This window comes from Macaca mulatta, chromosome 6 (genome assembly GCF_049350105.2).
Source record: "Macaca mulatta isolate MMU2019108-1 chromosome 6, T2T-MMU8v2.0, whole genome shotgun sequence".
Lineage (NCBI taxonomy): Eukaryota > Metazoa > Chordata > Mammalia > Primates > Cercopithecidae > Macaca > Macaca mulatta.
In genome coordinates this window covers 16,075,624-16,219,802 of record NC_133411.1, presented here as the reverse complement: position 1 = coordinate 16,219,802, position 144,179 = coordinate 16,075,624, and the positions used below count along the sequence as shown (strand labels likewise).

General features: G+C 44.6%; 2 protein-coding genes and 1 long non-coding RNA gene across 9 annotated transcripts in view; 2 read left to right on the top strand and 1 right to left on the bottom strand.

Moving 5' to 3' along the window:
* Positions 1–71,612, top strand: part of ANKH (ANKH inorganic pyrophosphate transport regulator) — a 156,319-nt gene extending 84,707 nt beyond the window's left edge. For 3 of the 6 annotated variants that reach the window (XM_078004322.1, XM_078004323.1, XM_078004325.1), the window contains 11 exons: positions 14,243–14,459; positions 25,195–25,313; positions 27,819–27,902; positions 32,539–32,709; positions 34,467–34,601; positions 37,766–37,858; positions 41,998–42,093; positions 63,926–64,055; positions 67,167–67,290; positions 67,859–67,958; positions 69,514–71,563. In XM_078004322.1, the coding sequence (XP_077860448.1) occupies positions 14,288–14,459; positions 25,195–25,313; positions 27,819–27,902; positions 32,539–32,709; positions 34,467–34,601; positions 37,766–37,858; positions 41,998–42,093; positions 63,926–64,055; positions 67,167–67,290; positions 67,859–67,958; positions 69,514–69,627 (1,338 nt within the window). In that variant the 5' untranslated portion in view covers positions 14,243–14,287 and the 3' untranslated portion in view covers positions 69,628–71,563. 6 annotated transcript variants of the gene reach the window in all.
* Positions 71,613–81,950: 10,338 nt separating this feature from the next.
* Positions 81,951–121,187, bottom strand: OTULIN (OTU deubiquitinase with linear linkage specificity). Of its 2 annotated transcripts, none has more exons than XM_078003854.1 (7): positions 121,065–121,187; positions 108,867–108,943; positions 102,797–102,891; positions 99,913–100,056; positions 93,509–93,634; positions 90,524–90,793; positions 81,951–87,670 (listed from the first exon to the last, which is right to left on the bottom strand). In XM_078003854.1, exons 2-7 carry the CDS (start codon positions 108,931–108,933, stop codon positions 87,476–87,478), a joined length of 897 nt encoding a protein of 298 aa, XP_077859980.1. In that variant the 5' UTR covers positions 108,934–108,943; positions 121,065–121,187; the 3' UTR covers positions 81,951–87,475.
* On the top strand, positions 120,595–122,034 carry LOC106998665 (uncharacterized). The gene is made up of 2 exons (XR_001445187.3): positions 120,595–121,247; positions 121,788–122,034. It is a non-coding gene; the product is annotated as an uncharacterized LOC106998665 (long non-coding RNA).
* The last annotated feature ends 22,145 nt before the right edge of the window (positions 122,035–144,179 follow it).

The window sequence follows — 144,179 nt, the reverse complement described above, 5'->3', positions numbered from 1 at the left end:
TTCCTAACAGATGGCTCAGTGAGACTGGTCATGGGCTGAGCAGACTATTTTGTTTAATGACTGCTTCTAACTCTCTCTCACCTCCTGAAAACAACCAGATCAAGCACCCCAGACCCTTAGAACTCATTCACAAAACTTGATGTGTGCCAGTTACATAAATACCAACAGTGAGTTCTAATGGATCCCTTACGCAGAAATAAATGAACCCCGCAGCTGAGAAGTGAAGAAAACTTTGGACAAATTAAACATCCTTGTATAATATGCTCTGCCATGTACAAAAGGAGCTGCTAAAGGTTCTCGTCCTTATCTTCAGTAGGCTGCTATAGGGGTTCTCTTGGCATCCCCACTGCTCTGGTGATGGTGAGCAGGTGCATGAGCTTTGCAAGATGGCCTGTGTGGTGCTGGATTTACAGGTTTCAAACTCTTCACCAAGCCTCACAGTCATGATTGCACAATATAATTGACCTGATTTCTTTTATTCTCATTTTCTTGGCATGGCTCAGATATATTAAATAACGTCTTTAGTCACACTCAGTTCAGCCTTTACATCTACGCCGTAATGCTTGTTGTACAGTACTGTTTAAAAAATAATCTTTACTTTAGGATCTTTGGAATTTTTTGTAAAGATAGTCTTTAGTCAAAAGTTCTCTTTGATCTGATAGCTAGTCCTCTCTGTTTAAAGTATTGCTAGTAGGCAGAATTCAGCACCAACTATAATCTCTAATTCAAAGTAAAGGGTTTCACTTTACTTTGGTTTTAGTATAATAGAATGAGGGTTAGGATCGCTAGCTGTGAAGCCAGGCTCTCTGGATTTTTCTCTGAGCTTTGTGTCTGCCCTGGATGAGTGATTTCGCCTCTCCATACATCAGTTTCCTCCCCAGTAAACTGGGGAATAAAAATATCTCCCTCACCGTGTTGTCAGGGGAAGGTAAGATCTTAGAATAGAGTCTGCCGCAGCATGAGCACTCAGTCAGTGCTAGCTGCTGAGATCGTCATCATCATTATCATGGTCACTGGATTTCTTAAGGTCCAAATGCAAATGGGCCTTCACTCTTTTTTCACTTCGTATAAACACACTTACAAACGTCCGTGGAAGGCAGTAGACGATACAGCTTGAAGTTGCCCTTGAGTCAGAAGAAGGAATGGAGATTCTGAGCTGCTCAGGATCCACAACCACAGTTAAGGCACTGGGGTCATCAAGAAAAAAGTCTACCACCAAGCAGGGAGACAGCAGGTAGAGAGAGTTGGTGAAAAGACTCCCAGGATCCCAGACGTAAACCTGTATTCCAGATTGTTGTTTATGGAGTTGGTGCTGGTGTTTCAAAATTTGGGCAGAATCTTGAGGTATTAACTAATCAATACCATTTGAGAACCATCTCTCTTTATAAGTATAAAAAATCAGGAAATGTGAGCATTTCACTAACAGGAAAGCTGCGAGATTGAGGTGGGGAATAAGCATTCTTAAATGGCACAGGAAGCGTTGGGGTTTAAATACACTACAACTTTCATGGTAGCAATCCTTTCTTGTCAGGCCTTCTACCATCTTGAATTGAGGTTAAATGTTGCTGGGTGAATAAGCTTCATGTTTCATGAGCGATCAGGAGGATTCAAAGAGGGTCTTAGGACACTAAGTCTACCCCTTCATGACGGAGCATATTTTCATATTAAGAGGTCATACGGGAAAATGCTTTTTGTTTTCTCCTGACGTGTTGAAGACACCAACAGGAGAAAGGTAAGTTAGCCAAACGTCGTCATACCCTGCCTAGTTGTTTGTCCCTGTTCTTTATGGAAGCTCCTCCCCAGGTGTGGGAGGTGACTGAAAACACCAGTGTTGTATTTTGGACTTGCACAATGTTGTCTTGGGGTTTTCAGGAAGCACTAAATATGGACAGCACCACACAGAGCAGTCACTTTGACTCCTAGAGGGACCAGGTTCCATTTGACTGCTGCTCCCCCTGAACCACAACCTCATGTGTGGGCGTGAAGTTCTTGGCTGAAGCTCTAGCTAAACAGAGTGAGGGAGTCTCATTTAGAGCTGTATAGATCCCTGGGAAAATAAAGCATGGCTGGAAAACTACCGGGAAGACAAATGATCCAATTTAACCCAAGCCACTTTTCAAAACTCAGACCAGCAGAACAATAACAGTGGAAAATTACAGGAACCCAGGCTCCTTGAGAGGACCGAAATCCAAAATTGCTGATTCTCCTCATCTTTGGAAGAAGCTCTTCTCACAGGTAACTGTGCCTGCACATGTACTTCCGACTTTTCCACGGGTCCACACATGTACAATTTCTGAGGACTTAGGGTGTAAGGCAGGTTTTAAAACTAGATTTCATCTACTACAATGGTCAGTTTCCTTGATGTCATCATAAGTATAATGAGATCGTTGAAGCTGTAGACGGAGGAGTTGTCTTTTGTCAAAAGGATTAGATAGCAGCCCAGGCTGGTTCCGAACGAGATAAAATAATTACCTGGCTCTTAGGTATCATTGTTTTTTCTAGTCCAGGATGAGGCAAGTGAAGGAAGTATTCATCTTACTGAAAGTCAAAAATGCAACTTTCAACATTTCACATAATAATCTCTTGCTATTTTAGGGAACAGTATCAGCTTCCAACTGGACACCCTTTTTTGTGGAAGAATTTGAAAAGATGTTTCCATATGAGAAACATGATTTTGTTTTGTTTTGTTTTGAGACAGAGGCTAACTCTGTTGGCTAGGCTGGAGTACAGTGGTGCGATCTCAGCTCACTGCAACCTTGCCTCCCGGGTTGAAGCGATTCTCCTGCCTCAGCCTCATGAGTAGCTGGGATTACAGGCATGTGCCACCACGCCCAGCTAATTTTTGTATTTTTAATAGAGACAAGGTTTCGCCACCTTGGCCAGGCTGGTCTTGAACTCCTGACCTCAGGTGATCCACCCAGCTCGGTCTCCCAAAGTGCTGGGATTACAGACGTGAGCCACTGCGTCTGGCCCTTGATTTTATTTTCTAACCATGTGGTCATGAATGTGCATAACAAGGTCAGCACCCAGCAGCCCTTGGCAGGTCCTGACTTGCATGGTCACCTCTCCTGAACGCCCTGTCGCCCGTCCAGGCACCCATCATTCACAGTGAAAGGTGGTTCTCTGTCAGCGGCACACTCAGCTTCTCCAGGGTCTGGTCAGAAAAAAAAAAAAAAAAAAGCTGTTATCCTTTGAATATGAACTTCTGATTTCCTCCTCATGGCGACTAACTTCTGTTACAAGATTTGACTCCATAATGGAACAGCTTGTCCTCTATCCCAATTGACATCCAAAAAGAGTTGAAAAAAGTCTTTATTTTCACTTTACACCAAGGCGGCTAATTATGTGGCCCATTGCTGCATTCTGTCCATGTCCGTGTGTCTGCAGTTAAGCAACCTGGGTGCTCAGTGTGGCTTGGTGGAAATGGTCATGGAAGACCTACCCATCTATTGAGAAGTGATCAGAACTACATGAATAGGTACAGTGACATTGTCAGCACTTTGCTTATTTTAAGTTCATAGATTCTACCCAAAAAAAGTATGGGTTTTTCATTCAGAAGTCTAAACCTACAGTTAGAAGACTTTATTTACGAATGGCCAGACATAAGTTTTGTATCACAGTTAATACACATTCGTTTGTACATGTATTGGGTTTCAAGCATTGTGCTAAGTAAATGCAGAAAAACTGGTGACAAATAAGCCGAGTCCCTGCCTCAAGGAGGTAACAGACTGGTGATATGGGTGGTCGGGTGAGCAGGTAACCGCTGTATACCCTGATGAGGGCAATAACAGGGTCTCGGATCTGCACAGGGGGCTGCAGAGCACAGAGGAGGGAAGACAAGAAAGAGAGGGGGAACTAGAGGTTGTTGGGAGTCAAGAGAGGGTTTCTTAACAGGATGGAAGAGACTTTTGCCTGTGTAAACATTGATGAGAAAGCCAGTCAAGTAGCAAAGATCAGACAAAAAAAAGAAGAAGATGGTGGATTTGAACAAGGCTCCTGAAACGGTCAGAGGAACATAAAGGTAGAGCCCCAGATGGATGGCCCCACTCTCACCCTGGTCAGGCCCACCTTTCTTTTGTGACAGGAGGGAGGAGGTGAGGAAGAGCTTAGGTCATATGTGTTTCGTTGAGTTTTGTAGTTTCAGAGAGAGAAGCAGTAAAAAATTTAGTTTCTACCGGATGGATTCCACATTCCAGATGAATAAGAGGTGAGGTTATCTGCTGAGTAAGAAGGAGTGCACCTCAAAGTCTTCCCAGCTTAAGACTACTGAGAGCCGGGAATGGGAAGGACTAGAGAGGTAATTGGGCAGCTGACAGCATGCGGGGGGCGTTGGAAACCATGAGTGAGCAGTGGCAGCAGACTGTGTGGCTGTGTGTTCATTTCCAGCAACTCTCAAAGCCCAAGTAGAATTCTACAAATACAGTTAAGGGTGGAATAGGTCAGTCAGGTGAATCCAAGGCTAGAGATTTGCAGGCAGTGAGTCGTGGGTTTTGGCAAGGGTGGGGTTAAGTGATGACCCTGAAGTGCAGGCTGCAATAGTAAGGAAGGGAAGACAGGAGGAGCAATGAGAGGGAAAGTGGGGAGTCGAGAGAGTGCCAAGCTTAATGAAGTTTAGAATCGAGGGAGTGGGAGAAACAGAGAGAGCTGAAAGGGCAGAAATTGCAGCCGGAGATTTTAACTGAAATTTGAGAAGTGGAGCAACTCTGGATGATGAAGGCAAAGGTGTGGCCACAAGAGTGGGCGCTTGAAGCAGAGTAGAGAAGGACACTGGCATGCATGAAGTCAAAGAACTCAGAGGGCATTGGGTGGGTTGACCAGATGGATATTGAATTGCCTTCCCTGCAGAGTTGAGATGCAGAGGAGACTCTGAGCCAAGTGGCAGGGTCCCGAGTGAAAATCGAAGGGACTAGAAGGGATTGACTTCTCCATTTGGAACTCTACGATGAGAGAGGAATATGGCTAGGGGTATGAATCTCAAAAAAGCAGGGAGTTTACAGGAGAGCAGAGATGGCATCGGCTGGAATGGTGTGGACAGCAAGAATGCACACCTACCTCCAGGACTGCAAGGATCTGGAGGACCCCAGGCCAGGTGCTGCAGGTGCCCTCACCCTCCTGTTGCCCAGCTCTGGGGTTGCCAGGAATTTCAGCTGCTGGGTGGACAGCAGCAGTCAAAGGCCACATAGTGCCATCTCAGGTGGAGGTGACACAAGTGGCAGAGGCAGGGAGGTGCTGTTCATTGGAGCAGGACTGCAGGGCATTTGCTCAGGGCCTTATAACCACGATGGAACCTGCAGGAAGCATGGGAAGGAACATTCTCTTCCAAAGGCCCAGAGGAATCAGACTAGGTGACCACTCTGTTACTGTGGCCGGGGTGGGCTCATGGGCCCAACTTATGTACTGAACCCCAAAAGATAATCTGTCTACACATCAGTGCTTCGTAGGTTTCCCAGACAGGAGATGAGCTGAGCAGTTTGTACACCAGACCTCTCAGGGAGGATGGGTTACCACCTGGACCCATGTCCCAGGGGCACAGCACTCCTTCCCATTTGCAAGAAATGCTTGTTGCTAGCATGAGCATAAAATGACTGGCAGGATCGGGGGTGAATTGGGCCTCCTGTCCTGAGGAATCTCAGACTGCAGTATAAAGATATTTCCGGTCTCTAGATCTGAAGTTTACAATGTTGGCATCTCTTTTGGGATTTAATGATCTAGACAGCTCATACCAGGGAGATCAGTTCATATCTGTGGGATTTGGTAAACATTTCCGTGGAGGTTATATATTTTACTTTTTAATATCCTGTGGTTTTGTTAACTTACTGTGGAAAAAATAAATCAGGCAACAGAACACAGTGAACCTGGTAGATACTGGGAGATACAAAGCCCTGCATGACCCACTCAGTGCTTTCTGGACCCAGATATGTTTGGGGTTTTTTGTTTGTTTTTGTTTTCGAGATGGAGTTTTGCTCTTGCTGCCCAGGCTAGAGTGCAATGGCGCAATCTCAGCTCACTGCAACCTCCTCCTCCCGAGTTCAAGCAATTTTCCTGCCTCAGCCTCCAGAGTAGCTGGGATTACAGGCTCCTGCCACCATACCCGACTAACGTTTTTTGTACTTTTAGTAGAGAGAGGGTTTTGCCATGTTTGGCAGGCTGGTCCCAAACTGCTGACTTCAGGTGATCCACCTGCCTCAGCCTCCCAAAGTGCTGGGATTATAGGTGTGAGCCACTGCCCCGACCCCAGATATGTTTTTAAGTCAGCCATTCCGTGTTGCTAAGTACCCATTGTGTAAAGAAGACTGATCTGAAATGCCTTGTGCCGTGCATCTGGGGCCAGACCCAGGCTGTGATTAAAGGGCAGCTTCATATTTACAATTGTTGGAGTGCTGTTAAATCTGGCTCTAATCTAAAGTAAAGTGTCTTTACTTTGGAAGCCCCATGAATGTTTAGAGACTCGCCTTTAAACAGTGAACCTCTGCCCTGGTGAATGTCTTGGCCATCTGCCTCAAGGCCTAATTCATGCTGGAGACATCCTAGACACTTTTTTAGCTGAATTTCATGACCATAGCTATTCCTCTTTACCAGACAGAGCAACTTCTTCCTGGTGTTGGCTAGAGATGCAGCAGTATTTGGGATTGACATTAACCGAAGAACACTTCCTATCTAACTGACTGAACTACAGCACACTCTCAACACCAACATGACCGAGAAGGCTCCCCACATCCTTCGTATGTTTAGATTTACTCCTAGTGCACTGTGGGGCTGAAGCGTGGACTCTTTTTTCCTATCTCAGTTCTTTCTACATGATCTCGTTCAGTCCCCTGGCTTTAAATTCTACCTGTAGGCCGATGACCTCCAAATATATATCCACAGCCCAGACAGACCCTCCGGACTCCAGACTCACAGAGCTGAGTCTCTCACACAACTTCTCTCTTTGGAATCCTAATGGGTATCTCAAATCCAATATGAGGCTGCCAATGGAGCTCTTGCTTTTTCCTCTGAAACCTTCCCTCTCTCATTTCCTCAACCCAGAGAATTGCTGCAGCGCTTGATGAGTGACTCAAGCCAGAAAGCTCAGCAGTCGTCATCAGGTTCTGCCTCTTTCTCATGCCCGGGAGGATGTGGGGGGCGGCCCCTTGCCCACGCTCTGCTCCCTGGGAAGAATCGTGGGAAGCATGAGCCAGGCATCAGGACCCAAGCCAAGTGTAGTCCCTGCCACACCCATTTGCTTTCCCTCCCACGAGCTCTCCAGTCAGGCCACTCTACCTCTCCACTACTCACCTCGCCCAAGCCGCACCTTGTCTGGCCTGGGTTACCGTGGGGCCCTTGGCCTCTGTGTCTTGCATCCCTCTTCAGCCCACTTCTATCACCAAGGCCAGTGGCAGCCCCTGTCCCGCTTCTGCCTAGACCTTTAATGGCTTCCCACTGCTCTTCCAGCAACATACATGTTCTTCACCACCACCTAGAATGATCTCACCATTGCCTGCTTTTCCAGATCCACCTTCTACCCGTCTCTATTTCTCTTACTGGCCTCCCTTCTGTTCCTTAAACATACTAAGCCCTCCTGCAGGCCTGAACCTGCCTCCAGCTCTTTATGCACGTGGCTCACTCTTGGTCTTTGGGTCCCAGCTCAAACATCACCTCTTTAGAGGGGTTGCCTTGTCTACCTAAATGAGCTCCTGCAAAAAATGTCCAGCCATTGGCATATAGCAGGCCCCCTTATCCATGGGTTCACATCTGCAGGTTCAGCTACCTGCAGTCAACCAGAGTCTGAAAATTGTGCAGTATTTTGAGAGAGAGACCACATTGACATAACTTTTATTACAGTATATTGTTATAATTGTCCTATTTTTTTATTGTTGTTGTTACTCTTACTGTGCCTAATTTATAAATTAGACTTTGTCATGCTTTGGGAGGCAGAGGCAGAAGGATCACTTGACCCCAGGAGTTTGGCCGAAACCAGCCAGGGCCACACAGCAAGACCCCAACTCTATAAAAAAATTAAATAAAAATAAAAAATTAGCCAAGTGTGATGGTGCACACCTGTAGTGCCAGCTGCTCGGGAGACTGAGGCAGGAGGATCGCTTGAGCTCAGGAGGTTGAGGCTGCAGGGTGAGCTGTGATTTTGCCACAGTACTACAGCTTGGGTGACAGAGAAAGGCCCCATCTCAAAAAAAAAAAAAATGGGACTTTATCACAGGTGTGTGTATGTATAGGAAAAAACATAGTATATATAGAGTTGGGTACCATCTAAGGTTTCAGGCATCCATTGGGGGTATTAAAACATACTTTCTGTGAATAAGGGGCACCTGTGTATTTTTTTGTCTTCAGTACATATCACAGTAAATGTTTATTCTATTTGTATACATTTTATTTCATTCTTCCAAATATTTATTGATCATCTATCTTGAGATGCCCCCTGCCCCCAGGTTGCAGGTCTGCGGATGTAGCAGTGAAACGAAGGTCTCTGCTTCCTGGAGCTTACATTCAGGTAGGGCAGTCAGGTGAGAAAATAAATAACAAGTAAAGTTGTGATACAACGTTAGGAAGTGAACATGTGATGATGAAAAACAGGGTGAGCAAACAGAGACAGATAAAGCAAACAGTAGGTAACTGAAGGATGTGTAATAACTTAATGATTAGCCAGGCATTGTGGCGGGCTTCTGTAATCCTAGTTACTCGGGAGGCTGAGGCAGGAGATTTGCTTGAGCCTGGGAGGTGGAGATTGCAGTGAGCCAAGATTGCACCACTGTACTCCAAGCCTGGGCGACAGAGCACAACTCTGTCTCAAGGAGAAAAAACAAAACAAAACAAAAAAATCCTTAATGAATGAGAAGAAATCACCACAAATAAATGGGCGACAGGTGCTTTATTCAATAAGTGCTTTTGAAGTAATAAACTAGTTGGAGGCAATTAGTTTTAATGCATAACTCACTTCCTAAGTTTCAGGGAGATTAAAAAGTGTGCAAATGAAGCTGTAAATTAGAACAAAATTATCCTATCTATGGCGGGGTAAGAATGGCAAATCCAAAAGCATAGAAAAAAAACTCCATAAAATGATTGACAGACTGCATGATAACAATGTTTCTGGTATCAAAAGAAAACATGGAACTAAGCAGTGAACACACTGGGGGAAACATTTGCTCCAGATGGGGATAGCAAAGTGCTAGTAATATGAATGTAGCTCATGTCCTCAATTCTGCATCTTTTTTCATGCTTTTGAATGTTTCTTGAAATCAGGATGATTTTCAAATAATGTGTGTATTTAATACGGTCATTAAAAACATGAAATCAATGGCATCTCTTACAAGCAATAATATCTTGCAATTAAAATGTGATTTTAAGAAGTGTTTCTTTAAAAATTAGTTCATACAGTTAGTATGTACACTTAAGTTCTCCGTAAAAAATAGCCAATTCATTCGTGCATTCAACAAATAATAGAGTGTTTACAATGTCGCCTTGGCAACAAGGTGGTAGGTGAACAGCAGTAAACAAAAGCGGCAAAAATCCTTGCTTTCAAGCGACTGTCAGCCAGCCACTGCTTCGTGCCCTGCGCACTACCAACCTTGCTTCTCAAATCAGTTGGGTTATTTTAGGGAGAGTAAGTACTTTAGCCAAGGCCACTCAGCGGTTAAGTGATAGAAGCAGATTCCAGCTCAAGCCTGCATGGCTTTAAACCCTGTGCTCTTCCTCAAATTACCATAATCGTCAAGCTAAATAAAACTTTCTCACTTCATCTCACTGACAGAGCTCTCATTACCTGGGCCCTCTCTCTTCCCACCTGCCTCAGCACTGGCTTGAGGACTCAAGTTCGGAAACTGTTGGTGGAAATAGAAAGCATTTCAGTGGATGCCTCAGCCCAGGCTGGTGTGTTTTTAGCAAAAAAAATAAAGAATGCTTTGCCAAGAAGACACATAAAATGTCTAGTCCTCCATTATTTAGGTGCCCTATGAGATGCTTTTAAAATTTTGCTAAATAATAGATATCATCCAAGATTTAACACATTCAAGCAATAAAAACAAGTAAACAATTCACAATCCTAGATTTTGGGAAGGGTGGGAAAGAAAACAAACCATACACTATTCTTGACGTCTGACAAATAGGTGATTAGAAGCTGTCCTAAATGGAATTCTCTAGAAGCAAAACCTGTGTGTAGGGGAGGAAGCAGGGTAGGTGGTGGGGAAAAGTGAAGCGACGATGTGGTCCCCACTGGAGACTGGCTTCACCCTGATCCCAGGGAGAACTCTGGAGCACGAATTGTACCACAGTGGTCCTACTTGCAGGCAGGACACTGATCTTATACACTCGGGTGGCTGCGTGCTGGTTGGATCTATGGTGGACGCGTCAGATGAGTTTCACTAATGCAAAGTGGCTAGCAGTACTTCTCCCTGACAAGAAGACACCTGTGAGCCGTTAGTGGCCAACTCCCAGCATCTGGGGATGGGTCCCCTGCCAGGTAAAGGATAGGGGATCTGGGTGAGACACCAACAGTGTCCCCTGCAGAAGGCCAAAGGGAATTAATTTGGTAGATTGTCAAGTGGTAAGTTTTGCACATAGACAGGAGGAGCCCGTAGACTAGAGATGTTTGTTGAACACAGGCACTTGATATAAAGGAGGTTTTTGGTTTTTATTTTGTTTTAGGGTGTTAATGTATTCCATCAGGGAAAAGTTGTTTCTAAGAAAGGCGTCATGGCAGGTGTGCTCTGCAGAGGCTGAGAAGGTTCTTATGGAAGTTTTCACCGTTATTAGTGGAAAAAAGGAAAACAATTAGAGATAAAATTGGAAACAATTATCAGAAGCTAGCTTATATAATACCAACTGAGTCAGAAAAATGATAATGAGTTCCTACGGCTAGCATACATTTTTATTCTAGATTTTTTTTTAATTGTATTTTCACATTGGTATTTTCCTGTAAACGCATTTTTCCTAACAGTGCTTTGCAGAGAATGTCAACCCTTAAGTTCTCATTCTACTAGTCAGCTGTGTCTCCTGGTGAAGGAGTGAAACAAAGGCACAGAATGTGAAGCCCTTGAGTTTTGCCAAGTAGCTCTGCCAGCGCTTCTGCCGAAGTCTGCTGACACTGGATTACATGTAGGCCCACAAACTACATCACCCCTTGAAACTAAGGAATAACTTGAAGAGTAACATGAAATACCTCCTTTCATAGATTCTGAGGCACACTCCTTCCACCTCCATATTTTAGCAACTCGGAAATCTGGATACATTTTATAATCAATGACATCCAATTACAATTGGGAATATTTTGTCTTTTTTCTTTTTTTGGAGTGCAGTGACACGATCTCAGCTCATCGCAACCTCCACCTCCCAGATTCAACTGATTCTTCTGCCTCAGCCTCCAGAGTAGCTGGCATTGCAGGCTCGCACCACCACACTCAGCTACTTTTTGTATTTTTAGTAGAGATGGGGTTTCACCATGTTGGCCAGGCTTGTCTTGAACTCCTGACCTCAAGGGATCTGCCCACCTCAGCCTCTGGAAGTGCTGGGATTACAGACGTGAGTCACCGCGCCCGGCTGGAACATTTTTTCTTTCTTAGTGGCATATAACTAATAATGTACCTTACTGTTGTGTCAGACCCATATTGACTTCAGTAAGGATGACACCACGTTCAAGAGGCCAGAGACGAGACCTGGAGCCAGTGATTGAGACCTAAACCCTGTTTACCGAGGGGACTTACATACAGGGATGTCCAGTGGTGGCAGGCCCGACAGGAGAGCTGCTACCATTTGTAAAAAGCATGCAGTTTAGGCCGGGCGCGGTGGCTCAAGCCTGTAATCCCAGCACTTTGGGAGGCCGAGGCGGGCGGATCACAAGGTCAGGAGATCGAGACCACAGTGAAACCCCGTCTCTACTAAAAAAAATACAAAAAATTAGCCGGGCGCGGTGGCGGGCGCCTGTAGTCCTAGCTACTCGGGAGGCTGAGGCAGGAGAATGGCGTGAACCCAGGAGGCGGAGCTTGCAGTGAGCCGAGATCGCACCACTGCACTCCAGCCTGGGCAACAGCGTGAGACTCCGTCTCAATAAAAAAAAAAAAAAAAAAAAAAAAAAAGCATGCAGTTTATGTAGATCAGGTGCATCAGCATTCTTAGGGTATGTTTAAGTTATTATTCTTATCAGGTGCATCTACCATGCAGGGTCATTCTCAGGGTGTGCTGAAGTTATTGCTATCAGATGTATCTGCCATATGCTTACAGTCTATAGTATCAGATTCAGTGAAACACAATGGTGGATTGAGTTTACTTTGTTTTGTTATAATGTAGTATGATTCTCATATATGTTTGAAGATGAGTTCTTGAATCTTTTGTTGTATTCAGTCTCCTCTTTCAAGCACCCATTGGCTCCTTTGGTATTATTGAGATTAGCTTTACCCAGTATAGCAAGGTAGCTCTCACACTATGGCTATAACCATATACTTGTAGGGAAAATTATCAACAGCTGTCTTGATTAATAGAAATAGGAAATAGACAGGAAAAGTGAATTTCTTTCTTCTTCTTTCAGTTTACATAGCGGAGACTGAGTATGAATTCTGTGAATGTGATCGTGTCTCTATTGGATGAGTGACAAATGGCAGGCCAAGACTTTAGCGTATCTTTTTTCTTAAAAATATGTTGTGGATATATGTCATTCTGCATTTGTCAGAATCCACAGAATGTACAATATACCAAGAGTGAGCCCCAATGTAAACTACATTACACTAGTCACCCCTCTCCACAGTTTTACTATGCATGGTTACAATTACCCATGGTTGACCAAGGTTCAGAAATATTAAATGGAAAGTTCCAGAAATAAACAATTTATAAGTTTTAAATTGCATGCCATTCCGAGTAGTGTAATGAAATCTCTCACCATCTTGCTTCATCTCTTTCTCATCACAAGGAGTACAGTAAGATATTTTGAGAGAAAGACCACATTCTTATAACTTTTATTATAGTATATTGTTATAATCCGTTTGATTATTGTTGTTACTCTCTTACTGTGCCTAATTTATAAATTAAACTTTCTCATAGGTATGTATATATAGGAAAAAACGTGGGTACTTTCCATAGTTTCAGGCATTCACTGGGGGTCTTAGAATGTATCCCTTAAGGATAAGAGGGGACTACTGTCTGGTCTTTGAGTAATAATGATGTATCAGCGTAGATTCGTTGATTGTAAGACATGTACCACTCTGGTGTGGGATGTTGATAGCAGGGGAGGCTCCGTGTTTGTGGGGGGCAAAGGATATATGGGAACGCTCTGTACTTTCTGCTCAATTTTACTATGAACCTAAAACTGCCTTGAAAACAGTCTGTTTTTTACAAATATATAACTATACAGAAAGCCCGCTCTTCTGCATAGTTGCCTGTTCCTAATGACAGAGGCAGTGTTCTAGAGGCATTTCAGTCGGAAAGCTGTCGCTATCTGGACATCCATTCCCACTGGTCTGCTGTTACTCATTTGTCTATGGGGTGGGAAAGTTAGTTTGGAAGTACCATCCCAACAAGGCCTGCAGTGCCTAAGAGGGTCTGTCTTGGAGGATGTCTAAAGTATTCAGGGTATTTTACGACCGCATCTTCCTGTATAACCATTATCCAAAAACATTTGTTTTTTAGTCTAAAGGTGTTCTTTTCATATGTGTCTGCATAGAGCTCAGGAACGTATTTCAGGCCAAAATGTAGGAATCAGGTAAACAACATGCACTAATGAAGAATATAATAAATTCCTTCAGTACTTTTTTCATAGCATAGAACTCTGCTATGAAGAATACATAACGTATACCAAGTATTTAAGATTACATGTACACACATGAACACACACACCCCCCTTCTTTAAAGAAAAAAGAACCCATCCCCTTGATATAAACCGTTAGACTCATTTCCAGCGTGTCTGTTGCCATTATGTCGATTCAGCCTGCAAACAAAATTTAACATTTTAGTTTTTTTAAAAAATCAACTTTTAACCAAAACTTCTTAGAATTATTTTTCAATATTAGCATAAACTATTTGTTGGTGTTTTGCTATTATTTTAACTGCAGTGGACAGGTATCTCCTTCACAAAAAGAAACTCAAACTGAAGCTGATGTAGACGAAAATGAAAACCAGTCACCTTTATCCAATTATATGAGATGTACCCTATAAGTTCTTCATGTTTCTATAGAAACGTGATCTGCTAAGTTTCATCTTAGAGGTATGATTCCCCAGAGAAGAGACAACGTTTCTAATACTTGTGGGTTTTTTTCCCCCTTCCCAGGCCTTGAACCGGGGCATTGCTGCTGTCAAGGAGGATGCAGTTGAGATGCTGGCCAGCTACGGGCTGGCGTACTCCCTCATGAAGTTCTTCACGGGTCCTATGAGTGACTTCAAAAATGTGGGCCTGGTGTTTGTGAACAGCAAGCGAGACAGGACCAAAGCCGTCCTGTGTATGGTGGTGGCCGGGGCCATCGCTGCCGTCTTTCACACACTGATAGGTGAGGCCGCCGACCGCCACTGACGAATCTAGCTTTGGCAATTTCTTATTCCTTTTCATTGATTTAAATATATTTATTGAGATAAGTGGTTTCTTTACTAATTATCACATTTCTTATGAAATGTTCAGGGAATAGAAGGAAAGTGCTTGTGCTCCTAGCTTAAGACAATAATGTGTTTTTTCTGGGGAGCTGTAGTTTTTGTGTCTCTGATTCCCAAAGTAAAAGAGAGTGATTTCATTAGTAGGCGATTACACCTAGGAATAACATTTGGTAAGGCCAATAAAATAGCAGGTGCTTTAATTAGAGATACGTGTGCATCACTGTACTGGGTCATTGAATCTTAAGAATAAAAATAGAATGACTGTTATTTAGAATTAATGCTTATCAGCAGTGAGAACAAATGACAGATTGTTCTATTTATTACATTAATTTGTTCTAGGATCTTATTCCATTTTATTCAAAAACAAGACTAAATACTTTTGTCATAGCATTCTTTCCATGACACAACAGGAAAGCTGTATCGTACATACAGTGACTGGCCTCCAGTTTAACCAAGACCCTGGAAAAGCAGCTCTCCTTCAGGGCTGGAGTCCTGCTGCTGCTGCTTTCGTGCTGGGAGTAAAGCCTTAAGGACGTGATTTCTGAATGTCTTGGCTTTAAAGCAGCTTTGCTTACCTGGCATAAAAATTGAGTGGTACCTCTATTGAAGCCAGTTACATAAAACACTGTGAATGACACTTCATAAACCCATTGTGTACCTCAAAATTGTTGCTGATTGTATAAAACGCCTGGCTGTCAGTGGTGAATAAAGGAACCCAAAGATTAACCCAGACCATTTGCAATGTGTTTGCATGGCAGCTAATGCTTACTCATATAACTGCAAATCTGAATGTAAATAAGGAAAGACCTTTGCGGTTTTCCTTTTTAATGTGGCATAAAATTTTGTGCTAAGAGCGCTGTGGAAGAGAGTGTGTCTGCTGATGGACCAGACACTCAGCCAAAGCGTTGATATTGATCCTTTAATTTGTGCTTAGAGCTTCAGGGCATGGAGTAAAGAGGAGCTGCCTCTGATATCCTCAGTTTATGCCCTAAATGCTGACCGTGGACTGAGTATTTGCACAGGTACCTGTATTTGAAGTAAATTTCTGCTACATTTGATGTGAGCCATTTTCAAAGAGTACATGTACAGTATTTGGAAAAAAAAAAAAAAAGCCATATATTTTGTAAAATAAGGGGCTTCCTTAAATGAGCAAATGAGTTCCCTTTGCTGCTAGCTCTTTTTTTACTTGGACTTATGAATAATCCAACATTCCCTATTTAGCCATGGTTGAATGAGACTTTGGGACTAAACAGCTAGTTATCAGTTGTCAGTAATTCTGGAAGAGAAAAGCTAAGCATCCCGTGTTATTGCAGTTGTCGGGAAGAAAAGGTGGTCATTGAAATAAAAATCAGTGTCATTTTAGCTTTTCAATTTTAAAATATAATTACAAAATTTTAAATTTAAACCAAAATGGTTTTCTGTATCTCATATATATTTAATAATCATTATTCGTTTTTATACTTCTGCAATCACAGCATTTTTCCATCCACCAAAGAAATGTTTTCCACAGTTGCTATGAAAGCACATATGAATTTCTTTGGAACATTTGAAAATCAGATTTTAATGACGTACGCTTTTCTAGAGTGTTGGCCTCCTTACCATCTTCTGCCTAAGTCTTGAGCCACTCTCCTGCCTCTGCCATCTGCTACGTCGGGCATCTTTGCTCACCTTTCTGCCTCCTTCTGTTTTTAGTAATCCTATAAGCTTTTCCATATCCAGATCCTGCCCATTTTCTTTCCCATAACCGTGGCCACAAGTTCCATGATGGGATGTTGCTGTCCCTCCACCCCCTAGCCATTCTTCCCACCGCTTTCCTACGTCATTGAACGTTGCCCTTCCAATGGCAGTCTCTATGCATCACCTATATTTGACGCTTACACCCATTTTCACTTCCTAGTAATCCTGAAAACAGCTACTTATATTTCTACTTCAGCAATCAGCTCCTGGATAACTATGTGTGTGACAGGGGAACACTGAGGTAGATAAAACAGAAAAGGAAATACTCCCAGTATATTTGACTTGAAAAGCCATTGTATGATTTCAAGCAGTCTTCCAATTATATTTGCTGGGGCTGATATTGAAATGAGCATATATTTCCTACATGTACAGCTCCTGGGTGGGGCCTAAGTAAGTACAGGAAGGCTTGTATTATAAATTCATCATGCTGAATTCAGAGTGGGAATATAAATGAGATACTTCGAGGTTTAAATTAATTTCTTTCTAGTCTTTTGTCCAGGCAAAAGTAGTTGAATTGTCTTCAACATTTCTTTAAGTGCTAGTTTCCCATCACCTTAATGAATGTATTTCCTTTTAGCAAGTTCTTCTAATTTTTCAAAGGCATTTATTTTTGACATGTGAGAGCATAGAGCAGGAAGAGATTTTCTTTTTGGGGTTGGGACAGGCCTCATGGATTGAGTCATTTCTCAACCGTCTCTGAAGGATGAGGTGCATTTCAGCACTTTCTTCAATTTGTTTGTTTGTTTGTTTGCTTGTTTCTGAGACAGAGTCTTGCTCTGCTGCCCAGCCAGGAGTGCAGTGGTGCGACCACAACTCACCACAACCTTGACCTCCTGGGCTCGATCAATTCTCCCACCTCAGCCTCTTTAAGTAGCTGGGACTACAGGTGCACGCCACCACATCTGGCTAATTTTTTTTTTTTTTTTTTTTGTAGAGATGGGGTTTTGCCATGTTGCCCAGGCTGGTCTTTGAATTCCTGAGTTCAAGCGATCTGCCTACCTGAGCCTCCCAAAGTGCTGGGATTACAGGCATGAATCACCACACCCGGCCAGCACAACACTGTCTAATTTTTCCTTATCTTTGTTACAGAACGGAGTCAAGAATTTTCCCTGTGCGCTATAAGGAATATTTTGCTATAGCCATCTAAAATCATCCCAACATGATGTTCTCTATGTTAGACTTTTTCTTCCCAGTCTGGATGAACCTCAACACTTCTTACTTTTCACTGTTTACTAATAATTTACCAATCCCTGGAGGATCTTCTTCACTTACAAGGGATTTGCAGTGCGGACATTACCAGCTCTGAAAAATCAGTTGCAGATGTATCTTCTCACTTTCACTAACGCGGTGTCCCCTCTGTGCATCAGTTAATGGGTCACAGTAGGATGATTGAAATAGGCTCAGGTCAAAGAGCACTAAAAGCTTTTGTAGTGTCATCCCTCATTCACTGGGTTTGCCCCAATAAAGGAAAGAAGGAAGGAACCTTTTACTAGGTCCTTTTCATTAGATTTACTGTAGTTAAGGAATTATTTTTTCTTACATTTCTTTTTTTTTTTTCTTGACCCCACTATTGAGCTAGGCATTCTCCCATCTTTGAGAACTTTGCGCTTGGTAGTGGATTTCCCCAGACAAGGCTGGGGTACATTCCACTGACCACTCAGACACTTCCCTGGGAATGCTTGGTGGAGATTGCGAGGGAAAGATGGCCCCAGAGAATGTGCCCAGCAACTCTTCCCGCCCAGCCAAACCTTGTGCAATAAGCCAATAGAGCAGACACTTGGAATTGTGTTGGATTGAGAGAGTTGAAGTCTAGAAGGTCCACCGGACAAGAGTTTTTTGTTTTTTTTGTTTTTTTGTTTTTTTGAGAGGGAGTCTCGCTCTGTCACCCAGGCTGGAGTGCAGTGGCCGGATCTCAGCTCACTGCAAGCTCCGCCTCCCGGGTTCACGCCATTCTCCTGCCTCAGCCTCCCGAGTAGCTGGGACTATAGGCGCCCGCCACCTCGCCCGGCTAGTTTTTTGTATTTTTTAGTAGAGACGGGGTTTCACCGTGTTAGCCAGGATGGTCTCGATCTCCTGACCTCGTGATCCGCCCGTCTCGGCCTCCCAAAGTGCTGGGATTACAGGCATGAGCCACCGCGCCCGGCCCACCGGACAAGAGTTACTGTCCATTCTATGCACACCCGTAGCCTGGCTCGAGATACCCAAACTGCACAAGCCTTGGGAGTATTTCTTGGCCCTTGTTGAGCAGCTGCAAGTATCTCTTTTTTAGCTGAACTACAGCCATGATCTGTCATAGACACCATTTTTTAAAACTGCATTGTCCTGCTAGATTCAGTTACAAAACAGAAACGAAGAGTACAGAGCCCAGGGTTTGGCATCACCACACCTTCATTTAGGCCAGTGGTTGTGGTGCATGGAGGAAAGCATGCTGACCTTGCATTTGACTCCATTTGGGTCCAAATTAATTTCACGTGCATGGAAATTAGTATTGCCTAACCTCCTAATTCATGAAGATGTCGAAACCGCTGCTGTGGATTTTAACTTTCTTTACACGTTTATTCTTAACAGTAACCTGTGAGGCCCTTGCCATGTTCTGAAGCTGCCTGGGTAGGCAGCAGAATTCAGGGGAACAAAACTGCAGGTTCCTGTGCCCTTCCAGTGAGCCACTGAAGTAATTTCTGGCCCAGTTCTGTTTGCCAGACTTCTCTTTTCAAACTTTTCCATTATTCATGGGTTATTAACCAGCTCTGTAAAGAGTAAATTAGTATAATTAGCCATAATTTAAACCAACGAGGGTGCTAGGAGTGAACGGACAGTGTCAGTATGGTCTTACAATTTATTGCCATGTAGAAAACCATCCCGATCTTCAGCAGCTCAAAACACAAGCATTTATTTTTGTTTGCAAGACTACAGGTTGGCTGGGTGGATCTTTGGAACTTGACTAGGCTCATGCCTCTGTGGTCAACTGAGGGTCAGGAGGTCGCTCTGCTGACCTTGGTGGGCTCCTTGTTAGCGAACATCCGGCCATCCTAGATGGCCTCTGTTGGAACAGCTGAGCTCTCCTCCATATAGTCTCTCATCCTCCACTAGCTTTGCCTGGGCGTTTTTAGACGGCTCTTTTAGATGGCTGTGGTGATGCTCCAAGTGAAGGGACAGAAGCACACCTGATGGCTTCCTGAGGCCAGGAATCAGAACCAGCCCACCATCACTCCCACCCACACTGCTGACCAAAACAAATCACAGGCCAGCCCAGATTCACGGGGTGGGGAACAGACCTTGACTTTTAGTGTGAGGAGCTGCCAAATCATTTGACAAAGAGTAGGGATATAAGTAGAGGGAAGACTCAGGGATATTTTTGCTACCAGTATATCCCAGTCACTTTATTTACTTATTTATTTATTTGTTTATTTATTTATTTTTTATTTTTTGCTCTGTCACCCAGGCTAGAGTTCAGTAGTGTAATCTCGGGTTATTGCAACCTCTGCCTCCCAGGCTCAGGTGATTCTCCTGCCTCAGCCTCCCAAGTAGTTGGGATTACAGGCGCCTGCCACCATACCTGGCTAATTTTTGTATTTTTAGTAGAGACGGGGTTTCACTGTGTTGGCCAGGCTAGTCTTGAACTCCAGACCTCAGGTGATCTGCCCGCCTTGTCCTCCCAAAGTGCTGGGATTACAGGCGTAAGCCACCGCGCCCAGCCTCCCAGTCACTTCTTTTAGGGGTTATGGATTTCAACATTTATTCAATCAGCACACTGGGCTAGATCCTGAGAATTCAAACATGAATAAGAAATGGTCTCTAGAAAGAAGCAGATCTCCTGCAATAAATTATTCTGAACTTCACTCCACCAAGTCTTGATGCCAGTGAGACAGAATTCTTGTTCTTGTGTTAAAATTTCACAGTTACTTTACTTACATTGTGCATGGGTTTATGGTATCTCTTCAAGACCTAGGTGATATTTATGCCTCCCATCCCCAACACTGGACACGTGTTGCCTAGTATAGATTATAGATGGGTGATATTAAATGTCTGTATCCCAGCCCAGATGCAGGAGACTGTCCCCTTCACAGCTGTGTTAGTGTGTGTAGTACCTGATGCATACGAGTCACTCAACACGTATTTATTGAAGTGATTTAAATATGGCCTATCAGCCATATAAACACACATACCTTGGAAATAATACCCTAGAAGCACAGGGGTGAAATTACCTGCTCCCATGAAAAGCCTCGCAAGCTGGTCACGGTGGGTCAGTAACAGCACCTGTGAGACTTTTAAACATTGAGAACTTGGGAATTTGAATTAGAATAATGGTTCTCAAATTTGCCTATTGGATGTGGAAAAATGTATCTAGACTTATTTCGGTTAATACTGACACTTTATGGTTTGTAACAGCTCCTGGATGAACAGGTTTGAGAACCACTGATTCAGAAAGGGCCTATGGCCCTGGCTGGCTGAGGTCAGTGGACCCGTGAATCTGAAGGGCACTTTCTGTGTCCCTTGTTTAGGAGGGTCAAAGCTGTCGACCTGTAAACAGGTCAAGTCACTGTCTTCTTGCTGTTGCAGTGTCATAAAATTTGTTTACATCTGTTCAAAAACCTTGTTTACTTTTTTTTGTAATGTTCTGCTCTTCATAAGGAATACAGGCTGTTTTAGAACAGTCTTGGTAAGGCAGTTTATAGAAGCTGAAGGTTGCTAAATATTGCTAAGGCAGCTAGCCTGGTAATCATGGACTCTATGCAAAGCACTTTAAACAAATTACCTGCCCCCCACCCCCCCAATAGCTCTAGCTGGAAATAGCTCAGGGGCATGGGAGGGAGGGAGTCGCCCCAAGAGAGTGGGTGAAAACAGTTGTTGGGATTTTATACTCACAGCTCCCAGGGTAAAGTAACCTCTCTAGTTATAATCAGACTCCTCTATCATGTAGGGGAAGCGTAGAAGGACGTTAGAAAACCTGTGAGGAAAAGCTGCTTCCTGTGGCCTTCAAATATCTCCTGGAGTAGCTGAAAGAGGAAGAGACTGAAATAAAAAGAAGTTAAAAGAAGCAAAGGCAGCCTCAAGCCTCATAGGTCCCACAGTACTCTGAAACCCAGGGAGCTAGGACAAGCCCTGGATGCTGAAGAAGGCAAGAGTTTGGGGACACCTTCCCACAGAACCAGGAAGCTGGGCGGGGCTCATCCCCAGGAGAGTAGATGGCGAACGCCCCAGCAGTCCTTAGACCCTGTAAATATTACATGTTTAGCCCAGTTATTCTGCATGAAGGCACGGTTTTTGATGTTTCTGTTAAACTATTGTAATACGTAGCTACATTTAAGAAACTGAGGTTAAATTATATAGAGAGTTTATTTGGGCCAAGATTGAGGATTGCCACCTGGGATACACTTCCCAGTGGCCTTGGGGAGAGCTCCTTTCAACCTTTGTTACAAGCAGGTTTTTAAAGGCAAAAGGGGCTGGGTGCGGTGGCTCACGCCTGTAATCCCAGCACTTTGGGAGGCTGAGGTGGATGGATCACCTGAGGTCAGGAGTTCAAGACCAGCCTGGCCAACATGGTGAAACCCCATCTCTACTAAAAACACAAAATTAGCTAGGTGTGGTGGCACATGTCTGTAGTCCCAGCTACTTGAGACAGGAGAATTGCTTGAACTCAGTGGGGGAGGTTGCAGTGAGCTGAGATTGCGCCACTGCATTCCACCCTGGGCGAGACAGAGCGAGACTCCGTCTCAAAAGAAAAAAGGCAAAAGGGGACAAGGAATGGGCCAACACGAAGTCGCTTGACGGGAATACTCATTGATTTACGGTATAGGGTATGGATTGTGGTGTCCAGCATATGGCATTTTATGGCTACTTGGCATCAGTTCATCTGGAGCCCACATAGCAAGTGGTTTCAAGGTCATTATTAGCTCAAGGTGGGAGTGAGACGTGACCGCTGTCACACGTCATCACATTTCAGTGCATCTCTAGGCCTGATAATTAAAGGGGCTGCCCTTCCTCAGATGAGTTTCTTTTTCTTCTCAGCAGGGGGAAGCTTATGTATATTGATCTCTGTATTTCTGGGTACTTCAAGCAGACTGCATGCCCTGCTCTCAGCTGCTGAAACTCACATGTCCCATCCGATCTTCCTGCCACTCCAGAGTTTAACATGAAAATAAGCCTCTCTCTCCCTCTCTCAGAAGCTGCTTGTACCTGTGTTCCAGGGCTGCCGTAACAAAGTGTCACAAACCAGGTGGTTTAAGCAACAGAAACTGAGCGTTTCACAGTTCTGGATGCTGGAAGTCTGAGGTCAGCGTGCTGCAGGGGTGGCTCCTTCTGAGAGATGGGAGGAAGACTGTCTTCCAGGCCTCTCCCCTAGCTTCTGGGTGTTCGCTGGCAATCTTTGGCGTTCCTCGGCTTGTAGAAGACTCACCCCGGTTTCTGCCTTCATCTTCACACGGCGTTCTCCCTGTGTGCATCTACCTCTGTATCTGAATGTCCGTTTTGTAAGAACATCGGTCACTGGATTGAAAGCCCACTCTACTCCAGTATGACCTCATCTTCACCAGTTATATCTGCAATGACCTTATTGCTAGATAAGGTCCCATCCTGAGATGCCAGGGGTTAGGATTTCAGCATCTGAATTTTGAAGGGACGTAGTTCAGCTTATAACACTCCCCTTTTACCAATTCCATAGTCCCCAGCTTCAGCCACAGCAGTCAGGTCCCCTCAGCTGGTGTTTTATAGTGACCGTAACCTTCACCAGGGGATTTTAGCTCATGAGCTATTCCTAGCCAGCCCTGTGCTCTTGCACTTGGCATTGTGTTCGTTGCTCTACTCGCCTGGCACAGCTGCCTTTACCATTGCCAGTGGCCTCAGCTGAGAGGTGGGTGTGGGGACAGCAATGTGGGCAAGGTCAGGATGGTCTCCTTGCAGATCCCTGCACAGTGAACATTTGTTCACTGAATGAAAACACATGTGCAAATAAACAGCAACAGCAACAATAAACTTTGAAAAAAATTTCCAGAGTTCAGCACCAAAGTAGACCATTTGTATGATTAAGTAACATCTTCATTCTGGCTTTGTGTTTAAGCCAGCTTAGCTCATGTCTGAATGCAATTCTTACCTGGCCGCAAAATCAGACAGGAGCTCTCCCTCCCCGCCTTCCCAGGTCAAACCTCTACTAATCCCCTTTTCGTCTCTGCACAGCTTCTGATCCAAACGACAGGGACGTCACAGCTGCCTCCTTCCATCCATGTCCCTTGCTGTAACTACTCCCATCTTCCCAGGTCTCTTTTCTTTCTGCCACGTGACATGCCCTCTCTTGGATTTCTCTTCTTGATGCCTCAGTGGTTCTGATGGCCCTGCTACCATGACACCTGGCACCTTTGTTCACCTGGCAGCTGACCTTCTGGTTGTTCACCTCTACCCTGCCTGGAAGGACTAGGAGCTTTCCTCCTTCACTCTCCTCGACCTGGCCCACCTCACTCTCTGAAGATTGTAGTCACTCCAGCCTCCCACCTCTTGAAACCACTTACTCACACCTCTAATACCCATAGTTGTAAGAGAATGAAAACTGTAGGCACACCTACTCTTACAACATTCATAAGACACTGTGAAAAACATGAAGATTATTATTTTCTTGTCTTTCTTTTCCTTTCCTTCCCTTTCCTTTCCTTCTCTTTCCCCTTCCCTTCCCTTTCCTGTTTCCTTTCCTTTCCTTTTGTTTTTTTCCCTCCCCTTCCCTCCCCTCCTCTCTCCTCTCCTCTTCTTTTTTCTTTTCTTTCTTATAAAGACAGAGTCTCACTCTGTTACCCAGGGTGAAGGACAGTGGCATGATCATAACTCACTGTACCCTTGAACTCCTGGGCTCAAGCAATCCTCCTGCCTCCACCTCCCAAGTAGCTGGGACTACCGGCATGTCCCACCATGCCTGGCTAATTTAAAAAAAATTTTTTTGCTAGAGACCAAGTCTCTCACTATGTTGCCCAGGCTAGTCTCAAACTCTTAGGCTAAGCAATCTTTCTTCCTCAGCCTCCTGAAGTGCTAGGATTACAAGTGTCACCCATCTTGCCTGGCCTGTTATTTTTATATATAATCTAAACCTCTATCAATGAGCTAAAAAAATAGCTCAATATTTTATTTAACCTTTGGTAATAAGATCTGTCAGGATTCCTGACTAATACATTAGGAGACCTTTCTCCTTCTTCCCTATTCCTATTTGACACATATGCATTCATTCAGCCCGTACTGGCTTACTGCTTACTGTGTTCTAGTCACTGGTAACAAATTCTGATATTGGAAGGACTACAAAAGCACCTCTGCAATGCCATTTTCCAGCATGCAGGACTATACCCTAAGTTGCCACCCTCTTCCCAAAAAGTGAAATAAAAGAACTGGCAAGTGCGAAAAAGCTAGCTTTAAAGTTTTATGGAAAGGCATATTAACATCTAGAAATTTTCTCTTAGTAAATAATTAAGAATATGTGTAAACATTTAGCTTCAAACCTAGCCACCAAGCATTCTTTTGTAGTATCAAAATGATGGAAACCACCTAACTGTGTAACAGTAGGAGACTGGGCAAGCTGATACTCAGCAAACTCTCAAAAAGAAATTCAGTTCATTGAAGGGAATTCAAAGAAATAAAATGTAGAAGCATATCGTGAAAAGATGATCGTGGTTTACAAAAGAGTGCGTGTAATACAATCTCATTTTTATGTTAAAACATAGAACAATAAAAGAACTTGGTGATTAGAACCCAGAGCATTAGCTGTGACTCACTCTGGGTAGAGGGATGAGATTATAGGCCATTTTTTTCTATTTGCGTATCTCATTTTTCTGCGACGAACAAATACTACATTTGCTTTTGAAATAAAAAGAATATAAAGATACCCTTTTCTAAATATTTCCACATATGCCTTTTGACCCATTGCAGCTTATAGTGATTTAGGATACTACATTATCAATAAACTGCACCATGTGGACGAGTCGGTGGGGAGCAAGACGAGAAGGGCCTTCCTGTACCTCGCCGCCTTTCCTTTCATGGATGCAATGGTGAGTAGAGAAGATCATTGGCTTTCTTTCTTTTTCTTTAGCTGGTGGTAAAATATACATAATATAAAATTTACCATTTTAGCTATTTTTGTGTGTACAGCTTAATGTCAAGAAGGACATTCACATTGTTGTGTAACCAATCTTCAGAACTCTTCGTCTTGCAAAACTGAGATTCTGTCCTCATTCTGCCCCAGCTCTGGGCAGCCTCCATTCTACTTTGTAACTCTACAAATTCGACTACTTGAGATACCTCAAGAGAGTGGAATCATACAGCACTTGTCCTTTTGTGACTGACTTATTTCACTGAGCGTGTCTTCAGGGTTTATCCATGTAGTCGCAGGTGTCAGAATTTCCTTCCTTTTTAAGGCTGAGTCACTTTCCAGTGAATGTCTAGGCCACATCTTGTGTATCCGTTCATCAGCTGATGGACACTTGCATTGCTTCCGCCTTTGGGTTCTTGTGAGTAATGCTGCTATGAACATGAGTGTGCAAATATCTGAGTCCCTGGTTTTGGTTCTTTGGGGTATATACCCAGAAGTGGAATTGCTGGATCATATGCAAATTTGATTTTTAATTTCTTGAGGAAATAGCGGACTGATTTTCATAGCAGCTATACCACCAGCAGAGTACTCAGGTTCCAATTGTCTGTTGACTTTTAACCAGTCCATCTTGTCAGTGTACTTAATTTTGCCACAAGTTCTGGTAGGTAGCAGGAAAGCCCATTTGAAAATTTTGATGCAGATACACAGTTCTTTTCTGATATACTCAGGATCAAAGGATCAGAATCACTTTCTGATAAACTTACCACTTGTGTGGCACAGACACCCACAGTTTCAGAGTAAGAATCTGTTGAACATATTGGCAGGGATTCATTATTTTAATAACCAACTTTACCCCGTTAGCTCAGGGCTGCCCACTTCCATAAATTCTTTGTCATGATACTGAGGAGTGCTTAAACAGCGCTTTCATTCTCTTCTGCTGTCTTATAAATATAAAAAAGACTTAGCAGAAAAGGAAAAAAATAGATATATGTATATGTTTTCCAATAAGGTCCAGTGCTGGAAAGTAAACCCTTTCCTTTGGCTCCATTTTGAATTATTCTTGGAAGGAGACTTAAAAATATGTTAGTCTGTATAGTTTTTACCACCCCACCTCAAGTTTATATGCAGTTAGATGCATGATGTAAGTGCATAACTGGCTTCCCTGCAGTGCCTGAATTAGCCCATAGTGGTGGCCCAGTTAGAGAACTGAAGGAAGTGGCCTTTCTGACATCCCTAAAGAGTCGAAGCCCAGCTTCCTGGCCAGGTCCATGCTGTTGCTCTGAGGCCTGTCCTCCCATCTGTGTTAGAAGTGGGACTCTACACACATAGAAGAGTTACAGTTATACGGTGAATTCCAGGAACTCAGGACTGTTAGTAAAAGTGGATTGCAGATTCTTAAGGACCTGGTGGTCCATGTCCCTTCAGCTGTATTTATTTGCCATAAGAGACTTTCTGAAATCAAACAGAACACCAGAGCATTTGTAATTGGTACCCTTTTCTTCCATGTTTCTTCTGTAAGTTCCCCCCAAAACCCTGGTATAACAGCACGAGATGGCTAATAAAAATGAAAATAATGAACATTTATAAGGACCAGATCAACTCCTCCCTCCCCACCCCCTCACACCAGCAGCATGGCGCTGATGTATTGGTTGGAGAGAGAATGTTTAAAGCCAGGAAGCTTATTATATGGTGGCTGTCAGACAACAAAGCCAGCCCACAGCCGTGATTTGCAGATGGGCAGGGAATTAGCTGTTGCTCTGCTAAGTCTTGACGTGGACCTGGGGAATAGACCCTGCTTGTCGCATTGTGTGTAGCTCAGATGAAATGTCATTTCTGTATCAGTCCAAATCAACCTTGAAGGTAAGAAGAGTGATCCTTAAACAGAGCCCGTCATGAACTTGAAACCTTCTCCAGACCTGCTGTTCCCCGGGCTTTTCATCTGCTCCCCTCATAGCACCTTCCTCCTCATCTCCCAAAGTGTCAGGTCAGATCCTGCCCAAACTTGAAGGCAAGAAAACAGTAGACTCTAATCAGTCAGTGAGCGCCGGTAATAACTGTAATAACTCAGACCCAAATGAGAGCCCTCATGATGACGTGCATCACGTGGGAAGGATGCTGCTTTGGGACTGAGATGCTTGAGAGAGAGAGATTGCGTTTCCTCCATTCTTGGTATTCCTTCAGCTTTCCTGCCAGGCGTACAAACCTAATAGTGCACTAGTCTGCATGCAATTGGTGCTAAATAAATACCTGCGTGCAGTCCTTCACTCCACTGGAAAACTCTAACGTGGAACCAGGCACCAGATCAAGTTACAGTAATTTTACCAACCAAAGATTTATCAGACCTTGGCGCTAAGGCTTTGAGGGGCTATAAAGTATATTTCAGGAATGTCCAGTAAATCGCATCAACCAGAAACCGCATAATATTGAAGGTGTATCTCATGCCAAATTCTTTTCTTTCTGGCAGGCATGGACCCATGCTGGCATTCTCTTAAAACACAAATACAGTTTCCTGGTGGGATGTGCCTCAATCTCAGATGTCATAGCTCAGGTAAATATGGTCTGTGTGTCAATCAGAGCTCCTCAGAGTCCCCTTCTGGCATGTGTAACTGATGTGTGATTTACATTCATTCACTGTGCAGTACATTTTGCATTCGACCTGGTTTTGCCAGCACTGTTATATCACATAGAGACCTCAATACATATTTGCTAAATGGTTGAGAAAAGGAAACTCGCTGTAATAAAAGTGTGTATAATCTTGCTAGAATACGGGCTGTAAGAATTTAAATTTAAATAAAGAGGTTTTGACCTTTATTTTTAAAGAGCTTGCATGTGAGGTGACTCTACAGTCATACCTAGTACCTTTTGGCATGTCTTAGGGTCACTGTGCACTTGCCTGGGTGCCCTCTGTGTGGCCTAACACTATGTCACTGTGTTCTAGAGAGAGGGGCTCTTAGGAATTATTCTTAAACGTTCTTATAATCCTCTGTTGTTACCATGCAGAGCTGCCATTCACAGGTCACTTCCCCACATTTAGAAAGAACCAGGAAGTTGATTCAGCTGCCTTTCCACGCCGTCTGAGAAGAAGGCCTACCTCCCACTCTCTGTTGGGTCCAATTCTCTGAGCCCTGGCACTCAACCCTGGCTTTCTGTCCTTTCTTCTTCTACCAAGGATAGAGCATGAACAATTTTAGTGGAAAAATCGATTGAATTCCTATGATTTATAAGTTAGACTAAGTTCCTACAGTCAGGGATTTGGGAGAATGATTTCTTCATAGAGGAGGAGGTTAGACTATATCTCTACATGCCCTTCCAAATTCTCATTTCTTTCTTTTTTCTTTTTCTTTTTTTTTTTTGAGACGGAGTTTTGCTTTTGTCAAATGGCATGATCTTGGCTCACTGCAACCTCCACTTCCCAGGTTCAAGTGATTCTCCTGCCTCAGCCTCCTGAGTAGCTGGAATTATAGGCACCTGCCACCATGCCCAGCTAATTTTTGTATTTTTAGTAGAGACGGGGCTTCTCCATTTTGGCCAGGTTGGTCTCAAACTCCTGACCTTAGGTAATCTGCCCACCTCAGCCTCCCAAAGTGCTGGGATTACAGGTGTGAGCCACCACGCCCAGTCTCATTTCTATTCTATGAACATTTCCATACATTTTTCCTTTCTTGCACACCCTGATCTCTTAGCCCCCTTCTTGAAATAATCTACTGTTGAACTGTTAGTATGAAGACCAATAATTTCCAGATTAATTGTGTTTACTCCGTGGATCACTATTATAAGTAGTTTAAATGGATTTCTACTAACACATTGTGTGTGTGTGTGTGTATGTGTGTAAATACTAGCAATACTAGCAACCATCATTCTTTGGTATGTCTTTGTTAATTTTCTTAAGAGTGAGTAGAGAATTTTGTCCCAGTCTTACTGTCTGTATCCTCTGGGAGATGAACTAGACTGCCTTATTCACTCTAATCACTTCATTTGAAATTCAGTAAGCCTCTCTAATTTCAAACACTGGCATCAGCAAGTCGGTGAGCATTTGTGAGCACACATTTGTAGATGTGTGTTTTTTTAAAGGCAAAAAAAAAAAAAATTCCTTAACTTTGCCTGAAATAAACATAGTAGCCATCCAAGGACAGAAGAAGAAAAGCGTATCTCTGAAAAAGACTTTGCCAATACACCTACAGCCATTTTCCTCCTCTGTTTTAAACCTGATCCTGGCCCTTGCCTGTTGAGGGAAGGCCTGCAAGTTCAGAATAAACAGATCTGGTTAGTGGGAGCATGGAAGCCAAGTTCAGATGCCATCTGGCTTCAGGCTGTGCCTGGTGGAGTAGTTATTTTAAACCTTGTTGCTTGAGTTCCTACCACAATTTGGCTAGGGGAGTAAATTCTCTTTTTAAAGTCTTTTACCCTCAGGCTTCCGCTTATTACCTGAAAATATTTGTTAGGTATGAAAACATACCTAAGTTAGTAATGAGTAAATAGATTCCATGCAAAGTACTTTGAAATACCACCTTGGCATAAATAGCACATAATCACCAATCACCAGTGATAAAATGGAAATCATTTATAATGCCTCAAATTTCAATGGCAATTCTCGAGGGGGGGTTGTTTTGTTTTGTTTTGTTTTCAAGTTTTACTAAATTAATGGGTTTCACATAATAGTACAAAAAACCTCTTGGTTTGGTGCAAACATGCAGTGCTTTTCTGTGCCGTCATTATTTTAACAGTTATGTGTTCCAGTCAGTCATTGCCAAGGGATTCGTGAAAACATATTGCTGTTTTTGTTTTATTCCCTGGTCATCTGGACCTTCTTAGCTTGCTTGATATCAAGGTGAGAAATCTCAAGGTTGTTTGCCGTCTTCGGATTTCCATCCTGTAACTCCTCTGCTATCATCAGCCCTTGCCTTTCAAGGTCAGCTGACATTCCAAGGCTGGTCAGCTCATAATGTGTACATCCCCTGCATTCCTGTAAATTCCCTTATCTCCTGCCTTTTCATCTCAGCCTTCCGAGAAAATTCCTCTGAACCAACCCTGTGTTATGCATCTTCCTGCACTTCCGTGGTGCTTCTGCAAAAGGTTACACCATGGAACAAACTGATCAAACTGTGAATGCACAATCTTATCCCTCACCTCTGCTGACTCTGTAGGAATTATTTCAGAGGGTGTTTCTCTGCCTCTCACCTCCCAACATATAACCTCATTTCCCACCTCACAGAGTCAGTTGCAGCAACCAAATTCATCACCTTCCAGCCAACAAACCTACACACTTACCTTCCAGCCCTGCATCCTCCCCATTCTCTTCTCATTGTAAGGGACGAAGTGTCCCTCCCCCCATCCAGGGCCACTCCTCTGGGTCCTGGCCTGTGCTGCTTTCTCAGGAACCTGTTCCCTGCTTTCTCATGCATCGTTTCCCTTGTCCTGTTGTGCTCAAATCTCTGCCATGTTAACACAGCAACAAGAAGCTTCCTGTGTATTTCACCTAACTCTTTAGCTACACTTCTCTATCACTTTATAGCAAACTTCCTGGGAGGGTGGCTTCTACTCACTGTCTTTTTCACTTCCCTTTCATTCTCTACCTACTTGAGGCTGACTTCCACCCCCATCAGCCCACCTAGATGGTTCTTACTAATCACTTTCCTGCCATTAAACACAGCAGGCAGCTTCCCCAATCTTCTCTCTGTTGACTATCCCCTCCTCAGTCACACACTCCTTCCCACCGGCCCTCCCACCGCTGCAGTCCTGGTTTTTACGTGCTTCAGCTTGTTTTTTCCATTGATATTTAGCCATTAAGGTTGATGTAGCTCAGGAATATGCATTGTCCTGCCTTTGTTCTCAGTATGCTTCTGAGGTCTTTGGAATGACTGGATCCCAGGAGGACTCTAGACAAAAGCTGGGCTGATTCTCTGATTTTTGCAGGACAGGGAGGTTAATACATTGTGAAGCTTGCTTTAGAGACTGTACCATTGGATAGAGATATAAACATTATTGTAATTTCATTCTCTCCTGACTCTGGTTATTTCAACTTATTCTACTTTTATAGGTTAGTATTTTAAATGTTAATATAAGTTGTTTTATAATTATTACTGTTGGTGTTTTTGGCAGAATTTTCAGTGGCTCTTTTTTGAGGTAGGGTCTCACTGTTACCCAGGCTGGAGTGCAGTGACACAATTAAAACTCACTGTAACCTGAAACTCCTGAGCTCAAGTGAACCTCCCACCTCAGCTTCCAAAGTAGCTAGGACTACAGGCACGCATCACCACACCTGGCTCATTTTTAAAAATCTTTTATAGAGATGGGGTCTCACTATGTTGCCCAAGCTGGTCTGGAACTGCTGGCCCCCAGCAATCTTCCAGCCTCAGCCTCCCAAAGCACTGAGATCACAGGTGTGAGCCATGGCACCCAGCCCATTTTTAGTGCCTTCGATCCTATAAACATTACTGTCTGTTTTCCTGTATACATCATTGATCACTTCTGTTTTTTTCTTTGTTAAATGTAGCCTAGTTCTCTGGTGTGTGTTACATACACACGTGAGTGTCCAGCCTCGAGAGGGAAAAGCTACTTTAAGTTGGTAATGAGTAAATAGATTCCATGCACAGTACTTTGAAATACCACCTTGGCATAAATAGCAAGTAATCACTAATCACCAATGGTAAAATGGAAATTATTTATAATGCCTCCCATTTCAGTGGCAATTCTCGAGGGGTGTTTTTTTGTTTTGTTTTGTTTTTGTTTAATTTTACTAAGTTAATGGGTTTCACACAATAGTACATCTTGCACCAAATCTCTTGGTTTGGTGCAAACATGCAGTGCTTTTCTGTGCTGTCATTATTTTAAGTTATATGTTCCAGTCAGTCATTGCCAAGGGACTCGTGAAAACATATTGCATAGATTGTTTTTTAAGCAGTAACCTTAAAAACGATGTCTTGAAAGATGCTTGTAGTTGCTTGAAAGAATTTTCATGGTGGGTATAACAGAATGATCAGTGTGTCCCTCCAGTGACTGCAAACATCTGCACCTGAGTTACATGAGAGCGACACTAGGCCATCATCCAGTTTTCGCCTCTCTTTGCATAAAAATCAAGGTCTTTGCTCAGAGGTCTGTCTCAGGTTCCAGAGCATGGCCCTGTGCTTCTGTCGATCGGTTCCTGCTTCTCCCCTCTGACCTGTTCCCGTTCTCCCTTCTCTCAGGTTGTTTTTGTAGCCATTTTGCTTCACAGTCACCTGGAATGCCGGGAGCCCCTGCTCATCCCCATCCTCTCCTTGTACATGGGCGCACTTGTGCGCTGCACCACCCTGTGCCTGGGCTACTACAAGAACATCCACGACATCATCCCCGACAGAAGTGGCCCGGAGCTGGGGGTACGTCTGCCAACCCAACCGTGATCTAAGACTCGGAGTAGAATAAAACTGTGTTCTACCTCTTAGAAAATGAGAAATCAGTGACATCAAAACATGAAATTGGCCAGGAGTCATACCCAGAGGCTGAGTGCTAGGTGTCTGCCGGGAAAGACAGTTGGAGAATTAATGAACTCAAACAGATGGATGTGATCTGAGATGTCACTGTCCAGTCTCCTTATCCCATAGGAGGAGACAGAGGCACAGAGAATCTGTGGCCAAGGAATAGATACGACATTCGTGGTTTCTCTTGCTCTTCTAAGTTACTCTGCAGTCAACAAAGGTTTCAGGACCCACGTTACCTTTGAGTTTACATTTCACTGTGTTTAATTTTATAGCAGGGATCCAGGCTTTGTTTATACTTTCTTCAATGTACCAGTCCCTTATTCAGGTACCTCCTGGGGACCGAGTACAACATTAGGTACCATAGGGCAACACAGAAATTTTGAGATATGGTCTCTACCCTCAAGCAGCATCATATCCCGTTTGGCAGGTCAGAACAATACAGAAGCAACAATTAAACAGTCATCTGAGACAGCACATCACCTGTATGAGGATTTAGGAGCCACTAACACTGGGAGAAGGATTGTAGTGATGTAGTGTAAGATGCCTCCTTGGAGGAGGCAGATCTTGCTGTGCCCTGAAAGTTGAATAAGAAACAAGTAGGAGTGAGATAGAGAACCTTAGAGAGATGACCAAAGCATTCTGTTTGTTGTAAGTATAAACCGTATCTGATTTCTGCGTGTGCTAATTTTCCCTTCCCATAGGTATGAGACATCATTTGGTTTGTCTGCATTTAGCTGTAAGGCATCTACAGCCCTAAATTCATCCCCTCACCTTACCCTGATCCCCACTTGGGCCACACATTACTTTGTGGTGTCAAGCAGTAATTGTTTTGACCACTTACCTCCATCCAAGGTCAGGCTGTCAGTGAAATCCTATCTAGTTATCTCATCACTAGGCCAACCACAAATTGGTCTTGATGGTAACAATCTGTCTCTTAACATTTAGCCACCAGCAAAAGGAAATAAAGTGGCCACGATGGTTCTGTGATGTAATTCTCACCCTTGTGAACAATCAAAACCAAAATTGCATAATGAAAGCCAGGCTTTAAAGATATCCCACACCTTTGCCACAGAAGTCTTAGAAATCCCTTGTTCTTTACATGCCTTTATTTTGGTTATGCTTTTGAGCAGTTTACATGACGTCTATGAGAGCTCCGAGAATAAGAACCTCTGTAGTCAATTTCTACACTGCCAAAATAATTAGGCACATTTTTGTGAGCTGATTCCAAAATAAATTATAATAACTTTTTTATTTCTAAGAGTTACCTCTTCCTGACATGGCTTCTAGCCAGCCCATTTGATGAGATTAACAAAGACTTAATTTCAAACCTGTTTCTCAGGCCCTAGATGTGGGTTCTACCTTGGTTAGAGATTCCCTGAGTCCCAGTATGGAAAAGAGTGGTTGGGATCCATTAAATTTCAGTGTGTGTTTTAATTTCACAGCAGCTTGCCAGCTGTCTCAGTTAATTTCTATTAAGACTGAACATTTTATTCTAATTCAACTTGGCTTGTCTACAGACACTTTTCCTTATATTACTTTCAAGTATAATGAATTGGCTGGTGATTAACATACGAAGGAAAAGCTTTGATTCTGAATTGTTTTTTCCATTCTACTTGTAGAGTTTAGGTAACTTTTATCTTCGTTTCTTAATGTAGGGAGATGCAACAATAAGAAAGATGCTGAGCTTCTGGTGGCCTTTGGCTCTCATTCTGGCCACACAGAGAATCAGTCGGCCTATTGTCAACCTGTTTGTTTCCCGGGACCTTGGTGGCAGTTCTGCAGCCACAGAGGTAGGCCATACTTTGGGGATGTGGGGCTTATAATCAGCTTGGTGGGGCAGGGGGTGCCGAAACTGATGTCCAGTTCTTCTTGAGAGCTCAAGTAATTCTCCAATTTTAAATTACCTGACAGTCACCCTAGGAAACCATAAAGATCTCGTTCAGTGACGTATAATCATGTAATTGTATATTTTTATGATTATGGGAGAAAACCTGTCATGCATGTCATACATCCTTCTTGCTTATCATATGAGGAACTGAGGCACAGAAAGAAAAGGTTAAAGGCACAGAACTCGCTGGAAGCTGGGCTAGTGTTAGAATCCAGGTTTTCTGACTTCTACTCCGTTTTCCATGTCCACGGAGCCAGCACCGGCCTCTTCACCGTGGGGGCAGAGGACGATGGAGCATGCCACGTGGCAGCCGAGCGGGACACACCCAGTGGCTGCAGGGCCGCTGCCTCTGTGTTGACCCAGCCTGCCCTCACCTGCCCTTCATCGTCATGCATGTGCCACCCCACCCGTCACCACCACACCCGTGCCTGGCCTGCCCACCTCAGATGGGGAGCTCCTTGATCGAACAGACTTTCTCTGGAAACTGGCAGCCACTCCAAAGAAAGAGTTGACTCATTTTTCCCTCTTTCAAGTTGGGTTTGAACAAATAGAATTACTTCATTGGCTTCCTCCTCCACTGCCCTCTGGAGAATTAATTCCAACTCTGGAACTGCTGCTTCCGAGGAAGGCTCATGGCTGCCCACGAGGGCCCCCTGTCCAGGGGCTGCCTCGCGGGGAGCGGTCTGGAGCCCTAACTGCACTGTCAGCATGTCTCCAGCCAGAGCCCCTGCCAGTTTCCATGTCCTGGGAAGCTGCTCATGTTCTCCTGGAAAGAGAAGCACATAAATCCGAAGCAGAACACTTTCTCTTGCTTCGGTGTGTTCCTGGATTTTGTTTTTTGAGTCATGAGCGTCATCTTGGGTGGCTACTGTAACACACAGTTTTTGTTCTTGAATACTTCAGTTCAAGTTTCTCATAAAAAGTATGGAACCCCCGCCACCTGTGTGCTAGAATTCCATCCTCCCCTTTAACAAAAGAAAAAGGACAAGTATACGTTAGAGCCATTTGAAAATTGCCCTCGATGGCATATAGGAACAGCACGTGGGGTACAGCGCTGGCATTTATTGGTCATCTGCTCATGTGCCAGGCATTTATGTACATTTCCTTGACTCCCCAATAACCCTATGGGATGGATATTATTCTTACTGTTCCACCAGAGGAGCAAGAAGGAGAGCTGTGGGAGAGGTGGTGCTTTGCACAGCTGGGGAGCGATGAGGTGAAGGTTTGGATCCAGGTCTGCCCGATCCCAACGCTCCTTTTTGTTCTAGCACACCACACCACACCACACTTCCGTCACACTGCTGGGGACTTGCCTCATGTTCCTGGAACCTCCGGGCATTGCCGTTTCGTTAATTAAAACAGATGAAGCTCGCTTTCCTCCTTCACAGGCTAGGCAGAGAGTTGAACACTGCCAGGATGTAGGTTTAGATGCTTTGTTTTCACTTTTCTTCCTTTTCATTCACATAGGGAAGGAACTGTCATTGTATTTTTCTCCTTTAAGAGGCGGGGTCTTGCTTTGTCACCCAGGTAGGAGTGTAGTGGTAGCACGATCTTAGCTCACTGCAGCCTCGATCTCCTGGGCTAAAGCAATCCTCCCACCTCAGCCTCCTGAGCCACCATGCCCAACTAATATTTCAATTTCTTTTGTAGAGACGGTGTCTCGCTTTGTTGTCCAGGCTGGTCTCAAACTCCTTGGCTCAAGCAGTTCTCCAACCTCAGCCTCCCAAAGTGCTGGAATTATAGGCATGAGCTACCATGTCTAGTCAGAAACTCATATTTTCATGGAAACACATTGATAGCTTTCTGCACAAAATGTGTATTTAATTTTCTTAAATTAAAAATCTAAATTGGGCCATAGTGACCAAACAGACTGGGAGTGAGTTGGGTTGGAAGGAGAGTAGCACAGAGCCATCAACAACCACCGAAAATGTCAGCGTCCCTGAAGGATGGAGTGGAGGCTTAGAGGTGGATCCCAAGGAAGAGACCCTCCGAAGAGCAGGGAGGGCTCGCAATTTCATTTTGAGAATCCAGAATAAATAGGGCTAGACTAGAGGGTTCTGTGTAGCTCAATGGAATGAGCAAAGATTCTGGAGTTGGGTGGACCTGGGTTGAAATCTTGGCGTCTCAGAGCAGTGGATGGTCTTTTCCCATCTTTATAGCCTACACTTTAAGATTAAGGTGTAATAAAACCCAAAGGGAAGGATTGAAACTGTCTTTGCAAACATATGACTGAGACAGTGAAAGAGATCTGACTTAACTGACTCCATCTTGCTTCTAACCTCCCAGCCATCCTTGTTCTTTCCTGGGCATAGGCCAAACTAACTTTGGGAGAAACTTATAGCTTATAGTTTAAACAAAAATGGTAAGAGCAAAGCAGACCTCCTTCTTGCCTGGGGACTAGATTGCCTTTGTAGAACTAGCATTAGCCACAAGATTAGAAATGATGCTTTAGGGGTCATGCAGCCGGAGGCTACAACATTCTGACCCTCCCTAAGCTGCTCCAAAGATCAGTGCTTACTTTGCAGACCCTGCACTTGATGGATCAGCTGGCCCCACGCAGATCAATCAACTGGCTCATCCGAGCTTGTGGCCCCCACCCAGGAACTCACTGAGCACAAGAAGACAGCTCTGACTTCCTGTGATTTCATCTCTGACCCCAGTGCTCGGGGAGCCTGATTTGAATAATAATAAAACTCTGGTCTCCCTCAAAAAGAAAAAAAAAGAGAGAAAAAATAAAAGGAGTCTTGGCTTCCCAGCCAGTGGTCTGCACCTCTTTCTCGTTGCATCCGCATAAAACATGATGCATCCCCATTGTTTCACGTCCACTTTGTTGGCTGGCTCATTCCACTCGCAAGGATGCGGCGGAGTGCCTGCCCCTAGGAGCCCAATTTGCTGTCAGTTCCCCCCGCCCCGGGCTGTCCTGTGACTGCCTGATGTTTGTCCCCCAGTGTGGAGGGCTCTTTCCTCAGTGGCTGCACCTGAGCCAGCGTGCTTTGTCACCTACTCTAGCTCCTGGAGGACTTTCTGCTGATACCCTGCTAACTCTGCCACCTCTTCCTGTTGCAGGCCGTGGCGATTTTGACAGCCACGTACCCCGTGGGTCACATGCCATACGGCTGGTTGACGGAGATCCGTGCTGTCTATCCTGCTTTCGACAAGGTGAGAACCCGTGCGGTGTCGTGTCTGAAACACGCTTTTGAAATGACTACTTGATAGACAGGGCTCTCTGACGAGGGACACTTTGTTGCTCCTCAGTCCTGCTTCCCTTTGTAAGGTTAATATGACGTTGGGGACGTTGAAGGAATATTTTCCTCAGAAAATAACAGGCAAGTTGAAGCTTGCCTTGACGCTGATCCCGTGATGCTTTTCCAAAGTGATCTTCTGTAGTTACTTTCAGGTTATTCCCATTGAGTAATGATTTGTTTGCGAAAGGGAAAATAAACTTCCCCCAAAATCAATTTATGGAATTTTATTTCTGTGGTTTGTTTCTTTAAACGAATACTTTGTTGACCCCCTACCAGATGGCTAAGGTGTAGGCAGGAAGCCGTGCTCCGGGCTTCATGAGGATGTGGTTCTCTTTCTGTGGGCTGGCCTACCTGCGTGCTCAAGCCTGGCCATAGGCAAGACCTGGGTCCAGTGTTTTGATATGGCAGACGTATTCCAGTGGAAAGCCTCTGTTGACAGCTGCTGTGTCTCCCCAGCCACAAGAGTCACATAACCCTTCTGCTGTGTAACTTGTGACCCAGTCAGCACTGTCCTGCTGTCATTCAATAGAAGTCTATTTTACAGCATTATGATTTAAACCTATAGACTTTTATTAATACTCTAAAACAAATGGCTGGTGAAACATACTCCAAAAATAGTCTACAGTGTTTTAAATGATACGTTGGAAGGAGGCAAACAGGCTGCCACTTCTTACCACGAAGGGCGCCTGTTGTGCCTTGAATGTCCGCAGAACTAGCAGCCACTGCCAGCGTCATGCTGTCTTATCCCAGCCAGAGCCTGTGAGGTGAGGAAAGGAAGCCTCCTAGCCAGCGGTGTCCACAGCGCTCAACTCTGGCAGAATGGGCAGCTTGGCACTGGACCCTGGGTAATGCTGGTCCCTCCCGCCTTCCCCCACCACCGGCCTAACCTCTCCTGGGCACAGGAAGCCCTGGGAAGCCACACAACAAGGCTAGGCCACCGGCTGCAGGCTTCCCTCCTTTCTTCACATGGCCACCAGCTTTCAGAATGCCCCCCTGAGACCGTTTGTGGGTTCTGGGAGGGGCAAGGCCTGGGGAGCAGGGACTGGGGACCCCCTCTCCCCCACCACACCTTACAGCCTGGCCCAAGGGCATCCGCCCAAGCATCTCTGAAAGTGTGAGATGGAGACGGAGGATCAAGTCTGGAGTATCACCCACATCTGCCCTCCTCCTCCTCTGCTCCTGCAGTTCCCGAGCAGTTTCTCTGTTAGGGCATGCTTGTACAAACACACACACACATCCACCCCCACACACAGCCTGCTCCCACTTCCCTATCAGGACATTCTTCCACTGCCAGCCCCCAGGCCACTCTTCCCTGTCTCTATCACTTGCATCCTCTATTTCCCTAGAGATAGAGGATCACCTGGGAAGGGTAACCCACCTGAAAACCAGTGAGGGATTCCCCTGTACTGAGCTAATGGGCGATAGGCCCCGAACCCTGTACTGAGTGGAATTTCCTCAGTGGACCATTAGTTAGGACCCGTCACCTACTGGACTGTGACTTAGGACCCGCCACCTACTGGACTGTGACTTAGGACCCGCCACCTACTGGACTGTGACTTAGGACCCGCCACCTACTGGACTGTGACTTAGGACCCGCCACCTACTGGACTGTGACTTAGGACCCACCACCTAGTGGACTGTGACTTAGGACCCGCCACCTACTGGACTATGACTTAGGACCCGTCAGCTACTGGGAATATTCTGTTGCAGCATCAGGATGCAGAGATCTCCTAAGAAATGCTTTTGGTTCCTGCTTCACAGGCCTCTGAGAGTGGACTCAGAAGGCATGAGTCACTTGCTGGAGAGAGCAGACACTGTTTGAGTGGGTTTAATTCAGTCTATAGATAGAAATCATTGTTTTCATTTCAAGGCACGTGTGTATAGAAGTAAATCCTAGAAAACCAGCATGAATGTATGTCTTTTTGCTAAATTTCAGTTCTAGCTCCTGATGAATAAGGTGATCATCTGATGAAACTGATGAGAAGGGCAAGTGCTGAAGTGTTAGAACCTTCTGGCTGCCTAGGTCTCATCTGAGATTATTTTTGGCCACCTTGAAATCATAAAATTTAACAATACAACAGTGTATGGTTTCAGTAAGAGCATCCAAGAAAAACATTGTTTTATTCTTGATCACAGAGGCTAGGAGCTATAAAAGAAATTCCTTTAACGAGCATACCTCTAGCCAGAACTTCAAGTTACTCCAAATCCTTTTAAAACCTCGCCCATTGTTTCCAAGCATTCCAGCGAGCCACGCCGGCCATTTATGTGAATACCGTCTATTCACCAAAATCTTAGGCACCTCCATGTGGACTTCCAGAATTTGCTGCATTGACAGTTGAAATCCTTAGCTTCTTTGTGGGCTCCAGAATCAGAGATTTAAAATTTCTCACATACCTTCTGGGAGTTCTAGCTAAGTAGGAGCTGAGAGAGGTTTCCACTAGTGCAGATTCTCTCTAATGTTCAGTTCTCTGCAAAAAATGATGCTTCTGAGCCAACTGGGCCAACAAACAGAAACGCCAGTGCTAATCTAATGATACTTGCTGGTTTATTCCAACGATCTTCATGTGAATATGTGCCATTTTGCAAATCACAGTGCCCCTGAAGGAGCTGTGGTACATTGCTGTCCCCATGGCAGTATGTGTGTTTTGCTGAGGTTCCCTAATTCTTTCCAACATAGGCCTCCTTCTCATCGTACCCAGCAGGGCACTGCTGTTACAGAGAGCGGTCCTCTAACAGATCCAGGGTGAATGGAGATGGAGGTCTCCAACCACTGGAACTTGTACTTTGCCATAGAGCAGTCTAGAAAACAGATATGTTTTAGAGACTAGAATTAAGAAAACGTATACTCACTCAGAGGTTGGTCCTGGTGGTGGCAGGGATTTGAGAAATGACCTTAGCCTCCCCGTAAAGGAAAATCACAAGCTCTTTTCCACGTGGATCCCGTAGTAGCTGTGGGTGTGTGTTTCACGAGGCTGGATGCGGAGCCAGGTGTTCAGGGTTTGTTTTTGTGAGTCGGCTCTGGGACTAATTAGGTCCATAATGAGGCCAGGGTTATTTTTCTCTGCCAGTTTTTGTGGTCCAGGGGCCAGACCCTCATTTTGCAGAGGTGAGAAGCACGCTTAGCATTGCAGCTGGAGAGCCTCGGCAGGCCCCTTTGACTGCCAAACTGGGGGACATCTGAGCCCCCCGCAGTCCTTCTTGAAATCCAGTGCAGCAGATGCTCTTGGGGTATCTCTTCTACTCAGATGTTGTGCTGAGTGCTTCTAGGGGAGACACGCAGGGCGTTATCTCAGCAAGCACAGCCTCACCGGGGTTGGACGCATGACAGGACGTGATGCCTGCCCTCAGAGAGCTCCAGGTTCATTGGGCTTTACAGGAGGTAGGGCTCAGCGTGGAGGTCAAAGGTCAGAGAGGCTTTTGGGAACAGATGGGCTGTGAAGATGATGGGCCTTCGAAAGAGGGATGTTTTTGAAAATCAGGATTCAATGGCAGGAGGAACAAAAGCGCCAGGTGTGTCAGGGGAAGAGCAGGAAGCCCCATTTGGGCTAGAAGTAGAGAAGTCACGGCTGGAGGGTGAGTCCATGTCAGATTGCACAAGGCCTTGAATGCCCGGTGGGATTTATAGTCCATTTGGTAGGGAGGAGAGGAGCCCTGGAGGCCCCTGAGCAGGGCCATGGCATTTAGGGAGATGCCCATGGTGGCCAGATAGAGGGTCTGCTGGGACCAGGAGTGGGGTGCATGGGGCAGGAGCAGGCTTCAGAGCTGAAGCCCCAGGACTGGGCGAGGTGGGCTGCCCAGGCCTAGGGGAGGTGACTGAGTTGGACGATGCTACAGGGCGTTAAGTCGAGAATTCACTCAGGTTAATGATCCTGTGCAGGGACCTGACAGTTGCCCAAGAGACACTCAACATGACAGCCACCTGGCAAACTGTCACTTGAAACCTCTTTTCAGACACATCAGATAAAACAAAAGCAAGATGCTCTTCAAGATCCCCTGGTGGGTTCAGCCAAGGATAAGCAGGGCCCATTCATGACTGTGGTTTTCTTTCCCCAGAATAACCCCAGCAACAAACTGGTGAGCACGAGCAACACAGTCACGGCAGCCCACATCAAGAAGTTCACCTTCGTCTGCATGGCTCTGTCACTCACGGTAAGGACAGAGGCTCTCTCTGTCTCTTCTCTCTGTTTGGTTTTTGTAAAGGGGCAAGTTGCTATTTTAAAGGGGGAAATCTTAAACTTTCCACGACGTAACGTGATGCTAGATTAATTAGCAACCTCTTCAATACATGTTCTTCTTCAAATGTGAACGATTGTTATTCAAGGAGGCCCTAGAGTCTAAGAATAAAGGACCTACTTCAGGCGTTTCTTGGGACTTCTCAAATGCTGCAGAAAGGAAGAGGTTGCCTTTAATTGGAATAATACACTTGTCTTGCTGAAAAATTTCCAGCCCACTTTTTAAACATCAAGAGTCAACGTTACAACCATCCCTGTCTCTTTTCCAAATTTAATCAGCATTATTTCAGTTTTCCCCAGTAAAAAGTCCTTTCCAGTTATGTTTGTGCTGACATAGCCTACTTACTTGGCCATCGCATGCCCAAAGGCATGGAGCCCCTGTGGGATCCCAGGCCCGTCTATCTGCTGAGGATACAGCTGTGAGCAAGCATGTGTGACACTGTGTCAGCAGCAAAGCCTGTCAGTATTTCTATGTACAACCTTAAATAAACAACACACATCCTTCATTATCAAGCCCCTGCGAGTAATTCAGGTGTGTTTGAACATTGATAATGTTCAAAAAACATGGAGAAATTAGGTGCATGCTTTATAGTCCAAAGGACGTGGTATATAATTTAAGGTTATTTAGAGCATTTATCAACAGTGGCAAAAAACCTACCGTTTATAAACAGCCTTCCATTGGAGACTGTGCCCTTTGGGTTATAAAGATGGAGATGAGAAGAGGATAAAAAGAAATAAAGGTCTTTTGAACTTGGTTCTGCTTTCCATTTTATTGTTGTGACAACACGTGTCTTATTAAATCCTGTAGAAACGTACATTCACATATACAATAGAAGTATTTGCAGAAATGTCAAGATGTGTGCAGTTGTCATTGTCAATAACTAATAAAGAGGACCGAAGGCCATGAAGGTGTTGGATTATGCCAGTAACGGGAACACAGGAGCTGGGTCCTTCTTACCATCATCACAAGAACCGTGGAGCTTGATGAGCTCTGTTAGTGGGCCATTAAAATCAAGGCCTGCGTACATTTTAAACCTTTAATGGACATTTTGAAAGCCTGCAGCTTAATATTTGATCCGTTGATCCAACACCTAATTAGATTGTCACAAGGGCAGTGCCCATCACAGAAGACCTCTGACACTGCCAAGTCATGACCTCTTGTCCTCAGCTGCCCTTGTCACCACCAACACAGCCCTTTTTGCCAGCCTGTCCCTGTGGAACATGGGGGCGTTGGGAACCTATTCCAGCACTGCCTCACTGCAGAAGAATTTCTGATAGCAATGCCTGTTCGAGCGGGGCCGGTTCCCCAGGCAGCCCTGCTCCCCTGTTAGCATGATTTCTCTCTGTGGTGTGCAAGCTTTTCCATAGTTCCCTAAAACATTAGCAAAACACTGAGCAACTTTGAAACCATTTAAAAGAGCATTTTAGGCAGAACAGAGCAGGTTTCTATTCCAGGAACAGACCTCAGCATTTGGAGACTGTGTTAATGGCTAGAAGTCCAAGGTTGACTCTGCTGTGAGGCCCTATGACTTGGACCTCACCTGCTTATAAAGCTGACAACTCCTGGCCGCCGCTGGCTCTGCAGTCCAGAAACTCGCCTCCTCTCTCTTCTTTCACAGTGTCTAACATCTTCCCGCAGCTAGAGTTGAATCTGATGGAGAGCTTTACCGATTGAGCTTAAGGACATTCTCCTCTCTTTCAGTTCACAGGCAGTAATTTGTGCTTCTAAAAAGATTATTCTGCAGCAAGTTTATTTTGAAATGATGATGACTTATAATCTGGGAAAGTGCTTACATTTCCCAGGTAGAGGCTTTATTTATTATTCTAATCCTCTATTTAAAAACCATCTGTGACTTGAAGTTCCTCAGGGTAAATTTTCACCTTCTAGAAATAGAGATTCAGAACCCTTTGTCGGAAAGGAACTTGGAGATGAACTAGTCAAAACCCATAATTTTTCAGAAGAGGAAGTGATTCACACCGGACAAGTGACTCGTCCAAGTATCCAGTAATAGAAGCGGCTACAGCCCAGCCTTCAGGGCGTGCTCTCCAGGACCCTGTCCTCTGAACCTCACTGTTCCCAGAGAGTAGGAACAAATATTGGCCCTTAGGCCTCCAGATCAGGGCATTCACCACCATGCCTGAAATGGTGGTTTCTTGCCCATTAAAAACCATAGTATTTGAGTTTGTGGTTTAGGAAGAGTCTCACATACACCATCCTTACGATGATTCAATCAATTGATCCAACATCTTGGCTAAAGGAATTTTCACTGAAAGACACATAGAAAAAAATATAAAGGGAGATTTTTCTTTCTTTTTTTTCTTTTTTGAGACAAAATCTCACTCTGTTGCCCAGACTGGAGTGCAGTGGCATGATCTTGGCTCACTGCGACCTCTGCTTCCCAGGTTCAAGCGATTCTTCTGCCTCAGCCTCCCCGGTGGCTGGGATTGCAGGCGCCCCCCACCACACCCGGCTGATTTTTGTGTTTTTAGTAGAGATGGGGTTTCACTATATCGGCCAGGCTGGTCTCGAACTCCTGACCTCAAGTGATCTGCCCGCCTCAGCCTCCCAAAGTGCTGGGATTACAGACGTGAGCCACCGCGCCCAGCCAGAGATTTTTCTTTCTAAATTAAACATTAAACTGTCCCTGTAATGAGTACATACCTTATTCTATCTCTTACTGTATTCATTCTTGTACATCTTTTGCTGCTCTTGGGCTCCAAACTTCATGAGGCAGGGTCTACAATGTCATCTTTTATCCCCAGGGCTTAGCATCCTGCTTGACACTGAGAAAGGTCACAGTAACAGGTTAACAAACACAGGAGTCAACTAATCCTTAATTATGAGACAACGGTTGGTCAGGTACCGACAGCATTCACCCTTGTGAACGACTATCTTCTCATTTATGCTCTGTTTGTACTATCTTAAAAGCTTTTAAAAGGCCCTTGATTTTCTAGTCTACTTTCTTTTTTCTTGGTTTTGGGGTTTATTTTTTTTTTTACTTTTTGTATAGAAAGGGTCTCACTATGTTGCTCAGGCTGATGTCAAATTCCTGGCCTCCTAAAACACTGGGATCCGAGGCATTAGCCGCTGCACCTCCCCTGTTTTTGTTTTTTGAATTTTGAAACTTCTTAATGTCAGGAAATAATGAAGCAGAGGTCATTGAAACACTTGAAAGCAGCACACTTGGTGTTTATTTCAGCAGATGATTCTGTGTATACAGTAGGAGCTGCGTGATGATGCCACAGCCCTCCACACATTGTCCAACATTAGCACGCTTTCCCGCACTCGGCTGCTTTGGGAAAATCAACTTTTGTCCCTGAGTCTTTGAGAAGAGCTGACCCCCAGGATCCTGTAGACACCCAATGACTCAGTGATTCAAAGGAAAACGTATACTGTCCAGAATCAAAATGCATCCTTCCCTCAGAACGGCCCCCTCTCCAGGCGCTGACATTTGGAGTTCAACACCTGCCTTTGCCTGTGAAAAACACCGCGGTGTCACTGCTGACCGTTAGTAAGAGGCTCATTTCAGCATGCTACAATGATGTGTTGGTTTATTCCCTATTACACATTTTCTATTTAAATTTAGAGTATCTGTCCTACTCCAGAAGTTGGTTCTGCCCTTGTACTCTTATCCAGCAGTGTTGTTGATCACTGGGTTTTCAGAAAAGCAGCAGATGTCTTCTGCCCAGTGTGGAAGAAGGGCTGAAGTCAGAGGGGTGTGGAGTAGGAAAATGGAAGTGTTCGCGTTTTCCATTAGCGTCTTGCTTTCAGTCTTTCAGAGCTGCGGTTAGGCATGCTCAGCCGGAGGTTGATGGATTGGTCTCTCTAAACCGTCTGATGGGCATGAGGATGAGAAAAGGGGGTACCTTTAGTTGATCCAAAAGATTAACTTCAAAACAGTAGAACTGTCAGATGAAACGGAATCTCCTTGATTGCAATGAGGGAGCAGACACAGTGCAAACCCAGGTTAGCAAGGCGCCTGCGGACTGACAAGCAGCTGTTTGGGGTGAAGGGAAGCACAGTTCAAATGTGGCAGAAAGCCATTTGGAAGAACAGCTTCAGAGGGTCTGCTTTCACGGGAAGCGAGCGGGGTTGCAGCCACGCAGAGGAGGCTGCGCCGCAGCCTCGCCATGCAAGGTGCCTCCGCCGGTGCTGGAATCAGAGCCGGTGGTCGCCTTGCCCTGAGCCTTCCTGAACAGCTGTGATGGCTGTCGCTCATGTGACCGGCTGTAGAGCACAGTGACAGTGAGTGTGCCGTAAAAGGCTGTACTTCTCTAGGTAGACACTCCTGGAGCCATAGGCTGAGCCGGCAGTGAGCGCACAGAGAGGAGCAGGCGCCGCAGTCCTTCCTCTCAGGTGGGGAAGGCAGCCGGCAGTGCTGACCTTACAGAAACCCAGCCTCCTCCAAACCCCTGGGACCTATCATGGTGCCCTCCTGGACTCTAGATGTGAGGATAAGATAGAAACCACTCACCGTCATGGGCTATATCTTCCAACAGTCCTTTTGGTGGGGAATAAGTGTCCCGAAAGAGTAATGGACCTCCCTATTCCTGGATGCCAGGCCCAGTGGTGAAAGCCAGCCCATCAGGCTGCTAAGTTTACCAAATGTGCCAATTTACCCAAAACATGACTTTTAAAAACTATTTCTGAAGTCCATAGCCAATCATATTTTAATAAACAGAAGTTTTTAACACCTTTGGATGCTTTTAGTTGACGAGTTTCCATTTTGATTTCACAATGACATTTTCAGAACATTTGGTGTTTCTCTTCTCAAGCTCCCTGCTCTGCTCTACTCTGGGGAGTTAGTGCCAAAAGAGGGGGGCCCTCTGCTTGAGGAGACATAGAGAAGGATCCATGCAAAGCACAGGCTTGGCCTCTGCTAAGGTCTCCCCAAACCATTAGCACACAAAGGAAATGGGCATCTCTCCAGACAGATCTTGGCAAGTAGAGCCAACGAGGCACTTTTGTGCAGTACACAACCTACATGACCATACCCAGCACCCCTGGGATGCCACATTCAGAGAAAGTCAGAGAAGGGGGAGAACGAGGATCAGGGAAAGGAGAGTGACTGAAGGTCAGAGAGGTGGAGTAGCATGAAGGTCAGAAGGAGAAGGGAGAGAAACTGATCAGAAAAAGAGGGGAAGTGACGAGTCAGAGAAAGCTGGAGCGGAATGGCAGAGGTGGGGGTACAGACAGGGAGAATGTGGAGGTCTCAGAGACCCTGGGGCCCTCCCAGCCCTTGGGGCCCTGCCAATCCTTCCAGTAAAAAATTGCTATATACTTTAGAAGAGTTTAAAAGAGACAAGATCTTAAAACTCAGAAAATTTGACAGATTGTTGGTTGGTCAAATTGGTTATCCAACGGTTGATTTTTGGTGAGCTGACCTGTTTCAAGATGGAAGGTGTGGATGGGACTCTGTTCTGGGCTGGCCCCGCACACCCATAATCCGATTACGCTGAGGTCATGGGACTATGCCACGACCCCCAGACTGCATCCATTGGCTCCCGAATAACTGACTTCACTGGCTTCAACACATGGAGGCTGCTTGATGTGGAGGTGTTGCTGTCACTTGAGGCAGAGAGAGAAGGAAGCCTAGCCACGCTGCCACAGTGTGCCAATCAAACCACGTGGCATCACGCAGTAGAGTGCAAGGGTATCTGAGGTCAGTGGCTGTTTGTATTTAAGGATCTGATTCTTAAAAATTAAAAAAAAAAAGTTAAAATAGATTTTTACTCTGGATCTTTCTGAGTCTTGCTTTTTGCAGTCAGTGGGCAGTTAAAGGGAGACCTTGAACCTGCACTCCTATCTTTATTGTTATGGGTTGAATAGGATTCGCCAAACATTCTTATGTTAAAGTCCTAACCCCCAATACCTCAGAATGTGACCTTACTTGGAAATAGGGTTAAGATGAGGCTCTGGTAGGTGAGTAGGGTGGGCCCATAATCCCATATGACTGGTGCCTTTTTAGAGGAAGAAATTTGGATACAGACGTGCACACAGGGGAAGCGCCTTGTGTAGGCTGGCGTTTTGCCGCCTCAGCCCAAGAGCTACCAGAAGCCAGGAAAGACCTGGAACAGACCCTTCCCTAGCACCTTCAGAGGACCCGTGGCTCCGCTCACACCTTGATTTCGGTCTCCAGAACGGTGGGACAGTAATTTTCTGTTGCTCAGAGTCACCCAGTTTGTGTTATTTTGTTTTGGGTGCCTGGCAAGCTAACAACCGTGATTTCTGAAAGGAAGGAATCTTCTTGTCACTTAAGGCCACATGGATTGATGAACCAGACTTCCAACTATTCAACTCACTTGTTTTTGTTTTTTGTTAGAGTCTATCTCCTTTTAGTTTCATGAGACATCTCTATTATTTTATTTCCAGATTCTCCATGTGAGTAGAGGATTTGTTTAGAAATATAATACTTTATGCAGTGTGGCCCTGTGTCTGCATTTTTTTAGTTTAATTTTTTTGTGTGGGTACCTAGTAGGTGTACATATTTATAGGGAACATGAGCTATTTTGATACAGGTAACCTGTGCCAGCACTTACGTGCTTAATGATATTTTTGCCAAAGGTTTCTTTGGGGACGGGGGTATTGACATTGTAGCATCTGATAGAAGTACCAGGACTAGATTTAAGGTACTTTGCTTCTTATTTTTATTCTGCTTTTTATTCATTGAATAATGCAGTGCCCCTCAACAAGGTCTTTGCAGAACCCAGGACTAACCTGTGCCACTACAAGCATTCAAAAACTGAAATATTTTTCCAATTTTCAGGAAACAAAATAAGTTGCTAGAATTTTATTCATTTGTATTTATCCCCCCCACCAGATTGCCTCAAAATCTTGATCTCTTCTACTATTTATCACTTGAACCTTATAAAGGGTAATCTGATTTGGCACAAAATTATAAAAATCACTCATTTTTCAGTTTGACGTATCAATACACACCCGTGTTCTGCCAAGAACCCACGTGGGGCCCACCACCTGAATGAGTTTGAAAGCAACAGGGAAGACACCTTGTTTATACCCTGGGCCTGCAGACGCTCACTGCTCACCAGCCCCTCCAATCCCTTAAGGAAGTAAAGCCTGGGCCCCACGGATCCCTGCACCTGCTAAGTGCTGCCTGACCCGAGTCCCACCTCAAAGAGGCAGGTGCCCAGCCCAGCTCTTTCGGTTTTCACTGCTGTGGAAGCAGAGCTATCACAGTGTTATAAATAAAGTTTCAGTGCCGCAGAAGAAATAGCACTCGAATATAAAATTTTCTTTTTAATTCTCAGCAAGGCAATGTACTTCTATAGAAGGGTGCGCCCTTACAGATGGAGCAATGGTGAGCGCACACTTGGACAAGGGAGGGGAAGGGGTTCTTATCCCTGACGCACGTGGCCCCTGCTGCTGTGTTGTTCCCCTATTGGCTACGGTTAGACCGCACGGGCTAAGCTAATTCCGATTGGCTAATTTAAAGAGAGTGACGCGGGTGAGTGGTTTGCTGGAAAAAATGGTTATGGCAGAGCAGGAAATCGGAATGAGTCAGGGTGGAGCAGGTAATCAGAAAAGGTTGCTTTACAAGGAAGTTAAGTTTAAAAGTAGAAGGCAAAGAATTGAACATACTGACACATTGATTCTTTGAAGAGCAATTTAGAACTCATATCTAGCAATAGGGAGAGGTCAGTCACAAACTGCCATCCCACACTAATGGTGAAGTCACTCAGTAGGGCTTCATTGATCGACTTCCATGATTAATACCTTATGATTCCCTACAGGTTTTTAAAAAATTGGTTTTCTTAGTCTCAGCTTAAAGACAGTGTACAGAAACCAGACATCAGTTTGACCGGGTGCTTAGTCCAGACCCTCCCGACATGCATGCACCATCAGCGTGGAGAAAGCAAGGATGTGGTGCCCCTGGCCTCTTGGCTTTCCGAGCCCAGCACCAGCTCGGAGGCTCTGAGGCACCCCGGGCTCCGCACACGAGCACCTTCTCCACGGCCTGAAACTCCCGATGGCCTGCCATTCCCTTGGGTGCAGCAGGCAGGGAGCCCAGCAAAGCCCATGTAAATGATCTCAGAATACCTCAAAAATTACCAATAGAGGTAATTACATGAAGCAGTGTGTGAAATGAGCACAATGAGGACCTAAAACAGCTGATTAGCATGCTAAGTGGCCATTGTGTAAGTTTAATGAAGTAACCTATCATTTGACACAGGAACAAAAGAAAACAATCAAAAAAACACTCTGATCACAGGAGAGACTTCACTGGCTTCCCTCTCCCAGGCCTGGGTGTCTCCTGCACCTCTGGGCAGCACGTGTTAGGTGCTTTTAGCTAGTCTGTGGTCTTTTCTCAAAAGGGTCTTCATTTTCTCTTAAAGGCTCGCTACTGTGTCCCCAACTCTGGGTCGGATGTCCCACTTGCTCGGGCACAGTAAGGTAAATGGGTTTGAATGGTGTCATGAAATTATTCTAGGGTCTTTTTGTATCTTCTGAGCCCAGTGCAAGGCTAAAAGAACCACAAAGCGCTGCCGAGAAACAGCACATATGGCAAACAACAGTGCCTCGAAACCTGCTCACTATGAATCGGTCGCCAGACAGTTTTCAGTGGCCTGTAGTCCTCCCTGGAGATGGCTCTTAATTGATGTGGCTTGAAGAATGAACCGATGGTTACCAAAAAAGAAGTTTCCAGAGGGCCAGGGTACACACACTGGAGCTGACACCACTGATCTCTTTCAAGTTCCCACCTTTGAAACTGGAGATGAGTTCCGATGGGGGGCTGCCTGTCACGTCTGTGGCTCTCATGACAGCTGACTGCCCTGTCTGTGACTGTTGACTTAAAAAGGGAAGAGGGATGGAGGCAGAGGGATTTAGGTCAAGCTGGAATTGGCCACATAGCTTGGTGCTTATAGGTGTGGGCCTTGGAGCCACAGGGCTTGGGTTCAAATCCAAGCTCCACCACTCACTAGCCGAGTGGCTTCAGGAAAGTCGCTCAAAACTGCAAGTTTCAGTTTCCCCAGATGCCACACAGAGATAATAAGAATTGTTCACCTTTTAAGATTTTAAAAGGAGTAAAAGCTTAGTGAGATACCTGGCATGTGCTATAAACAAAGAATGCCAGCTCTCCTCAGCCACCAGCTCCACCACTGGGACACTCGGTGGTCCCTAACACAGGGAAAGAGGGCTGCACATGTACCTAAGTGGCTAGGGGTATATTTTATGCCAAGGAATAATTTTATGAATGATATCTATATCTTATAGATAAATATAAAATTTATATTCTTCACATTTTTGTGGGTTTTGTTGGGGTGGATTGTTTTTTTAAAAGCCAGTCTCTTGATTGGTAGATTTACACACACTTTCAACAGATAGACCCTGCCACAGTCATGACCCCTGTGTGCACCATTTTTCTCCCTGCGGAAGCTCCTTGGTTGAGCCATCACCCCCTGCTATTTACAGCCTCCCAACCCCAGGCACAGATGGTGCTACCCGAGCCCCATCTGCTTGCTAACAGAGATGCCAGTTCTCCATCAAACTGTAGTGAGCACAAAGAGGGGAATGAATAGGTTGCGTCCTCTGACTAGACATCTGATAGAACCGCAGACACAACCACATAGTAGAAAATGCCAACAAGGACCAATTTTAAGTTGCACCTGGGCCTAGGAAGCATGTTCACATTTGGAAGTCCTCAGATGAGAAAGAACACCTGTGTGTCCGCAGAAACCTGGGTCCTGTGGGGCACACGTGATGCTCCTAAGGACCCCTCACGAGCCCTGTTCGCATGACACTCACACAGCTCCCTGGGCCTCCCGTGTCTCGTCTCTCCCCACATTGGCCTGTCCCACACAGGTGTGGCCGTATCCATCGCCGAAATCATCGAACGCCTAGGCAGTGGGGCAGGCCACTTCAGCCCATCACCTTCACTAATGCAGCCTAAGGCTACATCCGCTTTTTAAATGAGCCGCCTGGCACTGTTCTCAGGATAAACATGAGACCCATACGCTGCAGTCCAGGACTGGGCCCTTCTAGAATCCATCCTTAGGATTTCCAGCCTCGAGGCTCCCGGCCTATCCCTGATGCTCTAAGCTTTCTTTCCACCACAGATGAGTTCGTGCTGGGAACCTTGCAGGCTTTTACCGTTATCAACAGAATGCTTTGCTCCCTCTTGTCACTGTCAGTCTTCAGATCCCACTTGGCTGGGATTGCGCTTCCTGGATAGTTTGGAGGTGACCATCCTTGTTGGAGAAGGCAGACAGAGAGCGGGGGTTTGGAAGGTACACCCGGCCCCCGGCAGCTCTTTCCCTTTTCCATTCTTTCTCGTGGCACATTTTTTTACAGCTGTTTTTCTTTTATCTGAGCACTTTTACCCACTCCGAGCACTCGGGCTTTCACCTCCCGACCTTGTTCTTATGGGGGTTCTTACGTTCTTATGGACACATCGTGTGGTACCATCATAGACCCTGCCATAGACATGACACCTGTGTGCACCAGGCTGCCCGCTCAGCCTGCCTCTCCCTCCTAGCCATGGCTGACTCGGAAATGATAAAGATCCTCAGGAAGTGTGCCCTCTCAGTAGCCACTCATCCGCCCACAGCCTTCCAGATAGTCCTTCATCGCTGGCTGCTGCCCCCTGAGGACGACATGGCCTTTCTCACCCATGTTGGGCCGCCTCTCCAGCTTCCCATGCAGTGGTGTCCCCTCGCTCTGTGTTTTGCCTCGGTGGCTGCTGCCTTGGCATTGAGTGCCCCGTCGGGCTTCTTGGCAGGCAGGTGCTTCCTTATCAACCTCTCCCCGGCACAGACAGGCGCTCCTTCTCCTGCACTCCTGGCACCCGCTTCTTGCTGGCAAGTACACTGGGCACATCTACATACACGTCGGCCCCATCCTCAAGGCTGCAAGCCCTTCAAGGTAGACTCTGCATGAGGCGTCCCAGGACCTGGGTAAGGAAGACCTGCAAGAGGGTAGCTGAAGGCATGGATGCATGTTTTGCTGTCCCCAGTACCCTCTTCCACACCTGGGGACCACGAGGCCTTCAGATGCCTTCTGTTTTCCTCCTCGGGGCCTGTTTTCTGGTTGTTGGGAGAGAATTTGTCTTCTGAGAGTTTATCAACCTCTTTTAGAATCTTTGGTGCTATTCGATCATATTTGCCTCTTTTCCATAAGTTTTGAAATCTGTTTTCCTTAATTTCTTTAAAAAAAAAAATTCCCTGATTACTGTGAATGCGAAGAAGCCATGGCCACTGTTTGTCAGCAGCCCAGGATTGTCCCCGCCGGCAAGGCTGTGAGCCCCCCTGCTCCAGGTTCCGGGGAGAAACTTGGTCAGGGAGAAGGGATTAGGTTGGAGGCTGCCAGAGAGGAGAGGGGCTTAGTGGCCTGGTCAGGTCCCCTCCTTGCCGCTGTTTCTGTAGCACCCAGCATGGTCAGATCCCCTCCTCGCCGCTGTTTCTGTAGCACCCAGCATGGTCAGATCCCCTCCTCGCCGCTGTTTCTGTAGAATCCTAGCATGGTCAGATCCCCTCCTTGCCGCTGTTTCTGTAGAATCCCAGCATGGATCACAGCACAGCGGGCTGCTTCTGTTGGGCTCCACCGCCTGTCGGAGGGAAGTAGGTGCCATCCCAGAGCAGGCGCCCCTGTGGAACTGAGGATAAAGGTGTTTAGTGTTTAAAACATCTTCGTCCTAAAGCTTCAGAACTTCAGGCCACAGAGAAAGCAACTCGGGAGGGAAAGAAAACAAAGAGCGGCGGCATCAGAAAAGGAAGCAGCCTGAAGAATCCACTCTGTCCGGGTCTTTCTCTTGGACACACTGAACTAACCCCTCTCTGTGCACTTGCTGGGAAGCGCCATTCCCAAAGCTAGAAACCAGAATTCTGGCTCCGCCCCTTTTCTCCCCACCAGAACCTGCGCCACCACTGCAAGGTGGCAGGTCACAGACGGTTTCAGTATTTACAGTGTCCCCCATCCCAGTGGAACCCAGGCTGTGGACACTTCTTCTTGGAAGTTGCAGCTGGCAGATAGAGGTGGAGGCACAGGGAAAGGAAACGCCTCCTAGAAGTCAGAGGTTTGGGTCTGGCACTGCCTCGCGCATCCTCAATTTCCTCAATTAGAATACCTTTTTTTTTGGTCAGGCGCAGTGGCACACACCTGTAATCCCAGCAGTTTGGGAGGCCGAGGCGGGTGAATCACCTAAGGTCAGGAGTTCAAGACCAGCCTGACCAACATGGAGAAACCCCGTCTCTACTAAAATTATAAAATTAGCCGGGCATGGTGGCATGCGCCTGTAATCCCAGCTACTCGGAAGGCTGAGGCAGGAGAATTGCTTGAGCCCGGAAGGCAGAGGTTGCAGTGAGCCAAGATCGTGCCACTGCACTCCAGCCTGGCTGACAGAGCGAGACTACTTAAAAAAAAAAAAAAAAAAAAAAGACTTTTTTTTTCATCATTTCAGGGCCAGTTTTGCACCTTGCAGGTCAGGATGGGCTCCTCCACTCCCATTTTTACCTACCGTCCATGCATAATGGAGAGGCCTTCTGTGCCCTGGTGAGCTTGTCCTGCTCCTGTCTTGCCACTGCTTGGGCTAGCACCCCAAGGATTCCATCTTCTTGGTTGCACACCATTATTTGCAGCTGCATCTCAGTAAAGCGTGTTAGTTCTGAGTCCTTCTGCCCAGTGCTAGAAAGCAACAGAATCTGAGCTTGTAGTAAAACTCACCATCCAACAGGACTTTGTCCGGCTGGCCCTGTGTTCCAAGTTAGAAATTCCGTTCATGAGAATGACCCTGTCTCACCTTCCTGTGGCAACCTTCCCTCAAGCCATAGCTGTCACTCAGCCCTCTTGGGCGGATCCTACAGGCCATATTCCAGCGGTGGTACCATGCTGACCCTTTGTCTGGAACAAAGACGGCCTGTTTGAGGCTTTGTTAATGCTGGGCCGCCCAACCCCCACAACATGAGGTGGAGACTGCCGCCCATTGTTCCCGGCTCCACTGGAAGAAAATGCCTCTCTTGTGCATGGGGGATGAAAAAAGAACCAAAGGTGAATTAATGGAATTCAACACTTTCCCATTTGATGCCCCTCACAGTACCCTTGGGCCTGAACGGTTCAGCAGCCTAGGGCATCTCAGAAACAGGGAGAAAGCAGGGCTTCTGCGGCCCCAAGGCCTGGATTGAACTCTTGCCCCTGCCTCTTTACCAGCCGGTGACCTGGGGCAAGTCACACAGTCCCTGTAGGCCCTGTGTCCTCCTCAACCAATAAGGCATCTATCTGGGGAGTGTATGAAGATGAAATGGAATCACATATGGAGTGCTGTTGGCACATAGTGAGTGACTGATGAGAATGAGTTCCTTCCCTCTGCCTTCCCTCCGCACTTCTGTCTGGAAGCTTCAGGAATCCAGCATTTGCTCTTTATGTCAGCACGTGTAGCAGATTTGAGGGGTTGATTGGTTTATTTTGGGGGAATTTAGGTGAGATGAAGACAATAAAGGCTAGTCCCTAAAACTCTACCTAAGCCCTCATAAGAAGACACCAGGGCAGATGCACACGTGTCATTTAAACAACGAGCAAATGAACAGAGTGTGCTGTTATAAGCAGGTTCCAAATGTTTTTAAATTTTAATTGTAGAAAAATACACATACAATGTACCAACCTCACCATTTTTAAAGGGACAGTGAAGTCCATTCACATTGCTGCCTGTCATCACCATCTGTCCGTAACTGGGTTGCAAAACTGAAACTCTACACCCATTAAACAGTCACTCCCCATGTCCCCTTCCCCCAACCCCAAACAAATTCCAAGTTGACTATTAATAGTCAAGGAGAAGGAAAGGCTAAACAGAAGCTGGAGTGTGGAACTTTCTCAATAGTCTTCAGATCCTGTGAGAAAAACCAGGAAAGGATTAAAGTGGCAGAGAAAAGGAGTAAGAGTTGGACAACCCTCTGCGGGCTTGGTGCATGGCGCCCCCTGCTGTTTGAGGTATGTCATTTCTTTCCACCAACACGACATTACTAGGAATTAGTAAGTCATCTTAGATACCTGAAAGACAGTTTGCTTTCATGCAGTGTGTGCATTTGGCAATTTCATTAAACCTAGATGATAGCAGGGATGATTTAGTTTTCATATTCTTCAAAAAGCTGGTTATAAAACTATATCTGAAAAATGTTGATTTTTTTTTTACCATGAATATGCTGTAACAGTTGATGATTGCATCAACTCCTTAAATATTCAAGATAGATTTATAATAATTATTATGATTATCAACAAGCCAGATGGAAGGTATCAAATTCTACATAAACACTTTGTAATATGCTCTACCAAGCTCTGTTTCTCTCAGTAATAGATGTCATTTACTTTCATCGGTTGTAAATGTAAGTTGTGGTTTGCTACCCCTGTGTTAGCCAACTAGAATTTTTCTAGCCTGACCTTAAGTAAAAAGTCCTCCCCGTGTCCCCACTGCCTGTGATGGCAATAATCATCAACCCTCCTATGAGGTTCCCTACTTTCTCTCACTGAGCGAGATGCGGACGTGGAAGCATCCCTCTCTCCATCGTCCCCTCACCTGCTGTCTCAGGAACATATGGCTTTTCACCCTTCTGAGGACAGGTCAGTCAATCCCAAGAGCCCATTCCTTCTGGCAGTTGCTACAGGTATGCACCCCTTAAGTGCCGATCCCCAGAAATGGGAGTCATTGGCTACTTTCACACATTGCCTGCTTTCAGCAATTCACCCTGGTAAAATGGCATTGTTTTTCCTTCTAAATTGGGAATCTGAGAGTGTGTCCTGATGGAATTCCATGTCATTCCATTTGGGATGTACTGAGTCATGCAAACCTTAGGAACATTCCCAGAGAGGCCCCGTCCAGCTCCTCTTCCTCCTTTTCCTCCTTTTCCTCCTCTTCCTCCTCTTCCTCCTCCTCCTCCTTCTTCCTTCTTCTCCCTCCTCCTCCTCCTCCTCCTCCTCCTCCTCCTTCTTCCTTTTTTCTCCTTTAATTTTTGGAGACAGAATCTTGTCACTCAGGCTGGAGTACAGTGGCGCGATCTTGGCTCACTGCAGTCTGCAACTTCCTGGGCTCAAGCAACCCTCCTGCCTTAGCCTCCCAGGTATCTGGGATTAAAGGCATGCACCACCACACAGGGCTAAATTTTTTTTGTAGAGATAGGGTCTTGTGTTGCCCAGGCTGGTCTTGAATTCCTGGCCTCAAGCAATCCTCCCACCTTGACGTCCCGAAGTGCTGGGATTATAGGCGTCAGCCACCATGCCCAGCCCTTCTTTTTTTAATTAACCTTGTTTTTGTTTTTTTAAGAATAACTTCTGATTTTCAGAAACATTGTGGAGATGGTGCAGAGTTGCCATAGACCCCTCACCCTCACTCACATTGCTTCACTGCAGCACGCATGTCACAGCCAAGGAGCCAGCCCTGGTGCGCGACTGTGAACCAAACACCATGATTCATTAGGATTTCACTGGTTTATTTTCTCATGAGCTCTTTCTGTTCCAGGATCTCATCCAAGACACCACATTATGTCTAGTCATCATGCCTCCATAGCCTCCTCTAGTCTCTGAGAGTTTCTTAGACTTCCCTTGTTTTTAAGGCCTCAACAGTTTTGAGGAGTTCTGGTCGGGTATTTGGTAGAGGGCCCCTCAATGTGCGTTTGTCTGGGGTTTGTCTCGTGGTGAAGACTGGGCTTAGGGAATTGGGGAGGAAGACCACAGAGACAAAGTGCCACTGTCCTCACATCTTATCGAGGGCACAGACTGTCAACCCGACTTACCACTGTGGATGTTGACCTTGACTGCATGGCTGGGTTCATGTCTGCCGCGTTCCTCTGCTGCCAGGACGCATTTCCTGTCTCCCCACTGTGCTCTTCAGAAGGAAGTTCCCCCGAAGGAGCGGGAAGGTCTGCTCCACCCACCTTAGAGGGGAGCAGCTAATGAATTATTTAGGGTTCTGTGCAGGACGTTTGTCCCTTCTCTGCCATTTTTAAATTTCTATCCCTATGGACTCATGGATATTTATTTGCTATTTGGGGATAGAATTCACTACTACTGTACTATTTTGTTGCCCAAAATTTTTTGCTTTGGCCATTCGGAAGCTCCTTCCGCCTGGCTTCTGTGTCCCTTTGCCGTGTTCCCATTGTTTTATTTTGGGGCACGTCCTTCCTTCTCACACCACAGATGCTCCAAGCGAATCATCTTGCATTTTGTCTGCCTTGCTCCTAGAATGAGTCATTTCTCCAAGGAGTCCTGGTTCCTTTTATTGAAGAATAAATAGAAAAACCGAGATCTGGGCACTGGGTGGACTATTCTATTTTGAAGGCTGCGTCCTGATGAGAGAATATTGACAGTAAACTCGACAGCAGAAAACCCACCTGTGCAGCTGCTCAGAGGAACGACTCTGGTTCATTGATGGGAGATCATTAGGGTTGTGTTCTGATTTGGAAAAGTCCACGTCATTAGGCTCTGCAAATATTTGAGGAACACAGCACATCATGGTCAACTGGGAGGCATGTTCTACGTCGAGACTACTCTGGGTGAACTCATTAAATTGACACTGTTCCTGAAATACTCTTTGTCAAGGGAACTTCTAAAGCTTCCTGTTTTTTCAAATGAACTGGTTAAATGTAATCTGATTATTATGCTAGGGCTCAGTGCTTTGCTTCGGGAAAGCTCACCTGCAGATAGGAGTTACAGCTTTTAATAAACACCATACCCACTTTTTTTTTTTTTTTTTTTTTGAGATGGAGTCTCGCTCTGTTGCCCAGGCTGGAGTGCAGTGGCGCGATCTTGGCTCAATGCAAGCTCTGCCTCCCAGGTTCATGCCATTCTGCCGCCTCAGCCTCCCAAGTAGCTGGGACTACAGGCATCTGCCACCACGCCCGGCTAATGTTTTGTATTTTTCGTAGAGATGGGGTTTCACCGTGTTTGCCAGGATGGTCTCGATCTCCTGACCTTGTGATCCACCCGCCTTGGCCTCCCAAAGTGCTGGGATTACAGGTGTAAGCCAATGCACCTGGCCCACCATATCCACTTCTAAGTTAAATGTATTCCTTTCTAAGTTATATGTATACCTAAGTTATATATGCAAGAAATAACCACTCATTGAAAAGCTTGCTGAAAAGTGCGGTGGCATTTTCCTACTGGAAGCATAGCAAGAGCTTCAGAGACTTCAGGGAGGTAGAAAAAGGAGACATTGATAAATGTGGCATTCCTTTCCTTTAGTTGTCTGTGATTGTTCAAAACCCCGGATCAGACTAACCGCTTCCAGTTCCGATACCCCATGAAGACCCAGTCTGGGCCGTAGGTGTGTGTGGTTGAAACTGAAGACGCACCTCTGTTGGCACATGGCCTTGATAAGGGGCGTGTAGGGTGTGCTCAGCAGAGACAGAGCCAGATACAGAACAGAGTGACTGAGTGGTGCCAAGTTGGATCATACTGTGGAATTTTAGAAATGGAATATTGAGCCACCATCTCAGGAAGCTCCTAGTGGAAATCCATCAAACCTTACCTAACTCCGTGGTTGTGTTCAAGGTACCAGAACTGTGGTCACCTACACAGCTTGGCTGATACTGATGTCAGTGTGTCAGGTGATGTGGGCACACTCCCTATCGTCGTGTCCTCAAACTGGACCCCCTGCTGCAAAGGTTAACTGATCTTCTACAAGACAGGAAAACGCCTCTGGGTGAACATGACCTGACTAGGGATCCCAGAGCAGGGATTACCCGGCTTGTCTGCCAGTGACCCATTTCTGCCGTCTTTCTCTCTGACGTGCAATTACACCCTCCTTTTTCCTTGGTTCTTGTAACTGAAGAGCCACTTTACAATGATTTTGCAAAGCCTAGAGAATTGCAACATTTGTGTGAGGCATTATCTCACATTCAGATCATTGCTGGCTGTGAAATAAATAAAGCATGCTCATGGTTCCCCTGGAAGCTTCAGGTTTTTAGCAGTATGTGGCCTAGGTCTCTCTCTAACCCTTAGATAAACACAGAATGGCTCACTTCCTGCAGGTTCTAAGGCACAGAGCCAGCCCAGACTGTAAGGCAGTCAGCCCTTAGCTCAATTCTTTACGGTTTTACTGCTATGGGATATATTGGGGGCCCAGTATAAAGCAAAGCTGGAAGCAGGGATGATCCGTGTATTTGTGGGGGTAGGACGTGGACAGGGAAATAGTGTTCCAACTCCATGCTCAGTGTTGTTTTGAATTATAATGTGAAGTTGCCACCATACCAGGGCTATGACTGTGTGCGATGTCTCACCCTTTCAGGAAAAGATGACAGGGCCACTTATCCAGGGCATTCAGGCAATAAAGTCCCTGAGCTCCAAGTTGCTAGATCTAAGGAAGTATTTTTTCCTTCACGTCAAAGATGGGGTGTGAGTACTGTCATCAAGCAGGAGGATTAAATGAGATAGTACCTCTGCCATTTTTGAAAACCAGTGGAATATACTTTGCGAGATGCAGAAAATACATAGGAGAATGGCTCTATTGCACTTACAAAGTGAAATATATTTATAATAGATCTCCAGTGTATTTTTTTAATATTTCAACATGACATAGTACATAGAGCTTGGCTAATTCCATGAAACAATGTAGTCAGAGCCTAAAAGAATGTTATATTCTGAAATTTCAGTGTTCTGTTCTTACACTGTTGTAATTCATTTTAGAACATATTCAGTTTTATTTTAGAGAAGAATCACTGGCATTTTAAGAAAAGGAGATAAATATTTGATGAAACTGGCAAGTTTTTAACAGAATCTTCCACAGTGGTGATGTTGGATTTTTAAATTCAGGTTTTTAAAATTAGCACCAAGTTTTCCAAGTCAGCTCTGAAAGGATTGTAACTCACAGTAGCATGTCCCCAGCCCACCTCTTCAGCGCTGCTCACTTCCACCCTGTCCCTTTCCTGCTCTCAGAGGCACCCCCAACTCTTGATGGATTGTGACTATGATACTCTGACACCGAGCCCTGATTCCCTTCCTTTCTCAAACAGCTTTGGTTTTGCCTGGACTGAATAATTGACTCAATGATCATTTTTCTTAGCCTTCTGGGTACTAAGTTATTCCCACATTTTCCCTGCGTGGTGTAAATCTCTTTCCAAGTATTCAAGCACACTAGGTAGTTAGCATCTCTCAGAGCCTTTTTCTCCCTGCTCCAGGGAAGATCAACTGACCTGTGGGCCTACCACAGCTTTCACCTCCGCCCCAGAGCTTTCCCTGGCTTTTGTCTTGTGCTTCACCCACGCCTTGCTCTTTTCCACTCCATGACTCGCTTGCCTTGGCAGAGCAACCCTCACCAATAGCTTCTTGAAAAAGTGTGCATGGGAGGTAAAACTTTTGAGGCCTTGAATATCGAAAATATTTTTCTTTTAAACACACTTGAGTGATAGTTTGGTTTAGAGTTCTAGGGTAGAAATCATCTTCCTTCGAAACTTACTGCTCCTTGTCTTCTAGCTTTCAGTGCTACTGAGAAGCCCGAGGCCGGAAGCCCATAGGAAGCTGTGTCCCCCAATAGTGTTCGGTGACGTGCCCTGATGGGGCTTTTCCCATGCACTGCACCACCTCCCACGATGGGCCCTTTTTCTGAAACTGGTATCTTTCAGTCTCAGACGTACGCTGTCGCCTCTTTCTGGAAATCCTGTTATTTGGGTGTTGGACTTTGTTTCTTTAACTCTTCTCCTGTGCTTCATTTGCACGCCTTCAGCCTTCTGCTCTGTCTCCGTGGTAGGCTTCCCTAAACTTATCTCACTGTTAACTCGTGAATTTTCCTTTCTGCTTTTATCTTTTTTGTTCTGTGAATGTCTTTTTTTTGGGGGGGGTGGGGGGGATGGAGTTTCACTTTTGTTGCCCAGGCTGGAGTGCAGTGGCGCCATCTCAGCTCACCACAACCTCCGTTTCCCGGGTTCAAGCAATTCTCCTGCCTCAGCCTCCCAAGTAGCTGGGATTACAGACATGCACCGCCATGCCCAGTTAATTTTGTATTTTTAGTGGAAACAGGGTTTCTCCATGTTGGCCAGGCTGGTGCTGAACTCTTGACATCAGGTGATCCACCCACCTCGGCCTCCCAAACTGCCGGGATTACAGCCATGAGCCACAGCGTCCGGCGTGAATGTCTTTTTTATAACATTCTCCTTCTGTTCTTGTTTTGTGGGCGCAGTGGCTTCTCCCATCTCTCTGGGGATGTCAGTGGAGGAAAGTTTTATTTTTTTTTCCCCCTCTCTCTCCCTGTATTGTCTTTGTTTCCTCTTAAGTTGCAGTTTTTTCCATAGTTTTGGTCTCCGCACATTGGAGGCCTCTGTCAAAGCGTGCTTCTCCCTGGTTGCCTGCTCATTTTGATAAGCGGGGCTCTGGTGACTAGCTGTAGTAACTCTGCCCTCAGCCATGCCAGGCGCCCCCCACCCCACCCATTTTACCTTATCCGGAGACTAGGAGTTGATTGGAAGCTGTGAACACCAGGATGAGGTTTCTCACCTGCGAGGGCCTCACTGATGGCTGCTCCAGTGTGGCTGCTTCATTGGGAGACTCTAATTTTCAGGAACTTGACGTCTTTTCTCTTGGGCTGGTCAGATTCCTCAGAGACCATTTCCGGTCTCCTACCTGGGAAGGCCTCAACTAGTTCCCCATGTTCTGGGAGCATAGAAGAGGAAGGAAGCCCGAACATGCAAATGCCATCCTTCTCTTAATCCCCCCGTTTTCCATATACAGATTAAGTATGCCTAATCCAAAAATGGAAAATCCAATTTTTTGATTTTTGAGCAGACATGACTCTCAACATAAATGTTTATTGGAGCATTCTGGACTTTGTATTTGGGGATTAGGGATGCGTAACCTGTAAGTATAATGCAAATATTCTAAAATCTGAAAACTTCAGAGTCCAGAACACTTTTGGTTCCAAGCATTTCAGATAAGGGTCACTCAACCTGTAGTAACTCTGCCCTGGGCCATGCCACGTAGTCCTCTGTTTTACCTCATCCAGAGACTAAACTCCTGTTTCCTGTCAAATTCGGGGAGATGTAGTCACCAGCTGTGCAAGGGGAGCTGTGGATGGATTGCTTGCTAACCTGACTTCCAGCCATCCTGCTCTGGACCCCGCCTTCACCCCGTCTCCGGAAGGACCTGTGCCTCACTTCCTGATCTGCGGGGAAGGGAGGTGGGGAGAGAGCTCCACTTTCCCCACTGGGTTCAGGATTCCCTTTTCCTGCATCTATTACATCAATTTACCACCTCCCATCTGCTTTCCAGAGTTCCAATTCTGTTGCTGTCTCATCTCTTATTCTTGTAACTAGACTTTAAAAGGTTCATAGGCTGATCCTTACTCTAAACACTAACATTTCCCTTTTCATTATGTGTGCTGATTCTGTGTGGTTCTGTACACATCCAAGAACTTCCAGGTCTTTTTTTTTGTTAAAGCTGTAAACATTATATGAATAAACATGTCCAGGCGGAACTGGCCGAGCTGTGTGGCAATCTCCTTAAGCCTCGCCCCAAAGCACATTGGTTCTGAACGGGCCTGCTCACCCATTCAGAAATCAACGACCCACTCTTGGAGGAGCCACATCTGCTCTGCCATGGGAGTCCCCTGTGTACAGCCATGGCTAATGGACCAGGGCCTCTGTGGTCAGGAGACAGCCAAGCAGGCAGGTGGCAGATCTGGGACCAGCATGCCCGCCACCCAGTCGGGCCAGTTGTCCCCCTTTCGTAACTCTCCAAGGATTGTGCCACACCTGACCTGTTCATTTCACTCGCTTCCACCTTTTTCCTCACAACCCTGTTCGATGTCTTTCTCCCCCAGCTCTGTTTCGTGATGTTTTGGACACCCAACGTGTCCGAGAAGATCTTGATAGACATCATTGGAGTGGACTTTGCCTTTGCAGAGCTCTGTGTTGTTCCTTTGCGGATCTTCTCCTTCTTCCCAGTTCCAGGTAAAGAAAAACAGAATGAAAGAAACATTCTTGTTTATCCTCATGCCTAATTAAATCTTTCTTTGGAAATGTTTGCAATCATGTCACCAACACAAGTGTAAAATTTCATTGTGGCTTAGAAAGATGCAAAAACATTAGCCAGTAAGGTGAAAGTTCAAGAAATGAATCAATAGGTATAACTTGTTTTTATATATTTTTTATTTATATATTTATATATAATTATATTTATATTTATGTTTATATATTTTTATATATATATATATATTTTTTTTTTTTTGGAGACAGAGTCTCTGTCTGGAATGCAGACTGGAATGCAGTAGCACAATCTCGGCTCACTGCGACCTCTGCCTCCCGGGTTCAAGCACTTCTCCTGTTCAGCCTCCCAAGTAGCTGGGACTACAGGTGCCTACCACCACACCCAGCTAATATTTGTATTTTTAGTAGAGATGGGGTTTCACCATGTTGTCCAGGCTTGTCTCGAACTCCTGGCCTGAAGTGCTCCTCTTTGGCGTCCCAAAGTGCTGGGATTACAGGCGTGAGCCACTGCACCTGGCCGTATAACTTGTTTTTAAAAGTGCAGTGATTGCAAAAACAGTAAAAAGAAAGTAGACCCAAAAGGATAGCATGTGGAGTTTTGGAGACAATAAAACTGCCCTCTGTCTTGATTGTGGTGGTGGTTACACAAATGTGTTCATGTATTAAAATTCTCAGAACTGTGCACCAAAAAGCCAGTTTTACAATACGTTAATTTAAAAAGTGAAATGAAAAAAAGAAAAATAGAGTGAGCTTATTGCTAAAGCCTGGAGATATACAAAGACAGAGAAGGACTGCTGGAGAAAGGAAGATTCCAGGGCAACCTGAGGCCAGATGATGGATAGTCAGAAAGGAAACTGCTCATGGCTGAGACAAAAGCCAGTTGGAAAGTTATTACACCAAGCCGATATAGTGGTGTGAGGTGTACCAGACAAGAATGAGGTCGTTCTAAATTAAATGAGAAGAGCAGGTTGCAGAATGGTTGATTAGTATGCAACCATTTCCATAGCAAATATGTAGCACATGTATGTCTGTATTGTTATATGGATGTGCTAAGTGCTTGCACAGCTACATTCTTTTTCTGTAAGTAACTCACCAGGCTGCTAACAGTAGTTGCCTGTGGGAAGCAGGACAAGGGCCTGGGAAGTCACCACTGGGAAGAAGACCTTTGTACTCTATTCCCTTTTGTACCTTTTAAATTCTGTACCAGGTGTGTCACCTAGTCAAAAATCAGTTTCCCCAAAAGATCCACTTAAATCATTAAACTGGGAAGCCAGAATCTACAAAGCCACATGTTAAGAAAGGAGCCATGGGCCGGGCACAGTGGCTCACGCCTATAATTCCAGCACTTTGGGAATCCGAGGCAGGTGGATCATCTGAGGTCAGGAGTTCGAGACCAGCCTGACCAACATGGTGAAACCCCATCTCCGCTAAATACAAAAAATTAGCCGGGCATGGTGGCACGTGCCTGTAATCCCAGCTACTCAGGAGGCTGAGGCAGGAGAATCGCTTGAACCCAGGAGGCGGAGGTTGCAGTGAGCTGAGATTGTGCCACTGCACTCCAGCCTATGCAATAAGAGTGAAACTCCGTCTCAAAAAGAAAGAAAAAAAGAGAAAAAGAAAGGAGCCACGGAGCCCAGGTAGGCCAGGGCTGATGGAGCAGCCCTTGTTCCAAGGCCTTGCGGCATCACTTTCTGGGCTGTGGCAGAAATGGAGAAGTGGCTGGAAGATCACAGCACCGGGATGGCGTCTGGACTTGGGTAGCCACAGGGTGAACCAAGCTGGGGAAGGTGTCACCATCCAGAAGGAGCTGCACTCGCAGATTGAGACACATGCAGCTAATTTCCTATGGTAGTGACCAGAGGAGGGGCCTGGAGCACCCCAGCTGGGAGCAGGCTATAGCTGGGTATGCGATTCACCTTCAATCTCCATTTGACTCCACTTTCTTATCTGTAAGATGAAGGGATTCCAGACAGCTGCCAGGCCCTGCCACTCTTTGCAATTTGTTGGATTTGGGCTACCCAGTTTAGCATATGCCTGGGACCGACTCTCTCCTTTGGTCAAAAACCTCAGTGGGTCTGTCTGCCTAAGAGAAGAAAATTAGCCTTGTTAGTATTAATATAAGGCTTCCAGCCAGAGGAAGGCAGGACATATAATGTTAGACCAAGAAGATGGCAGAGGCTTCCTTCCAAACCAGCAATCCTGGAAAGGAATTTTTATCCCAGGAATGAGCACTTCCTCCTCCAAGGGCCTTTGCCTGGTGCTGTCCACAGGGAGGTGACGGGCCCCTGTCTTCAAGGAGCAGGCCCTGCCCTGCGCTTCCTCAAGCCTTTCCAGTTTCAGATGGAATCTAGATGCTCAGGGACCTTCCTACTGACAAGGGCAAGCTCCGTGCTCTCCACAGTTCCCCGCTGTCCACCCACGGCCCTCCTGCAGCTCAGAGATCCAGTGAGGAGGCAGGCACGGGGAGGCCACGCAGCCTGTGGTGCAATGGCAGCGCACCGAGGGCCACAGCATTAGGAGAGGGAGAAAGGGAAGTGACCTCGGTGGAAGTGGTCAGGACCAGCTCAGGGAGGGAACAAAGGGAAGTGGGGACGTGCAGCTTCCTCCTCCTACCCCACTGCTCTGGTCTCCATACCTCTGACCGCAGGCAGGGAAGATGACTTCTGGTGCCAGCTTTTCTGCTCACCCAGCGTCACACCAGAGTGCCGTCATATTGCCACTCTTCTCTGAGTGTTCCCTTCTAGAGGTGGATGATCGAGGGTGAGGCTGGGCAAGTGTGGGGACAGGACTGGACAGGAGCAGCTAGGCTGCCTGGAAGATGTGGTCCCAGTGGAGCAAGAAGCCTGCCGGTCCCCAGCCGTTTAGACCCAAAGGGCTGTGAGGAGGTGGGGACCCGAGGCGGGCCTAGGCTCAGGAGCAGGGATGGGGAGCCCTGGCAGGAAGACGGGGTGGCCAGAGGCTCAGCAGCAAGACCAGGGTCCCAGGCAGCCTCTGGCTCTTGGACGTGCTGCCCTGGTCCAGAGGATGGGGAGGGGACGCGGGCACGCCTGACGAGTCCTTTGCTCCTCCCCACAGTCACAGTGAGGGCGCATCTCACTGGGTGGCTCATGACGCTGAAGAAAACCTTCGTCCTGGCCCCCAGCTCTGTGCTGCGGATCATCGTCCTCATCGCCAGCCTCGTGGTCCTGCCCTACCTGGGGTATGTCGTCAGGGAGTTTGGGGCTGTGGGTCCTTCTGCCCCTTCAATACTGTGTCCAGAGGTTTAAGATCTACATTTCCACGGGAAATCCCTAGGCATGTCTAGAATCGGAAATTCAGAATGATGTTTTGTGTGTCTGCCCAGGCACCAGGTGGAGGCTCTTGGGATCCATTCTAGAAAAGGGCCTTTGGGGTCAGGCCCAGACACGAGTAAGAGCCAGTGAGCTCCTGTTGGGGTGTGGCTGGCCCTGCACGGGCTCGAGCGTATGCTGGACGTGAAAACCAGAAGAGGAGGATATGGTCCCCGCGCTCAGGGAGCTCCCAGTGTCCTGGGAGGGTAGGAAGGGCTGTGGGGTCCGTGTGCTGCGGGAGGGAGGCGGCCCAACCCTGAGTTCCCAGTTCCCCTCACACATTAGGTTATTAGCTGCGCCCTTACGAAGCCAACAGATGGAGAACACCGCTGGTCTCAGCCATCTCGAGGCTACACTTACTTTCCTGGGTTTTGGTATGGACGGTTGTGCCTTGACTTGGCCTTAACAGACAAATCGCCTTTGTGTTCTCATCTGCAGGGTGCACGGTGCAACCCTGGGTGTGGGCTCCCTCCTGGCGGGCTTTGTGGGAGAATCCACCATGGTCGCCATCGCCGCGTGCTATGTCTACCGGAAGCAGGTGAGACAGCCACGCCGGAAGCCTCCTCCCGGGTGCATCCTGCTGGGTGCAGGAGAACCTGAGCAGCCGCTGACCAGAGTTGGATGGTGGCACTCATCAGTGGGGGATCCTTGGTGACCTTGCCCAGTCTCGTGGCTTAGGGTGGCTGGAAGCCTAATGGGAGTGGGGTAAGAGAAAAGGGGAAAAGCTGAAGGCAGCAAGTAGAGACAGTCTCTTTGAAGAGTTTTGCTCCAAAGGAGAGAGAGGTGTGGACATGGATTTCAGAAAGCCAGCGAAGATGGGGCAAAGTTCAGCCTATGGCTTGCTTCGGGGGAATGACCCACAGACAGGCGATGCTGCCGATGGGAGAGGGACAGTGATACAAATGTGTCTGTGCACACGAGGACCAGGCAGCCCAAGACAGGAGCTCGGGCGGCCTCTCTGGTCACGGGTGGAGCAGAGATGCAGTCCAAGAGGTTGCGCAAGGGCCTTTCTGATCGCTTTTGTTTTTCTCAGTGAAGTAGGAAGCCAGATCATCGTCTGAGAAAAGGGAGGTGTTGGAGGGTGGAAGAACGAGGACACATGGGTGGGGAAGCAGTTGGTCAGGAGAATGGCAGAGTGAACAGGCCGGGACAGCAGAGTGACGGCCAGGCCACTCAGAGGGCCTGCTCACGGTGCGTGACGCGCATCTGAGGACACTGGCTGTCCCCTGCTGTTGGGTTTCCCCAGCCATGGCAGCTGGGTGGTGTGGGCTGAGATGGGAGAGATCTGAACCTCAGCACAGGTGGGGCTTTGCCTGGCAAATATGATGGAAGAAAAGCAGGATAGGGAAATGATGGCCATTACTGAGCATGTCATGTAAGCTGAGGAAAGAGCAGAGGGAGGACATCGAGAAGGTGGCCACAGTGAAGGGCTGGTGGGATCCGTGGATGGGGGACCAGCAGGGTTGGCAGACAGAGGACAGTGTCTTTGCCTTGGCCTGCTGGTGGTGCCCAACATGTCGATAATGGCAAGGTCTGCAGTGACCCAGGAGTGGTTGAGGTGAGCTGGGGCTGTGAACCTGATCCCTGAGAGGCCATTTATTGTAAGAACAGGCAACATGGCAGGGAAGTGACCAGGAATTAGGACAGGCAGTAAGTGGGAGAGAATGACAGCAAGCCTGGAGCTGTCCCAGAGGTGACTAACGGAGGCTGTACAAGGTGCAATATTCTGATAACGTGAGGTTCCAAGCTTGAGGCTTTAGGGAGGAGGAAGGAAAAGAAGTCTGCAGGTGACTGTGAGGAGTCGGGGAGAGCACAGCCCTCATTGGAAAGGGCAGCAGGGGGTGGGTTGTCTGCGGCGGGGCAGTGGGACACAGTGTCCTCCAAAGTGCCTGCCTAGCTCAGTGGCAGGCGCACAGACACGAAACTGCAAGGAACACGCTGAACTAAGATGCAGAAGAGGTGAGGCCACCCCAACCATAAGAAGGTTTAAGCCTACAGCGGGGGGTCCCCCCTGGTGGTGTCTCCCTGCTCGTGGTTCTGCTGTGCAGTGTCCCTGTCCACAGCCCCACACTGATGAGTCTTTTTTGGTCTAGAAAAAGAAGATGGAGAACGAGTCGGCCACGGAGGGGGAAGACTCCGCCATGACGGACATGCCTCCGACAGAGGAGGTGACAGACATCGTGGAAATGAGAGAGGAGAATGAATAAGGCACGGGACGCCATGGGCACTGCAGGGACAGTCAGGATGACACTTCGGCATCATCTCTTCCCTCTCCCATCGTATTTTGTTCCCTTTTTTGTTTGTTTTGTTTTGGTGATGAAAGAGGCCTTGATTTAAAGGTTTCGTGTCAATTCTCTAGCATACTGAGTATGCTCACACTGACGGGGGGACCTGGTGAATGGTCTTCACTGTTGCTATGTAAAAACAAGCGCAACTGACTTCATGCCCTGCCTCACGAAAACCCAGAAGACACAGCTGCCTCACGCTCGACGGTGTGTCCTCCTCCCCTGGACAATCTCCTCTTGGAACCAAAGGACTGCAGCTGTGCCGTCGCCTCTCGGGCACCCCGCACAGCAGGCCACAGACTCTCCTGTGCCCCTTCATCGCTCTTAAGAATCAACAGGTTAAAACTCGGCTTCCTTTGATTTGCTTCCCAGTCACATGGCCGTACAAAGAGATGGAGCCCCGGTGGCCTCTTAAATGTCCCTTCCGCCATGGAGTTCAAACCCATCTACTCCACACATGCAGGAGGCGGGCGGCAGGCTGCAGCCCGGAGTCCCCGTTCACACTGAGGAACAGGGAGACCTGTGACCACAGCGGGCTGACAGACGGACATAATCTCCCGTAGAAAGGTTGGAAATGCCCCGGGGACAGCAAACTGACACGGTTGAATGATAGCATATCACTCTGTGTTCTCCTAGATCCGAGCGAGCTGTCAGTTCTCACCCCCACCATGTATATACATGAGCTAACTCTTTTAAGTTGTCACAAAAGCGCATCTCCAGTTTCTAGCCCCTGCCGCATGACTTTTCCTGAAGGCTTGCTTTTCCCTCGCCTTTCCTGAAGGTCGCACTAGAGCGAGTCACATGGAGCGTTCTAACTTTGCATTTTAGTTTTTCCAGTGAACTGAAGCTTTAAGTCTCATCCAGCATTCTAATTCCAGGTTGCTGTAGGGTAACTTTTGAAGTAGATGTATTACCTGGTTCTGCCATCCTTAAGTCGTAACTCTGCGGTACAGGTAATTCAGAATGTACTACGGTACTTCCCTCCCACACCATACGATAAAGCAAGACATTTTATGATGATACCAGAGTCACTATGTGGTCCTCCCCGAAATAACACATTCGAAATCCATGCAGCGCAGTATATTTTTCTAAGTTTTGGAAAGCAGGTTTTTTCCTTTAAAAAATTATAGACACAGTTCACTAAATTGTTGATTTAGTCAAAATTCCTAGACTGAAAGAACCTAAACAAAAAAATATTTTAAAGATATAAATATATGCTGTATATGTTATGTAATTTATTTTAGGCTATAATACATTTCCTATTTTCGCATTTTCAATAAAATGTCTCTAATACAATACGGTGATTGCTTGTGGGCTCAACATACCTGCAGTTGAAACGTATTGTATCAATGAACATTGTACCTTATTTGCAGCAGTTTTATAAAGTCCGTCATTTGCATTTGAATGTAAGGCTCAGTAAATGACAGAACTATTTTTCATTATGGGTAACTGGGGAATAAACGGGTCACTGGAATAGGAATAGAAGTGTAAGCTGGAAGGGCAAAAATGAGAAAGAAAAAGGTAGGCCCTTTGTGTCTACCATTTTCAGTGCTGTGTGATCATACTGTTCCTCATAGCGAAAAAGAATGCAAGGGCATGAAGTTAGCCGTGGGCATGCCAGGGTTGCATTCACATTCCTGGGTACCCAGTGCCGACGGGGTGTGCCCACATGGGGACATGTCCTTGGTGTGCTTCCTCAGAGTGGCTTTTCCTCCATTAATATATATATGAGTGCTGAAAACTTAAGTTGCATAGCTGCTTTGCAGTGGTTTCAGAGGCAGATCTGAGAAGATAAAACTCAATGTATCAGCTTTTTTTAAAGGACATTACTAGAAAATTAAACAGCAGTATTTTTTAACATGTGTGACTCTTTCATGATTCTGGGGTTGGAGCTTAAAGATCCAAATTGAGAAAGCAGGCCAGGCACGGTGGCTCATGCCTGTAATCCCAGCACTTTGGAAGGCCGGGGGGGGGGGGGGGGGAGAGGTGGATCACTTAAGGTCAGGAGTTCGAGACCAGCCTGGCCAACATGGCAAAACAACGTCTCTACTAAAAATATAAAAATTAGCTGGGCACGGTGGCATATGCCTGTAATCCCAGCTATTCAGGAGGCTGAGACAGGAGAATCGCTTGATCCCGGAAGGCAGAGGTTGCAGTGAGCTGAGATAGCGCCATTGCACTCTAGCCTGGGTGACAAGAGCAAAACTTCGTTCCCCCCCGCCCCCCGCCAAAAAAAGAAAGCGAATCCTTTCCCTCTAAATCCAGGAAGGATCAGCAAGGGCCTCCTCATTATGATATAAGGAAATAAGGAAATATAACTCCAGAGATCCCTTCAGGGATCAAGATCAGTGGGCCATAATATTTGGTTAGAGTTTCTGAGAACACAGGAAGCAGTGCCACACTCAGGCCACCACAATGGAGCTGATTTGGCAGGACTTGTCCAAACCGTTCACCTTAAAGCATGTGATCCTTCTTCATACATTTTCTTCACTTGGGCTGCTTAAGTCACAGCCTAACAACTTCTGAGGCAAAAACTGAGAATTGGCATATTCTCCTGCGTTTGTTCTAACCGAGTCCCGTCATCCAGCTAGACATGAGAGGAGATCAAACCAGGGAGAGTGACCTTTCTTCTTCCCACTTTTCAGAGTCATTAGGGGCAACCTTTTGACTTTTGTGACCAAAGAAACATTCCCCCAAAACATTTTTCATTGCAGGGTATTCAGCTGACAGCTGCATTTAGAAGGGTACCATGCCTGTGAGATTCTCATGTCGAAGACCATGGAAAGACCAGGTGTGACTTTCTCCAAAATTGAGTGACTGCTTGTGGACGAATACAATCTGAAAATACAAGGCCATGAAGTAGTTTTTCATTTAGATGCTGAGAAACAGGTTTGGGCAGTTCAAAGCACAGAACATAGAGAGTGAGGGTTTTCTCTGAGCAAGCCAAGGCTAGAGCTCCTCCTTTGCTGGCCTATTTGAGGGAAACGAGGTCATCCTAAATGTGCAGTTGTCATTTGTTCTGTAGTGACTTACAGGGATCTCAGTGGCAAAGGGCGTCAGTGAGACACTCAACAATTGAGCAAAAAGAACTAGACGAGGCTTGCACTCGGAAAGTCATGGTAGGATTGGACCTGCCAGCCACATGGCTCACGGAGTATTGATGGATTTGCACATTGGCAGGAAACCCTCCCATTTGAGATTCTTCAAATGGGGTGCAGAAGGCCACTTGTTTGCATTTCTGGATAAAAACCAGTCATCCCCCATGACTGCCTGCATCGGGTTTGTCTTGTGCCAAAGTTACTCTTCCCTTGTTTTCACTTTGCCTTGATTTTTAGCATTAGCCAGTAGTTTGGCTTGGAAATGTCCTGGATAGCCGATTCCCTAAGAAACTGCAACATTTAATATTGGCTTAGGATGTATCAGAGGGAGCCAAATAAAGCTGCTTTACAATAGTAAAATCACTTTATACTTCACTCCCTCAGTCTTCCCAATAAAGAACCTTGGGAGGTACAAGGGGTGGGGGGCCCCGGATGGGGAGGCCTGGGAGCTCCCAGGGTAATGACAGAGCTGGGCCGAGTTCTCCAGACACCAGGGTGCATCGCAGCGGGGCCAGCTCAGGAGTGCTCACTCCCAGCCCTCTGGATCTCTCTCCTGGTTGGAATAATCATTACATATCATAACTCTCAGAAAATTTATTCACTTAAATCTTCAGAAGAAGAAGTGTGAAATGTTAGCAGCTCCCTGCTCTCACTTGTTCCCCATTTGGGGATCTTCTGGAGGGAAGGGGCAGGGGGAGAGTTTTCCATGCCCTTGCTTTCTAGAAACATCGATTTCCAGACTCAGTAGCTGACTGGTTTTTTTCCCCTTCAAATTGAAGTGGGAGAGTGTGTTTTGCAAAATAGCAAGTATTTATACTGTTGTAATTACACTTCCTTGAGAAATATTTTCTTGTATTTAAAAATCTTTCTACTTCAGTAACTCTCTCAGCAGAACAGTGCCCAGGACAGCATGTGCCGGTTAGTACCAGCTTTGCAGGTGAGCTGACTTCTGAACTTAGGATGACATCTTCATCAATCAGACCATTGCATGTCCAGGAAAAGGGGTCCTTTATCTTCTAAGTTCTGCTCCCCATCTTTCTTTTGGAACCAAAGTTGCAGTGGAGTGTGAGGAAGGGCTTTGAAAGATGTGGAGTGCTGAGATGTCTGCATTGCATATTCAGCCAGTTCAAAGCCAGCAGCTCCTGCCTGCATTCTGTAGACAGCGCCCTCACACACAGCCCTCTGACGGCTCTCACATAAAGCACTGGAACCGTAGGAAAGCATGTTTTTGAGCAACGTGTTTGGTAACCATTCGGGATACTCCTCTGTGTGGTTATTTTGAATCTCTATTTCTGTCATTGAAGCAGCAAAAAACATCATGTGACTCATCCACTGATCTAACCACACTTAAAACAGGATGTAGAGAAAAATCTGAAAAGAAACGTAAAAGGGCCTGTTGCCTGCCCTTTTAAAGGCACAATGTCTAAAATCATGCAAATGTTCAAAATGAGAGAAATTGCATTGTGCAATCAACCCAAACTGCACTCAGAAGTCAGAGAAGTCACAAATACATAGTATACTATCTGATCTCAAAAGGGAAAAAGGAGATTGGCGAGACCGAAAGTTTAGACTTTATTTTCTTCTCGAGGGGACATTCAATCTATTAACTTTCAACTTTCCGCTAGGAAGAGCATCAAAGGTGGGCCTCCTAAATCATTTTTGAAAAATCTTTGTCAAGTCCAAGTGGTTCCAGGAGAATTTATAGCCAGTATCTCTTAAAATATTTCATTTTAGTGATAATGGTTTTCTCAGCTTCATTTGCAAACAACCAGGATCTCTAAAAGACTGCATAAGATATATGCACTTTTATAGATGGCTGTCAGCTACACACCGATTCAGCAAATGTTTTTTATGTAGTACCTGTTTTAAGTTAGGCTATGTAACTTAAAGTGCACTTCACTAACAAGATTTGACATCAGCATCTACAATATGTATATGTAAACAAAAGCACACAAGAACTAGGCACCCTTCCTCTCTCCAAGAGTTTAAGTGGTGGTTTCCTTAGGTTAAAGAAGGGGACAGACCAGCTAAAAATGGTTGTACCACTCACTGTACAACCTCATGGAAATTCTTACTGTAAGATTTAGAGGCAACGTTCCCTAGCTATGAGCCAGGGCAAGAAACGGCACCTTTGGCGTTGGGGAACATTTGGGGAACATAACAACTAGGTAGATGCTGGTTCCCTGAAGTGTGGGGCCATAAACATGCGGGGACCCATGGTTTGAATAATCCAGCCTCTGAAAGCTAAGTTCAAACCACCCTTGCATAACAAAGGAGTACAGGGTACACATCACCACCAATCACCCAGCACCCTACAGCGTTGGTCATGTCACTATGCGGCAGGCCCCTTACCCCAGGGCTGCCACATCCACAAGCCTTGCAGTGGCAAATACACCGCTCCTTGGATGCAATGAGATATTTTGGTTGCTTAACGATGTACTGATCAGGGAACTGTCTGAAGCTAGTAGGACCAAGGAGTTAATCGAAGGGCTTCGGGAAAGTGGACAAGAGCCATGCACGCGATTCTGTTCCATGCCAACATTCATTCATTTAAGGAATGTATTCAAGCTGGAGGCTTCCATATCATTCACGCTTCTTGGCCTCACCTCGCTCATCTGTCCAATGGGAGGCTTAAGCCATTATTGCTAAGGTCCCTTCCTGGTGTAACACTCTGTGTATGATCTAGGATTTGGAACGTGGTATGAGATCCTACAATGGAAGAATAAAATTACCTCATTCTTCATTTCAGATCTGAATGTTAGCAGTCATCTAGATTTTTTTTTTTTTTTAAACAAAATTAAGTGTGCTTAGAGTCATTCCTCTACATGGGCTGTGGCTGTCAGCTCATAGGTTTGTCAGTTTCACATCAAAACTGTGGGTATAAACTGTTGAAACCAATCACATTAAAATATTTAGCTGAGCACAGTGGAGTGCATCTGTAGTCCCAGCTACTCGGGAGGCTGAGGCAGGAGGATCGCTTAAGCACAGGAGTTGGAATTCAGCCTAAGCAACAGAGCAAAACCCCGTCTCTAAAATACAAATAAAATATTTGTGTAGTTTTTGATTAAAATTGACTACAGCGGTCAGTATAAAATATATGTCGCTTTTAAGGAAGTGCTGTTTATGTATCTAACAGATGGAAGTTTTTGCATTGGTAAGAGCATTTATATATGCTTTGTTTCAGGGTTTATCGATTTGTATTCATATATTGTCAAATAGGTTTCATACTCTAATTTTACTTTAAGTAAAGCTTAAACACTTGGCATACAATTGAGATTGCTTTTAGTTTCATGATTTTTTATTCTAACCATGCATCTGTTTACTTACTGCACTTACGTGGTTTCCTAATCCTGATTAGTTTCCCTTTTAATCAAATTTACCTGAGATATTAACATTTTGCCCTTTGCCTTGGTTGCTAAAACCTCTAACCACTGGGAAATTTCTCTAAACTCCCTGTCTTACTTAAATATAACCTATTTCTTCAGATTTTATTCTGCATTAAAATTACTTTTACTTCCCCTAACTTCAGTAATATTGAAAATGCTTCTCTGAACCCTCTCCAACTTCTCTATACACCTTCTCAAATGGGAATGCCAAAATGAGGCAAATGTTTAGTGAGCCTGAGAAGGGCAGAGCCCGACAATCCTCCTGCTCACATCTAAGAGATTCTTACTCTTCTTAGTCTTTATGGGAAAAGCATTACTCTTCTATCACTTTTTTTTTTTTTTTTTTGAGACGGAGTCTTGCTTTGTCGCCAGGCTGGAGTGCAAGGGCGTGATCTTGGTTCATTGCAACCTCTGCCTCCCGGGTTCAAGCAATTCTCCTCCCTCAGCCTCCCAAGTAGCTGGGACTACATGCATGCGTCACTACATCTGGCTAATTTTTGTATTTTTAGTAGAGACGGGGTTTCACCATGTTGGCCAGGATGGTCTCGATCTCCTAACCTCGTGATCCACCAACCTCTGCCTCCTATAGTGCTGGGATTACAGGCATGAGCCTCCGTGCCCGCCCAGCATCACTTTTCTTAAAGCATCACATTTTAACCTCAAAGAAAGATGGCTCTACCTTTTTTTAGCTCCTCATAAGTCATTGTAGAAAGTGTTTCATTACATACCTGTAGTCAGTAAGATTCTAGGCATCCTACAGACTCATTTGGGATTGCCTATATCCTTCCTTACTGCTCCTTTTGTTAAAATCCCAGAGCTCAGTCCTACCTCCACTGTGCTTCTCTCTTACTGCCTCAAACACCAACCATGTTTTTGAAGGCTTCAGAGCTGTGCTCCTGGCCCCAGTGCATGGGCTATGCCATGTCCTCAGGCCTAGCTCTCGGGTCAGGTGTGTTCAGTTCCTGGTTGCCTTAAAGACAGTGCAGAGCTGCGCTGGCCCCAACATCACTGACTGTCCCTGTGGGGAGTGGTACTGTTAATACCACAAGGGGCAAATCTACACCCCAACCCATGCTTTCCCCTGACATCTCCATCAAGAGGAGGCACATTTACCTCCCACCTGGAAACCTCCTCCACGACCCCCCACCGCCAGTGGAGTCCCACCAAGCCCTGCCCCCTGGTATCTCTGCCTTCCATACCTTCCTCTTTATCCTCTGTAGTCTCACTTGCTTAGCTCAGGAGAAAAATCATGGAGAATTTCTCAAAAATCGTGGAGAAAACTATGCCTTCTTCTCAGTTGTTTTTTTTTTTTTTGGACACTTAAAGGAAATGCTTAGGTGCAGGGAAGGCTATAATTGGAATTCCAGGTACAGGAGTTGGAATCCAGCCTAAGCAACAGAGCAAAACCCCGTCTCTAAAATACAAATAAAATATTTGCGTAGTTTTTGATTCAAATTGACTACAGCAGTCAGTATAAAATATATATATTTGTAATTCTGCTCCCAACAAGCTCCAGGTTTCTTACCTGGACAATGTAAGACAGTAAATACCATGCTGATTGCCCAGATCAATACACTGGGCTTCGAACAAAAGGAAAAAGTAAATCAGGCGCTGTGAGTCCTCATTCTGTCTGCTGCTTATTAGCTGTGATTCAGGCAAGTGACTAGATGCCTGTGGATCAGCCTCCTCTCCTCTAGAACAAGATCTTTTCTACACAGCTCTTATCTACTGTACCACCAGGATTTGCAGTGGCCAATGGCAGTTCAGGAAGGCGGGGGTGCTGTGTCTGCAAAGCTTCTAAGCCACATGGAAATGCTTCAGCCAACAAATCCAAGAACATTACTGTGGTCCACTTTCAACAAAGAAAAATGACTAGAGCTTTTATGAAACAAAAAAAACTGCTTATCTCAGGTTCAGAAACCCTTGATTCCAAAGACAGAAATAGAATTAACAAATGTAATCATTATTTCCGAACTTTACATTATACTATAAATCTCAAATTCTCATCGGGTCTTTCATCTGCTACATGATAAAAGTTCTCTTGGTCTAAAGGAAACGGCTAAGGAGAGCGGCCTGTATCTCCACTGCCCCTGGCACCATCAGGGCAGATGCTTGCAGTTCATGTGTGGTCTGAGGTAAAGAGCGTTTCCTCCATCATGCCAGCAAGGCCACGTCCTAACCTCACCTGGTTTTTCTCTTTCTCCCAATGCCAACCTGCCCAATGCTATTTAATTCCATGCTCTTCAGAAAAGTATATAAACGGCTGGCAGGCCCACTTCCACCTTCACTGGGAATCCAGTCCTCATGCGCCAAGGTTCCCTAATCTGGGCCTGTTTCCAGCTCCAAATACAGCGGTGATGCCCAAGTCTGTTTTTCCAGCCCTAACTTGTTCCCAATCTTCAGACCAGTCACTGGGTGTATCCAGTCACCTCCCAACATCTCCTCAGGGTCCGAGAAGGGCCATGGCCTTCAGCCCATCCCTGCACACTTTTTCCTCACCCCTTCTACACTTTCTCCAGTCTCTCCCATCTAGAGGAGTCACAGAGGTACCCACCCAGAAACCCACTCCATGTCCCACTCCTCTCAGTCCCATCAGCGCTGCCTCCTAGCATCTCACTCCCACTCCCTCCTTTTCCTCTTCAGTCCCAGCAGCTCGGCTCAGGGGCTCCTGCCCACCTTGGGCTTGGATGCTACAGAAGCTTCCCTCCAGAACCATCTCCCTCCACCAGGCTCAAGTGTTTCCTTGGACTATGATGGAAATGACATCTCCTGGAACTCTGCATCACGCAACCCACACACCCTTTCTCAGCAGCCCGGGATACAGTTCTAGAAACCCTGGCCTGATGAGCCCCCTGCTTTGCCCGGCAGGTCCTTCCTCACTGTAGGCACTGGGCTGCAGGACCAGTCTGACACTTAACACGGGTGGGCACCAGGTTACGCCTGGGCTACGTGTAGAAAGTAAGAACCCAGCCAGAGAGGACGACACTCACACCAAAGAGAAGGTGGCCACACAAAATGGGGACTCCTGATGGCACCTGGCCTCCTGCTGCAGGAATCTGAACTCCCTGACTCTGCCATCCCTCACCATGAGGAGGGCAAAAAAGGACCAAGAGTAGATATTTGAAAAGACTTTGTAGAGATGGTTTCTTTGCAGAGAGCGACACTGAGTCCTACTCCTTCTGAAGCAGGGGGTTGCAATACTCAAAGCTTGAAATGGGGTCCTGGAGACAGTGGGCTGGTGTCTGACTCACCCATCAAATCTAATAGAAGAGCACTGGGGCCGACTGGCAAATCCCGAGTTTGACACGGCAGGGGGTCCAAAAGTCTTTCCCTTGGCCCAGACCCTGGCCTCAGATCAACAAGCTTGCCTGGAATCATCTTAAGGCCTGCCCCAAAAGGCCACCTAGCGGGGTGGACAGGGCTCAGCAGAAAGAAGCTGGAGCTATCGCTGGCTTCCTAGGAGCTGCAAAGGAGGAAGTGGTGGTAGGAGGCAACAGCATTAGCACATCCCAGGAGCTGCCTTGGTCAAGGCACATGGGAAGGCCCTGAGCCAGGGACAAGAAGTGGGAAGGCAGAGGGGGCCTCAAAGATTCCACTCAAAAAGGTGATGGGTCGCCCTGAGTTGAGTTTTCACCAGGGGTAGAAGGTCTCCGACTGAATTATGTCTTAAACAAAAATAGTTGCTTTGTGATTCCATCCCTGGAGTCATGCCAGTTCTGCTCACCAGTGACAAATACACAAGAGTCTGTGAAAGGTGGGGAGGGCTGCAGAAGGGAGGGCTGGGGAGGGTGGGCACAGCGGGAGGTGCAGATGGGGAGGGCTGGGGTGAGGATGGAAAGGGCTGGGAAGACTGTGCCTCGGCCAGCTCACCCCTACATCCCCAAGCTTGGAACCATGCCTGGCCCCAGAGTCGGCACTCTTTGATGAATGGATGCAGGCATTCTCATATTTCTACCCTGAACATGGCAACTCTAGGACACAAGCACAACAGCCCTCCCTCCCGTGACCGTCTGGTCTTCAGTGCTCTCTTCTTGTCCATAAAGAAGGCCAAACCCTTTTTGAACTAAAATACTCTGAGTTCTTGTTACTTGCAACCAAAGGGCCTGACATGGAATCCCTAACACTCCTTGGTCCACCGTTCCTTCCTGCTGCTCCCACCCTGCATCTATCTCATTTCTGTGAAATTCAGATAGAACACTCAAAAGTGGTTATAAAAGACATGAACAGATGGCTCCCAGGAAAGGACCTGAAAATGATTTATACAAATGAAAACACGCTCAGCCTTTCTCAAGTAAAGAAATGCAAATCAGACTTCCAACCATCAGCTCAGCAAAGATCAAAATGTCTGATAAAGCCAGTGTTGGAAGGGCCTAAGGAAACATACACGTGCTCTCCAATGGGACTGTACATCAATGGTACCACTTAGAGAACGACTTGGTAAGACGTTTCAAGCACACACTCAACTAGCAAGAGTTTAATGTCAGAAAAGAATATGAACAGGGAACCGAGCCCAGACAAAAGGCAAGGGTAGGGGTGAGGACGTGGGACAGAAAATTCAGAGAAGCTACGGAAAGAATGCCCAGGTTTCAGGCAAGATGGAAGTGGTCAATAGAAAAGTACTGTATAAACAACCTCTCATTTTAAACACACATAATGCAGCTGGTGTTCTTTATTTAATGGTTGTAAAGGGCTTCCATAAGACCCACAGCCTGCATCCCTGTTTTTCTCTCTACTTTCTTGAGTGGGAGAAGGCGGTGGAAAAGGAAATTCAAGAACCACTGGCCACCAAGTTGAGCAGAGCACCGTAATTCAGAGAGGTAGAGGGAGAAAGTGCATTTCTGACACTGAAGAAGTGTATCAATCCAAATGAATGGGCCAGTGGAGGAGGAAAGTGGTTTACTGTTCACAGTGGGGAGGTCTTTCTGCTACACGTGACCAATGTAGCACTGCTGTCTAATGGATGCCCAGTACCTATCCAATGGGTTCTTCAGAAGCCCAGCTCCATTTTGCAAGACTCCCGGACTCCAGTTCTTCGACAAACAGGAAGGCAGAGCTCGGCTGACTCAAACTTCATTCTCTAGCTCCAAGATACCTCTGAAAGTCCAGTCTTCCCCGATCTTCAGATGATTAACTTCTTCCAATGCGAGTCTGATTCATTAGCAATTTGTTAAAGTTCTTGCCATCACATTGCTGGGTACATTTCCAGCAGTGTAAATGGTTCATAAAGAAATGTCTCGCACACACCACACCTCTTTGTGGCAAACACACAGCAAGACTGGGTCAGAATTGTGGCAGCGGCCCTGCTTTGCAGGTCTGGGGGATCTTCCCCTAATAAGTGCTAGCACCTCACTTAATCCACACCACCACTGAGACAGACCGTGTGTGGTAAAGATGAAGAAACAGATTTAGGGAGGTTCAGGAACTGTCCAAGCCCACCCTTTCAGTGGGCAGTGGGAATGCTGTTGAATTCAGACCCAAGCTGGTAACTATGCACCTAATTTGGTTGGCAGGGTTGGGGGCACTTAGTATGGGTTAAGCACTGTGCTAACTGCTTCATCTCATCTAACTCTTCTGCACTGCCCAATACTGCCTCACTAAACCCTTGATTCCTCTGCTCACAATGGCCAGGGGTCAAGAGTCAGCCATGTGGACATCATAGGTCTGCCTTGCGGGTGCCAGAAAGTTAAAGCCCAATGCAGTAGCACAATTTGCCAAAGTCCTCAAAGGCAAACATTTTACCACAGCAACACAGCCAGGCTTCTGAGTTGTATTTTCTAAGTTTATTTTTAGTTATTTGTTTTTACAGTCCTCTGCAGCAAGGTTTGCTAAAGTGGATCAACAGCAAAGCCCCCAAGTCGGTTCAGCTTCTGACAGCGAAGACAAGAGACTCAACAAGTAACAGAGGAAACTCTGGCCCCAGAAGCCAGGCATCTGACCGCATCTGCAGGTGGAAACCAAGGCCCCAAACTGCCTAGAGCCTCGGGGGCATGTTTTTCAGAGCAGGCGGAATTTTGGACCCATGCTGAACATCTTACGGTGTAAACAGAGGGACTGCTAAACAAGCCAAGATGAGTGCTGCCAGGTTCACACAGTGTGCTGCCCCGCTGGCCTCCATTCACAATGGCTTACCCATGGAAGAAAAACACCATTGCCCCTGGCAGAAGGTCTAAAGTTGGCTTGTTATCCTCTCCGAATTCATAATACAAAAAGTTAGTAGTGGCTAAAATGCAGGCAACAATACCAAAATATTTTTATAAAAACAATGGAAATGAGAAAGAAGCTTATTAAATACATTCATTTTGACTTTGTTCCTTTATCAAAATACTCAGAAGTAACCAACATTACTGTGGACTGCTGCAGTTCTTATAAGGGGTACAAGGTTTGAGCACCATTTATGTGAATACAGTCAAGGCATTTTTCAATTTGTAAATGAAAGCTCCTAAAATTAAGTATAAAATATTATTTTGAAGTTCAGAATTAAGCTCAAGCACTTCTGCTTACTGGGAGAACTGCCAAGTCCACTGCCAAGACTGTGGACATTTTAAGCCCTATATTCCTTCCTTGTACTGATCCATGTTATGGCAGTTTCATTTCTGACCCAAACTTATACCAAACAAATCAATGAGATTAACTGAGAAAACACAGTGTCCTCCTCCATTAATGCTACTGAATGCTATTAAAAAGCATTAAAAATGCTTAAACAAACTGGTGGCCATGAGATCTGGGACCAGATACACATCATAAATGATGTATTGATATAGCATTTTAATACAATTAATGTATGTGTTTCTAGACTTAATAACCACTCTATGTATTTCCATTATACATACCAAAACCCATTCCACCATTCCCGGTAGTAGATTTCAATATACACTGCAAAAATACAATACATGGGGCCAGACACGGTAGCTCACGCCTGTAATCTCAGCACTTTGGGAGGCCAAAGAAGGTGGATCACCTGAGGCCACGAGCTCAACACCAGCCTGGCTAACATGGTGAAACCCCATCTCTACTAAAAATACAAAAATTAGCTGGGAGTGGTGGTGCATGCCTGTAATCCCAGCTATTCGGGAGGCTGAGGCAGGAGAACTGCTTGAACCAGGAGGCAAAAGTTGCAGTGAGCTGAGATCGCACCACTGCACTCCAGCCTGGGCAACAGAGCAAGTCTCCATCTCAAAAAATATATAATACAATACATGGGACAGTTCACCTCCACCCCCACTCTCCCAGAATACTGCTGAGTTCCAAGCTGCGAGGACACATGCACATAAAGGTATGCTGTGACTGCAGACCAACATGCATGCACACACATGCATGTGCACACACACAGACGCACCCCTTCTGGTCATGGGCAAGCCCACCTCACACCTACTGCTAGTGACTTACAGGAAAAGCCTGTCAAAACAGTTTAGTTTTGTTGCTTTTCATGGCTCCAAGTTATAAACTGAATTACAAAAACATTAGTAATCAGTTGCCCGTGTCTTTCCTCACACATTCACTAAACCACTGTTCTGTTCAACGTGGCACTGGCTCCCTGGTCTTTCCATCCTCTTAGATGATGTCACAAATCAGGTTTCCCAAGACAGTTAAGCATTAAAATATATACTTCTGTTAAATAAGGGACTTAAATTTTAGAAATAGGAATTTGTAAACTGTATACACGTAAGGCTTTCCATTCATTCAGACTTTTATTCTTCTATAATTTAAGCACAGGAAGTTTGTCTGGCATCTGTGGTTTTGTTCTTGAATTTAACATTTTAACATTTATTCTAGAATGAGTTCCTTCTTCTTACAGTTCCTTGGACCACTTTTAAATTATTTGATATTGTGCCCTGCCTTTGCTAAACTATTTGGGAATTCTATTTATTTCTCATACACTTCACACACACTGAGGGCTTTATTTTTAAGTACTCACAGATCTCACATAAAGGCAGTTCTTTTTCTGCATGTCTACAAGTTAGATTCCCCAAGGGTTTATGCTTCTGGCTTTCAAAGGGGAGTACCTGCAAAGTACTGCTTAAGAAAAAGAGATAAGAAAATGATCCAACTGTACTTTAGTGTCTGAAGAAGACACATTCAGGAAGTCTATGGAAGTCCTACGTAGATGCCGAGATGGCAGGAGTGCTATAGCATTAAAGGTGATTCAGCACTCCAGAGCCTCTCTCTAAAAGATCTTCAGAAAGTAGACTAACTCTTAGGTAAAACAGCACATTGGGAAAAGAAGCAGGACATGATGAATAACAACACAGGATGAATAACAAAAACAAAGACCTAGTACATAAAAACTCACAAAGGCTTTTCCCAACAGAGGTGTTAACAATTCATGTGGCTTGAGATTTTTACCTGATAAGCTCCAAAAGTGGAGGGAAAAAAATAAAACATACCAAAGCAATGTCTGTTATCCTTAAGCAAAGAAAATCTTATCAGACACTAACTGAATATATAATAGAGGAACAAAAGTGTAAGTCACTATATAAAGAAAAAAGGATTCATCCTGTTCTGTGCATTGAAAACATTTTCATCCACTCTGTATTCTAAGGAAGAGGAACTGCAAACACTTTCAATCAAATCCAGGCCCAAATCATCAGTTAGAGACCATGTATTACTGGTTTCTTGTTCTCTAATGTGACTATCATTGTTCCTCCTGCATGGGTAAAATCAACAGATGTATACGCAGAAGCAGCTCAGGATGTAAGGAGGGGAATCTGAAAATGTTCTGGAAAAGCAATGTTAATTCCATGAAGCATAACACAGGGAAATTATTTCAGGTTTAAATGCACCTTAAATGAGCTCACAGGTATAAAAGGCATGCTTGCAAAAGATGGAGATAACTTTTCTGCCAATACCCAAGGTCCAAAACTCCTAAACTCTTGCAAGAAACTCTGGGATAGAAACTTAGGCATAGTCTAGTTCCTACTATATTCCTTTCTTCTAGAACACCTTATCATTTTGAAGACTGCTCTAAGTGGAACATCCTCCTGAATCCATTTAATCTCCATTCAACTTCTAATCTGCTGATGTCACCTGACCAGCTCAAGACCAAGAATGAGAAATGGAACTCAGATTCTGGGCAACTGAAGCTGCATATTTATTTTTAAAGTTGGTCAATCATTTCTATTTCCTGAAGTACTGTATCTTTGAAAGCTTTGCTTCTCTAACACCATGATCCCACTAAACCTAAACAAGAGCCCGACAGATTCTGACAAGGCCTTCAGACAGAAAGCCACATAAAAGAAACACATTCTTTTGCCCAGAAATCCAATTCAAGTTCACAAAGATAAGAACATTTTCAAAATGCAAGGATAGATGACTATTATTAACATGAGTATTGAACTAATGGTCAGATTCAATGTACCTGAAGGGCACAGATCCCTACTGCTATGTATGTACAATCTGAATGTTTCGAGTTGTGCTTTAAAAAATACCAGAAATGAATGGTAAGCATTTCCTGCTGTAAAATCCCATATACTACAATGAAAAATCAAAGCCAATAAGAAGTCATTATTACTTTAATTTGGCTTCTAGGTACCTTCTTATTCAAGGCACAATTGCATTTCACAGTGAAAAACACGAAGCCTCTCCAATGTATTCACACACATTTAGAGCAGAATTTGATTCCGACACTCTAATCAATAAACATTTAGCAAAATGTGGTGAATATTACTGATGAGGTAATGGGAGAAAGCTAAAGTAACAGTCTGAATAGTTTTGTGCATCCTGAGTTTTCTTAACTAAGACTTTACTTTTAATTAAAAACAAAATTTACATTTTCAAAAAAGGTTTGCCTCAAAAAAAAAAAAAGATAGCTTCTAAACTATATTAAATTGGACCAAATAAAGATTTTAATTATTATAAAACAAAGCTCAGTACTTCAGGGAAACACCACCTCCACGAACATCGAGCCAATTCAGAGGCTGCCAGTAGAATCCTAAACAGTGATGTCTCCGGTTCGTGTGAACACCATCTGCAGTCCACACCCCTTGAGGACAATTCAGGCCATAAGACAGACCATGCTCAGCAGAGCTGCCCCTTCACTACCCCATCCACCACCCTTAGCCTGACTGGGCAGGCGATGGCTCGTAGCCAGGAAGGCTGCCTCCCTCAGGCTTCCCAAAACCAATCAAGGGCATACGTGGCTCAGCCACACTTTTGTACTCATATTCCTACATGCTTCTCCTTAAATACTCATAAAAAATTTTAAGATGGTTTGCTGTCACTCAACCCCTGCCCCAGATGGGTTACACAGATCTGGCAATGGGCACACCCTTCAACACAGCATGAAAAGAGCACAGGAAAACTCAGCTCCAGCTAAGCTCTACCTCAAAGTAATTTGGCCTTGGGTCCCTCCTCTGAAAATAGGTGGATACAAACTGTCTGGCTATAAAATCGTGAATCTATGGAACTGCAGAGTAATTAAAGTTTCCAACACTAAACCACAAAGACAAGTAGTGTCTGTCCACACTGATGGGGCACCACCTGCACCAAGCCCCAGACTCCAGTGTGCTGGGGGTATCAGACACCTGTCATAGTCACAAGGAGCAAGAAGTTCTAGGTTCCCTCACTACTCCCTCCTATGGCTCCTCCAGTCTTCGAAAATGCCTTGAAATAACCCACTTTGGGACCCGATTCTTAATCTACTGCAAAACAATCTGCCTAAAATAGGCTTAATTAAGATGCAAGTCCAAACCATTGCTCTTCCCTTCATAAGAAAGAGAAGATAAGATTACCAGAGGTTGTCATGACTATGCCAGTAACAGATCCATCCCAGAATTATACCCAGCAGACTGTTAGAGGCCCCCTTAGTGCAGTGGGCAGCACATCAGTCTCATAACCTCAAGGTCCTGAGTTAAAGCAGACTGTATAGCGAGATCTATAGAAACCCATTACTACTAGAGAAAAAAAAAATACTGTCTTAAAAAAATGAGAAGCCAGTTTACCATTAGAGAGAGTTTTGATTTGAGATATAAAGAACATATTCCTCTCCAAAACTGAGTTTCCTCTGACACAAAAGTATTTGCCTTCTGGAGAAGATATGGTTTGCACCATCGAACAGGTGTGCTCAGAAGGCCCCCACTGAAATATACTGCATCATAGATGAGGGGAAAGACTTGGTTAATTTCTCTTATCAAAAGCTAGTCTTCAGGACATCCTGTCCAACTTGGCTCCCAGGGGCCCAAGGGTTCTTCTCAGTGATTGTTCTTAAGAGACCCCCAAGCCTGCAACCCAAGCCCAGAAGCCACCTGTGCATCTTCGCCACGTCGCCAGGCTGTCAGGAGCATGCGTCTGTCATAGACTGGTCTCCTCACACACTCTGACGGGGATGTTATAGTGCCGATCATCCTCGGCAATGAGCGTTACCACTGGCCAGTCCTTGGGTGGGTCGGTGGGGTAGACTGTGATGAATTCTTCCGTGTTGTACTTGGAGAGCCGGTACACCTGGATGGTGTGGCGCACAGCATAGGCAAGAAGGAACATTTCAACCTGGGAAGAAGAACAAACGGGTATTCTGAGGAAGATCACACTGAAAGATGTGGCTTAACACCATGTTCCACCCATTATCCCACAGTGCACAGCAATGGTGAAGCCACAACCTTTTTTCCTCCTGCTTTGGGCCCAGCCCCCATCCTTTTCTACTAAAAAAAAAAAGGCAGAACAAAGAATGGATCATATGTCTGATAAGGGTCCTGTATCCAGAATAAAGAACTCTTACAACAATTAACATAACAAAAAACCAAATAACCATCTTAAAAATTAGGCAAAGGATCTGAACAGATACCTTTCTCCAAAGAAGATATACAACTGACCAAGAACTGACCATGGAAAGATGCTCAACATTGTGAGTCATCAGAGAAATCCAAATCCAACTACAATGAGATAGTGCCCCACACCCACTAGAATGACTATAACCAGTAAGATGATAACAGGGAGTGGCTGCTTCATGAGCACAGGATTTTCTTTGGGGGTGACATGTTTTAGAACTTCATATAGGTGGTGGTCACTGGCAGTGTACTAAATGTCAATGAGATGTACACTTTAAAATGGTCAATTTTATATTACATGAACTTCACCCCAATAAAAAAAAGTCAGAAGTGTTGGTGAAGATATGGTGAAACAGGACACTGATATACTGCTGGTGGGAATGTAAAATGGTACAGCTGCTTTGCAAACAGTCTAGCAGTTCCTCAAAATGTTAAAGAATTACCATATGACCCAGCAATTCCACTTCTCGGTGTATACTCAAGAGAACTAAAAACATATGTTCACATAAAAAAATTATACATGAATGTTCATAGCAGGGTTATTTACAGAACTAAAAAGTAGAAACAATCCAAATACCCATCAAACTATTGAACAGATGAATGAAATGTGATCCATCCATACAATGGGATATTACCTATCAATAAAAAGGAATGAAGTACTAATACATGGTACAATGTGGATGAAATCTTAAAAAACATTATGCTAAATCAAAGAGCCATAAACAAAAGACCACATAATATATGATTCCATTCATATGAAATGTCCAGAATAGGCAAACCCATTGAGACAGAAAGTAGATTAGTGGCTGCCTAAGGTTAGAAGAGAAAGTGGTTACTAATGGGCATGGGGTTTCTTTTGACAAAATGCTCTAAAATTAGACTGTAGTGATGGCTGCAAAACTTTAAAAGAATGAACTTTATGGTATATATACTTCAAAAAAGAAATTGAAAATATCTTATTAAAAAAAAAAAAAAAAAAAAAAAAGAATGAACTTACCATCACAGCAGACCTTATAGGGTCTCGGAAAAGACTAACTTTAGTCTAATATGCAAACCATCCTCTATAAGCCTTTTGACTGCAAGGTACTTGCTATGGTTCAGGAGACATAAGTAACCCACATTATGAGTACAGATAACTTTTGAAAGTAACTATCATCAGCCCTGCCTGACCCAGCAGTGACCATCAGTCTACACTCCTTCCTACATACTTGGCAATAAGAAGAAGAGCTTCACACTCCAAGACAGCTCAGAATGGAACCTAACTCAGCTCTCTAATCCTTGCAGTATCTGTCCTGGCACTTGGTCCTTTTTAGAAAAAAGCTGGTACAAGAGTCAATTATGTAAGTAGGAGGGTGGCACTTTGATGAACAGCCTTAATGCTACTTTAGTGGTTGACTATTCCACTAAAAAAAACCTCATTAAGACTTTTTAGGAAAATGAACACATCAAAGATAGCACAAGGTGTGGTGACTCAACTATACTGGCTTAGAGATAGTACTGCACTGGGTTTGTGTAAAACTCCACACTTAACTTATCTGTAAAAGATCCAAGAGCAGGTTGAACTCTACTGGCTAAGGTGACTCCATTTCTCTTTTTAATGCAGCTACAGTTGTCAAGATTAAACAAGATCCTTCGAACGGCTCTTCCAAGTACTTCATTTATTTGTAGCCTCCCAGAGCCAAGAGTACTAATCCCATCCACCCCTCTGAAGAATAAAGCCCAGGTGGAGATAATGGTGGTGACTGTAAAGTACGTCCACAATTCTTTGCTACTCCTCACTCTAAAAGGTGGAGCCAAATTCCCCTCCTGAGAGTGGAATGCATTAAGTAACTTGTTTCTAAAAAGTAGAAAACAGTAACAGTGTGTGATATCCCAGATTAGGTCACAAAAGGCATTTTGGCTTCTTTCTTGCTCTCTGTTTAGATCACTCTGAGAAGCCAGCTGCAATGTTGTAAGGACACTCAAGCAGCCCTGTGAATGCCTATGTGTGAGGAATTGAACCCTCCTACTACCTACCAGTAAGGAACTGAAGCCTCCTGCCCACACCCACGTGAGTGAACAACATTGGAAGCAGATCTTCCAGCTCCAGCCAAGCCTTCAGATGACTGCAGCCCTGAACATACAACTGCATGAGATCCTGGGCCAGAACCATCCAACTAAGCTGCCCCTGAATTTCTTTTTTTTTTTTTTTTTTTTTTGAGACGGAGTCTCGCTCTGTCGCCCGGGCTGGAGTGCAGTGGCGCGATCTCGGCTCACTGCAAGCTCCGCCTCCCGGGCTTACGCCATTCTCCTGCCTCAGCCTCCCGAGTAGCTGGGACCACAGGCGCCCGCCACCTTGCCCGGCTAGTTTTTTTTTGTATTTTTTTTTTAGTAGAGACGGGGTTTCACCGTGTTCGCCAGGATGGTCTCGATCTCCTGACCTCGTGATCCGCCCGTCTCGGCCTCCCAAAGTGCTGGGATTACAGGCTTGAGCCACCGCGCCCGGCTTTTTCTAACCTACAAAAACTATGACATCAAGTTTGATTGGTAAAGCTGCTTTATTTTGGGGTAATACATGCTCAAAAGCATAACTTACCTGTTCAAGACCACCAGTGTGTCCCACCTGGTTGAGGTGGTTCCTCAGAAGCTGTCCTGGGTCATTCGATGTGTCCCGAGCAAACAGAAGCACAGAGAAAAACGGTACTTCCTTTCCTTTCTCTTTATCATTATATAGTTCAATGGCTCTGTTTAGCATTAGAAATTTTACAGCTTCATAGAGGCTATATTCCTCCTCCTCGTTTGTGAATAGTTCATCACAAGCTATCTGTCTTGCTTCAGCAGTTCTCATTTCAGCCAAGCCTGCCCACTACAATAAGAAAGTTAAGTAATAATTAGAATTTTTGTTCTAAAAATCCCTGGTATAGTACCATACTATGAGCACAAAATTATTTTTCATGGGTCACTTACCAATGCTCACAATATTCAGGTTTCCAGATCAAAAAATGGTACACTTTAAAGCACACAAAATCCTTATTCAGCTTTTTCTCCCATTAATTTGAAAGAAAAATACAATGTAGTAAGAAGCACTGAGGCTGTGGAAATTTTTACTCCCTTAACCTCCCAGGCAATGAGATTGAACCAGCCAATCACAGACACTTACAGAAGAGCTAACACACATGTATGAAGCCTGTGTTAAGCTGTGAAGGGCAGCTACAATTACAAGGGGCTTACAGGAGGGTTAGCACCCAAAAACACAAAGCCAACCCTCCAAAATGGAAGAGAGGCAAGGAAGAGCCTAGGGGCTCCTGAATAACAATTTACTAAACTTATCCCTCTAACCTCAAAAATATGTATGAACTTCAAATGAATAAATCCATTCAGGAAACTCTTACTGACTCCGGATTAAGAATCAAGTCATGTGTTAGGTATTCAGTGAATATAGGCAAACTCTTTAAAAAAGAAAACCTATAAATTTATGTGTTTTTAAGTTACAGTGAGTGAGAGTAAGAGATGCCAACATAAATACCATTCCTTATGAATAAACAATAACTAGTGCCCCTCTCAAACACCATTATGGATTTTAAATCCAAGAGTGAATTTTAATGGTAATGACTGCATAGAATTCCCTCTAATATTTGGGCTGAAGGCTGGTACATGTTTGTCTATATCTCATATTTTCCAAACTAGACCAAGTTACCAATCATGGACATGGCTCTAGAGTCAGTCGGGATGGAATCAAGGCTTCACCACAGAGCAGCTGGTGGCTTTTGCAGGGCATTTAACTGAGCTCCTGGCCTCAGTTTCCTCATCTAAAAAACAGGAATGACCACAGCAACACCACCTTCATAGTCGTGAGAATTAAGTAACACATGAAATTTTAGTCTGGAGCCTGGCATAGAAGTGTTAGGAATGCTGGCTCAGATTATTAGTGAGTAATTTTAATCTTATTGAAAATTGGCGCCACTCAAGCATTCCCAAAAATGAGGGTCTAATTATAGTAGAAACACCTAATAAAGCAGAAATAGCAATTTCACAAGACCTTAAAAAAATGAAAACGAAATTATGACCTGTGGTTGCGCTGAAGGGCCCTCTCGTTCACTCCCACAGGGCTAGAGCCCTGCCCTCAACCTTCCACTAACCCAAGGACTGAGGAACACAAAATCCTGCGTTCTAGTCCAACAGGTAACAAGAATGGTATTTCCCTCTTCCCTTCTCTGGCTCCCATTTCTTTATAGTAGAAGAAAGATAAAACTACTGGACTTTCTTTGACAGTATATTTTCATATTTTCCAGTAAACATTTCTTATCTTTCTAAGCAAAAACTAGGTTCCAAGAAGTCAGGGCCCTCAGTTCACTAACTCAATAAAGCACTAAATGAACACCTATTACGTGCCAGTCCTGCTGCTAGGCACAGGGTGTCAAGGAATGCACAGGACAGTCTCTCATGGAGCTGAAAGTCTAATGGGAGCAGCAGACCATATGTGAGTAAAGAAATCACTGCTTGAAACACGCTAGGAAGGACCTTGAAAAGTCCATGTTTGACCCCCTCTCTACCTGACCACCCTCCACTGACACCCTGGTGCAAGTGACAGGCCCTCAATCAGGGTTCTTGGTCAGAAGAGCTCCAAGCTGCTCAATGCAGGCAAGCTAGGGGTCATGTAAGCCAGTGTGCAGGCAGGACATCCAATCCAGAGGAGACAGTGGAAAGCCACAGAAAGGTAGAATTTTAAAGACCAAATCAATAGGAATCAGAAGACCAAGTTCTCCCTACAATTCTGTTTCAGAAAAACTCTCAGGACAGTTTTTTTTTTTTTTTTTTTTTTTTGAGACGGAGTCTCGCTCTGTCACCCAGGCTGGAGTGCAGTGGCCGGATCTCAGCTCACTGCAAGCTCCGCCTCCCGGGTTCACGCCATTCTCCTGCCTCAGCCTCCCAAGTAGCTGGGACTACAGGCGCCTGCCATCTCGCCCGGCTAAGTTTTTGTATTTTTAGTAGAGACGGGGTTTCACTGTGTTAGCCAGGACGGTCTCGATCTCCTGACCTCGTGATCCGCCCGTCTCGGCCTCCCAAAGTGCTGGGATTACAGGCTTGAGCCACCACGCCCGGCCTCTCAGGACAGTTTTCTAAAGATAAGTTACTAAATCTACTAACTGGAAAATCACTGAGAAAGAAAATAAGTCTGATAAATATGGGCAGAATCTTAAAACATGAACGTAATTGGAAAGAATAAATGTGAATTACTAATGATATTAGTATAAGAAATAGGAACCAAATGATATTCTTGAAACATAAATATGACTTGGAACAAAGACTATATTTGTTAAGGTTTCCTTTTAAGAAAGTTAAACACTTCATTATTTGATACCCTAGTACATGGCATCTGCTCTAAGAATATATAAAGTTGGTACTTCCCATTTTACCAAAGCCCTCATGGGAAAAGTTTGAGTTCATTTAAAACCATTTTGCCTAAAAATCAGCCAAGAGCATTTGAAAATCCACTGAGTGAAGACTAAAAACTGGTCTTCTGGGGCAAGCAGGAACGAGAGCTTCACCCTTATCAGACAGGACACTACAGGTTCCAAACCTTCTTCCTCAGCAGAGTAAGGGACTCTTTAATTTTATCAACCAGGTCCTCGTTCTTCCCATCAAATTTCAGTCCAAGTTTCCATTGCTTGATCCAGTTGTATTTGCTTATGAGTTTTTCTGGTAACTACAACATCAAGAAACAAAGAGATAAAGAGGTGTTAACATTCCAAGAAATCCACCACACGATCCAAGCTGTAAGATACCACAAAGTCTACAAAACCTACCTTTGTTTCCAGAATTAATCCTGCAAATCTGCCATGTGGGTTTAGGATGGAGGACCTAAATCTAGAAGTCAGGAACTTAGAAAGTACCATCCTGAGGAGGGCTGCTGGAGTGAAATGGTGCTTTTGGTTGAGATGCCAAAGCACAATCTGCCTTGCAGGACTCCAACCATGGCCAGGACATTCCACAGCAGTTGTACAGATGAGCTAAGGCCATGCCCACAGCACGTCCTCACACCAACCACCTTCAGGCTACAGGACTCACTGCAGCCTCTCAACCACCACCTAACACATGGCTCAGGACAGTGCTTCTGAGCATGTGAGAAGGTCCAGGGTGAAGCCAAACCTGCTCCTTTCTCAATAAGAAAAATAAAACCTAGTTTCTGGTATTTAAAAAATCCACCAAAAAAAGGTAGAAAAAGTTTGTTAAATAATGTTAACACATATACTCAAAGTTTTAACATTCAGAGAAATGACACTATGTCTAGTTTAACTGTCTAATCGATACATTAAGATAAAACATACATTGAAAATCAGAGGCAGGGGTTATGGGAGCTGTGCTCATTTAGTCCATGAAAGAAGTGACAGCTGAACTACATTGCTAGTTTCCGGGTTTTTTTTAATTCCTGGAGTATTTGTCACTTTGTTTCCCTCTAGTTATCAACAGAATCTGCAGTTTGAAAGGCAAGCTGAGGCACAGCCTGACTGATGACAGCATGGGAAGTAAGACTCTTCCAATAGTCTTGGGTGTGTCAGGAGAAAAATCCTAGAATTAGGCTGGGCACAGGTGTGTCACTTCACTGCTATAAAATTTAGAAAGGAAAACAAGTTCACCTCCAAGTCAACAGATCATTAAAGAATAATTAAATCCTACAATATCCTATGAGGAACCTTCTTTAGCAGTTATTGATACAGTTTTGCCAATACAGGTAACATAGCAAGACCCCATTTCTATTTTTTAAAAAATTTAAAAATTCACTGGGCACAGTGGCATGTGCCTATATTCCCAGTTACTCAGGAGACTGAGGCAGGAGGATCACTTGAGCCCAGGAGTTTGAGGTTATAGTTAGCTATGACTGTACCACTGCACTTCAGCCCGAGCAACAGAGCAAGACCTCATCTCCAAAAAATTAAAAACTTTACATAGCAAGAAAGAAATGAATAAAAATAAATACATAAAATAAAATAAATACAGTTTTAAATTAGGCCAAATCTTCCATTCAACTGGAATGTTAAGACTAAAAGACCCTTTCATAAATAGTAATTCTGGTTGTACCTTCTCAACCTACAGCAATGTGAAACTAAGGTGGTTTCTACAAAACACAGAACCACGACTGGGATGCAAATTACTTTTCACTGTGACCACAGTGATGGCGAACTACATCACTCACTAAGGGTAGAGAGGGCCTTCTCCTCCTCATCTTATTAGAGTAACAAATGACCACTCACCTAAGGGCTACACCAGCCCACTCCGTGCCCACACTGCCCTGCGTTTAGGCAACATGTGGCAATTCTGTGGCAAAACCCTCAATTCGGTCTCTCAGATTTATCACAAGAACCTCACATGCCCTCAAGTGGCAACAAGCTAAAATTACAACTGGGCACAAAGAACTACAAATGCGCAGAGAATACTGGCCACACAGACGTGAGCTGGGAAACGAGGTGAAGGGAAGCCCAGAAGACCGGCTGAGCATCTGGGGACACGATACAGTTATCTAAAAAGTAGGTGCAGTACTCAACTGAATTACTCAGGAGACCCTGAAGACCTAACTACACAGAGAGAAACAACTGTCTCTGATTCCTTTCACACACTGGTCAAACAGTTCAGGGTTGTAGACTTCCAGGAAATGCAGAAATCCTTAAGACAATTTTAAAAAATGAAGCATGAAAAAAGCCATCAGAAAAGAATGAAGTCAAATTTATTCAGAAGAAAAAAGTGAATACAACTTTAAATGCTTTCAGAGGTCATAGCACATGGAACACATGTAAATAGCCTTTGTTTTCCACTAAGCGCAAACTGGACTTCTATTAGAATAAAAAAAATTTAAGCAAGAAACCAGATTTAAATAAGAAACAGTGATTGGAAATATTCAAGAATAAAGTAGGTAATTAGCTTAGCTGTCATTTCGCTTGTGACTAAACTATAAAACAGCCTGTTTTCTCTAGCATATGCTGGTAATTCTTGATACAACATACAGCAAATAAAAATGTGTCATCCCCAAAACTCACAAAAAAATTTTGACACACAGTCTATCTCACTCTAAGCAAACACTGTCACAGTCTAACCAGTTCAGAGACATTATAAAATGTAGCGAACTTGGAAACCAAAAGACCCGTGCTCTAGAGGACACCCCTCTCAGGGACCAAAGTGTTGTCCCACATTTAAGAGCCAGACTAGGCAATCTCCATAGCTGGGGTGAGGGTCAGATGATCTGGCTGCAGCCAAACACAGAGACTGGGATCTGGGCAGAAATGTGAATAACAAACAGGATGCCCGGGCAGGATGACAGGTGAAGGGCAGCCAAACTGTCAGAGGGGCAATAAGGACAAAGCTCTGCCTCATAGGCAGGGAAAAGAGCAAGGCCAGCAAAGCTGAGCAGCAGCAGAAAGGAAGCCCGGGTCTCCTTCACTGACCACAGATTAAGGGGAGGGTCACTCAGTCTAGCTTTCCCAGTTCCCTTTAATACCCTAAATCCAAATGACGTTCTAAAAGACAGACAAGACAGCAACATGCCACAGAGAACATCTCTCAATCTGCAAACAGAAGCAGATAAAGCTAGCTAAAGGTTCCACCCCTGATTTCTTTCGGTCACACTGCAAGAAACGCTCACTCAACAAAACCCTTGTCACAGTGGACCTTCCAAGGGAAGGGCTGTGGGGCGAGGGGGGCCAGAGTGAGAACAGGAGTGGAAAGGCATCCACAGGAAGGTCTGCAGGCCACCTGGGAGATCTGCACGACCAGACTAAGCTTATGGGTCCCTTCCTTCTTTCACCAGCCCCTCAAACGCGAAGCATGTGCTGAATTTGAATTTGTCATCCAATCATGTCTCAGATGTGACACCACAAAACGAACTGGGTAAAGGAAATTTTCAAACTATGTTAAATTGCTGAGGGCTGGAACAGTAACACAAGGACAAGTCCTCTGGCTGGATGACAGCAAGGAAAGAACAAAGATATTCTTCAGCTAACATTTAGACCCAACGTTTAATAAACATATATACCAAACCCACAGGCAGGTACACTGTGTTTTCTCTCTTTGACAGAGGCCTCTTGGCATTCAATAAAAGTTAGATGACAAAAACCAAACCACAGTGACCAACTAATTAAATTATGCTCCCAGAAAAATAGAATAGCTGATACACATAGAAAAGGAAAGAAACTAGAAAGAATCCTTAAGAATTTTAAAACTATTTTCACATTACTCAAATTAATGTGAAAAACCACCTTAAAAACCACCTTAAAACCCCATCACTCACACATGCAACACACTCTAACAGCGATTAGAGTTTGAACAGTTTGAACGTAATCTACCCAGACTATTTTTAATATGGCAGACAATGTTACCCAAATATATCCTGCTACCAAAAAAAAAGGGGGCGGGGGCGGGGCCATTGTACTTTACTTTTTTTTTTTTTTTTTGAGACAGAGTCTCGCTCTGTCGCCCAGGCTGGAGTGCAGTGGCGTGATTTCTGCTCACTGCAAGCTCTGCCTCCCAGGTTCACATCATTCTCCTGCCTCAGCCTCCCAAGGACCTGGAACTACAGGCGCCCGCCACCTCGCCCAGCTAATTTTTTTGTATTTTTAGTAGAGACGGGGTTTCACCATGTTTGCCAGGATGGTCTCGATCTCCTGACCTCATGATCCGCTCACCTCAGCTTCCCAAAGTGCTGAGATTACAGGCATGAGCCACTGCGCCCGGCCTCTGTACTTTACTTTGTTTAAAGCAATTTTATACTTTAATTAATTACTTAGGACACTATTTACCCCAGATTCTCAGAAAGTATAAAAACACAAATTTAGTGTCAAGTGAGTCCATAAATCTAAATAGCTCCTTAAAGCCTCAAAAGGAAAATTTTGCTTAAATTGAGGGGGATATTACATCCAACCTAGAAATATAGATTTGTAGATTAATATAATATAGCTACAACTGTCAGCACAGCCTCCTGAGTAGCTAAGAACAAAGGCACACGCCACCACAATCTAGAAATTGTGTCATATATAGCTACAGTTGTCAAGTACAGAAGTTAAAACAAGGCAAAGCAAAAACAGTGAAATTACTGTTTGCTTCTCTAGCTGGGTCTTATATCCAACCATAGGAATGCTTTTGCCAGCTGACAAACAATTCTGAAATACTTTACTAATAAATGGCATCATTTACAAAAGAAAAAACAGCCTAGTATACCCATTTCTCTTGCCTCTATATGAAAGAAATAAGCTAATGCTGAAAAATCTGCTTAAGATGGCATACATCTTTGCTTAGAAGAAAATATCTTTCCCAGATGTTGGTTTTGTTTTTTTTTTAATAGACTCCCCAACATAAGGGGCCTCCTTATGTTGCCCAGGCTGGACTTGAACTCCTGGCTCAAGTGATCCTCCCACCCCAGCCTCCTAAGTAGCTAACACTATAGGCACCACCACACTTGGCTCCAGATGTCATTTTGACAGTTGATAGAGGTGTGGTGATTTTGTGCTGGTTTATTAAATAATCGTGGAACAGATGGGGAGTATCCTCTACCCACCAGTCCTGGTTTTGCCCTTCCGAGCGTGTGATCTCTCATCCACCTAAAAGACCTCTACCTTAGCCAACAACAAGTTCCTCTGAAAGTCTTCTTTATTCTAGGAAAATACCCCAGCTCCTTCAACTGCTCCCAGAATGCGATGAAGCATCCTGGCCACATTTCCGTCTGCTGAGGATACAGGTACCGAGCTCGAGACAGCCTCTGACCAGCCCAGTTCAAGGTGGGGCTGTCACAGTCTAATTCTTAGAATCATTCCTTTTAAAATGCAGCCAGGTTGGTCTTTTTAAAAAAATAAAAATAAAAATAATAAAAATAAAATGCAGCTAGGGCTTTGTGATCATTGCTGGACATCGCATTTCATGCAGGCTCATAGCGGGCTTGCAATCAATTCGAATCCTAACATCTTTTTCTTTCTTTTCATAAACTGCTATAAGGCCAATCTCCCACAGCTGGCATTTCTGGGTTTTGGATTTTTTAAATTTAAGCACAAGACTTTCAATTTTCTTCCAGTTAATGTCATACTGCCATTTCTTTCCTTTTTTTTTTTTTTAATTTAAAAATATTTTGTTGGTAAAAAAAAAATGCTAATGATCATCTGGGCCTTCAGTAAGCTGTAATCTTTTTGCTGGTGGAGGGTCTTGCTTCGACGTTGACGGTTGCTGACTGAGCAGGGTGGTGACTGTTGAACGTTGGGTGGCTGTGGCCATTTCTTTTGTTTAATTCAACTTTTATTTTAGATACAGGAGGTACATGTGCAGATTTGTTACATGGGTATATTGCTGTTTCTGACCAACCATTCCTGACCAAAAAATCTTTCAGGATAGTCGTCTATCACCCACACGACTATATGACTTTATCTGTGTCAGGACGTGCAGACAAATGACTTTCCAGTGCAGGTCTGCCATGTGGTACATTTAAAATGCTAAAGAGGGCCAGGCCTGGGACAGGTTGAGTCTCAGCTCCTCAGGAAGTCCCTCTCCATGTGACAGTAATCATCTCTCTTCTAGTGTTGCTGTTCTGCCACCTACTAAGCCAATCTTCACACTTTGCCAAAAGTACTAATTTCTTGAATTATAGCTAGAAACGAAAGAAATGTGTATTCTAAAACCCCAGTAGGTTCTCAAACAGTAACATATACAGCCTACTTAAAACAAACACCAAAATTGAAATCAAACTGTTCCTAAGTGCTTTACACAAACATCTGCTCTCTAATTCAACTAAATTGTTCACATAAATTTTATCATTTTTTCTCTTCTACGAAATATGAATTATTTTTGGTCATTTAACTATGTGAAATCATCCCAGCCACACAAAACTGAATAAACGCACATGCTGACATCATACTGCAGAAGATAATAGCAGGTAGCATGGACAGAAAGGGAAAATTTTCTCACAAAAATTGTTTGAAACATTTTGGACTCAAACCTGCAGCAGCAGCGTACCAGCATGAGCTCTGGATCCTGCAGCCAGAGCGGCAGCCCCGCAGCCTGGCTCATGGCCTGGAACAGCGTGGCCCTCAGTGCACAGTAATTATCACCACGGACTCGCCGTATGGAGGTGAACTTCTGAGAAACCTCCTCATAGCCCTGGGAAAAGGTATGAAAGAATTCAAAATGGTTGTTACTGACTTGAGATAGCAGAGAAAGTTTCATTCCTGTGGAAAAAACTTGGCCTGGGACCACTGGGAAGCCCAAAGTTGGAGTTTTATGTCCCTTCCTAGGCAAATGTTTTAACACTTACTCCCTGGCAACCAACATTTTGAAGGGTTTAATCTGTGTTTCAGTTAACCCTAAACTCTTTAACAAAAAGGCAAGAAAAAAGAGAGCTAAACTAAGTTTATATTTTCATATTAAAAAAATACAGAAAAACCCCAAGTTTCCAAAACACAAAGCAGGGCGGGGGTGCTTTGTGTATGTGCATGTATATATAAAAGTTTATATGCCAAGAGATGGCTGAATAATTCTGTTAGGCTTCTTTTCTTTTCTTTTTATGAGATGGAGTTTCGCTCTTGTTGCCCAGGCTGGAGTGCAATGGCACAATCTCGGCTCACTGCAACCTCGGCGTCCCGGGTTCAAGCAATTCGCCTGCCTCAGCCTCCTGAGTAATGGGGATTACAGGCATGAGCCACCACGCCCAGCTAATTTTTTTTGTATTTTTAGTAGAGATGGGATTTCATCATGTTGGCCAGGCTGGTCTTGAACTCCTGACCTCAGGTGATCCACCTGCCTCTGCCTCCCAAAGTGCAGGGATTACAGGTGTGAACCACCACGCCCCGCCTTCTTTTCTTTTTTTAAGTGAAGTGTCACTCTTGCTCAGTCTGGAAGTGAAACAAGGAAATGAAAATGTTCAGTGACATGCTTGGGCACTCAAAAACAGCCATCCAATGGACCATTCTGAAACGTACCCTGAAAAGACACCATAAAATCCTAGTGACTCTGATTCCCCAGCATGCATGATGCCTGGCTTCTCCAGCTAGGCACATGCAGTCCTTGAGACTGACTGAGCTGCCCACCATCACCCTGGCCCTGGGTCCAGCCAGCCCCTTAACTCATCCCACTCTTCCTTGATAGTCACTGAAGACCCACTTCCTACCCTGCACTCACAATAAGAAAGAAGTGTTACCCTCATTGTGGAATGGGCGCAATGCAGACCACCTCTGTCCTGTGTGTCCAGGTACTAAAACCTCGTTCTTAGCTGTTTTCAAGGTTCAAGTCATAGGATGATATTTTAAGTGAATACAAAAGTACTTTTTTCCCCCAATAACAACATTTTGAGGACTGCATTTTTATTCAGTGGTCCAACCACTGTAACACATAAGGTTCCATCAGGCAGAATCACACCTACTAATAATTATGTACTTCTTGCCTATGGTAAACCTTAATTACCCCAGAATACTTACGATGGCAAATTCAATTGCAATTGTACCTTTCCAAATGCATAAATTACTCACGCTATTTCAGAATAAAATTAAATCTGAATTTATAGAAACTTACTTCCAAAAGAATATTAGAAACAAAAATAGACAATTACGCAAATAACGACTAAAATAGAATGGAGGTGAAAGCTGTTTTCAGGCATCTGAGATGCTCTAATTACTGCCATGGGTCGTGATGGGCTGGAGGTTGGAAAATCTGCAAGTGACCAACAGCACGTTCAGCAAAAATATAAATGTTCTTAAGCTCTGGCAGGAACTAAGAATTCCAGGTGTTTCATAATTGAGTTCTCTAATAAACGCCTAAAACACAAAGCATCTACATTTCAGATTTGCAGAGAGCTATCATCTGCTCTCAGAGCTTTACAAGTGGCAGCTAGATTTTTACTAAGGTCAGCCCATGGGCAGTTGAGGTACATGCTGAAAGATAAGCAATTATTTTCTATAAAAACGAGCTCTGAGGAAAAGACTAAATATTCAAATACTTAAAAACTTAAAATCCTAACCAAAAAAATTTTAAAGATATTTCTATTAAATATGACGGTCAGTATCTCTAATATATAAGAAGTGCATTCAAATTCATAATGTAAATAATCCCAAGATAAAAATGAGAAAAAATAAATGCAAAGGTTTCAAGAGGTCATGGAAGTCTTAGGTTCAATCTGCTATTTGACTGTTTTTGAGCAATTCACATGGTTCCTCCTACTGATAATACTGGATCTGGTATACATCTGAGGGTAGAGCCCACAGGCCCTGCTACTTGATCACCTGCATAGTATATGTAGGCCATGGTGTCTGAGCTGAGTAATGAACCAGCCCAAAAAACCACAGCAGGACCACATCATATGAACCCCCAATGTCATCCCACAGCCTTGGAGACTATCTTCACATCACCAGTCTATGCAATGAGATTGGGACACCTTAAGTGAAGGGAGCAGTTCCTGACTCCCCTATGTAGGGAGTCGAGGAAGGTTCTAGGCCCCAGGACCAGAGGGTGTGTAAGCAAACCCAGTGTGCTGTGGAAAGCAGGAGTGTGGAATCGGCCTGAGGCATCCCTGAGGCTTTTATTTTACAACACCAGACCAAAAAGGATATTCCCAAATGGCTCCAAGAGGACAACCAATGGCTGGCCCAACTCTGAACAGCAGAGTCATTTACGTGTTTTTCAAAGAAATTGTGTCACTGAATAACTGATGCTGATTCTATATTAACACTGTGACTTAAAACAAAATCCTTATCTTTGGAGTCTATTTCCTTATCTCTAAGATAAGAACACCAATAATAAAGTCTATAGCAGTCATTTTAACTAATGTCTAAAAATATCAAATGACATATGAAACAACTTACGATAGACTATTTGAAAGACCTGAAATATGTGCACCTCTGTGTCGTACCTTTTTCATACATGTTGCTTTCTGTGTATTTCCCCTCCATTCTTTTTTGCAGTAGTCCATGATATCCATTTCAGGAGCTACGCTTAATCTCGGTTCTGTTAAAGAATTAAAAAAAAAAAAAACAAATAATAAATCAAAGCATAATCAGAATATTGCTTCAGTTGGGGGTTACCCTTCACTCTTCGTTTCAAAAAAATCCAGAATTCAACCACTGCCTACCCACTGGTCCAGACCACCATCACCTCACCCCTAGATAACCACAGGGGTCTCCCAATGGGTGTCCCTTATCACCACACTCTCCAGACCATTCTCCACATGGTAGCTAGCCAGGATGATCCATCTAAACATGAATCAGATGGTACTGATCACTCCTGGGCTCAGAGAGCTCCAGGGACTCCTGCCTCATGGCCTTATTCCTCATACAGTCCCCCTCTCTGCCTCTCTGGTCTCTCCTCCCACCATTCCTCACACTGACTGGACTCCTGCCCCAGCTACAGCCTCCCAATACTCTCCAACACACCTGGCTTGCTTTTCCCCACACCTGCAGGGCTGCTCCCCGGCTCCATGCAGGCCTCTGCTCCAGGGTCAGCTAGCACCTTGTATCATAATATCACATACACTTTTGCTCTCTATTCCTCTTTTACTATTTGGTTTTTCTTCTTAGCACTCGACACCTGAAATATTTTTCTGTACCACTCCCCCACCCCTCCACACACACACCCATACAAAAATACAGTAAAACACGAGCTCTTTGAGGGCAGGGACTTTGTTTTGTTTCTCAGTTGTGTTGTGTCCTCAGGATCTGGAGCTGCACTGACACTCAGGTGCTCATGAATACTTTCCTAATCAATTAAAGATGCGACAGTCTGAACTATGAGAAAACACTTCTAACAATGAGTAATCAGTTTTTTTATAACCATTATACAAAGAAATAACATCTACTATAACAAAAATTACTTTTAGTTATCTTAATGTAGTTATGTCCTTCCCTGATCCCAAAAAGCCAAAAGTAGTCGATAATAAACCAGAAACTAACAGAACTCTCCATGTTTGTTAATCCACAGACCTCACCTGACTCTAACAACAACACATCCCCAAAAATTAAAAATACAACTCACCATCAGACAAATGTTACAGCGAAAAACAAAATGGCCTTTATATTTTCCCTAGTTTAATATATATGGTTTGGGGTTTGCTTCTGTGGTAGGTGCATATACACGCACATGCACATGTTAGCGTGTATGTTTCAGGAAGAAAAGGAGGTAAATTCTCAGGCACATCTTGACTTCCTTTTTAAATTATTGAAGACGTAGATGCTAGTGATGATTTTAGAATATAAATACAGAAGTACCTGACAACATAATTACTCCTGAGCAAGTTATACATAAAATAAAAATGTTTTACTCAACTAAATTCAACAAATATTCACTGAGTGTCTAAAATGTACCAAACGTTGAGCTAGGAACTGGGGATACAAAGGTGCTGAAGACAGGATTCTATCCTCAAGGGGCTTCTGGACTGCTGGAGAAGAAAAGACAACAAGCACTTATAAACCAGGGTGTGATGGGTGCCAGGATGATTAGGAGCACATAAGAGGCCCTAAATCCTTCTTGCAGTTTAGGTAAATTAAAAAAAAAAAATGAAGTAAACTCTTAAGAACTGTCGATTTTTAAAAATCTCATTGTGAATCCTTTTACAAAGAGAAGTAACCCTTTACATAAAAGGGAAAATAATACATATACAGATAACACAGACATATTTATCTGTGGCACACCTCAGGATTCACTTAAAAATGAAGCAGACTCCTGAGGTATAATATACAGGGACCACAGAGACCAATGCTGCACAGCCAATCCTTAAAAAACCTTCATTTTTTTAATTCGAGAAATATATTTCTGTGTGTCTACTTAGTGGATGGAAGCATTCTCATGTATCTGTCTTTCCATTCACCTGCCCAAAAGGGAAGAAATGCAAATGTCCAGAGTCAGGACACTTATTGGTTCACATTTTCCTCCAGTTAGGGTTATGAGCCTGAACAGAAAGCATGTCCAGCTCAAAACGGGCCTCCTGGGAAGGAAATCTACCTTCCTGCTCTCCTCCCTGCAGTCCTCATTCTCGTGCACACCAGGACAAGACCTGGCCTCCTGGGCAAGGTGGGGCAAGCCCAGCACCCCATGACTGAGGGGGGAAGGCGCAAGCCTCACACGGGCCAAGAGATCAAGCCATAGGCCACAGCCAAGTGCTGAATCAGAGGCCTACGTAGGCAGTGAGGGTTGGGAAAATGGGTACCAGCACAGCTGGCAGCATCAAATACCTGAATTCCCATTCTGCTGTGGTCCTCTGAGGAGGACTCCAATGGCTACTACATGCCAGGTACCAGGCTAGGAGCTGGAGATGCAGGACAAGGCAGTGCCTGACCTCGAGCAGACTACAGAGTTCAAAAGCAACTTTCTTTAGTTGCAAACTACATAGACTCTGCTGTTTTCAAAAAAGGGCATTTCTAATGGCAAAAAAATAAAAAATACAAAAATAGGGAAGTTGAAAACCAGAGCGGTAAGCCAGGAGTTGAAATAACCAAGAGGCTTGATCTTTAGCCACCACATGGGTGACAAAGACAAGAATCAGACCCTCAGGAGGTGGGAAGTTAAAACTGAAACCCCTCCGGAAAGCAGGGACTCTCAAATAGGACAGGAATCTCAATCTTTGTAATGGGCCAGATAGGAAATAAGTTAAGGCTTTGAGGGCCATAAGGTTTCTGTCACAGCTATTCAACTTTACCATGAACGAAAGCCACCACAGACAATATGTAAACTAACATGTTTCAAAAAAAAAACTTTATTTACAAACCCAGGTGGCAAGTCAAATTTGGCCTGGAAACCATAGTTTGCTGACTCTCAGGCGAGGTGGAAAAAAATCTTTTCACTAACAGAGAGGATAAGAAAACTTTCTGCCTCAGTCTGGGCTCTGCTTCAGGGGAGAGGGTAGCAAATGTTATTTCAGGAAGGACAATGAACCCAGAAGGTCTGAGATGATGTGAGAAGTGTAACGGGATCCATTTCATTCTCAGAGTAAAGCTAGGAGTTACAAGACCCACTGAAAAGCTTCACAGCCTGTGTGGGGTACAATGCCAGACAGAAGAGAATCACAACAGAGAGCCTATAGGGTGGAGGACTGTCAGCGGTAACAAACACCAGCTGAATATGCACTTTCTTCTTAGGAATCTGACTAATGAGGACACTGCACTCCACAGGAAATTTTGAACAACCACAGCAGTAGAGACAGAGTATTCTCTGAAGTTTCATGGAAGACTGGAACGGTGCAGCCCCGGAACGCACTACTACAAAGAATATCTCCTGTGGCTACCACAGTGAAGAATTCACCAATTCCTTGAGAAGGGCTCAAAAAGTATTATAAAAACCACACGGTGTATCATTTGTTCCTAATCACACATGACAATGCTTTTGTTCACCATAAACAGAAGGCAGTTTTCAAAACCAGAAGAGCACAGACAAGGGTCTTCTAAAGTTCATGGAAAATGACTTTTACGAAAAAGCTATGGATGGATTTCAATTTTTTTTTTTTTTTTGCACCATGATAAACTCATACTAACTTGTTATAACATGTATGAACAGGATCTCATCTAAGGCACTAAGAAGGATAAGACATCAGTTTGAAAAGACCGCTAATAGAGCAACGTGAGTTCTGCTAAAATTTGATGTTGAATTTATGGTGAAGCATAGGTGAAAGAATGGCGAAATCACTTATGATTTATAAACAGTTTATAGGGACAGTGGCCCAGTGAAATCAGCAGCTTACAAATGGATAACTCGTTTTCAGAAGGAACATTACGATGTTGAGGATGAAACCTGCAGCGTCAGACCATCCACATCAACTCAGGAGGAAAATACGAATCTTGTTTGTGCCCTAACTGAAGGGGACCAACAATGAACAGCAGAAACAATAGCCAACATCACAGACAACTCACCTGGTTCGGCTACACAATTCTGACCAAAAAAATTACAGCTGAGCAAACTTTCTACTCCGTGGGTGTATCCAGATCAGCTGCTGACAGAAGCAAAGCTTTCAAGGGAAATTTTAAACAATTGGGATCAAGAGCCCGAAGCATTTCTTCGAAGAATTCTAATGGGAGATGAAACATGGCTTCACCAGTACGATCCTGAAGACAAAGCACATTCCAAGCCATGGCCACCAAGAGATGGAAGGGGTACAGTCAAAACAAAAGCAGACTGGTCAAGAGCAAAGGTCTGGGCAACAGTTTTTTGGGCTGTTGAAAGCATTTTGCTTGTTGACTTTCAGAAGGGCCAAACAACAATTAATAACTGAGAGTGTTTTGAGAAAGCAAAAGCTTTAGCAGAAAAATGCCACAGAAAGCTTCACTGAGAGTCCTTCTGCATCCCAACAATGCTCCTGCTCCTTCCTCTCAAACAACAGCAAGAATTTTGATGAGAAATCATTAGGCATCCACCTTACAGTACTGATCTGGCTCCTTCTGACTTCCTTTTGTTTCCTAATCTTAAGAAGCCCTTAAAGGACACACATTTTTCTTCAGCTTATAATGCAAAACAGACTGCTGCATTTACACTGTTAAATTCCCAGGCCTGTCAGTTCTTTAGGGATGAACAAATGGCTGGTATCATCATTTAAAAGTGGCTTGACGCTGGGCGCGGTGGCTCATGCCAGTAATCCCAGCACTTTGGGAGGCCGAGGCGGGCGGATCACAAGGTCAGGAGATCGAGACCACGGTGAAACCCCGTCTCTACTAAAAATACAAAAAATTAGCCAGGTGCGGTGGCTGGCGCCTGTAGTCCCAGCTACTCGGGAGGCTGAGGCAGGAGAATGGTGTGAACCCGGGAGGCGGAGCTTGCAGTGAGCCGAGATCGCGCCACTGCACTCCAGCCTGGGCGACACAGCGAGACTCCGTCTCAAAAAAAAAAAAAAAAAAAAAAAAGTGGCTTGAAACTGATGGAGCTTATGTTGAGAAATAAGGTTTATATTTTTATTTTATTTTTTTTTTTTTTTTGAGACAGGGTCTCGCTGTTACCCAGGATGGAGTGCAGTAATGAGATCACGGCTCACTACAGCCTCAAACTCCCAGGCTCAAGCGATCCTCCCACCTCCGCCTCCTGAGTAGCTGGCGCCACAAATGTGCACCACCACGCCTGACTAATTTTTGTATTTTTTGTAGACACAAGGTCTCCTTGTTTGCCCAGGCTGGTCTCGAACTCCTGGACTCAAGCAATCCGCCCACCTCAGCCTCCCCAAGTGCTGGGATTACAGACATGATCCACCACACCCAGCCTTCTATCTTTGAATTCCATTTTTCCACAACCTTTTAGAAGTGCCCTTATACATTACACAGGTAATGAGAGAGAACATGCCACTTGTGATTATTCATGAGGTATCACAAAATCAGAGTATCCCTATGCAGCTCCTGCATGAGACCAGTCATGGAACTAAGGACGTGCACCACATGCAACCTTGCCAGCCAAGTCTCCACAGACCAGTGGAGGGGTCCAGGAGAAACACCTCACTCCAGCAGCAATGGGTCCTGGTTGGGGTAAGATCAGGCAAGACAAGAAATACACAGACATGAAATCACAAAACGATGAGGCTGTGCTACTGATCCCATCACTGTCTTTCTTATTAATCACATTTATATAGCCATCTGCAGGCAAAGATGTACACAGCCAGTTTCTCAGTTAAGTCTTTCCATTTGAAATGAAAAATGCACTTCAAATCTGAACTCTCCCTCTAAGAATATAAGGAAATCAAGAACTGAGAGAGGACGGTGTCAAGAGATTAAACAAAACAATCCTCATAGGTGTGAAAAATGATATGAATGTAAAGAATGCAGAGAGAATGCTTGCATGAACATTTAAAAACCTCAGGAAACAGTCTCTAAACATACTTCGGCAAAACAATCAATGTAGATAAGACCATATACACAAGAATATTTTATTGATATTTTATGAAAATGGATATACTGATTTAACTGCATTTTCTGCTATAAACAATAAGAACTCTATAAATAAAACAATTCCAAACATACCTGATGCCCCTCTTTCATGTATAAGCAATTCTTTCTCCTTTTCTATTTCATCTGCAGCACGGTACATGTCCTCCTCACTGAAATCACACCAAAGCAGACATTTTCAAACACTTGTTGCACTGACATTTTCCATCCTATTATACAGCTGCTTATAAAATGCACAACACACTAAGGGTTTAACTTTTTTCACTTTACATGATGATAACCTGATAAAATATGGGTCTCATATCTTAAGAATAAAGATGCTTATGTTTCTACCTCACCACTTTCTTCTACTTCAGAATTTCTTACTTTCAATAAGACAAGTTACATTACTTCATTTGCTAGGTGGCTCTGAGGCCATTTTAATTGCAATGCCTATTAATGCCTCAACTATATACCTAGATGTCACAGCATGCATCTTATTAGTGAAGCTCCTGAACGGATTCTGTCAAGTTCCAAGAATGGAGATAGTGCTGATAAAAGTATTTATATAGGAATGCAGGCCCATTGCCGACCTTTGTAACATGTCACAAGCAAACTTGACAATAGCTACCTTAAAAACAAGAAGAGACTATGTTACTATTACAAATCGCCAAAGCTAAAATCCTCCTGCTTCCTGACACCACATTCAACCAGCCACACATGCAGCTGTTACATATATTCCCACTGTCCACTACTACCGACTTCTTACTCAGAGCTTCCTAGTCTCCAGTACTTTAGTTTAAAGAGCCCACTAAGTACTACAAAGGGAAAAAATCCACTAGATGCTAGACAAAGATGAAGAATGGGACTTCTGGTTTGAAGATGCCCCCTTTTTCCTTCAAGATTCACCCCAAAATGACAATAAAGGGAAACAGAAACCCCAATTCTATCTTTCATGAAACCAGAAGACAGGTGAAAGTCCAAAGAGCTGGAAAGCAGATGGAGTGGTAAATGACACAGGACAGGGAAGCCAAGGCTGGTGGATGGGCATCCATGGCAGGCAAGCCAGAAAACCTGGCAGAACCCCAGAAAGGCTCAGGAACTGGAGGCATCAAGTCCTTCAGGGGCATGAGTAACACACTGAGCGGAAAACAAGGAGACTAGCTGACCTTCACATAAGCAATGATCAGACCCCTGATTCCCCCAAACTCCTGCCTCATGAGAGCATACCCCATCCTCACACAAGACTGCAGACCCAATGGAACACAGGAAGGAGGAGGTGCCAGGCTTAAAAAAAAAATTTCAGTGAATGACTGAGATACCCCTACCTCCAATTCCCTCATCACCCCTGCTCCTGGTACATGGCCTAGTACAGCTGGGGGCAAGAAGAAGGAGTCAGAGGGCAAGAGACAGATGAAGAAGGGGTACTAGGAGGGGTAGACTGAGGAAGTCTCACATGTCCCACTAAAACCTTTCAGTGGTTCCCAAACACTCAGGGAACTAATGTCAAAATTAGGACCTTACCCACCACTTTAGCCTATATCCCATTATTTCCCTATGCAGTATTCACACTTCAGTCCAAACGCCTGACCAACACTATCGTGTGCCCGTACATCTGTGATTTGCTCAGATGTTCCCTCTTCCTGAATGGCTCACAACTCCTGACCTGCCCCCTGCCTAATATATCACAATACACGCCATGTGGGTAAGCCCTCTGCAGAGTGCAATGGTTGGAGTGGGGACCCAGGAATTAGACTGCCAGGGTTTATTTACCTAGCCCTCATTCCGGTCCTTATTAGCTGTATGTATAACTATGACTAGAGTAACTACACCTCTCAGCATCTAGATTTAACTACCTGTCAAAAGGGCAGTAAGAGTATTCACCTCAAAGGGCTATTTTAACAAACAGATACATGGAAAATAGCACTCAAAATTAAGTAAGCTATTCTTATTCTCATTTTATATCCACTGGTGCAAAGTATTAATGAACACTCTGACCAATTATCAATTTTTATTTCTTTTTTTCTCTATAAATGTGTAACTGTGTGTATCTTAATGTTGTGGGGGTGAGGGAACAAGTATCAGGAAAAGGTACTTTCCATGTGCTCTTGCTTCCAGTGAGATTTCAAGTAAAAAGTGTGATGTCACCCTTAGAGCCCATGCCAGAGTTAAAAACAAACAGAAACCTGATTCATGGGGACCATACATCAAAGGTCTAAAATAAAAAGTGACCAAATGTGTTCGTTCTTCTCTCAACCATTTAACAACATCTTTCAGCCTCTTTCCTGGCTTTATAAAATAAGAGACAAATTTAATCCTGTAAAACAGTCATTTAAGCAGAGCACTTTCACAGTGTCATTATTGGAGGCATGTATCTCTGGGCAAACCACTTCCCCAAGGCCTCAGTTTTCTTATCTCCAAAATGAGAAGACTGGAAGAGGCCATATAAATGGTTCCTCTTCCAGTTCTTTAGTCTAAGTTTGTGAATAAATTTGTCATGAAAATTGTACTTTGAGCAAAATCTGTGGCTATACTGTGTGCACATTTGGCTCCACTTTGTTCTCTTTTTAATCTACAAAATAACCAAAATCCAACATCAATGCCCAGAGGAGGTTCTCTAAACAAGCAACTCTCCGTCCCACAAGTACAAATTCCTACAAAGGCCAACAGGAAAGGAAAGGAAAGAAACAAACAGCAGAACAAACAGGAGAACTAAATGCAAAGGGAAGCTGAACAGGAAATTACTGGAAATAAAGAGAAGAGACTCAAGATATATGAAAAAAGCAAAGCAGAAATGGAAGAATAAGAGAATCAGAGTATAACCAAATTGCTTTAACCACAACTGGATTTCACTCAGATTCTGTGCACAAATATCTGCTAACTTCATGGCCACCACGAACGTACAGAAAATGTAATATAGCCTTTACTAAAGGCCACTATTAAAATAAAAATAATCCTGCTTAAAGCCAGGAGTTCAATACCAGCCTGGGCATAAAGCAAGACCCCGCCTCTACAAAAAAAAAAAAAATTTAATTGGACATGCTGGCACTCACCTGCAACCCCCTCTACAGAGGAGGCTGAGGAGAAAGGATCACTTAAGCCTAGGAGTTGGAGGCTGCAGTGAGCTATGATCACACCATTGCACTCCAGCCCAGGCAACAGAGTGAGATCCTGTCACTAAAAAAAATTAATTAATTAGTTAATTAATTAAATTTTAAAAAATAATCCCGAAGAATAAGTTTTAAGTTTGAGCAATGAAGCTCAATCAATATATTCAGGAAGGAGGATATTTCACAGGCAGAATGAAATAGTTACCCGTCTAATATAAAGATAAGCAAACAGAAAGAGAGGAAGAAACAGAGCAAAAAATTATAATTTTATTTTAAAAATACTTCACTCAATAAACTTTTGCTTTAATTTTTTATGTATTAAAATAATAAAGCTGAAAACAATGACAAAATGAAATTATATTAAAGGCCGGGAATCTGAAACAAGTAGAGGTTAAGTTTAAGTTTTTGTTATGGGATGGGAAGATAATAAAACAATGAGAGGAAAAGGGATTTGGCAACCTTTTGTGTGTCAAGTTGGTGTGGCAGTGGGGAGGTACCCACTCTGACACAAAAGAAACCACTGAAGCTCAGAGACTCAGGTGATCACCACAGAAAACAGTTTTGTGATAAAGGAAAGTTAAGCCAAAGTCTAAATGACTTGATTTTCTGATAGTCACCCTCAATTCCACAGTTAAAATTTGTTAAAGGATACAAACAAAGGATAAAATTACAGCTGGATAGAAGGAGTAAGTTCTAGTGTTCTATACCATTGTAGGATAACTACAGTTAATAATCTATTACATAGATTCAAACAGCTAGGAGAAGGATATTAAGTGTTCCTAAGACAAAGAAATGATACATGTTTGAGATGATGGACACGCTAATTACCCTGATCACTATAGTTATGTGTATCAAAACATCACTAAATGTCCCATAAATACGTACAACTTAAAAATAATTAAGCCTTGGCCGGGCGCGGTGGCTCAAGCCTGTAATCCCAGCACTTTGGGAGGCCGAGACGGGCGGATCACGAGGTCAGGAGATCGAGACCATCCTGGCTGACACGGTGAAACCCCGTCTCTACTTTAAAAAACACAAAAAACTAGCCGGGCGAGGTGGCGGCGCCTGTAGTCCCAGCTACTCGGGAGGCTGAGGCAGGAGAATGGCGTGAACCCGGAAGGCGGAGCTTGCAGTGAGCTGAGATCCGGCCACTGCACTCCAGCCTGGGCGGCAGAGCGAGACTCCGTCTCAAAAAAAAAAAAAAAAAAAAAAATTAAGCCCAGGCCGGGCGCGGTGGCTCAAGCCTGTAATCCCAGCACTTTGGGAGGCCGAGACGGGTGGATCACAAGGTCAGGAGATCGAGACCATCCTGGCTAACACGGTGAAACCCCGTCTCTACTAAAAAAATACAAAAAACTAGCCGGGCGAGGTGGCGGGCGCCTGTAGTCCCAGCTACTCGGGAGGCTGAGGCAGGAGAATGGCGTGAACCCGGGAGGCGGAGCTTGCAGTGAGCTGAGATCTGGCCACTGCACTCCAGCCTGGGCGACAGAGCGAGACTCTGTCTCAAAAAATAATAATAATAATAATAATAATTAAGCCGATTTAAAAAACTTATATATATATATGTTTTTTGAGACAGGGTCTCATTCTGTTGCCCAGACTAGACTACAGCCGTGCCACCACAGCTCCCTGCAGCCTCAACCTCCTGGACTCAAGCAGTCCTCCCACCTCAGGCTCAAGTAGCTGAGACCACAGGCATGCACCAGCGCATCTGGCTAATTTTTAAAATTTTTTATACAGTCAGGGTCTCACTATGTTGTCCAGGATGGTCTCAAAGTCCTGGGCTCAAGAGATCCTTCCACCTTGATCTCCCAAATAGCTGGGATGACAGGCGTGAGCCACCATGCTCAGCCTAAATTTTAAAACCAAATGCTAACAATTCCTAGTTAGAAAATTCTTAGTTTTGCACCATGGCATTATTTTAAAGTGTATATTTTCAAGTTCCTATTAAACAATATTTACCTATTTTCGTTTTTTGAGACGGAGTTTCGCTCTTATTGGATAGGCTGGAGTGCAATGGTGCAGTCTCGGCTCACTGCAACCTCCGCCTCCTGGGTTCAAGCGATTCTCCTGCCTCAGCCTCCTGAGTAACTGGGATTATAGGCATGTGCCACCACACCCAGCTAATTTTTGTATTTTTAGTAGAGATGGGGTTTCACCACATTGGTCAGGCTGGTCTCGAACTCCTGACCTCAGGTGATCCGCCTGCCTCGGCCTCCCAAAGTGCTGGGATTACAGGCGTGAGCCACCACACCCAGCCTATTTACCTATTTTCTCTTAACCTAGAGATAAAATATTTTATTTTTGATATTAAGACAACACATCCAACTGAGTAAGCTATATAACATTACATACTAAATTACAACTGGTACCACTTGCTCTGTTCAAAAAGACCTGCATACCAACCAATTTTTGAAAACTTACTTTAAACATGCTCACTATACAGACACAAAATTGTACTATTCCCAAGAGTAAAAGCCGTGAGTTAAAAGCAGAGCTTAGTGAAGCAGAAGGCATTTCTGTGAAGCCAATTTTTCAATTTTTGATTCAAGTAAATACGTAATAGGAAAAAAATCAATTCTAATGCATATGCAAAGCTAACAAGACAGAATATTTTAATCACTCACCATTATGAAACTTTTAAAAATTGTTCCCCTTAGTTTTCTAAAAGAACTAAGTATGGCCTTTTTTAATTCAACTCTCTGGACTTGAACCCTGCAGTTCATACTTAACTCAGCCTGTCCTATGAGACTAATGGCAACACTAAGGCAATGTTGGTGAGACAGTGTCAACCAATATGACACTAACACACCTTCCCACACAGGCACAGGAAAAGCAAAGACCACCAACCCAGCCGTTCTCCACCACTTTGTGGTTCAGACATGGGTGAACAACACATCAACTACAGGAAAGTACCGGCACCCCGGCCAAAATTCCACCCCTCTTCTGCAAGTGGACTTTCCACGACTGGCTCATGCTACTCCATGTGACTTACAGAGGTATCTGGGGTCAATGCATACACTCTCAATAACGTTTGATTCTTAGAGACATCCTAGTTCTAGACCCCAAAGCAGGCTCTTCATCAGGTTGGGAGAAAGTGGACTTCATCCCTACTCCAAACTGTAGCAGCATCTGGGGGTGGGGTGGGGCAGAAAATACATCCACAAGAACAACCGTGTACCACTTTTTTTGTTCACAGCCCCTTTGAGAATTCAGATTTCATCAGAACCTAAGCCCAGAAACATACATAAAATTGCTTTCAATTTCAGAGGGGTTCACCGACAGAATGCCTCCACAGATTCAAACCCTGTCTCACCCTCAGACAGGCAGAGAAGGGCCAAGGAGTAGTCTCTTCTCAATTCCCTAAGCATTTCTGGCCTAGTCACCAACCATGTCCCAGGACCAGATACAGCAGGAGTCAGATGTTGGGGGTGGAGTGAGCAGGGGATAGAGCATAGGAGAGCAGCAGAGGGAGCTTGAAGAAGGCCAAGTAATCTGGTCTGACAAAAGATTTCTTCAAATGTGACCCTAAGTTATGTTTCAAGCCATCCTTAGGGCTTGTCTAGGAGATGTGAGCCAACCTCAGCTCTTAAATGGGCTGATGGGTGGATGGAAAAAAGGAGGGAAGGGAGGGAGGGAAAGAAAACCTGCAATGAGATGTATACAAAGTAGCTCATCACTGGGCACTGTGGCTCACACCTGTAATCCCAGGATTTCAGGAAGTTGTGGCAAGAGGATTGCTTGAGCCCAAGAGTTAGAGACCAGCCTGGGCAACATAGTGAGACTCTGTCTCTACAAAAAGTAAAAAAAAAAATTAGCTGGGTATGATGGCGTGCACCTGTTGCCCCAGCTACTTAGGAGGCTGAGGTGGGAGGATCGCTTGAGCCTGGAAGGTTGAGGCTACAGTGAGCCATGGTTGTCACTGCACTCTAGAATGGGCAACAGAGAGAGATCCTGTCTCAACAAACAAGAAAATAAAGCAGCTTATCCATGTGGTTTATATGTTTCTTTTCTTCTTCTCTCACTTGTGAAATGTGATGAGCTTAGTGGAAAGGAATCAGAGTAATCTACTGTGCTGCCTAGGAAATAAGCCATCTCTTTCTCTACCCATCACCACAGCCTTCAGAGACATATCCCGAATGTCTAATTCAGCTGCAGAAGCTGGGCTATGCTCTGTACTTGTAATTACTATCCACTTAATGTATTACAAATGACTCTGTAGGATATCTCAAAACTTCTACAGTCTTACAGTGTTCATACTTCTAAGTGTAAACATTTTAAATGATTCCTCCTCATAGCAAACCCAACTATCTGGGTGGAAAGAAAGGCCTTGGCGCCAATGACAAAAAACGTAGACTAAAAATGGACATTACACTATTTAAATTGATACTCAACTATTAAGCTATATATATCATCATGCAGGAATTGACATGAATACCTTATATTGCAAACTTTGTTTATATGACACCCATGGCACAGTTTCTCTAGCCCATGAGAAAATACCATAGAGAAACAGTCCACTACTCAGATACTGCCGAGTCAGAAAGATGGAAAAAGGCTAGAAAGTCCAAAACTTGAGACATGATGTTTAAAAGGTGACATCTTAAACTCACCTCTCTTGTTCTGCCCCATCTTGAGATGTGAAAGAGAATGAGATGATCAAACACAACAAAAATAAAGAGAAAACAAAATTAAGCTGCTAAAAAAAAAAAAAAAAAAAAAAAAACCCACACACACAAACCAGAACATCTACTGGGAAGCAAACATGGGAAGCAAACCAAGGGAAAAAAAAGGTGAAGTTGGCTGTCACTATAAATCATGTTTCTCTGCCTGGTTTTGCTGAGGAAGCCCAGAAGAGGTAGGGGGAGGTTCCCATGGATGCATCAGGGTCTCTCCAGTCAAACTACACTTAAAAAATCTGTGAATGTGTAAAATGACAAACCTAGCCTAGCTTTTTTTTACATTCCTTTCAGCTCTAAGTCTATATAGTTATACTAGCAGCAGACAGAAGAGGCACCTGTGCCACAAAAACTTTTCAAGAAAGCGCACTTCTTCCTACCATTGTCTATTTTCATAGATGTTCTGACTGAGAATCACATCCACCAGAAAACTTGCCAAATAACTATGTATACTTTTGAGAACATGGTCTGGCTTCAAAGTTTCTGCATTGCTCAGGAAGCACGACACCGCTGGGGCTGAGGTGCAGCACGTGAGACAGCGCATTAAATTAAGCGCATGGTTCTCACCACCAGGGTAGAAGGCAGGCAAAGCTGCAATTAGGAACCAGCATGGGCCCGTGGAGCAGGGGTTAGGGGCAAGAGACCCCCTATTTAACCCTCTGCAGAGTCTGAGGTTAAGTCTCTGATATGATTTAGATATTTCTCCCCTCCAATCTCATGCTAAAATGTAATCCCCAGGGTTCGAGATGAGCCTTGTGGGAGGTGATTGGATCATGGGGGTAGATCCCTCATGAATGGCTTAGCACCATGCCCTTGGTGATGAGTGTGTTCTTACTGAGTTCATGCAAGATCTGGTTGCTAAAAAGTCTGCGGCACCTCACCCCCACCTCACTCTCTCTCACCATGTGATCACCTAGTCCCGCTTGGCTTTCTGCCATGAGTAACAGCTCCCTGAGGCCTCACCAGAAGCCAAGTAGATACAGGCACTAAGCTTTCTGTACAGCCTGCAGAACCATGAGCCAATTAAATCTCTTTTCTTTACAAATTACCCAGCCTCGGGTATTTCTTTATGGCAATGCGAAAGCAGTCTAATACAAAAAATTGGTACTGAGGGCTCGAGTATTGCTATAAAGATACCTGAAAATGTGGAAGCAGCTTTGGAACTGGGTAATGGGCAGAAGTTGGAAAAGTCTGGAGGGCTCAGAAGAAGACAGAAAAACGAGGGAAAGTTTGGAACTTCTTAGAAATGGGCTAAATGGTTGTGACCAATATGCTGATAGAAATATGGACAGTGGGCTGGGCGCGATGGCTCATGCCTGTAATCCTAGCACTTTGGGAGGCTGAGGCGGGCAGATCACTTGCGGTCAGGAGTTTGAAACCAGCTTGGTCAACATGGTGAGACCCCATCTCCACTAAAATCAAAAACAAAAATTAGCCAGGCATGGTGGTGGACGCCTGTAATCCCAGCTACTCCAAAGGCTGTGGCAGGAAAATCGTTTGAACCTGGGAGGCAGAGGTTGCAGTTAGCCAAGACTGCGCCACTGCACTCCAGCCTGGGTGACAGAGCAGGACTCCATCTCAATAAAAAATAATAATATTAAAATACAATAAAATAAATATGGACAGTAAAGGCCACGCTGATGAGGCTCAGATGGAAATGAAGAAGTTCTTGGGAACTGGAGTAAGGATCACCCCTGCTACGTCCTAGCAAAGAATTTGGCTGCACTGTGTCCATGTCCCAGGAATTTGTGGAATTAAATAACTTGTCTGATTTCACAAGCTCATAGGTGGAAAGAGGTGAGTCATGGATGAGACTTAGGGCTTTGGACTTGATGCTAGAATGAGTTAAGACTTTGGGGAATGGCTGGAAAGAGATTATTATATTAACCAATGTGAGAAAGACATGAGATCTGGGGGGCCAGGAGCGGAATGATATATAGTCTGGATATCTGTCCCCTCCAAATTTCATGTTAAAATATAAACCCCAGTATTGGAGGTGGGGACTGGTGGGAGGTATTTGGATCCCTCATGAATGGTTTAGTGCCATGCCCTTGGTGACAGACGACTGCTGACTCCAAGTTCACACCAGATCTGGTTATTTCAAAGTTTGTGGCACCCCTAGTCTCTCTTTTCCTCCCTCTCTCACCACGTGATTGCCTGGTCCCACTTGGCTTTCCGAGGTAAGTTAAATAAAGCCCTCTGAGGCCTCACCAGAAGCCAAACAGATACAGGCACCAAGCTTCATGTAAAGCCTGCAGAACCATGAGCCAATTAAACCTCTTTTCTTTTTATAAATTACCCAGCCTCAGGAACTTCCTTATAGCAACACAAAAATGGCCTAATACAGACTCTAACCCAGAGAGCAAACTGGCCACCACAGGACACATCAGCTCACACATGGGCCTGTACAGTGGTTTCAATTTAAAAAAAAAAATAGCTGCCACTATTTAAAAAGCAGCGTATTTCATGCAAGGCCCAAATAGCTGGATTCTTTAAATACAGAAGATGCAGCAACTACAGGCCTGAGCTTAGGGGACCCTGCCTCTCAACAGAGACAAGCTCTCCAGGTCCTAGCCAACTTCACTACTTCACTTACTGCCTAGCTCTGGAGGCAGGAGCTTGAGACCACTGACTCTCAATCTTATTTTCCCGTGGCCATTAACCCAATAAGTGCGAGTAACACCATCCCAAGGCTGTTCTCGACAAATAAGAATGTCTAAGTACTACGCAAATACATTATTACAACACAGTATGTACCTAACAGGGCCCCAAAGGACCCCTTTTCAGGAATTTTTTTCGAAAGTTCTAGCAGTGCTTTTTGCATTTCAACACATCTTAAATTTAACTTTCCAGCCAATTAAAATATCTGTCAAACTGGCTGTCTGAGTGGTTTCATAATTTCTTAAATTCCAACGGCATTTATAGGTGCCTAGAACTTGAAAGTGTAGAAAAGTTTCACTCGAGTTTCTATTCTGCTTCCACGCGTACCCCCAGACCCTTGCAGAAATCAGGAACTCTTCCCAAATCGTCTTCTTCATAATACAGTAAGGAACTGATGTAACCAGCACTGACTTTCCTTTTTAAAAGGATATACGGGGAGGGATACTACTCAGGCCGTTAAAGGGTCAAAAAGAATGGATCAGACTCGGTCCAAAGTCTGTCCAACAGGTGGGACGTCGCCTCCAAGAACATGTCGCGCGGCTCCGTTCTCCCGCGGCTGCGGCAAGGGCGACCTCACTTCCTCCCTGTGCCAAGCTGGAGGAAAGATCTAGCGGGAGCTAGTAATAAAACACACCACTTCTCGGGTTTGCTTCCCAAGTTTCTGGAACTTTCTTTAACTTCAGATATGCAGATGTCAAAAATGAGACGGGAGGGGAGACACTGTGTGACCAGAATTGTGAGGGGCCCTGGGGAAGAAATCTGCACTCAGACACTGGGCAAAACTGTCTGCCAATTCCTCCTTGTCGCCAACGGCCTCACTCAGAATTGAGAACGCCCAGGGACCCTCTGCTGACGACTCCCCACCCCAGCCCGGCTTCCGGAGAGGACCGAGCCCGCCGCCCACGGCCCGCGCCCCGCGCACTCACTGCTCGGCCGGGCACTGCATCTCCGGCAGCGGCTGCCCGCTGGCCGCCGCCTTCCCGCCCTCCTGCGCCGCGGCCCCAGCCTCCCGCGCCGCCGTCTCGGCGCAGCTCGCGCCTGGCCACGCTCCGGGTTGAGGCATAGTCCCCCGACTCATGCGGCCGCTCGGGGCCGAAGGGGTTCAGCCGGCTCCGAACGACCCGGAGCCTCTCCCGTCTGGGTGCCAGGCAGTGGTCGCAGCCGCTCAGCTGCGCGGGCGGTTTTCGAGGGTCCGCGGGGTGCTTCCGCGCGCGTCAGCGCGGCCCGCCTCACGGCCTCTGACCCTGCGCGAGGAGGTGCGGCCTGAGGCGGAGAGGCGCGGACGCGGCGCATGCGCATACACGTGCGCGGGCTGAGCCGCAGGGGCCTGGAGGGGGAACCGCGCGATTCGGCTGCTGCGCATGCTCTGTCCCCGGGCCCCGCTGGCTTGCTTCCCTCGTCAGCTGTGTGTGGGGACTGGCAGAGGATGTGAGAGCTGGAAACTACCGGACGAGCGGCGGGGAGCGTCCTGGGTGAGGAGGAGGAAGGCCGGTCTTAGGTGTGAAGGGTGCTGACGCGTTCTGGCGCCTTGCGGTGTCACACTTGGCTTCCGAGCGATGCCCTCCGCCGGAACGGGTTTTCCTCAGCTGTGAAGCGTGGCTGCGGCCTTCCCGGGCTGTCGCCCGCCGGGACGGTTCAGACGCCCGAGCCCAGCGGGCCTGGGCCTCCGCTGTCGGGCCAGGCCGGTCGCTCCGGGGCTGGGAGTTACCGCACCGGAGTTGGGGCGGAGAAGGCGAACTGGTTCAATTCAAACCGGTTAAGCAAGCGCAGCAGTGTGTGTTCTTGGATCATAGTATTTCATGTAAACATTTTTATTTAAGAGGAACAAAAGGGAAAATACTAACCGTTTTCAAGCATCCAAGGGCGAAATGCTTCATCTCTGGGATGGAGTAGAGGAGTAGCCTCTAAGGTTGAGTTGCAATCGTGGGTGCAAGAAGTATGGGTGAAGCAGAGTACAGTGCCGGAACAGGGCGGAATGGAATGGCGTGGGCAGTTCAGAAACCCGCGAGGAGTCCAGGACGGAACAGGTAGGGAGCAGGGGATTGTACTGAAAGATGAAACTGAAAAGAGGGGTACTGGAGACCAGATCATGAAAAGCCATATTAGGCTAACTGTGGAGCTTATGCTTAATCCTCACTGACAGATCTTGAGATCATTTTGAACAATCACTTTGTCTTCAGTTTGGTAAAAGTTTGGAGAAGGGCAAGACTTTGGAAGACCAGCTTAGGGAGACTAAATAGTAGTGACCTCCAAGGGAAAAACTGAAACGGAAAGAATATTTATATTTTGTGCCACAGAACTCCGGGGGTATTGTTTTCTCCTTTAATTTTACTTGAAAAAGTAATAAATGCCCATGCTAAGAAATTCAGAGCATACAAAAGAATATACAAAGACTATTAAGGTGTGGGATTGTAGAGGGTTGAGTAGGGTCTGCCAAAATTCATGTCCACCTAGACCCTCACAATATTAACTTATTTGGAAATATAGGCCCTTTGCAGATGTAAGTAGTTAAGATAAGGTCATACTGGCATAGAGTGAGCCCTAAATCCAATGGTTGGTGCCCTTAGAAGAGAACAGATAGATAAATGAGCACAGAGGGAGGAAGGCCATTTGGAGACAGAAGCAGAAGTTGGAGTGATGCAACTGGAAGCCAAGAAACGCCGCAGAATGCCAGGAGCCAGCAGAAATTAAGAAAAGGCAAAGAAGGATTATTCCAAAGCACCTTCCGAAGAAGCTTGGCCCTGCCGAAAACCTGATTTCAGACTTCTAGCCCCCAAAACTGCAAGAGAATAAATTTTGTTGTTTTAAGATGCACAGTTTGTGGTACTTTGTCTTGACCACTCCAGGCAACTCATATAGGGATCAAGGTGGAAAAATTATAAATTCTTTCAGGCCAAATTTATTGATTTGGACCCACCAGAGATTCTGGATTCAATGTTTTATCTCAGAGGCTTAGAAAAAGCCCTAATGCTGTGTTTAATTGCTGAGTATGTCTTTTCCAATTATGCATGTCAAACTAGGAAAATAACCACAGGATGGGTTTGGGGACCCACTGAGCCCACCGTGAGAAGGATCTGAGTGAAAACTCCATTGATCGTTTAACCTCCATCCACCCAGAAGGACCTATGCTAAATGAAGTTGAAGTGCCAGAACTGCCTAGTTATCTGTAGAGAAAGGTATCCACAGGCTTGGGGAGATTGGAATGTTAGAGTGGATTTATCATTTAAGACCTGCTTACCCACCCCAGGAGGGTCCAGAGGACATACCTTTTACCATGACTGTAAGAAATAAATTTGTGAGGAGAACCCTAGCATCCTTGAAGAGATCTGTGGCTGCCCTTCTCTTTAGTCACATATATCTTACAGTGGAAACTGCTACCATCAAACTGGGATTCCTAAGTGCCACCCCAGGGTGGCACTTAATTGCCAAAAAGTAGGTGGGCATGATTACTATAATTACCAGCAGAGCTAAAACAATATTGTCTGTCTTACAGAGACCTGTGCTGTTGGCCACTTAATCGTTGTGTCCCTAGAAAAATAAACAGGCAATCTACTAAGTTCTTATTGGCCTGTATAAGTGCAAGAGTTCTAGATCTAGGAAACAGACATCCTAACTTGCATCACCAAAACAAGAGTCACAACCTCTCAATCAATTCCCAGATGAGCCAGTTTACACTCTCAGAGCTCTGAATGAAGGAGAGGCTGGATCCTCTTGAGGAAGGACTCTGCTACATTGCCAAAAATGTATATTGTTATTTCCCCCAAAGAGACCAATAGCTACCTACCAGGGTAATTGTGCATTGCGGGAAGAGAAATAATCAGATTTGTCAGGGATTACTACACAGTGGCTCTGATCTGATACTAATCTGGGGAAACCAGAAACTTTACTCTGCCTGCCAGTCAGACTAGAGGCCTAAGGGAGGTGGAGTGATCAATGGAGTTTCAGCTCAGGTTCATCTCTCATTAGACCCATTGAGTCCCTGGACCCATCCTGTGCTTATATTTCCCCAGTTCCAGAATGCATAATTAAAAGAGATATACTCGGCCGGGCACGGTGGCTCACACCTTTATTCCCAGCACTTTGGGAGGCCGAAGTGGGCAGATCACAAGGTCAGTAGTTAGAACCAGCCTGGCCAACGTGGTGAATCCCTGTTTCTACTAAAAATACAAAAACAATATAGCTGGGCGTGGTGGCGGGCACCTGTAACTCCAGCTACTTGGGAGGCTGAGGCAGGAGAATCATTTAAACTTGGGAGGCAGAGGTTGCAGTGAGCGAAGATCATGCCATTACACTCCAGCTTGGGCGACAGGGCAAGACTCTGTCTCAAAAAAAACCACAAAGAGATATACTCAGCAGCTGGAAGAATCCCCACATTGCTTCCCTGACCTGTAAAGACTATTGTAATAGGCCAAATGGAAGCCACTAGAACTGCTTATATCTATGAGAATAGCAAACTAAAAACAATGCCACATTCTTGGAGAGATTGTAAAGATTAGTGCCACTGTCAAAGACTTGAAAGTTGCAGAGGTGGTGACAACCACTACATTTATTTTCCCCTCACCTATTTGGCACATGCAAAACACAAATGGATCTTGAAAAATGACAATAGATTCTTATAAACCTAATTACATGGTGACTCCAGTTGCACTGCCATTTAGATGTTTCATTACTTGAGCAAATCAACACATCTCCTAGTACTAGGTATGCAGCTATTAATCAGACACGTGCTTTTTCCGTCTATACTTATGAGAAAATACCATCAGAAGGAATTTACCTTCAATTGGCAAGACCACTATACAACTTCCTGTCCCTCTACAGGGATATAGCAACCTAAACGGTTGCCCTATGTCATAATTTAGTCTTCTCCTTCCAAAGAACTTCATACTGGTCCATTACATTGATGATATTATGCTGATTACTCATGGTAAGCAGGAAGTAGCAATTACTCTAGACATATTGGTAAAATATTTGCATGTCTGAAGACAGGAAATAAGTCTCACAAAACATCTGGGACCCTCCACCTCATGAAATTTCTAGGGGACCAGTATGGGACATGTCAAGATATCACTTGCAAGCTGAAGAATAAGTTGTTGCATTTGGCCCCTTTTACAACCAAAAAAACCAAAACACATACACAATACCTTGTAGGAGAAGAGATGGCTCTACAGCAGGTCCAGGCTATTGGGCAAGTTCTGCCATTTGGGCCATATGATCCAGCAGATCTGATGGTGCTTAGTGTCAGTGGCAGATTTAAATGCTGTTGAGAGGCCAGGCATAGTGGCTCACGCCTGTAATCTCAGCACTTTAGGAGGCCAAGGCAGGAGGATCACTTCAGCCCAGGAGTTTGAGACCAGCCCCACCTCCACACACACACACACACACACAAAAAGATAATTAGCCAGGTATGGTAGTACACACCTGTAGTCCATCCTAACTGCTTGCAAGGCTGAGGCAGGAATCCCTTGAGCCCAGGAATTCAAGTTACAGTGAGCTATGATCATGCAACTGCACTCCAGCCTAGTCAACAGAGCAAGGCCCTTTCTCCCAAAAAATAAGTAAGTGCTGTTTATAATCTTTGGCAAGCAACCATTGGTGAATCACAGTACAAACCCTTAGGATTCTGGAGCAAATCTCTGTCATTGTCTGTGGGTAACTACTCTGCTTTTAAGAAACAACTTTTGGTTTGCTACTGAACCTTAGTAGAAACTGAAAAGTTAACAATAGGCCACCAAGTTAATATGTGACCTGAACTCAGTGATAAATCATGTTGATGGCATGTAACCTTCATATGATCTGATAAAAATGGCATTATACTTCTATGGTTTTCCTCCCCCAAACCCATAACCCCAGTCTAATTAGAAAAAAAAAAATTAGACAATTCCATTAGAGGGGCATCCTACAAAATACCAGTACTCTTAAAACTGTCAAGGTCATCAAAAACAAGGAATGTATGAGAAACGCACAGCGAAGAGGAGAGATGGCAACTAAATGTAATTCTGGTGTCCTGGGTGGGATCCTGTAACAGAAAAAAAGAAAAAAAAAAAAAGACATTAGGTTAAACAAGGAAATCTGAATAAACCATGGACTTTAGTTAATATATCAGTACTAATTCATTAATTGTAACAAATGGAGTGGTTCATGCCTGTAATCCCAGCACTTTGGGTGGCTGAGGCGGGAGGACTGCTTGAGCCCAGGAGTTCAAGATCAGCCTAGGCAACACGGTGAAACCCTCCCTCTACAGACAAAACTTAGCCAGGTGTGGTGGTGTGCACCTGGGGTCCCAGCTACTCGAGAAGCTGAGGTGGGAAGACTTCTTGAACCTGGGAGTTTGAGGCAGCAGTGAGTGATGATCGCGCCACAGCACTCCAGCCTGCGTGACGTAATGAGACCCTGTCTCACAACAACAACACCACAAAAGTAACATACCATAATAATGTAAGATGTTAGATGTTAGTAATAGAGGAAGTTAGATGCAGAGTATATGGGAACTCTGTACTATCTTCTCAAGTTATCTGTAAATCTAAAACTGTTCTAAAAAATAAGGTCTCTTTTTTTAATCAAAAATAAAACCCAGGTGGGCTGCGATGGCTCACGCTTATAATCCCAGCACTTTGGGAGGCCTCGGTGGGTGGATCACGTGAGATCAGGAGTGCGAGACCAGCCTAGCCAACATGGTAAAAATCCATCTCTACCAAAAACTACAAAAATTAGCTGGGTGTGGTGGCATGCACCTGTAGTCCCAGCTACTCAGGAGACTGAGGCAGGAGAATCACTTGAACCTGGGAGGTGGAGGCTTCATTGAGCTGAGATCATACCACTGTACTCCATCCTGAGCGACAGAGTGACACCCTGTCTCCAAATAAATAAATAAACCACCATATCATAAAGTGTTAAACCAAGACCTTCCAAAATAAGAATATCCAGTCATTGTTCTAACTTTGTCCTTTAATTTAAAAAATTCAGTGTTGTCCAGGCGTGGTGGCTCATGCCTGTAATCCCAGCACTTTGGGAGGCCAAGGCCCGTGGATCACTTGAGGTTAGGAGTTCAAGACCAGCCTGGGCAACATGGTGAAACCCTGTCTCTACTGAAAATACAAAAATTAGCTGGGCATAGTGGTGATCACCTGTAATCTCAGCTACTTGAGAGGCTGAGGCAGAAGAATCTCTTGAACCTGGGAGGTGGAGGTTGCAGTGAGCCGAGATTGCTCCACTGTACTCCAACCTGGGCGACAGAGTGACACTCTGTCTCAAAAAAAAAAAAAAAATTAAAAATTAACTGTTAAATCATTTTGTCTTTATCTTTTAAAACGTCTATGGTGTGTATGTTTCTGGTATACATAATAAATACAGAGAGGCAACATGAGTTTTTAATATATTCATATTTGAGATATGCTAATTTTTTACTGTTATTACAGAATGAAATGATTAGAGGAATGTATATGTGTATTAAATAAATCAAAAACTAGGGGTTTTATTTTATTTTATTTTTTTTGAGACAGAGTCTCTCTCTGTTGCCCAGGCTGGAGGGTGTGGCATGATCTCAGCTCACTGCAACCTCTGCCTCCCGGGTTCAAGCAATTCTCCTGCCTCAGCCTCCCAAGTAGCTGGGACTATAGGCACTCACCACCACGCCTGGCTAATTTTTGTTTTGTTTTGTTTTGTATTTTTAGTAGAGACAGGGTTTCACCATATTGGCCAGGCTTGTCTCCAACTCCTGACCTCAAGTGATCTGCCCGCCACGGCCTCCCAAAGTGTTGGGATTACAAGCATGAGCCACCATGCCCAGCCAAACACTAGAGTTTCTTAGAGGCAGTCATGAGAATAAAGCCCATGAACTGTGATATAATTACAACAATTAGCCTATTCTTATGTCAAGATAAATAACATAAAAACCCATAAGCTTAAGTAAAAGCCTATGTAATAACTTACAGACAATGCATCAGTTTTCAGTTTCTTCTTAGAATCAAACATCAGATAAATATATATGATGGTACTGTAATTTGCAAATACTTGGTAACTTATATTTTCAATTAATCACCTTAAATTTATATATCTGCTTCAGTGGCCTTGCCTAGAATAGTTAATATGTGAAAGATTCCACATTCCTTTTCATTGAATGCTGTAGTCCTTACTTGTAATAACTGTTCCCAAAGAACAATGCTAAGCCATTACAGTGTTCTTATTTTTTAAAATTTTCTTTAAGGAGCTTAACGCAAGTTGGATGCATAGTCCCCCTTTTCAGTACCATAAACTCATAATTTACAGTCAGGTTAAAATACCCTATATTTTTATACTCTCTGGAATTTCCCAGTACCACAGCACTAACAATTAGATTTGAAGTGTATTCTGTACATCAATCTCTAAAGTACTCACAGGAAAGGTACTTTTTAGTTTATTCTAGTTTTATAGGTTCATGGACTGTAACCAAGCTTTGGAAGAAACTATTGTTAGTTTCACTTAGAAATTAACTACCCTAGGAATACTCAAGTATTAATTTTAAAGACTTATTCAAAATGCCTCCTGATTATTGAATGCCCATTTTGGTATTTTGTATTTTTTTTTCCTTTAAGTTCTAGGAAACATGTGCAGAACGTGCAGGTTTGTTACATAGGTATACATGTGTCATGGTGGTTTCCTGCACCTGTCAACCCATCATCTAGGTTTTAATTGAATGCCCATTTTTAAAAAACAGAATTAGAGGGGGAAGAAAACCTACTGTGCTTTTTGTAGTTCTGAAGTTAAATGAAATAACTTTATAGAGAAAAAATAGAGGAAATAGCTCAATAGAAAAAAATATCTTGCTGTAAAATTAGTTTACCTGGAAACCCCCAAAACTTTCCCCAAGAGTTTTTATTGGGAGAAGTATGGGTCATAATGAAATTTATGTTATCATGAAAATGAAACCGTTTTGTATATAAGGAGGAGAGAGAATGATGCTGTTACAATTCACAGACTTGGAGTTCCGGAAAATATTAAATCAGTCATTTGCCTCTAGCTAAACAGAATTTCACCTCTAAGAATCCTCCAGACAGATGATAATCTTAATTTGTCTGGAGAGCTTCTGAAATGGAATTCCATACTCTTGGTACCCTAGTATCTGCTATGGATGGAATTCCATACTCCTGGTAGCTTAGTATCTGCTATGGATTGAATTACTGAATTGTGTCTCCCCAAAATTCATATGTTGAAATCCTAACCCCTAGTGTGACTATATTTGGAGATAGGGCCTACAAGGAGGTGATAAAGGTTAAATGAGGTCAAAAGGGTTGGGCCCTAATATGAAGGGGCTGGCGTCCTTATAAGAAGAAGAGACACCAGAGCTCACTATGTGAGGACACAGCAAGAAGACAGCCATCTGAAAACCAGGAAGAAAGCCATTAGCAGAAACTGAATCAGCTGGCACCTCAATCTTACTTTCTAGTCTCCAGTACTGTGAGAAAATATCTGTTATTTAATCCATCTGGTCTTGGTATCTTGGTCTGCTAGGGCCAGGTAATTCCCCACAGAGTAATTCCCTACACTTACCTTTTAGGACAAGCATATGGGTTTCTTTGGAAAGGAAACCCATCATTGATAGCACATAGTGGAACTTAAAAAGAGCTAGAGGGGCAAATCATAGATGTTTCCTAAGAAAATAAAGGTAAGGAAGAGACCCTTTGTCACTCACAGGAAACCTTCACCTCCTCAAGTAGTCTGATGTTAGGTTAATGATTCTCTCACAGCCTGATCTCATCTCCTTGGTAGTCACAAGGAAAAGCACTACCCTACTGTGATGGTTAATATTCAGTGTCAACCTGACTGGATTGAAGGATACAAAGTATTGTTCCTGGGTGTGTCTGTGAGGATGTTTGTTGCCAAAGGAGATTAACATTGAGTCAGTGGACTGGGAAAGGCAGACCCAGCCTTAATCTGGGTGGCTAGAATAAAAGCAGGCAGAAGGCCAGGCATGGTGGCTCACGCCTGTAATCCCAGCACTTTGGGAGGCCGAGGAGGGCGGATCACGAGGTCAGGAGATCAAGACCATCCTGGCTAACACAGTGAAACCCTGTCTCTACTAAAAATACATAAAAATTAGCCAGGCGTGGTGGTGGGCACCTGTAGTCCCAGCTCCTCGGGAGGCTGAGGCAGGAGAATGGCATGAACATGGGAGGCAGAGCTTGCAGTGAGCTGTGATCTCGCCACTGCACTCCAGCCTGGGTTACAGAGCAAGACTCCGTCCTCCCCCACCCCCCACCAAAAAAAAGGCAGAAGAACGTGAAAAGACTAGACTGGTTTAGTCTTCTGACCTACATCTTTCTCCTGTGCTGGATGCTTCCTGCCCTGAAACACTGGACTCCAAGTTCTTTAGCTTTGGGACTCAGACTGGCTTCCTTGCTCCTCAGCTTGCAGACAGCCTATTGTGGGACATCACCTTGTGATTGAAACTAGGCCTCATAAAACTTAGAAACTAGGCCTCATATAAAAAAAAAAATTAACACCAGGTGGCTCTAAATAGGGTCCCACCCTGCCTCAATAAGGACCCACCCTAATAGGGTCCCACCCTGCCAATTCCAGGAAACAACCTCATGGGGTCCCACCCTGCCAATTCCGGGGGTCCCACCCTGCCTCAAAGTTCCCGGAATCAACAACTCCAGAAAAAAACCTCATAAGGTCCTGCTCTAACCAATTAGCATAAGACACCTTACTCAGGCCATAGCTAGACCCAATCATTTTGCTCCTTAAACTTTGTTTAAATTTCGCGCCATAAACTGTGTTTAAACTTGTGTTTGCCTATATAAACAACCTGTAACAAGCAGTCGGGGTCCCAGGGCCAACTTAAAACTTGGGACCCTAGCGCGCTAGTAATAAATAACTCTCTGCTGTGAATCTCGTGTCGGTAATCCTTCACGGCGACCCCTGCCCAGGAGAAAATCGACAGTTCGGTTCCAACATTTGGTGCGTTGGCCGGGAACTGGGGTCGTCCGAGGACCCCCGACCCATCCGGCGGAGACCCATCTGGCCCGGGCCACGGACTGCTGACTGAACGGACCTACCAGGTACTTTCGTTTTGTTCTGTCTGTCTTGCCGGCTAACTCTGAACTCTGGGGAGTACTCCTTCTGAATTAAGTGGGGAAGGGGGACAGACGTGTCCGGCACCTTCCCACTCACGCCCCGGGGGATGCCCTGGCGGTAGTCTGGGAGAAGGCTAATGACTCAGTCAGCCTCCTCAAATCTGTAGGCAGGTCGCCCCTGCCATCTGAATATTTTGTGATCTTGTGGCGCCACTCTCTGGCCGCGCGGCTTCTCCTTACTTGTCTGGTCTTTGTTTTTGTTTCTTTAGTTTTGTCCTTGTTATACGTGGACGGAATGGGACAGACGTTGACGACTCCTTTGTCTCTAACCTTGACTCACTTCCCTGACGTCCGGGCTCGAGCCCACCATCTCTCTGTAGAAGTCCGTAAGGGACGATGGAAAACATTGCTCGTCCGAATGGCCAACCCTCCATGGGGAATGGCCCCGGGACGGAACATTTAACCTCTCAATTATCTTGCAGGTTAAAGCAAAAGTGATGGATCCTGGGCCACTCGGACACCCGGACCAGGTGGCCTACATAATTATTTGGGAGGATCTGGTCCGAAATCCTCCCTCTTAGGTGAAACCCTTCCTCCATCCCCCTTCCCCATCCCAATCTACCCTCCTTGCCTTAGAAGCCCCAAAGAATCGGAATCCGGACCCGCCTAAGCCAGTCCTCCCAGATGAACCCCAGAGAGATCTCCTCCTTCTTGACCCCCTGCCTCCTCCACCTCAGAACCCCCTTCTGGGACCTCCACCTTACGCTTCACCCTTGCCCCCTGTCTTGTCCCCAGCTCTTTCCTCTACCACCTCGGCCCCTACCCTTTCTCCAACTTCTCCCTCGGCCCCTCCCTCCACCCCGTCTCCTTCTCCAGCCCCGCCCAAACTCACCCCTTGGACGCCGCCACCGACACCTCCTCGTCTCCGCTTGCGGCGGACTGAGGACCCAGAGGGCCCTTCTACTTGGCAATCCTCCCTTTTTCCCCTCCGTACTGTCAATCGCACGGTCCAGTACTGGCCCTTCTCTGCCTCTGACCTCTACAACTAGAAAACCCATAACCCTTCCTTTTCCCAAGACCCCCAGGCCCTAACCTCGTTAATAGAATCCATTCTCCTCACTCACCAGCCCACTTGGAATGATTGCCAGCAACTCTTGCAGGTCCTCCTAACCACTGAAAAAAGGCAGCGAGTCCTCCTGGAGGCCCGGAAAAATGTGCCAGGACCAGGAGGCCTCCCAACCCAACTTCCCAATAAAATAGACGAGGGATTTCCCCTCACCCGCCCAGACTGGGACTATGAAACGGCACCAGGTAGGGAGAGTCTCCGAATCTATCACCAGGCTCTGTTGGCGGGTCTCAAAGGGGCAGGAAAGCGCCCCACAAATTTGGCCAAGGTAAGGACCATAACTCAGGAAAGGGACGAAAGCCCGGCAGCCTTCATGGAAAGGCTTCTGGAAGGGTTCCAAATGTATACCCCATTCGATCCAGAGGCCCTAGAACGTAAGACTACCGTAGCTATGGCATTCATAGACCAAGCTACATTAGATATAAAAGGAAAACTCCAAAGACTAAATGGAATCCAAACCTATGGATTACAGGAATTGGTTAGGGAGGCAAAAAAAGTATATAATAAGAGAGAAACCCCTGAGGAAAGGGAAGCCAGGTTAGCGAAGGAACAGATGGAGCGAGAGAATCGTAGGGACCGAGTGAGAAATAAGCATTTAACAAAAATCCTGGCGGCAGTTGTGAAAGAGAAAGGACCAGGGAGAGAGGGAGAGAAGCGAAGGCGGCCAAAAGTGGAAAAAGACCAGTGTGCCTACTGCAAAGAACGGGGACATTAAATCAAAGATTGCCCCAAGCGTCCTAAAGACCAAAAGAAACCTGCCGCTGTCCTCACCCTAGGTGAAGATAGCGAATAGGGGTGTCAAGGCTCTGGAGCCCCCCCCAAGCCCCGGCTAACTCTCTCTGTAGGGAGGCAACCCACCACCTTCTTGGTGGACACAGGCGCTCAACATTCAGTTTTGACAAAGGCAGACGGGCCCCTGTCTTCCCGCACATCCTGGGTCCAGGGGGCAACAGGGGGAAAATTGCACAAGTGGACTAACCACCGGACAGTTAATCTTGGACAAGGAATGGTGACACATTCCTTCTTGGTGGTACCTGAATGCCCCTACCCCCTCCTAGGGCGAGATCTTCTGACCAAGCTCGGAGCCCAAATCCATTTCTCCGAGACAGGGGCCCAGGTATTAAATCAGGACGGTCAGCCCATCCAAATCTTAACTGTGTCTCTGCAAGATGAGCATCGGCTTTTCGACGCTCCAGTCATCACTAGCCTCCCTAATATTTGGTTGCAAGATTTTCCCCAAGCTTGGGCGGAAACGGGAGGACTCGGGCTAGCTAAGTATCAAGCCCCAATCATAATTGATCTAAAGCCCACGGCGGTGCCCGTGTCTATCAAGCAATATCCCATGAGCCGAGAGGCTCATATAGGAATTCGGCAGCACATTAATAAATTTCTAGAACTCGGAGTGTTACGACCTTGTCGCTCGCCCTGGAACACTCCTCTTTTGCCAGTAAAAAAGCCTGGTACTCAGGATTACAGGCCTGTCCAAGACTTAAAAAAAATTAACAAAAAAACCATGGACATCCATCCCACGGTCCCCAATCCTTACAACTTACTCAGCACCTTAAAACCAGGCTATAACTGGTATACAGCATTAAATTTAAAAAATACTTTCTTCTGTTTACCTCTGGCCCCCCAAAGCCAAGAATTCTTTTTTTTTTTTTTTTTTTTTTTTGAGACGGAGTCTTGCTCTGTCACCCAGGCTGGAGTGCAGTGGCCGGATCTCAGCTCACTGCAAGCTCCGCCTCCCGGGTTTACGCCATTCTCCTGCCTCAGCCTCCCGAGTAGCTGGGACTACAGGCGCCCGCCACCTCGCCCGGCTATTTTTTTTTTGTATTTTTTAGTAGAGACGGGGTTTCACCGTGTTAGCCGGGATCGTCTCTCGATCTCCTGACCTCGTGATCCGCCCGTCTCGGCCTCCCAAAGTGCTGGGATTACAGGCTTGAGCCACCGCGCCCGGCCGCCAAGAACTCTTTACCTTTAAGTAGAAGGATCCTGAGAAAGGAATTTCGGGCCAATTGACCTGGACCCGGCTTCCCCAAGGATTCAAAAACTCTCCCACTCTCTTCGATAAGACTCTTCATCGAGACCTGACCGACTTCCGGACCCAAAATCCAGACGTGACTCTACTCCAGTATGTAAATGACCTCCTCTTGGCTACTCCTACAAAGAAAATCTGTATACAAGGTACCAGGCATCTACTCCAGGCACTGGGTAAAAAAGAATACCGGGCATCCGCCAAGAAGGCACAGCTCTGTCAGACCAAGGTAACATATCTGGGGTATATCCTGAGTAAAGGAAAAAGGTGGCTCACCCCTGGGCGCATAGAGACAGTGGCTCACCTTCCACCACCACGAAATCCCAGGGAGGTACGTAAATTCTTGGGAACTGCTGGGTTCTGTCACTTGTAAATACCCGGTTTTGCTGAACTGGCCGCCCCCCTTTATACACTCACCAAGGAGAACACCCCTTTCACCTGGCAGACAGAGCATCAATTGGCTTTTGAGGCACTAAAACAAGCACTCTTGTCTGCCCCGGCCCTTGGGTTACCGGACACCTCAAAGCCCTTTACCCTCTTCCTGGACGAGAGGCAAGAAATTGCCAAAGGGGTCTTGACCCAAAAATTAGGGCCTTGGAAAAGACCGGTAGCATACCTGTCTAAAAAGCTAGACCCTGTGGCGGCCGGCTGGCCCCCATGTCTCCGTATCATGGCAGCCACCGCTATGCTGGTCAAAAACTCTGCTAAGTTAACCCTTGGGCAGCCACTGACTGTTATTACCCCACATACTCTAGAGGCCATAGTGCGGCAGCCCCCGGACCGGTGAATAACCAACGCACACCTAACCCACTACCGGGCCCTCCTACTGGACACGGACCGCGTCCAGTTTGGCCCTCCGGTCACCCTAAACCCTGCTACGCTGCTGCCGGTACCAAAAGACCAACCAAGCCCACACGATTGTCGGCAAGTACTGGCTGAGACCCATGAAACACGGAAAGACCTTAAAAACCAAGAACTCCCAGACGCGGATCACACCTGGTACACAGACGGCAGCAGTTACCTTGACTCAGGTACCCGGAGGGCGGGAGCAGCGGTAGTAGATGGCCACAGCACCATTTGGGCACAATCACTACCTCCTGGCACGTCTGCACAGAAGGCTGAGTTAATAACACTAACCAAGGCCCTAGAACTGTCCAAGGAAAAAAAAGCTAACATTTATACTGATAGCCGATATGCCTTTATAACGACTCATACTCATAAAAGTATCTATAAAAAAAGAGGTCTCCTAACCTCAAAAAAAAAAAAAAAAAATCAAGAACAAAGCTAAAATAATTGCCTTATTAAAAGCCCTTTTTCTTCCTCAAAAAGTGGCTATAATTCACTGCCCCGGGCATCAGAAAGGACAGGATCCAGTCACAGTAGGAAATAGACAGGCTGACCAAGCGGCCAGGCAAGCCGCCATGGCGGAAGTACTGACCCTAGCCACAGAACCTGACAAAACCAGCCATATAACTATTAAACATACTTATACCCCAGAAAACCAGGAAAAAGCAAAAGCCATAGGGGCTATAGAAAACAAAGACACTAAAAACTGGAAAAAAAAAGAAAAAATAGTCCTTCCCCAAAAGGAGGCCCTGGCAATAATCCAGCAAATACATGCCTGGACACACTTAAGTAGTCGAAAGCTAAAATTACTGATTAAAAAAACTGACTTTCTAATCCCAAAGACAAGTACCCTTGTAGAACAAGTAACATCTGCCTGTAAGGTCTGTCAGCAGGTAAACGCTGGGGCTACCCGAGTGCCAGAAGGGAAACGAACTCGTGGTAACCGCCCAGGAGTCTATTGGGAAATAGACTTCACTAAAGTAAAACCTCACTATACTAAATATAAGTACTTACTGGTGTTTATAAATACCTTTTCAAAATGGGTAAAAACCTACCCCACCCGACAAAAAATGGCACACATAGTAGCCAAAAAATTTTTTTAAAAAATCTTTCCTAGATTCGGACTTCCCAAAATAATTGGGTCAGATAACGGGCCGGCCTTCGTTTCTCAGGTAAGTCAGGGGCTTGCCAAAATATTGGAAATTAATTAAAAATTACATTGTGCCTATAAACCCCAGAGCTCAGGACAGGTAAAAAAAATAAATAAAACAATAAAAAAAACCCTTACTAAATTAACCTTAAAGACTGGTTTAAAAAATTAAAAACGCCTCCTATCCTTAACTCTGTTAAGGGCCCAAAATACGTCTAACCGTTTTGGGCTCACTCCATATAAAATCCTCTACGGAGGACCTCCCCCTTTGTCAACCTTACTTAACTCCTTCTCCCCCTCCGATCCTAAGACTGACCTACAGGCCCGACTAAAAGGACTCCAAGCAGTACAGGCCCAAATCTGGGCCCCCTTGGCAGAACTGTACCAACCAGGACATCCACAAACCAGTCACCCCTTCCAGGTAAAAAACTCTGTCTACGTTAAACGGCATCACACTCAAGAACTAGAGCCTCGGTAAAAAAAACCCTACATTGTTCTCCTGACCACGCCCACAGCCATAAAGGTTGACGGAATCTCCACTTAAATCCACGCATCCCACGCCAAGACTACTCCAAGGACGCCCGGACCAACACCACCTAAAACATAAAAACTCCGACACTCCAAGAACCCGCTCAAAATAAGACTCTCTCGTATCTAGCCCCTTACTTGTTACTAGCCCTCCTTCCCTACGTCACTGGCAGTAATAACCCCCACCGGCCATATAACCTGACCTGCCAGGTAACTAATTTTAGTACTCATAAGGTCTTAAATAAAACCTCAAAAATTACTCCTATAAAAACTTGGTTCCCTAACCTCTATTTCAACCTAAACAAAATAACAAAGATAAATGACATAAAAAAATAAAAATAAAAAAAACAGGCTAAAAGGGTGTCCGTAAGCCAAAACGGGTTCTATGCCTGTCCCGAATTCAGGACAAAAAATAAAAAAAACTTGTAAAAAAATAAATGCCCTGTTTTACGCTAGTTGGTCCTGTATAACTACTAACAATAAAAAATAAAAATGGGCCACAAAACCCTGGTACATAACCATGTCCTTTGTCCGGCGCTACACCAAAACCCAATATTCAAAAACTTACAATCTGGTCCGCATCAAGTTTAAAAATACAGCAAAATCTAATAACCATTAAATATCCGGGTTAACATGGGGCCTATATTTATACCAAAAGCCACTGTATAAAATCCCTATCCAAATCAAATTAATAGTCAACCCTATCACAGCCCCTGTCGCAGTAAGACCAAACCAAGTTTTATCAGAAACAGGGAAGCCCCTGGTTCCTGCATCGAAAGAGCCCCAACCAAAAACTCCTAAAAACACTTCCCCGCCCTTAATCTCCACCTCCTCTAAATACACACCCTCAGCCCAAAACGTCACCCGCGGGCCCCTTAACTTAAAAATAGGTGACAGGCTCCTAAATCTCATAAAAGACTCCTATTTCACTTTAAACCAGACAAAGCCAGAATTTACCTCCTCTTACTGACTATGTCTGGCAACAGGCCCCCCTTACTATAAAGGCATCGCCTCCACTAATAATTTCACTAACTCCGCCAATCCTACTGAATGCGCATAGAAACAACAAAAAAAACTAACCCTGGCTGAGGTTTCTAGGTCGGGAACCTACATAGGCCGAGTGCCCCCTAGTCACCAACATCTTTGTAATGTAACCTTGACAGTACCCAGCTCCAATCACTATTTGGTCCCCTCCGAAACGGACTGGTGAACTTACAACACTGGACTCACCCCCTGTGTATCCACAGCCGTTTTTAACAGCGGCACCCACTATTGCATATTGGTACAAGTTGTTCCCCGAGTATACTATCACTCTAAAAACTCCTTTAATCTCCGGTATAAGCAAAAAACTCATACTAGACCAAAAAAAAAACCTATCTCCCTCACCCTCGCCGTTATGTTAGAAATTGGGGTAGCGGCTAAAGTTGGGACCGGGACAGCAGCCCTAGTACATAGTAACCATCATCTACAACAACTTAAAATAGCCATAAATAAAGACCTTAGAGCCATAGAACAATCTATCACAAAACTTAAAAAGTCCTTAACTTCTCTGTCTAAAGCTGTATTACAAAACCGACAAGGACTAAAAATTATCTTTCTAAAAAAGGGCGGACTCTGTACAGCCCTAAAAGAACAATGTTGTTTTTATACAGATCATTCAGAAATAGTTAAAAATTCTATGGCAAAACTAAAAAAAAAAATTAAACAAAAACAAAAAAAAATCTCAGCAAAATTGGTTTAAAAATTAGTACAACCAATCCCCTTAACTTAACACCCTAATCTCCACCATCTTAGAACCCCTCATCCTACTCACACTCATCCTGACTTTCGGGCCATGCATACTCAACCACTTACTCACCCTTATTAAAAATAAATTAAACATAGTACATGCTATGGTTCTAACCCAACAATACCAGACCCTCAGGACTAAAAAAGAGGCTCAAGATTGAGCCTCTGACACAAAAAGAGGAGGGAATGAAACTAGGCCTCATAAAACTTAGAAACTAGGCCTCATATAAAAAAAAAAAATTAACACCAGGTGGCTCTAAATAGGGTCCCACCCTGCCTCAATAAGGACCCACCCTAATAGAGTCCCACCCTGCCAATTCCGGAAAACAACCTCATGGGGTCCCACCCTGCCTCAAAATTCCCGGAATCAACAACTCCAGAAAAAAACCTCATAAGGTCCTACTCTAACCAATTAACATAAAACACCTTACTCAAGCCATAACTAGACCCAATCATTTTACGCCTTAAACTTTGTTTAAATTTCGCGCCATAAACTGTGTTTAAACTTGTGTTTGCCTATATAAACAACCTATAACAAGCAGTCGGGGTCCCAGGGCCAACTTAAAAATTGAAACCCTAGCGCGCTAGTAATAAATAACTCTCTACTGTAAATCTCGTGTCGGTAATCCTTCGCGACGACCCCTGCCCAAAAAAAAATCGACAGTTCGGTTCCAACATGATCATGTGAGTCAATACTCCTTAATAAACTCCGCTTTATATATACATCTATCCTATTCGTTTTGTCTCTTTAGAGAACCATGACTAATATACCTACTATTAACAAAAACTCTACTTGTGAGAAGATAGGTGGTCAACCCTATCTTTGAAAGTCATACCAGGATATCACTGGCAAAGTCACAAGGGCTTTCTGGATCTTCTGCTAATATTTTGTCTCACATTTTTCTTTTGTCTTGGTCCAGAATTTAGGGATGAGAATGTATAAAACTTCATCACTATTGCATCATTCCTATAGACCTTGGCAGCCAGAATCCATCTTAAAATAGTGGTCTTCAAACTGAGGCACCCGTGTCTCCTGAGGCACAGCAACACCACTTTTATACAGTTGCGCAGCAAAGGCCCTGGAGTACAAGATCTTTTTACAGGTGCATGAGGACATAAATAGGCCTGTGCTCCTTTCTAACCACTTCCTTCATGTTTACCATATCCCTGCTTAACAAAAATAAAAGGTTCTCAGCCATGCCAAATCTTTCTAGTGTGTGCCTCAAGAACTACATTGTCCAATACAGTAGTCAGTAGGCAAGTGTGCCTCTTGAGCACTTGAAATGTAGCTGGTCAGAATTAAGATGTGCTGTTTGTGAAAAACACAGGATTTTAAGGACTTAGTATACCCCCTAAAAAGAATGTAAAATAATCACAGATTTTTTTTTTTTTTTTGAAATAGAGTCTCACTCTGTTGCCCAGGCTGGAGTGCAATGGAAAGATCATAGCTCACTGCAGTCTTGACCTCCCAGGCTTAAGTGATCCTCCCATCTCAGTCTCCCAAGTAGCTGGGACTACAGGTACACAGCACCACACCCAGCTAATTTTTTATATTTTCTGTTTCACCATGTTGTCCAGGCTGGTCTCGAACTCCTGGGCTCAAGCGATCCTCCTGCCTCAGCCTCACAAAGTACTGGGATTACAGGGATGAAGCACCACACCTGGCCTATAATTTTAAAATATTGATTAGATGTTGGCAAAATTTTGGAAATACTGCATTATATAAGATACTAATTTCAATTGTTGCTTTTTGCTTTTTTAATATGGCTACTAGAAAATCTTAAGTTATGTATGATGCGGCTCACATTATATTTCTATTGGATGGTGGTATTCTAGAGCTTCAAATCAGATGAACAACTTAAATACTTCTTTCAGAGAAGCCTACAATAAGGCACCGGAAACTTACATTTGTTTTTTTTTCCTTTTGGTTTCTTTCCTTCATGTCTTTCCTTTTCTTCCCTTAACAGTGGGTATTTTGATATTTAAGTGGAGTATTTTTGCCGGTATGTTAATTCAGATATAGCATAGAGTGGGTTGGTAAGGGTGATGTAGTGTAGCAAAGAGAAAACTAGCTATATGACCTTGGGCAAGTCATTTAACTTCTCTGAGGCTCAAATTTTAAGCTTTTAGTTTCCCTAAAAGATGACTTGCTCCTGAGGGAGTCTTGGAAGAACAAAGAAGAGAGTATTGGTAAAAAGTATTGGTGGCATCTTATGTCATCAAGGTGACAGACTCATGGCAAAGCTCTCGGCCTTACCTAATGTTCACCTTAGAATGAAGATTTAAAGTGAGACAGCTGCCTTACTGTACGTCCCAGAAATGGAAAAGGTGATCTACTCTTAACAATTAGATAATCGGCCGGGCGCGGTGGCTCAAGCCTGTAATCCCAGCACTTTGGGAGGCCGAGACGGGTGGATCACGAGGTCAGGAGATCGAGACCATCCTGGCGAACACCGTGAAACCCCGTCTCTACTAAAAAATACAAAAAACTAGCCGGGCGAGGTGGCGGGCGCCTGTAGTCCCAGCTACTCGGGAGGCTGAGGCAGGAGAATGGCGTAAACCTGGGAGGCGGAGCTTGCAGTGAGCTGAGATCCGGCCACTGCACTCCAGCCCGGGCTACAGAGCGAGACTCCGCCTCAAAAAAAAAAAAAAAAAAAAATTAGATAATCATTCCTTTGAATTTCAGGTGATTTCTGATTCCTTGCTTCGAACAAATTTGAGGGAGAACCTAAAGTTATTAGCTGATGATTAAAAATAATATTTCATGAGAGATTACTATGATATTTTTGCCATGCAATTCGGAAGCTCAAGGATTTGATTTTGTGATAACAAAACTATTTCCATCTATTTAGGAGGACAGTGTTTTATAGTTTTTATAAAATTCAAAAATAAGCATAGAATTGAAATTAAATCCTATCTCTTTCTAACAGTAAATTGTATTCATCGATAGATCTGGAGTGCAGTGGTGCAGTCATAGCTCACTGCAGCCTCAAACTCCTGGGCTCAAGCAATCATTCCGCCTCAGCCTCCTGAGTAGCTGAGATTACAGGCACATGCCACCGTACCCAGCTAATTTTTTTTTATAAACACAGAGTCTTACCATGTTATCCAAGCTGGTCTTGAATTCCTGGTTTCAAGTGATTCCCCTGCCTTGACCTCCCAAAGTGCTTGGATGACAGGCATAAGCAACCATGCCCTGCCTTCATCAAAGAGATGTATATAATCAAATTTTACTAAGTGTATTTAACAATTATCAACATTTAAATATGCTATTTTGATCAGATTTTTATGGCTAATGTTATAATGAAACTTTCAAGTAAATTTAAGTAATAAGACTTTCTTTTTTTTTTTTTTTTTTTTGAGACGGAGTCTTGCTCTGTCACCCAGGCTGGAGTGCAGTGGCCGGATCTCAGCTCACTGCAAGCTCCGCCTCCCGGGTTTACGCCGTTCTCCTGCCTCAGCCTCCCGAGTAGCTGGGACTACAGGCGCCCGCCACCTCGCCCGGCTAGTTTTTTTGTATTTTTTAGTAGAGACGGGGTTTCACCGTGTTAGCCGGGATCGTCTCTCGATCTCCTGGCCTCGTGATCCGCCCGTCTCGGCCTCCCAAAGTGCTGGGATTACAGGCTTGAGCCACCGCGCCCGGCCAGTAATAAGACTTTCAAACATAAAAATATATTGCATTAAATAGAATTCTGTGAATGGGAAACAGAAAGCAAATAATTCAATAAGAAAAAGGAATGATGTGAAATTACAGTTTTTTATGAATGATAATGAATTTCTAATGTGTTAGATTCTATTGGAAATAAGTCATGATTATTTTAAAATACCTATTTACAATACGATGGAAATTATATCCTTTAAAACTAAGTTTCTAATAGAAAATTTTATTTTTATTTTATATATAATGTACATATTTTGGGGAACATGTGATAATACATTCATATAGTAAAGATCAACTCTGTAATTGGGATGTCCATCACCTTAAATATTTGTCTTTTTTTTTTTTTTTTTTTTTTGAGACAGAGTCTCGCTCTGTTGCCCAGGCTGGAGTGCAGTGGCACAATCTTGGCTCACTGCAGGCTCCGCCTCCCAGGTTCACGCCATTCTCCTGCCTCAGCTTCCAGAGTAGCTGGGACTAAAGGCGCCCACCACCTCGCCCGACTAATTTTTTGTATTTTTAGTAGAGATAGGGTTTCACCTGACCTCATGATCCACCCGCCTCGGCCTCCCAAAGTGCTGGGATTACAGGCGTGAGCCACCGCGCCCGGCAATATTTGTCTTTTTTTTTTTTAATGTATTTATTTTTTATTATTATTATAGTTTAAGTTCTAGGGTACATGTGCATAACGTGCAGGTTTGTTTATTTGTCTTTTTTTATCCTGGAAACATTCAAATTCTCTTAGCTATTTTGGACTATACAATATAGATTATTGTAACTACTGATCTATCAGACACTATGTCGTCTTTCTTCCATCAAACTATATATTTCTATATATACAGGTTCTTAGCACCTGTACCAAAAATGAGTTGACTGTAAATGTATGCATTTATATCTGGGTTCTCTATTCTGTTTCACTGGTCTATGTGTCTGTTTTCATGCCAGTAGCATGCTGATTTTGATTACTACCATTCTGTAGCATATTTTGAAATCAAGCAATATGATGCCTCCAGCTTTGTTCAGCTATGTGCTGCTTTTTTTTTTTCTTTCCTTAGACAATGTCTTGCTCTGCTGCCCAGGCTGGAGTGCAGTGGCATAGTTTACTACAGCCTTAAAGTCCAGGGCTCAAACGATCCTCTTGCCTCAGCCTCCTGAGTAGTTAAGACTATAGGCACATGCCACCATGCCCAGATAATTTTCTTTTTAATTTCTTGTAGTGACAGAGTCTCACTGTGTTGCCCAGGCTGGTCTCAGACTCCTAGCCTCAAGCAAATCCTACTCTCTTGGCCTCTCAAAGCACTAGGATTACAGGCATGAACCACTGTGCTTGGCCAACTTTTCTTCTTATAAGAACATACAGTTGTTCCTCAGTATCCGTGGGGGATTGATTCCAGGACCCCTCATGAATACCAAAATCTGAGGATGTTCAGTTCCTCATATAAAGTGATGTAGCATTTGCATATAACCTATGCATATCCTCCCATATAGTTAAATCATCTCTAGATTACTTATAATACCTAATGTAGTGTAAATGTTATGTAAATAGTTGTTAAACTTTTTATTTGTATTTCTTTTTATTGTATTATTTTTAATTGTTTTTTTCTGAATTTAAAAAAAAATCTTCAGTTGGTTGAATCCACAGATGTAGAACCGGCAGATACAGACAGCTGACTGTAATCCCACTGGATTAGAGTCCTACCCTTACAATCTCATTTAACCTTAATTGCTTTTCCTTAGAGGTCTAATCTCCAAATACAGTCACACTGGGGGTTGAACTTAAACATATGAATAGTAGGGGAGGGGCACAAACATTCAGTCCATAATATTTGTTGATCTTTATATACCTTATTCTTAACCCAGTGTATAGTATACAGTGCTCCTTAATAAATTTTTGTTACATGATTTAATATTAATTCCTTATGTCAGTATTATAATGGTCATATAGCATGGCAGAGAAAAAAATAGCTATGTAACCTTGGGCAAGTTATTTAACATTTCTGAGCCTCAGTTTCTTTGATGCAAAATCTGGATAGTGCCTGCTGTCTTATAAATACGAGGATTAGAAGGGAAGTGTGTCAAAGGTCCAGAACAGTGCTTGGGAAATTATCACTATATCTAACACTTGCTTAGCACTTTATAGTTTTGAAGCACCTTTCATACACCATCCCACTGAGTTAAGACCTGAACTGGTCAAAGCGCCAAGCCTAGTGCTCTTTCCACTATACAGAATGATCTAAGACCTTATGGAACATGTTAACTTTAAGTAACCTTGGACTTCACTAGGTCATATTTTGTTTTATCCAACAAAGTAACTTACTGAATTGGTCTGGTCCTTGGGGTAGACAAGAGGTCAAAATAAGAAAACTTCCTGGTAGAGAGACAAAACTGTTAGGTGTTTTAATAGCTATTCTCTTGCAAAATTAATCAGCTACTTGCAATTTCTTTACATTATTTTTCATGTAATTTAGTCAAAGCTTTGTGGATAAATCATGAACACTAGGTGGCACCACAAGACCGTCCCCTGAGCCAGTTCCTGTCAGCCCAATAGCTCTTCCCCACCATGACAGCCTAGAGATTTTTAGCTGTCTGAACGAAGAAAATGTAGAAAAATCTTCCTTTTCTGTGTAGAAAGAATCTATAAAGAAGTTTTCTTTCTAAGGGATTGATTTCCTACTGTGAATAATATGTAGAGGAATAAGGCTCTCACAGCAAACTCCAGCCAGGAGGCTTGAACTGAGTCCAAATGCTGCTACTTAACAGCTGGTTTTCTTGGAGAA

What these genes read in the sequence shown, in the direction of transcription:
- OTULIN (XM_078003854.1), bottom strand. Translation starts at nt 108,933, where the DNA reads ATGTACCGTGCTGCAGATGAAATAGAAAAGGAGAAAGAATTGCTTATA. An exon ending in AGGATCCAGAGCTCATGCTG is followed by an intron (nt 93,635 to 99,912) that starts GTACGCTGCTGC and finishes TTGATGTTGTAG; the next exon opens with TTACCAGAAAAACTCATAAG. An exon ending in ACACTGGTGGTCTTGAACAG is followed by an intron (nt 87,671 to 90,523) that starts GTAAGTTATGCT and finishes TCTTCTTCCCAG; the next exon opens with GTTGAAATGTTCCTTCTTGC.